At 41.0% G+C, this 143,804-nt stretch overlaps 2 protein-coding genes across 2 annotated transcripts; one reads left to right on the top strand and one right to left on the bottom strand.

The window, feature by feature from the left end:
• Positions 1–8,068: 8,068 nt before the first annotated feature.
• On the bottom strand, positions 8,069–27,972 carry eno4 (enolase 4; the record flags this gene model as incomplete). Its single annotated transcript, XM_083898008.1, has 13 exons — positions 8,069–8,277; positions 8,696–8,813; positions 9,284–9,354; positions 10,270–10,444; positions 14,391–14,516; positions 14,630–14,794; positions 15,260–15,328; positions 16,020–16,148; positions 16,235–16,404; positions 17,637–17,656; positions 21,163–21,323; positions 23,564–23,692; positions 27,805–27,972. The coding sequence occupies 13 exons, from the start codon at positions 27,970–27,972 to the stop codon at positions 8,069–8,071; spliced, it is 1,710 nt and encodes a 569-aa protein (XP_083754134.1).
• A 34,083-nt stretch (positions 27,973–62,055) lies between these two features.
• Positions 62,056–119,693, top strand: hspa12a (heat shock protein 12A). The gene is made up of 12 exons (XM_083897347.1): positions 62,056–62,182; positions 96,953–97,029; positions 98,530–98,654; positions 101,004–101,190; positions 102,430–102,534; positions 102,785–102,901; positions 108,476–108,647; positions 112,292–112,378; positions 114,161–114,265; positions 114,358–114,616; positions 118,084–118,187; positions 119,007–119,693. The coding sequence occupies exons 1-12, from the start codon at positions 62,143–62,145 to the stop codon at positions 119,636–119,638; spliced, it is 2,010 nt and encodes a 669-aa protein (XP_083753473.1). The 5' UTR covers positions 62,056–62,142; the 3' UTR covers positions 119,639–119,693.
• The last annotated feature ends 24,111 nt before the right edge of the window (positions 119,694–143,804 follow it).

Genomic DNA, 143,804 nt, shown 5'->3' with positions numbered 1-143,804 from the left:
TCACAGTACAATAGTGTGTATTAAACAGATTCTGTAAATTGATACTCATCAGTTTCCAGTGTCTCATTGTCTCTCTTTTAGTCACTGGAAACTGTTTATGGAAACTATGTTTATGTTTATGTTTCTGTGTAAAAAAGGCTCACTCTCCCACACCAAAAGTCAATAGAGGAACTCAGAGATTTGATTAAACCCCTGCTGCCCCATCACTAACTTTATAGGTGTTATTTTGTGACGTCTATGTTTGAAATCTTCATTTTGGTTTACATAAGTGACAGACCCGGAGTCATTACACGAGGTAGCTCCTTTGTCCCCATGAGCTTAAAGTAGACATATTATACCCGATTTACATATTATTACACCTTAGTTCCCTGGTGTCCTAATGAACATGTCTGTGACATGCTTTGGTCTAAATACCATAAACATGAAGCACCACAGCAGTTCAATCACCCTGCCAAAACAGCCCTGTTCAGAACGCTCGGTTTTTAGTGCCTGTCTCTTTAAATGCAAATGAGACACAGGAAACTACGTCAATGTCACTGAGGCTCCGGCAGCTAACAGCAGTTAGCATTTGCAAAAGCCATTGTCATATACTGTATAATATGTATCCACTGGACACGTAAATCCTCTGAGGCTGGAAGTTTGTGTACAACTCTGTGCAGCCAAGAATAGAACACTTCACAGACTTCCGCTCTTCTGGATACTATTGCCCTCGCCTGGACTCTCACGTTTTTTAGGGACAAAGCGGAGCTCCACGAGACAAAAATTCCAGGAATTTTGTCACGATCTCACCTGCACCTTCCTCACATTTTTTGGTTTTATTATTGTTTTGTGTACTGCTGCTGCGTGCCTTTCCTCCTTCTCTCTCTGCAGGGGGCGTGGTTGACCTACTTTCCCTCAAGACGCTGGTGATTGACTACACCTGCGCAGCTCCGCCTCACCTGCTCCTGCTCTGCAATCAGTAGGACTCATAAGCGGAGCCGTTCCTCGTCACCGGCGTCAGATCGTTGTTCACACTCAGTTGGTAAACGTCATGCAGTTCCTCTGTCGCTTTACTTACCGTCTGTTGGATACTCACTCGTCTCTCCTCGCTCCAGGTCGCCACGTCTCCTGCACCTCCGAGAAGCCACTGGTCGTTGTTCTGTTTCCCTATTCTCCTGGGAATCTCCTCTGCTGACTTCTGAATCCAGTGAGTTTGTTCCGTGCTGGATCGTCGCCATTCCGCCACTCCAATCCTGCCGCAGCTGCATTCTCCTTTATCTTTCTCTCTGTCATTCGCACGTTCACTTCCTCTGGTTTTGGAAGTCGCTTTATGTTTACCTTAATTGTAAATAAATATTACTTTTGTTTTGAAATATACCTACCGTCTCCGTCTGCTTCCGGGTCCACCTTCATACTAATCCTAACAAATTTAGCCCATTGTGACGTAGCAAAGTCAAAGAGTGCGGAAGTCAACATCATGTTTGATGTCCTGTACTTAGACTGAGGCAGACCACAAACACATGAGTGAGTCCCAAAGTATTAAAATTATTAAAGGGTTGATTTTGCATAATATGTCTCCTTTAAAACACTGATTTTCTCTGTGGACTTTGGCGCAGGAAGTGATTCCAGTGTTTTTCAGTCAGGAAAGGGTGGTGAGCATGTTTTACAGCACATTTTTTTGTTTGTTTTTTTATCAAGGAGAAACATTCAAGAGCGTTCAGTACAATTATACACACACAGAACAAAACAGAAACGTGCAGAAACACAACACAATTGCATATAATCACCCATCTATAATTTACAATGTGTAAAATATGAACATTTGAACAATGGATGTAAAACTTCCTCATTTCTCATCTAGATCTACTGACAGCAATTTTCAGTTGTCCCAGTAATTAATAATCTGGTTCTTCAAGTCATGTGATGGAGGTACTTAAAGCAGTTCAGGTCTCCTCAATCTTATATATTCTATCCATTTTGATCCCCAGTTAACTTTCTCTGATTGTAGTTTTAAAGCCAACATCAGTCTCTCCATGATGTAGATTTCAGTCTTCCAGTGTCAGTGCGTTGGGTTGTAGCCACTTTCTTGTTACAGCTTTCTTCGCTCCAATCATATCTTTATTAGGTATTTGTCTGCTATTGATTGAGTATGCAATGCCATGGTACCGAAATAGATTGAGCTGACATTTAATTGTATAGTAATTTGAAATATGTATTCCAGACAATCATGAATGTCATGCCAGTAAGACAAAAGATTTGGACAATCTCAAATGGAAATATCTTTGCCACACATCCTCCAACAACCTGTTCCACTCCAGTGATGGCTCCTCTGAGCAGGTCTTATAAAGAATCTTTTCCATCCAAACTCCAAACGCCAGCTATGTGAAGTTGTGGTTTTCCATTGTAATTTGCAAATGTTTTCCCTGACAGTATATGTGATTCAAACGATGCAGATTTTATTAAGTGGCTTCCTTGTGTCCACTCTGGCAGCCATGTTTCCAGTGAGAGTGGGCTGTGTCTCAGGCTGGTTCTCAGCTCAGTGACTGTACACAGTAAAGTCAGAGCCACACTAAACACATCTCATCCACTGTATTTGACTGTTGTCACATCCAGCTCTACTGAAGGTCTCTCTCTGTGTGACTGTAACATTTAAAACACCTGTTTTGTTTTTTGGTGAAATTCTGAATAAATTAAACTAAGATTGATTGTTTTCTTCTCATTCTTTGTCATCAGATGCTGTTGTACTCATGTGACTGACTTTAGCCTCCTCAGGTGGACTCACAGTGGTGGGCGGGCTCCTCTCGTTCCCGCCTCCTGTTTAGTTTTACACGACACCTGTGCACATTTCCCAGACACTTGTTGGAGTGAAACATGAGAGCCGTGAACTGTGGCCAACGTCCGTCACTCATTGTGCGCTGCCCTTCATTCACGCTTTAGGCTTCATTAAGCACTGAGGTGCAATTTCCAGCTGTACCACAGAAACAGAGGAAATGTCATTGTGGCTGCAACAGTTTCATCAGCAGTGCTCTTCAAACACTCTTAACCTTATTTAACAGATTTAAGTCACAGCAGCAGAAACAGGAAGTGCTCTGTGAAGAGATTAGACCAATCTCTTGTGCATAGTTGCAGGAGGATGCATGAAAAAAAAGGTGTTTATATCATTGATATTGATATATAGCGCAGTGTAAATCAAATGGATATTTCTGTACAGCTTATTAATAATATCTGAATTTTTTATATTTTAGGCTCTCTCCAGATAAAGGAGCTGTGGATATAAATCTGCACACAGGTTAATTCACTGTAACTACACTAAAATAAAACTACTGAAGGACATTTACATGTGCTACAAACAATGATAATATGATGATTATCAATGTAACCGCCTTTAAAAGCATGGCGATATTAGAAATCTAAGAGCAGATCTTGTATCATGTTATTATTTTATTATTATTATTATTATAATATCATACAATTATAGATATAATATTGTTAGAGAACATGTTGGAGAATAGAGTTAGAGGAAGGCTGAAAGAAGAGAGGAGAGGATACGAGAAGACCTTTTATTGATTTGTCTTTGCTCATCTGTATATTTCATGAGGTTATTCTCGTCAAGGTCATCTGCTGTGTGTGTGTGTGTGTGTGTGTGTGTGTGTGTGTGTGTGTGTGTTTGTGTGTGTGTGTGTGTGTGTGTGAGTGAGTGAGACCAGCTCACTTCCTGCCTCCACCATCTGCTCCCGCTGTCCCACTCGTTGACGTTGATTGACAGATTCTGCTGCTGCCACTGGTCCAAGCAAAAACATGCAATTACACAAAACCATGCTGTGTCCCTTTTCTTTACCCCTCTTCTTCACCACCACATCCTATTGTCAGTGTCTTTTCTGTCATCATTGGGCCGATACAACATAATGTTTTGCTGTCTTTGTCATTCTTTGTCCTTTCAGGACCAGCAATTAGGGAGGTTCTTTAAGTGTGTCTGGGAAACATTTAATTTGACCCATTTCATTTATTTTCCCCAAACATGGTAATTACCCTGCCGGGAGCCTCATGTTGAGACGGTCAGCCTTAGTTTGTGTCTGCGTGTTTCATTGAATAGAGGTTGTCGTCTTTCTCGCTCTCATACACTATCACTGAAAGTAAAACAGCAAACCTCTGCACTTCCATTCTTTGGATGATATTACACTGTTATAATATGAATTAGTCTGTTCTGTCTGTGAATGTGGGACAGCTCACTTGACTTCATATAAAGGAAGTCATGTGGATTTTCCTAAATTGATTTTATAGCTAGATATTGACCCAAAATCTTTAAAAAATACCTAATGGAAGAGAGGTCAAGATACATATGACATCATCTGTGTGCAAAGACGCTTTATTAAAAGTGTCTTTTATTACTTTTCTGTTCACTTTTTGGATATTTCTTATTTTGTGGGCAAATTTCTAAACAGACCAGTGTTCATGTCGTTGACCCTTTTTCACTCTCACACACACAAATCTTGACCCTGTGTTTAATGTGGGTGCGTTTGTGAATAGCATTTACAAAAAGTTTCATAATTGGTCCAGTAAATTGCTTACGAGGCAATAAAACCAATCGGATTTATAATAAAAATGCTTGGCTCTGATTGTTATTGTAACCAAGGGCATAGGTTTGCTTTGTCTCTCTGTCTCTCTGTCTCTCTTGCTCTGTCTCTCTGTCTTGTCTCCTCTGTGACTAACAGCTATGTTTCTGTTCGGCTGTGATGCGTTCACTGGTGCTCGTAAAAACCCATAGCATTCACACACAAACACAGAACATATTTGACTTTGAAATTTTAGAGGAAGCTGATAAAAACACACACATACACAGCTGTTGTTCTGTCATATAAAACTACGGTGGCCCTGAGGTGCAAAACACAAACGCAAATCACAAAACACAACACAAATCAAAAACACAGACGCAAATCAAAAAACACAAACGCAAATCAAAAAACACAAACGCAAATCAAAAACACAAAAACATTAACTCAAAACGGAAACACAAATCACACAACACAAACACAAAAGCAGAATACACGAAAACATTAACTCACATTGCAAACACAATGACATTAAGTCACTTTAACTCACTTGGTAAGGCTGCTGTTCCTATCTGAAGTGCACACTACAGATAGTTCGAATCCCGCCCCCAAGCAGAAAACACAAACACAAAAGCATTTAACACAATTACATTATCTCACAACGGAAATGCAAATCATAAAACGCAAACAAAAAAGCAGACAACACAGCGGAAATGCATGTCAAAATGGAAACGCAACTCAAAAAATAACGTTGTTTCCCGTGATCGACCAGTGTCGTCGCTCATTGCATGCTAAAAAACACGGACTGTGAAATGAGCGACAACACTGGTTGATCGCCGGAAACAAAGTTTCTCGTTGCTTTTCTGTTTTGACATGCATTTCCATTGTGTTGCCTGCTTTTTTGTTTGCATTTCCGTTGTGAGATAATGTTATTGTGTTAAATGCTTTTGTGATTGTGTTTTCTGCTTGGGGGCGTGATTTGAACTGGGGTTGTCTGTAGTGTGCACTTCTACATGGAACGGCAGCTCTACCAAGTGAGCTAAAGTAGTTAATGTTTTTGTGTTTGTGTTGTGTGATTTGTGTTTCCGTTTTGAGTTAATGTTTTTGTGTTTTTGATTTGCGTTTGTGTTTTTTGATTTGCGTTTGTGTTTTTGATTTGTGTTGTGTTTTGTGATTTGCGTTTGTGTTTTGTACTTCAGGGCCACCGTATTAAACATTTAAAATGTAGTTCAAACTGAAACAAATGCTCATTTTGGAATTGAAATAAAAATACCAATTGACCTGCTAAAGAAACGTTTCACTGTCTTCAAATTGAAACAAAAATAATTCTATTTGATTTGATTGTTAGGACAAATAAAAATGTTTCATATCATGAATGAATTATGTGGCGGCTTCAGGGCTGGCCATGTTTGCTTCCCTTGTTCTCTTCCAGGTGGATGGAGCTGTGGCTTGAGTGAAGCAGTTCACCTGAACACAGCTCAGGAGGCTATTTAAGCAGACCTGCCACATAGGCTCTCCCTCTTCCTCTGGCTTGCCGACTGACATCATTTGTTCATGTTTTGGAGACTGGAGTAGAGATTTTAAACATATTCACACACAGATATGAGCACTGTGTACTGTACACACAGTCTCCCATTGTCTCTGAGTGTATGCTTTATAAATCCTGTTGGCAGTACTTTTACAACCTGGTTGAAGTCTAGGGTTTAGGGTTGCAACACTTTGTTTGTCTGGGTGAAAAGAGGAAGCAGGAAACCAACTGAAACGTTTATAACAAAAGGTAACTCAGGCTAGTCAAAGCAAACATCCCTCAAGGACTGAAGAAGCTGGATTCTGGTCAAGCAGCACAGATCACTTATAAGCTTCTCCAGATCTTACGCTCTCCACATACACACACAAACACTCACACATTCAGCCATCTGCTGAGTGTCTGCTCAGGAACCAAGATAATGAGGCAGTTCTTCTCCACCCTTTATATGCTCAGCTGAATGGACTCAGAAGTCATGGAGGCTGAGCACAGGTGAGGTAGGCAGGTACCTGCTCAGAGGGAGAAGGTGTCTTATCTGCTGTGACTGGTGCAGACTGCATCCAGGAAACATACAGCTGTGAGGTTGACACACAGACATGAAGTCAGGGAGCGCTTGATTGCTGTTGGCAGAGCAATCAGATAATTATAGTATGTTCACGAGAGGCTAAAATCTTGATTGTGAATTTGAACCTGAATACGATTGTGAACCCCGAGGTTTATTTTGAACTTCCTGCTGCTGTAGCTGCCTCACTTTACTCACACTGTGTGCTTCTGCAGTTGCATCCCTTTTCACCACAGAGAGTCGTGTGAAGCTGATAAACATAATCAACAGACGTTACAGACGTTTGCTTTATTTAACATATTTAAAAGTTACAATGTTAGTGTTGGAAGTTAAACACAACGAGTTATGAAGTTTACTCACCACCTCAATCATGAAACACAAATGTATGACATGAACAAGGTCCGCACAACAATTCCCATAATTCCATTCTGCTTCACAACCTCAACAAAGTAAATGACATACTGTGCTTTTAAGAACACTTCTGAATTTAAAGCAGTCGTGTCAAACTCAAATGACCTGGAGGCCAATGATCAAGAGGGGACCGGCCTGAAGGAAAAAATAACTGTCCACTAGGGGGCAGGCAATATGATCTTAAGATCAGAACACAATATTCCATCATGATTTGCAAGAAAGATATTCATGATGAATTTCCACTGCATTTTTAATTAAATGTTTAGATGATCAGGTGAGACGACCTTGGATGGAGTTTCTGGAGTCCGAGATCAGCTGAAAAGCTTTATGGAAGACAGCAACTGAGACGATGCTGAACATGAACGCCTCTGTGAGTCCCAGAGTTAGGGTATTTAAAGGGAGAAAAGATCCTCTTCCCCAGTGAAGTTAGGTTCATCAAAGATGTAACGAGGAACACTCCGTAGACAAATGACTGTTACCATGGTTACACAGATGTCTTTATTGAGATGTTAGGTTTGTGCTTAGGAATGTAAGTCGCTAATTTAAAGAAGGCCGAACAAAGTTTTTCTCTTACAGATATGGAATGATATATACGTAACAATAAAAACATCATGCATATATATGTGTGTGTATACATATATATAGTATATTATACTATATATATGTCCAGTACATAAAATGTAATGTTGACTATTAAACATTATTATTATAATAGTGCAGTAATTACTAAATTAATATAATAAATTAGTAAAAATATTATAAAAGTATTGCTAGTAAACATAATGTAGGAAGAGTCGGTCACAGGCCATGTTTTATAATAACGTAATAACATGATATTAAGTGGCAGGCCACAAGTTTGACACCTGTTTAAAGCGATTATACACTTGTGTAAAAATACTTTTGGAGAGTATTATTGCCAAAAAACACTTCCTGGATGTTACAACCTGGACCTTTCAATATAATTAGCAAGAGCTGTTGATTGAAGTCATGATTTGTGAATGGAAACAGAAGCTGGAGGCAGGATTTTCCTCTCAGGCCTCGTCACTGCTCTCTCTGCTGTTGCTCCTCCTGCTGTTCCTCCTGCTGTTGCTGCTCCTCCTGCTCCTCCTCCTGCTGTTGCTGCTCCTCCTCCTGCTGCTGCTCCTCCTCCTCCTGCTGCTCCTCCTCCTCCTGCTGCTCCTCTTGCTGCTGCTCCTCCTGCTTTTTTAGTTGTTTGAGCAGCAGTGGAGGGGAGTGCTTCTGTTTGGAGACTAACAAGATAAATAATGAAATGAATGAAAGTGAATGGACAAAAGCTGGAACACATAACAGGAGTGAAACCATGTTACTGCTGCTGCTGTGCTGCTGCTGCTGTGCTGCTGCTGCTGCTGCTGCTGCTGCTGCTGCTGCTGCTGCTTATGATGTGAGCTGATTACACTAACATACATACACAACTGTCCAGTGTCACTCTGGCTTCTGGACATGATGGATGTGTAATTTGTCTTCTAATTTTCTGGTGTTGGCTTTCATTCTTACACCCATAAATAAATAAGCCTTTACTACATACTACATATTTGTTGTTAAACAGAGGCACCATTTCTTTCTCTCTGTCTCTCTTTGTCTCCTTTTTTCTGTCCAGCTTAAAGAAAAAAAAGAGGATGAAGAGGGAGGAGTGTAAAAAAAACCCACCCAGGATTCCTTGTTGGGCCAGTTCCTCTTCAATAGAAATGAGCCGGTTGTATTTAGTCATCCTCTCAGCGCCCCTCAGACCTCCCAGTTTGACGTAGTCCAGCCCCAAACCCACAGCCTGAAGACACACAAGGAGACAACATTGTTCCACATACACCTGCTTTAGGTCAAACATCAGTAACCTAAACTAATACCATCTCTTTCTCACTATCTCAAATTTTCAGGTACAGTTCATTATTTCAAATCTGAGAGCGAACACTGTGCACCTCCTCTGCTCTGTGTTTACAGGTCAGTACAGAGGCTGAGTCCATAAACACTACAGTTTCAGATTCAGATAAAGAGTTGTGTTGTGAGACTGAAGACAGCTGAACAAAAAGTGTTTTCAAATGTAGAGAGAGAGAGAGAGAGAGAGAGAGAGAGAGAGAGAGAGAGAGAGAGAGAGAGAGAGAGAGAGAGAGAGATCATGACTGAGAGACAAACCTGTGGATGAAACTGCTCAGCTGTTTTCAGTTATTTTTAGTGATCCTGCGTACTGCAGCTTTAATGACAAATGACATGAAGCTGCACGCAGCAAATAAAAGCACTTACTATGTCTGACAGAGCGTCAGTGCTGCTGCTGCTGCAGGGCTCACAGCGAGCTGTTCCCATTAACACTGAACCTGCAGGTCAACAAACACAGACACACGTTAATAGAATTCATGAATGCCTCCATAGATGCTGTATTTCACTGATGAACAAAAGATGTAGTATGTTGATATGAATGACATGTTGAGACTTCATTCATGTGTCACGATCAGCTCAACACTTAAGAGTCTAATCATTCAACCACCTAACATGACACCTGTCATTGTTACTCTGCTTCAGCTTAACATCCACCACACCTCGTCCAGATTTACCACATTTCTGACATTGTTATTGTTTGTGACATTGTATAAATCCTAAGGATTTCACCAACACCAAAGTCACAAAATAAGACGTTTGAACTCAACATTTCCTGAAAATCATTAATTTTCTCCATAGACTTTGGTGTCGGAGAGTGAGTGGTTTACAAATTCAGTTTCCAGATTTTTCTTAGGTGAACTTTTTGTGAAGTGGCTAAAATCTGCCTGCACAGTTCTAATGATAGACTTGTGCATTTGAGTCTCAGGCTGTTTCTCAGCACAGGGTGTGTGTGTGTGTAGTTAGCGCTGAAGTGTTGGTAACTCAATCACAACTCAAACTTATTATTCCTCTTCTCCTTATATCCACACATTCTGTCGGCCTGTGCTGCAAAACTCAAGATAAAGCAAACAAAAAGGAAAAGGCTTCCATGTCTGACACTGAATATAATAAAATTATATATTATACATCATGTTCCATGATTATTTTTCTGTTGCTAATCAGCACATCTAGCTGCTCCTGGAGAAGCCATGGTGAGATAAAATGAAAGCTTGAAACAGCACATATGTCTGCCTTTGTGCAACAAACTATAGCTCCTTTCAATTCAAAGCATTCACTCTGTTTCTTAAAGAGAATTCCACTTTGACCTCAACAATATTCGAACTGCTTGAACTGTGATTCTGTGGACGCGTTACCTTGGCGCTCTGAAGTGATGTGGACCAAATCGCTCACTGTCATCTCGTGGACGTGTTTTAATATGTGACCTGTCACTCCTGGAGGGGGCGGGGCCTTTGACTCATACGTGGTGTCACAGAGCAATGAACACGTGTTTCCGATCACGTGTCTCAGCTTCTCCCACTGGTCTTTGTCCTCAGGACAAAAATAACAGGGGAACATTTGTGTCAATCTCAAGGTGTCAAAGTGTGACTTCATTTTGCAACCAGTGGACCACATACACTTCTTATACAGTATGGTTTAGTCTGTGTAGAATTGAAGCTGAACGCACACATCGGATTTGACTGGCTAGAGTCTGCTATGGAATATTTGCATAATGTGATTTGATTGGCTATCACCGACACTGTTGCTTGGATAGTTTAATATTTCAGAATGTCTGACCCATGACATAGCTAAGATTATAGCAGCTCCAACCTCCCTTCAATGTGTCAGTGTGTTCTTGTTCATTTTCCAGTGTTTTGTACGATGTAGGGCATTAACACAAAGTGGCACAAGTCGACAAGTCGTGTGAGGGTGTTTTTTTTTATGTTTCAGTGGACACCACCTCCACCATGTACATGTGATTCAGATGTTACAAGTTTAAACAATGTAATCTATGGAATATGCACAGACTAGGGATGCCTATATTAGACCTTTTGCCAATATCTTATATGTTGAGAGGGCTTGGGCTCGTAACTTTAAGTGAAAAACCTTCTCTAAAATTAGCATTCCTAAACTCAAGCCTAAACAACTCAGGACGGTGCGACCCGCAACTCTCTAATCACAAAGGTCTTGGTGTAGCACTGGCACCAATCATTTGTCTGCAGAATATGCCTCTTTATATTTTCGCTGTGTGGAACGTGACTGGGGCAGAGGACTGATAAGTCTAACTATGCAGTCCTCCTGTCAGCTCTATACAGTGGTATGCAAAAGCTTGGGCACCCCTGTAAATGTTCATGATTTTCCTTTATAAATCATTGGTTGTTTGGATAAGAAATGTCAGTTAAATATATCATATAAGAGACAAACACAGTGATAATTGAGAAGTGAAATAAAGTTAAAATGATTTACAGAATGTGTGCAAGACTTGCAAGACATGCAAGGCATGTGCATAAATTTAGGCACCCTTGCCATTTTATTGATTTCAATACCTTTAACACTAATTATTGGAAGTCAACATTGCTTTGGTAACCTCAGTGACCCTTGACCTCCATACACAGGTGAATCCAATCATGAGAAAGGGTATTTAGAGGCCAATTGTAAGTGTTTCTCCTCTTTGCATCTTCTCTGAAGAGTGGCAACATGGGAGCCTCAAAACAACTCTCAAATGACCTGAAAACAATGATTGTTCAACATCATGGTTTAGGGGAAGGATACAGAAAGCTATCTCAGAGATTTAAGCTCTCAGTTTCAACTGTGAGGAACATTTTGAGGAAATGGAAGACCACAGGCACAGTTCTAGTTAAGGCCCGAAGTGGCAGACCAAGAAAAATCTCAGATAAGCAGAGGTGAAGGATGGTGAGAACAGTCACAGTCAACCCACAGACCAGCTCCAAAGACCTACAACATCATCTTGCTGCAGATGGTGTCACTGTGCATCGTTCAACTATTCAGCACACTTTACACAAGGAGATGCTGTGTGGAAGAGTAATGCAGAAAAACCCTCTGCACCCACCACAAGAGGTATGCTAAAGCACATTTGGACAAGCCAGCTTCATTTTGGAACAAGGTGCTGTGGGCTGATGAAACTTAGTTATTTGGGCAAAACAAGGGGTGTTATGCATGGTGGAAAAACAGCACAGCATTCCAAGAAAAACACTTGCTACCAACAGTAAAATGTGGTGGTGCGGTGCGGTTCCATCATGCTGTGGGGCTGTGTGGCCAGTGCAGGGACTGGGAATCTTGTTAAAGTTGGGGTCGCATGGATTCCACTCAATATCAGCAGATTCTGGAGAACAATGTCCAGGAATCAGTGACAAAGCTGAAGTTGTGCCGGTGCTGGATCTTTCAACAAGACAATGACCCTAAACACTACTCAAAATCTACTAAGGCATTCATGCAGAGGAACAAATACAACGGACTATCCATGCTCCGAAACCATCAATACTGACTGAAGTGGAGATGGTTTGTGAAGAAGAATGGTCCAAAATACCTGTAATTGGAAGCTATAAGAAGTGTTTAGAGGTTATTTCTGCAAAAGGAGAATGCACATTTTTTTTCTTTTATGGTGCCTAAACTTATGCAGGTGCCTAATTTTTGTTTACATAATTCTTGCTCACTTCCTGTAAATAATAAACTTTATTTCACTTCTCAAATATCACTGTGTTTGTCTCCTATATGATATATTTAACTGAAATGTATTATTCAAACAACCAATGATTTATAAATTTTTTGCATTCCACTGTATATCAGCAGAGAAATAACCTTAAAATGTCCTAACTCTGGGACTCACAGACAGATTGACAGAGGAAGCCCAACTGTTAACATCTACTAACCTTATCAACAAGGATCCACACCCCTGATACTCTCTGACTCTTCACACTCCACCTCTGCCTCTACATGTCACATTGACATTGCATCCATAAACTAGGCGTTACATTAACATTGGTACTGTGAACATTTGCACACTGTAACATTCACTGGTACCTACTATCACTGCACAGCTGTACAGCTCTTTTACTTTTACTCTTTTTACTTAAAAATCTGTGTTCTTATATTTGTATTGTTATATTTTTAAATTTTAAATGTTAATAGTTTATATTTAGATATTGTTGTTTGTCATGCACCAATGACCAGAACAAATTCAGTGTATGTGTTAAATCATACTTGGCAATAAAAGCTTTCCTAATTCTGATTCGGATTCTGATACTTCATGCTCAGCATCGTCTCAGTTCTCCGATCTGAGCTGCTTCCAATAAAGCTTTTCACCTTAACTCATCTCTGACTCCAGAAACTCCTTGGTCAGCTCACCTAATTATCAAATCTCCACAACAGTAACCAAATACAGATGGTTGCACAGGCCAGGTGTTGGTTCTTGCTTCAGCCTTACAGCCTGCCGCACCTCCTACAGTGCCAATACGGGCAGGTAAAGGGTGGTCAGTTGGAGGCTGCTGTTCACTGATGTTTCGCTACATGCACCAGTTCATCCCCTGGCAGGAGGGGGCAGTGGTATATTGGGACGCCTCACCGCCAGCCCCCAAAGGGGTGTTGGGGTTCCCCCATCCATTTTCCTTCCTCTGAAGCCACAGGCAGTATCGCCTTCTCAGCCTCCTCTCCCAGATCTTTCACTGCTCTCCGCAGACTTGTCCCCATCACACCAGCACTGCGGAGCAGCTGTGCTATCCCCTTACTAACAAGGCCCCTGCTTCTGACCTCCACAGGGTATACCCTGGTTCTCCAGCCAGCCTCTTGGCACTCCACTGTCAGCTTGGTATACTTGAGGTGTTTCCTCTCATGGGCTGCTTTCATGACCTGTTCCCCGGGGATGGTGAGCTCTATATTCCACTCCTTGCCTGGTCTGATGATGGTAATGTCCTGTGTGGGTGCTCTGCACGTTTCACCTGGCTTGACAAAAGTAGCTAGCGCAAGCCTTGCTGTTTTCTGGATGCAGTTTGCAGCCATCCTGCATCAGGGTAACACCTGGCCGTGGTGCCCCCTCACATCCTGACAGAATGTGCTGGAGGTTTGCCTTGAACTTTAGTTTTTCCCTGCCCCCAATTGTAGAGATCATTTAGGCCCACTTTTACGCTACGGAATTCTCTTTACACTGGGTCTTTGCTGTCGCCAGTCCCGCTGTCACGAAAAGCGTAATGTAAAGTGGGCCTTAGTCTCTTCTGTCGTAAAATTAACATCATATTTTTCATACTCATAACACAGCAGATGTAGATATATATTTTATTTATTGTGTAGCAACATAAAAATGAATAATAGTAGAGGGGTGAGCATGGAAGTCAAGGACATAGCAGCCTATGCACAGCCTCCTGTTTTCGGTCATTGGTCATATCAGGGGATCTTGGCTTGTTTAGCACATTTTGAAAGCAATGTTGGCTGATACCTAATTAATCCCATCAATTTTGATGAAACACTGACGTTGCAAACTCACCTCTTTCCTAATCGGGTCGATTAAGGCAATCACTGCTGGGTTTTTGCTGATGAGAGTGTGGTACATGTCCACTAATTCATCTGGAGACTTTAAAACTCCTGCTGATATTTCATACTTTCCTTTCGACTGAAGAGGAAGACAAGATAAGCAAATTTAGATTATTTACTATCTGTGTCTACTGACATTTGCAAGTGTTCTGTTGTGCTGAGCTCTTTGTTTTCAACGTACTACCAACGTACATAGTCCACGAGTTGACTAGCAGCGCAGTTCACTGCTAAATGGATCTCTTTACCCAGTTCCAGTCCAAGGTTAGCACAGGCTTCAGTGATGAGCTCCAGAGGCTGCTCAGGTCTCTCGAAGCCCACAGCCGGTGCTCCACTCTCATGCATAACAACGTGAAAGGCCTTGGAGAAAAACAGACATACTCCATGTTAATACATCACACTGTAATAAGTACAACAACAAAAACGTGGCTTGGCTGAAGCTACATGTGGATGACATTAGATGGAATTTCAAGGTTATTCAAGGATGTGTGTGTTATTGTTATTGTGTGTGATTGTGTTCCTCTACAGTGTTTGTGGGGTCATGGAACAATGGCAGAGACAAATCTGTTCAGTTCCAATGTTGTGTGAAGCATTTCCAGGCCTAAATACCTGAGTTAATTTGAACATGAGAGATCACACAGACATAATAACCTTCTTTGTATATTTAATCTTTCAGAAAAGCTCAGTCTCAGAAAGAGCTTTGAATCCTGCCTCCACCATTCATTTTGTTTTTTTCTGATCTGCCATAATTCTTGCATGAACTCTTGTTTCCTCTTCTGCTTTATTTCTTCTTTGCGACAGTGAATTAATAGCAACGTCCCTCACCCCGGCTTTAGCTGAAGTGTTCATTATTCTCATCATCTCCTTCTGCAACTCAAAGGTCATTGTGATGATCTGTTGGAGAAGTTTACAGGTCAGCATGTTTTACGAAAACTCCAGAGAAAAGTGAGTTGCCTTAGCGATCACATTATAGCAACAACAAAGGAGGCAATCAACTTTATATAAATCACTTTCAGTGGCCAACATTTGAGAAATGGATCAAAGACTGATGAACATGGAATAAGTACATACTGTAAGATGTGACATATGAGCACGGACATACAGTAAATACATAAACTCATTTGCCCCTCAATCTCATCCAACTGACAGATAAGAATCAGCCAAGATCAGATGAAATAGAAGTAAACAGTGAAGTATAACTCAGACATGTCCTCAGTTATTAGACTGTAAGTGCTTTCATGCTGAAAATAATTCACTGCCATGAGGCTGTTGCTAATAACCAGCTTTTACTGAGAAGCTAAAATGAAGGAGCCAAATCTGCAAATAAAACAGTTTTCATACAGAACCCACCTTTGGTCCAGTAAAAACTGATCGTCACAATCACATTATGATTAACTAATGACTAAGTTAACTATTAAATAAACATCAATATTATTATATAGTTAGTATTATTAGTTAACTTAACATTCATGATTGACCTTATCATTCACTCACCATGACCTAATGATTATTTCATTGTTGCTGTTTGTTCTCTTCTGTTTCTCACATATGACTACAGAAATCAATAAATTATGGTGGTTAATACCTGTTTGACCCGTTGTTCCACATTTGGAATCAGGATGATTTCCTCCATTAAACTCAGTTTTCCGGGAGACGTCTTCCCACAGCTCAGCAAAGTCACCAAGCAGGTGGGAATGTGAAACTGAGCCGGAGACTGAATCAGGTTTGTGAAGACATGGTTATGTTACTGCCAGTGTGTGTGGTGTTTGCATGAATGTGTAAATCTGTGTGTAATCTAACCTCTTGGCCCCTCAGAGCCGCTATATATTTGTAGAGAGGGACGCCTTTCAATTGGGCCCCAGTTTTGGCAACAGCCAGAGACAGTGACCCGATGGCCAAACTCCCAGGAAGAACTGGCTCTGGTAGCTCAGCTGGAGGCAATGGCTTCTCCACAACGTGGCTCTTTTTACCTGTAACAATATCAGTCAAACAGAGGGAGCATTGGTTAGGTCAATCTTTTTGGAATTAGAAAAATAACTGCTGTATCCTATTCATCTGTAGAGATATTTTCAGTTGAAGAAAGAACGATATAGAACTAGAATTCCCTTGTCTGTTTTGCTCTTCCTTTATCTTACTTCCACACAGCAGAAATGGTCACATGACACAGCCTGTGCTTGGTGAACCATTTTCATTAGAGTTTTTGATTTTCTTTTTAATCATATCCAGATGTGCATGAAATTATAGGAAAATCATGATTTTATTCTCTTTCTTGATTATATTCATACATTTTCCAAACTCTTACCCAGGGGTTTCAAAAATAAAACACAAAACAAACTTCATTTTCAGTGCCCTGAGACAAGAGAGTGGATGGCAACCAAATCTGGAGCAGGATTTGTGCATTATACAGCCATATTTGTGTGATGTGTGAAGTACTACTGCTTTCCTATTGAGGGAAAGCTGGATCCCAGATACACCCTGAACAGGTCACTCGCCAATCACAGGACCAACATACACAGATAAATAAGCATTTGCATGTATTTGGAGCATTGGAGGAAGTTATATTTCTGAGAGAAAACACACACAGATGTCAGAAAGGTCTTGGTTAAACAAAGATTTGAACAGGGAGCCACCAGTGCAAACCAGCGCACCACCATGCAACCTGGAGAAATGATATGAAAACCAAACATTGGCCTCCACCATACCCTTTTCAGCAGTCTTTTTGTCTTTTGCTTGTGCAGCAAGTGGTGAAGGAGGAAAAACCACCTCTGAGCTGCTGACTGAAGAAGTCTCCTCCTTTTCCTCCTCCTTCTTCTCTCTGTCTTCCTCCTCCTCCTGGTAGCGTCCTTTGAAGAAATTGCTGTACAGTTACAGAAGATGAATTTGTATTTGCTCACAAAAAGCTCTATACAAACAGAGCAGAATAAAGTAAGACGTTTGTTCCTGAATATATAAACTAGAACACACGTGATCTCTGCTGATCTCAGCTCAAACTCACTCACTGAAAACTGAGTAGATCCACAAGGTTTAAGTCATTTTCTCTGACAACATTATCACTCCTACACACACTGATCATTTTAGATCATTATCATGATGATGCTTATCATAGCAGATGACACAGTCCTATATAGAAATAATTCTTCAACTCTTTTTTTGCTTCAACTAAATCTTATTTCCCAGAGTGACGTCACAGCTGTGTACCGACCACAGGGAATGACATGAACACTTTGTGAGAAATGAGAATAAAAGAAGGTGATGGGTTTTTTTTTTTGACATTAGTATTATTTATTTGTTCCTCATTAGCATTTATTTTCAAACTTATTATCAATGTATAACGATTAATTGAGGAGAGGAGACGGACATCGTGACACTGACGACAGTGTGGACTGTGGAGCTGTGACCGTGTGATGACCTGAGACCTGCGCTTACTTCACCACTGATTCCAGGAGAGGCTGTTTCTCTTATCATCACTAATAAAATGACTGATAAATGTGATGAACGCGTGAATTAGAGTTGAAGATGAACATGTTGAGTGAAAGAATGTGGAGTTATAAAACTGCTTTTAACACATTGTTATTGTTCCTAATAATATGATCATGTTAGTCTGCAGGTTTTCTGGCCTGACGTTATTTGAATATTTTCCGTAGGATTTTTCAGTTTACAGCAGTTTACAGTTTAAAGTTTACAATTATCATACAGTAATGAAATGACGGGCTGAGGCAGATCAACATTTTTAAAAGAGTTTACAAATACTAAATATTAAATATAACATTGTAAAAATACCATGAATCCAAATACTTTATATTAAATGTCACTGTAAACACTGACAGCAGCTGTTACTGTGTTACTCTCATCAAGCCTTTGGCTGTTCATGGAGGCGCAGAGCAAGCCGAGAACGTGGATCGCTCATTCACAGCCCAGAGGCATTATGGAACACTACTGCACATGTTCTATGGGCCACACAACCAAGTCAGAACCTCTTTCAGCATATGCGCTGACTGAGCAACTCCATAGGATTGAATGGAGCTAGATCCAGTTCTTATAATACATCCATGGCGCGCAGGATGGATTACTGTACGGGCCTACAGGCCTCTGTGCTACTAAGTTATTCATTGTGATATTTTAATGGGGACCTGAGGCCACATATCACTGGTTATGCTATGTGATATGTCTTAATAGGTCCCCTCAGTTTATACGGCCCCTGAGGCTGTGATATCCACCCCTGATGTCTTGACATGGCCCTCAGTCAAATAATGAAGGTTAAGGGGTGTGATATGTAAAACAGGGCCCCCTCAATCATAATCCATCCCAACACACGCAGGTGTATTAATTTAACAACATTCTTGTGTCTAATTTACTACCATGGTGTTCCCTTTTATTTCCTATATTACACGTTCAGATTTGTATTTCCTGTTTTATTTTGAAACTCAGACTTTGTTTCATTTCAAGTGTCTTCACTTCCTGTCCTCCTGTGTGCATTCTGACCTCATTTCACTACGAAGTACAAGACAGTTTCTGAACGGTGTATGATGTATGAATCTTCATCGATGTATGGGCTTGGCGAAAAAACAAGATAGATAACGATATCAGGATAGGAAACGGAAGGCAGAATTTTTGGGTCATCATGCCAGGATGTAGGATCCAGCTTGTACGGATCACAGCATTTTCCTTGTGTTTGAGACATCCTTTGTTTGGCTTAAATCAAAAATTCCCTGTACGGTCCATTCTGCTGTTTACATCCCAGTGCCTCCAAGATGGCTGCACAAACAGGTTACTGATGAAATCGTGACGTCAGTGCAAATGTTTTATAGTTTATTTAGTCCCTGCCTCTCCCTTTGTCTGTACCCATTCATCAGCCTTTTTCTCCTGTTACGTTTCTCAGTGTATTTTTAAAATTTTTCTGATGACAGATTTTTGCTTCTGCACTTCAGACCTTCACTGTTTGAACTAATTACCAAGACCTTTTGAACTTTGTATCTGTCTAGGAGTCACTTTAACCTGCATAAAAATGAAGAAAAGTCAGGGCGGTATGGAGTTAAATTTGTTCCACTGATATTTGTATGTATGCAAATTGTGATCCACACGTATTTGTATACGTGTTTTGAGATCCACAAATAAAAAATCCAATTTATAACTTGTATATTGATTTTTACAAATAAATATGTCATTTGTAAATAACGTGACTTTGTAAAAATTAAATTTGCATTTGTGAATTGTGATTTTGCATTTGTGGATCGCCAGAACAGATCGCTTTCCACAGTTACGGATTTTTGAGACATTCTTTGCATGAAAGTCGCACAGATCCACACGAATGTGCAGCTTGTGATCCACGCGTATTTCTTGATTTGTATGTGTATTTTGAGATCCACAAATAAAAAAGTCCAATTTGTAACTTGTATGTCGATTTTTACAAATAAAGTGTGCATTTGTAAATGACGTGACATTTGTAAAACAGAAATTTGCATCTGTGAATTGTGATCTCGCATTTGTGGATCGCCAGAACACGCATTCCTCGTTTTTACGAATCGCAAAAACACACATTGGAGTGCATGGTTTATATTTCTCTCAGTAATGCCTCCCTCATCAGCAGGTTGCAGTGTTTTCAAAGTAGAATCTAGCTTCAATCCGTGAACAAGACGCTCATTCGTTTTTCAAAATAAAACCAGAAAAAAACACGAAAAAACTACTTGTTTTCTCGTTTACAAAATCAAAATTAAAAAACGGATAACGACTCGTTACTGATCAGTTCTGTCAGTCAGCTGGTCACTCGGCTTGACTGGGGTCAAACCAGCCGTCTCTCGTTTTCGCGTCAAGCCAGCCGCTCCAACCGCAGTGCTGACTGACAGACATTTACTAAACCAAAGGTAGGTATTTAGGTAAGGTTAGGTTTAGGTTAGGTATATGATAATAAAAGCTTTTTTACTTTGAGCAGAAACAAACTCAATCTAACTAAGTCTGCATGTTTGTTAACATGTTAACAGATGGTGCGTCTACTGTTGAGTTTCCATATCTCGCCTATTTTTCACGCTCAATGTATGTACATGGTTCCCAAGAAACAGAGCTTTTTTATATATATTTTTATTTAAAAGGTTTTTTCATGTAAATGCATCATATTTCTATTTCTAGCTAGAAGTATGAATGTGAATAATTAGACTGGACTATTGTAAACATCCTGTCAGTGTTCATATGTACATGAGAACACAGGCAGAACAGGACATAGAATACCCACAGGCCATATTTTCTCCCCTTACAATTATAAAGTAGTTGTAGTTGATTTGATTATGAGACAGAATGACATCAGTAAGGCAGCTGTCCATGGATGTGAATTTGTCTCTGTTGTGATTTTGTCCTGTATTTTCATAGTCGTTTGATTTGAGTTTAGTAAAAAACAAATATGATTCATTAGAATGGATTAAGATTAGGATTAGGTTTGTCTGTTAATCACACAGCTGGTCAGTTTGCTTGACAGGTTGGCAGGAGACAAGACATTGCGCTAGAAATCAAACAGATCATTTGTTAGCTTTCACCACTTTTTCTGCCGCTTTCGCCCGCTTACGTTACGTGAACAGATATCATTTGGAGATTCTAAATTAATGAAATCTAAAAACATTCACAAGCAAATACAACAAAGCCCTGAACATGGCCAAGTTATGGTTTGTAATTCAATAAGATCTTTTTCATCGCAGGACCTCCAAAAGATGCATCCCTGTAGAGTAGCTTTTGAGCAGTACCTGAGTGCCTGGTCCACTTGTGATTGGTCACAGGGGTTTTGGTCCTTCAGCATGCAGTTCAGAGGTTCATTGATCCACTGGACAGCAGTCATCAAATGGTCAGCCTTCTCTGAAGTCTCCTTCAGTCCAAAGCAGCTAGAGACAGAAGCTGAGCACATGCTCTGAGAGGGAGGAGCCTCATGTATGAAAATTTTCCTAACTTCCACGTCACATATACACTTGTATTCGATTAAGACATAAACAAAGTGTTACTTGCTGCTGCACTGCTGAGGAGATGAGCATTAACCTATTCATTCTTATCATTACACGTTTGAGAGTTACTAACAATGTAAATAAAACAAATTCGATTTTGTGAACGGTTCCCTGATCAAATCTTAAACTCAGAGGAAACTGTGCAAAAAATACAACATGCTGGAAGAGATCTGACACACAGTAAGCGCTGACTGTGTTGTGCAAGCTCCTGATACCAAGAAGCACGCTGAATGCCTTCTGTTGTTTCCATCATGGTATGGTTTGGAATGGTAAAGCCCTGGGTCAGGCATGAGTCTTTCAAATGTTCCAATCGGTGGATCGCTATTATTTATGTTCAGTATGTTCATTTTTGAGGGGGTTAACGTGCGTAGAAACTCTTGAAATTGGGATGGAGGTCGGGTTGCCAAAAAATATGGTAGTGGCATAGTGCCCCAGCCCGTGCCTAGCCCCAGGGCTCTATAGCGCCCCCAGAGGTCGGGCTATGGTCAGACAAAAGTAGTCCGATCTGGAAATTTGAAAAGTGGTCAAATTTGCATAAATGCACATTTTTAGTTTTTTTCGTCTCAAATATTTGTTCCAATTCAAACCAAACTTGGTACAGTTGTTGTTCTCATGATTCCAAATGATTCTAATGTATTTCCATTAGCTCAACCCAGAAGTCGGCCATTTTGGAAAAATGAAAATGTCTAATCTATACATTTGAAGGAACTCCTCTGAGCATGTTTGAGCTAGCTCCGACAAAGTTAATGATTTGAATCATTAACTTGAGAGAAGTTAATGATTCAAATTTTTCAAAGATTTTATATAACTTAAAAGGTGTGACCTCAGTGCTCCAACAAAAATGACCTATAAATTCACATTTTTTTAAATCTTTAACGTAAACAGAACTACATGATATTTCATAGTCATTTCATAGATTCATTTGATATTTAATTGTTTATTTTGAATTATTTGGTTTTTTTTTGGTTTGATGTGGAACGGAGTCATTGTGGCTCAGTAACGCCACAAATTTGACCAACCTTAAGGGATAACTCCCTGCCCTGTAAGCCCAAACATTCAAACAAGTTTGAATCCCGGTGGGAACAACTTTCCAAGCTTCTGTCCAATCACATGCAATGTGAGGACTAGGCATGTTGGAGAAACGTATCTCATTTTGAACAAGTATTGGACACTAAAGCGAGCATGGCATTGAATGCTTTTTTCTCTCTCTCTCTGCGACGGTGAAGGTGAGGTCGGGGAACAACTGCGATCTCCAAGTTGTGCGGAGTGAGTGCCCTTTCATGACTGTGTGCAGTCCTAGTTAAATCTACACGTCTTAGTTTATTTTCATAATTTAAGAATGGATTTGTCGCCATAAGATACATTTTTATCATTGATATTCAAATACATATTTTCTATGAAGCCATAAACAGTTGCGATGTGTATCTGTTATTCTGGCACATCTCGCCATCATTCAAACAAAGCTCCTGAATCAGGGAGTGAACCACGGGACGTTTGTGTGAGGGAATAATCCATTGTCTAACTTTAATGTGTTCATTCACAATAATTCAGTAGAGTATGGCTGGTCATCTCAGCAACTGCCAGTTTTTGGTTGCTCATCAACAGCAATGTTCACTTGTTCAGACCTGGTATTAGCCTCCATCCTGAGTTATCTGATCATGTGCAGACAGCACTAAGTTCACTGTCTACATCAGTAAGGTCAAAGGTGACATTCTTTGTTTCAGATTAACCCAAGTGATCCAAACTTACCAAATGAGGCTAAAAATGCAGACTTTTAGTGTGGGAGAGCAAGAAAAGTCTCTCAAACAGCAACTTAAAATGGAACTTTGCAAGTCTGGTCACTTGTTAGCCTTTAACTCTTCAGCGCTATTGGAGTATACCTATTTTTACGACACCACCGTAAACATCCATTCATTACTGTTATATCACTTTTAATTTTGTTATTTTAATGTGGTTTTTATTTAATTTAGATTATTTGCTTTTTTATACACATGCATGATGAAATCGTAGGCCTATATGTGACCTCAGTGACCTCAATGTGACCTTGGTGTCTGGTCATCTTTCTGGCTCTTGTGATACTGTAAAGGAAATTATATCACACATGATAAGTCTGCAGCCAGAAGGCAAAACATGGCACATGGATTTTTACCTGTTCTTTGTTTTGGATGATGCAGAAGACCTCCACCTCAACGGACAGCTGTCCTCTTGTATCATAAACCTCCCGGCCTTTCAGCCTGTTTATCCTTGGTGGAGCAGAGAGGTTTGCAAAGTAATTTGCCTAAAGTGACAAAAAAATAAAGAATCAATGAAGGACAACTCAAAGGCTGCCACATTCAGATTTTTTGGAGGTTGCCACATAAAGTGTTTTTCAGCCTTTTTACTTGATTTATATATATATCTGCAGTACACCTCAGAGCCACACGAGGATGCTTGTTCATTTTCCACCATAGTTTCTGCTTAAATAGTCCACAGCACAGTCCTGCAAGTGATTAGAAACACACAGACGCTCAATCTGACTTGCTTTGTTTTTATATTCCATCCATTTTCTGCCACCGTGTCCTCCATAGGAGGAGTGGGGGGTGCTGTACCAATCTCAGCTGACAACTATTACCTGTGATTATTTTTACTATTGTTGTTATTGTACTATATTGTGTTGATATAATGTCTATTAAATAATTCCCATGAGTGTCAAAATATATTGTGTTTAAAGAATAACTCCAATGTTATTTAGACTTTTATTTTTCTTTCATAACATGAACACATTGATATAATTTGAATCCAAGTTTCCAGTAATGCAAGAAAAATTTTCTTCCCTGATGAAGACCTGCTGGTCCCTGTATGGTCCCTGCTGCTCCGTGCTGCATGTTTTTTTCAGACTTCTCCGTCTGTGACATCACTCCCAGCAGCAAGAGTGGGAGAGTGGACGTATTTGTAGGAAAGTGTCTGATAACATATTGTCATCATATCCAGGTTACACACCTCGTGCCAAATATCTCATCAATGATCTGCTTAAATACTCCAGCTTTACAGTCACTCGCTGCTAGATCATCACAGTTTCAATGTGGTTAACTATGTCAGGCCGACCTCTGGAGTTTTCTCAGTGTTTCTTCCCACTGTTCATGCTCCGTCATGTCATTTTATTGTAAAAGTCCCTCTTATTTTGAAGTTTTCTTGTCCCCGTCCATGTGCATTCTACTTTTCCCCTCACATGTTTCACCTGTGTCTTGTTCGTCACAGCTGTTCGTCATCTCTTTGATTCCTCAGTGTATTTAACCACACCCTTTTCCTTTGTCTTGTTGTGAGTTTGTCTTTGTTTGTCAACCATTCAACACATGCTTCTTGAGCTCTCTGCTAGGCTACGTCTTGGATTTTTTGTCACTTTAAACAGTGTTTTTTTGTTAATGCACATGAGTGCTTCTGTGCAGCTGTTGAACTCTGCTTTTCTGTTCCAGTCAAGTGTGACACGATTATCCTGTGCCTGCGTTGAAAATGCAATTTGAGGATCTTCGTTCCAGTCTGCCTGCCTTGCTTTTCGTGTTTTAATAACCTTCCTGCATCTGGGTCCAGTCCTGATCGTTACACATTCTACTTTTCTTCCTTCTGTCTCTGTTTGCATCCATTGTTATGTATACTTAGTCGAAGAAAACTTTTTTTTTTTTCAAGTTTGTACATGCCATATGTGCATGCTAAACATAGTCTTCTTCTACACCGTTTAGAGACATATGTTGATGGATGAAGACATTTCCTGATACTTTATTAAAATAACTAAGAGGGGCATTTTTCACTCTAAATCTTCAGAGATCAACTGTTTCAGTCTTGCAGTGTTGTCAGCCACTTCTTCAAAACCGCTTCCACAGCGTCTTGTGTGTTAAGCAGAGCATACGATATGAGCACAAGGCAAAAAAATACAAAGCATTATGTTAAAAATCTCCTCTTTAGTTTTCTTCCATATGACCTTCAAGACAATGTGAGGATAGCATCAATGCATGAGCCACGCTGACTTTTGTACAGATCAACCAGATATATACAATATATGCAGGTTTTTGCAGCTCTTTGTTGCAAACATTAAATAAAATCAGGAGATCCCTTCATTGCCCAGAGTATCCAAACAGTCAAGATTAAACGGTGTTTGATTGCAGACACCCTCAGAGGAGTCCTCTTCAAGAGTAAGAAACTCAGGGCCAAAGTCGTCCACCTATGAGTTGTCTTCATATGAGCAGTCTTCCTGGCAATGAGTTGTATTACATTTAATTTCTTATTATGTAGATGACATATATGCTAAGTATTATCGTGTCCGGCACATGTGTCAAACTCATGGCACGGGGGCCAGATGTGGCCCGCCACGTCATCTTATGTGGCCCGCGAGTGATTAATTGGTCTTAAAAATCTGTAATGCATCATATTTTTTAACTTGAATAAGTAATAAATACAGAAGGTTATTTAGCAATATGTTACAGAGTAGTTACCTTTATTTTACATTATATTTGGTTACATTTAGTTACAGTTATTCTGTATGACAGTTACATCTGGCCCTTTGAGTGTAACCATTATGCTCATGTGGCCCTCAGTGAAAATGAGTGACACCCCTGGTGTACAGCATTATCAACAGCATTGTAGGACCAGCATTTGAGCAATGTGTTCAAAAATGTCTTGCCTTTTCTCCCATTTGCTCCACTGAACTAGAAATCCGCAAACCACGTTTCCCCTTCTTTAGATGTGAGGGGATAGAGTTAGTCAGTTTGCCAGTTTTCATGTGAGTACTGTTTCAGGCAGGATCACAGACCTCCACACATTGATCCATCTCATTGAACTGCATACACACTCAACTCTTCAGATCTTCAGACAGATTTTGTGACTGAAATAATCCCAAATTGTATGTGAGGAGTTAGTCCTGGTAAATACATTTCATCGTGGGCGATGGTAGCTCAGTGGTCGTCTTTCAACTTGAAGGTTGTGGGTTTGAATCCCGGTCCGCTAGTCTGCATGCCTTGTGCAAGAGACTTAACCCCACATTGCTCCTGATGGCTGTGAATGTGTATGAATGTGTATGCCTGCAGCGTAAGTATAGAGAGTAGTAAATACTTGTAAGGTAAGAAATAGACACACCTAAAATCTCTCCCTCCCTCCCTCTCTCTTTCTCTCCCTCTTTCTCCCCATCTCTCTCACACCTCCCTTGTCTGTCTACCCACCATCACCCCCACCCCCCTGTCCGGTCCGGTCCTCCCACACAACCTAATAAATATATTAATCAATAAAAAAAAATACATAAATAGCAGGACGGGCATTACAGCTCCGTATTTACTCGCCCTGCAAACAGCAAAATCTGTTCAACACCAACAGACATGCAGTCAACCATAGTGCATGCCCAAGGTACTGGACAAGACAGGTTAAAAAAAAAACTAAAAAAAACAGCAGTAGTAACGGCAGTGGTAACAGCAGTAGTAACAGCAGCAGCAGCAGCAGCAGTAGTGACAGCAGTAACAGCAGCATAAGCAGTAACAGCAGTAGTAACAGCAGCAGCAGTAACAGAAGCCATAACAGCAGCAGCAGTAACAGCAGTAGTAACAGCAGCAGCAGTAACAGCAGTAACAGCAGCAGCAGCAGCAGTAGTGACAGCAGTAACAGCAGCATAAGCAGTAATAGAGGCAACAGTAGTAACAGCAGTCGTAACAGCAGCAGCAGTAACAGAAGCCATAACAGCAGCAGCAGGAACAGCAGTAGTAACAGCAGCCGCAGTAACAGCAGTAGTAACTGCAGCAGTAACAGCAGCGGTAAAAGCAGCAACAGTAGTAACAGCAGTAGTAACAGCAGCAGCAATAACAGAAGCCATAACAGCGGCAGCAGTAACAGCAGCATTAACAGCAGCAGTAACAGCAGCAGTAACAGCAGTAACAGCAGTAACAGCAGCAGCAGTATCAGCAGTAACATCAGCAGCAGTAGTAGTAACAGCAGTAGTAACAGCAGCAGCAATAACAGAAGCCATAACAGCGGCAGCAGTAACAGCAGTAACAGCAGCAGTAACAGCAGTCGTAACAGCAGCAGCAGTAACAGAAGCCATAACAGCAGCAGCAGTAACAGCAGTAGTAACAGCAGCCGCAGTAACAGCAGTAGTAACGGCAGCAGCAATAACAGAAGACATAACAGAGGCAGCAGTAACAGCAGTAACAGCAGCATTAACAGCAGCAGTAACAGCAGTAACCGCAGCAGCAGTAGTAACAGCAGCAGTAACAGCAGAATTAACAGCAGCAGTAACAGCAGTAACAGCAGCAGCAGTAACAGCAGTAACAGCAGCAGCAGTAGTAACAGCAGCAGTAACAGCAGTAACAGCAGCAGCAGTAGTAACAGCAGTAGTAACAGCAGCAGTAACAGGAGGATGACAACTATTCCTACCAGGTATCCATGAATGTCTCCGGGCTGCAGCAGGAACAGCAGGTTCAGAACTCTCTCGATCTCCTCCGGGATTCTGTTGAGCCGGTAAAACTCTGCAGCTGCCACTTTGTTTTCATACAACTCTCGCTCTTCTTCAGAGAGACGCCTCAAAAACTCGCGAGAAGACATTGTTGTTGTTGTTTTCTGCCTACTTTAACGTTTAGCTTTACCTTAAAGTAGCTTATCAGATCTAGTTTGTGCCTTTCATGACTTTGATCCACTAACCTCTTGTTCTTTGGTGTTTTTACGACAGTTTATTTACTTTAACTTGCACAAACCAGACAATTGATCAGAAAACATTCGCGTTCGTCCTCTTGCACCTCTCCCCGCCTTGTGTGTGTGTTGCCATGGAAACGAGTCGTTCAAGTGACGGCGGGAGGCTCGGAAATCAGAGAGACATCGCGCGCGCGACTTTACAGTCACATTCAGAATCTATTACAAGTCAATTTTCAACTTTGCACAAAATGTCGCCCGACATCCATACATTTAAGTAAATATAAATACGCTTTTCATTCCTTTATGAATGTCACCTTTGCTTTATTTTATGTTGCGTTTGCAGTTTGTCGGTTTTTACATTTTCATTATTATTATTATCATTATTATTATTATTATTATTGCAGAAATACATTTTATTTATTTTCTGCTGCTGCTGCTATCTATAGAAGATTTTCAAAGAGGCTCAATTTGAATTGCTGTTGAAATGTAATACACAGATTGTCCATATTATTAGTCATTCTATTCTATTCGATTCTAATCTATTGCTGTGGAAGTCGTAAAAAAACAACCACACAGCTCCAGTGTATCCACTTGAACGTTACTGGGATTATGCAAAGTTACTGAATAAAGTTACAGAGCTCAAAAATTCACCACATTCCTTTTTTTTTTTTTTTGTATTTGAATTTCGAATCAATGACACTTTTGGGGAGGTAAAAATATATATATATTTTTTAATGTAAATCATTTAATAATTATTCTTATTATTATTAGCATTATTATTGCTAATATTATAACCCCCAGCAACTCTACTGCATCATGTGATTTACATGGACTTTAATGATCTGATTTATGATCTTCACTCTTTCGTAATCGTTTGTTACTTTATCTCCACCATTATTTTGTAATTGTCGATTTCATTGAGTTCATAATTCTTCTTACATTTACCAGAATGAACTGAAACTGTTTGTTCTTTGACAGTTAAGGTGTCCACGAACCCTCAGCAGCTCATCCTCACACACACACACACACACACACACACACACACACACACACACACACACACACACACACACACACACACAGTGCGCTCTCAGTGGAGCAGCAGCATAAATAAAGGCGGCCTAAATCCGCGTGTGTGAAATACACACGCTGTGAAAAACACGAACTCTCAAATTCAGTGTGAGAAACAGAGGAGAAACAGTGAACTCTTCAAGAAAAACAAGTCACACGATTTCATCTCCTTTCATTCAAAGTTCCGCGGTTTTATTGTCAGGGTGAATTCGATAATAATAATAACAACAACAACAATTATAATTATAATAATAATAACAATAATAATAATAAAAGCAGAAAAATACGAGACCGATATAATTGAAATTTGCGGCATATATATTAAATAAATATATCATATATTAATAACAATATGATATATTTATTTTATATTGTAAAAATGTGTAACTATATATTTATATACACACACACAGTATATATATAACATTCTGATGTGACTAAACAACAACATTTTAAAATCCCGTGAGAGAGCAAGACACTGTACAGTCATTTTAGAAAAATATCACAGGTAATTATTTTAATAACATTTTTAAAACATAAAGGCTTAAAGTGAGGTGTATATGGTGAATTTATATCCACATGTATTTTTTGTATATTGAACATATTTGAGCGCGCGCATCAGCGGTGAGACGGTGTGAGGACAGACAGTGACCGTGCGTGCGTGAGTGCGGGAGTATGTTTTATTATATACACGATCAAACGTGATTTCGTCATCATTAAACATGTCACTCAGAAAATAATGTAAAATTAAAACTAAACAACAATTATATTACATTATATTATATTTACAAATACATTTTATTGTCAGTGTTTAACTGCTGTTACACAACATAACAGCAGGTAGATTTAAGGGTTTACTGATTTCAAGTCTTCAGTTCAGACCACACACAGGATCACGAGTCTATAAGCAGTCACACAGACCGAGCTCATCCACGTGGGTGATTCATTTCCATATAATGACATAAATAGTATCTGACACACACACACACACACACAGAGAGAGAGAGAGAGAGAGAGAGAGAGAGAGAGAGAGAGTTGACCACACATTGTTGCCTCTCATCTGTCCTCACTAGATAAATCACAAGTAAATAATAATAATAATAATTAAAAAAAAAAAAAGCATGACCAAAAAAGTGAATATTTTGATTTGACTCCATTATAAAATGAAATCAAATTTAATTTTTCTTTGCCAAGCTCAGAACCTAACAAAATAAACATGTCCAGGTGTGTTTGTGTGGGTGTTTCTACTTACTTTCATCTGTATTTAATCTGGACATGTTAACAAAATAAACATGTCCAGGTGTGTTTGTGTGGGTGTTTCTACTTACTTTCATCTGTATTTAAAGTTAAATTTTAATGCCTGATCATTGAATTGCGTGTTTTCATCCACATTACCATGAGTGCACAGCACAGCACAGCTCATCTTTTCTCTTCTCTTTTCTGTGTTAATCCAGAACAAGAAGAACTCACACAGGACTGTGATAGAAACAGCATGAAGAACCAGGTCCAGTCATAGATTAACTTTAGTAAAAGCCTTTCGTTCAGGATTCAGGCCTGTCACAATTTATAGGATCATTTACATAAACAGCATCAGTAAGTAACTCAGCATGCATCACGGAGCATTTACTACTGAAGTTCTTCTCACCCTCACCAAAGCTTTGGCAAAAGCGCAACAAATTGAAACGGCTGTCTGTGTCAGAGACGAACGCTTTGTGCAAGGGAGCAGCAGAAAGCTCTGTACACACTGTTCAAACAGGAAAGGAAAACATAATCCACACTCACATATGCAGACAACACAATGTAAGACATTGTGCAGACGTGCTCTGCAACGCCTGCAAAAAGCGAGAACATCTTGCCAAAGTCTGTCTGAGAAGCAAACGTGCATGAGGTTGAAACTGTCCCACGAGTGACTATTTTGAATGTGAACATTTGTGGCTCAAATGTTCAAGCTCCTCAAGCTCCTCAATTCAAGATTCGGTAACGCTTTCTTTTACAGTCCCCTAATTACCTGGTATTTAGCTGGTAAATTCATGGTAACACTAAAGTGTTGCTAGGTAATTACCAAGGGTAATAAGATAAGTAAATACAGTGAAACCGTTGCCAAAATACTGGGTAATGCACGGTAATGTACTCGGTAAGTAAAGTAAAACTGTACTGTAAAAGAAAGCCAAGCTTGTTTCCATGTAATTACACACATTTTTAGGGTTAGGTTTGTTAGATTACCCCTTGGGTAAATAGCTAGTAATTAGGGGACTGTAGGTACCTGCTTATTACCAGTTTATAACCCAATAATACACTTACATTTATCATAGTTTTGCCATAGTTTCACTGTATTTACTTTCTTATTACCATTGGTAATTACCTAGTAACACTTTGGTGTTACCATGAATTTACCAGGTAAATACCTGGTAATTAGGGGACTGTAAAAGAAAGCGTTACCCAAGATTCATACCTGACTATGCTGTTGTTGTTGAGCCTCTGAGAGCACTTCTGCGTGAAGCTGATTCCCATGGACACCTGAGGCGCAAAGGAGCTTTGAGACTGTTAAAAGACTCATCGTGAACAGCACTGTACTCCCTCTGTTTAACCCAGACCTGCCCACTGTGGTCACAACAGACACATCTGACGATGGACCAGGAGCAGTCCTCACCCAGATACAACCTCTGAGAGAACTGTTGCTTTTGCTCCATGCATGCTCACCCAGGCAGAGAGGAAATACTCCACTGTAGAAAAGGAGGCCTTGGGATGTGTGTGGACAACAGATGGAGGAGAACATACAGCTCACTGCCCTCTCACCACACTGCTTAATTTAAAGGGCCAAGCAAGAGCAGGTATGTGGATAGCCAGGTAATCGTCAAGTTAACTATGAAATTAAGTACAAGCCGATAATGTAACTGTGGACAGCTTGACTTCCACTGCCAAGCTCAGAACCTAAGCTTTGGAGGATGACACAGAAGTGGTACTTACCTCTGCACTGACAGCCGTCACTGAAACTGAGTTTCATTGAGATCTCAGTCAGCTAAAGGCCCAAATAGAGAACATTCTTCCAACTTAAAAGATGACTTAGTGGTACGTGGCACACACAGACTCCTGGTGCCACACATTCTCCAGCCAAAACTCACATAGCACATGACACCCACCAGGGAATCGTGAATACAAAACAGAGACTCAGAGAAACATACTGGTTGCTAGGACACGCAGGGCGAGGCAGCCAGAGAAAGTAGCTGTCAATGTGGTAGGGTCAAATGGCCCTAAAGCACCTGTAGACTGCCGTTTTGCAGTTACACAGTTACACTTATTGATTATTATAGCAAGTGGCCAGAGCTAACTCAAGCCAGCATGCCTTCACAGTGAGAGAGAAGCAGAAAAAGAGCAAGTTTTACACATTACACAGATAAAAAGTGAGGGTCCTAGAGCTGTGTTCTTTGAATGTGGGTCATATGTAAGTGGGAAGAAACCGGGCATTCTCCCTTAAACTCAGTGCAAGTTTTCCAAACCCCTCAGAGTGATGGAGAAAAGAGGACAGTATACATATCTGTCGGGGGAAGGGAGAATGACCGTGAGCTACGGACATCCACACCACCTGCCGTAAGTAGCAGCAGCAGCAGGAAAATGACCAGTTTTAGGTCTAAGTGACACAAATGGTGCATGAAAATTTGACTGCATGAAAAATGACTGCATCTCATTAATGAAAGAAGAAGAAGTGGGAAAAAACCCAGAATGATTATGTTGGTGTGACTAAAACCAGACTTTTAAGTAAACATTAAGACAGAGGCCAACAGAGTACACAGCTTCATTACTTGAGTAAAAGTACAGATAACCCTTGCTAAATTTTACTCAAGTACAAGTAAAAGGACATCTGACTGACATCATCTACTAAAGTACTGAAGTACTTGAGTATAGAGTACAAGAGTATATTTTCAAAATGTTGCATTACTATTACTATTACTATTGCCAAAGTGCTTACATTTACCATGTTTCCGTAAATTGGAAGATTAATTTTTATAAGCGGTGATGAAGTTTTGCTTTGGTAAACACAGCAAACACTTGAAGAGAACACTATCATTAATTTGTTCAGAAAATTGAAATAGTCTGGCGAGGTGGGGCCACGGGTTGGCACATTCCTGGGATGGACCTGCTGCGTCTTCATCCATTGTTTCGTCCATGGTTTTGTCTCTCAACTATATCTGACCATGGAGTTGTTTTTTTAGAAGAAGTAACGGGAACTCACGGTTATGGATAGAAATGTAGCAGAATAAAGAGTACAATATTTGCCTCTCAAATATACTTGAGTAAAGTCATGAGTGCTCCCCAAAAATTATACTAGAGTAAAGTACAGATCCCTCAAAATTGTACTTAAGTACTGTACTCTGTTACTGTCTGGCTCTGGTCACTCACCTACATACAGTGATTATTTTATTATGCAGCGTTTCACAGTAGTGGAATGTAAATGACCTGTATTTATCTTAATACACTTACTCTACACTCTTGTCATTCACCCATTCACAGCTGTCCAGTGTCTTTCCCAAGGACACGTCGGTATGTAACTTAGTGGAGCCGGGAATCGAACCCGCAACTATCCAGTTCTCACTCTTCCACTACCGTTGGCCCCACTGACCGTGCATATGATGCAATATTTCAAAGAAAAATAATATTGTCCTTCATACACTACATTTGCTTTTTAATCCTCTTGTTTTTCTGATATAAATGTATATTTATTATGGATTTTTTTTGTAATTTGGGTTATTTATGTTTTTCCTCTGTCTTAATGTCTGTATTAATGAGTTTCTATGTTAAATATTACATGAGTTACTGTCATATGGGTTAGGGTTATTTTTCACACATTGTTTAGTACATAAGAAATCTTCTAACAGTGGCTAACAACGTTTTTTTTTCTGACAACTCAAGGGGTCATAAAAAACAACGTAAATTGTGGAAATAAGAGAAGAAGCCACTACAAGACCGAAACACAAATGGGCGATTATGTCCTCTCTGTGTTCTTTCAGTGTCCTCTAGGACATTAATTTCATTGTCTCTTCTAATTGTGTCACACACACGTTCTTATCAGAGTGGCTGAATATTTATCTCTATAAGGACTTGAGGTTGGACAGCATATGATTTTATTGCATATCATGAAAAAACTTTAAACTAAAATGTGCCACAAGGGGGAGCCTGCATCTTTCCTGTCATTTCATGACCTGACGATGGTTTATAATTATGTTACAGTAGAGAGACGTAACAATGAAGGCACATGTACGTACATATGTAAAGTTTCACTTAACTATTTTCTTACTCAGCCCTGAATTGATACAATATATAAAGAAATACATATTTCTCATGTATTTCTCTTGGAATAATTTGTGATAAATTGCTGGATTAGAAAGATTTTAAAATATCACAAGTAATCATTTATCTTCCATACACGTGGAATGTGTTATTATTCTAAATGAAACACCTCAGAATGGAACATTCATGACCTATTTTTGTTTCTTTTTATTGCAGCATAAAACAAAAATGACAGTAGGGATTACTGCAAATAGCATTAATATTAAAATAAGAAATTACAGTCAGATTACAAATTACAGACAAATAACATGACCTGTTTTTTAGTTCTGTTGTGTGCTTTTATTTGTTTGTTTTTTTCAGCTTTCTCAGAAAATAAATACATTTTCTGTTATTGTTCTCTGAAGCCACTTGAAACTGAAAATATAAATGTAATTGTTATGGCAAAGCAGTGTATTATCATTCAGTAATTATTTTAGCATGTTTTAGAGAGATTTTCACATCACAATGATATTTTGAATTGCAATTATTGTGACAGTATTTTCTCACATTGTCCCATATTTACGCAGGACTGTAGGTAGATGAATAAAAAAACATGGCGGCAGCTCTGTGGGTCTCTCCTCCTCCTCCTGCCCCTGCTCGTTCTCTGCTGGTCACCTGTTAGTTTTTGTCCGTTCACACTGCTGCAGGCCTTTCATGGCTCACAGGCGACTCTTCCCACCGCCGTGAATGTAATGGTGTCTGTTTATGTCAACATGCAGCGTTCATTCAAACAAATTCCCATTTTAATTGTCAGAGCAGTGACATTAAACAGCTTGCATGAGGTCTCCACAGGTCACATGAATAAAAGTGGCCTCTGGCCTAATTAGCGCATCTCCTTTCTCCCCCTCTCCCTGAGTGTAAAAAGCAGGGGGTGCATCCATCTCTCCGCATGGTTGCCATCTCTAATTGCACCTAATTAAAATCCCGCTTGTCATGTTTTCAAACTTGACCAGGTGTGGTTTGAATGGGCTTTAAAAGTCTGGCCTGAGACTGCTGGAGAAGAATGGAGTGATCCACAGAGCTGGGCTGCTGCTGCTGAGTGTCTGACTGCTGCTGCTGCTGCTGCTGAGTGTCTGTCTGCTGCTGCTGACTAAAACTAAGTGTGACTAACTCTGAGTGTGACTAAAACTAAGTGTGACTAACTCTGAGTGTGACTAAAACTAAGTGTGACTAACTGAGTGTGACTAACTCTGAGTGTGACTAACTCTGAGTGTGACTAACTCTAAGTGTGACTAAAACTAAGTGTGACTAACTCTCAGTGTGACTAACTCTGAGTGTGACTAACTCTAAGTGTGACTAACTCTGAGTGTGACTAACTCTAAGTGTGACTAACTCTGAGTGTGACTAACTCTGAGTGTGACTACCTCTGAGTGTGACTATGAGTGTGACTAACTCTCAGTGTGACGAACACTGAGTGTGACTAAAACTAAGTGTGACTAACTCTGAGTGTGACTAAAACTAAGTGTGACTAAGTCTGAGTGTGACTAAAACTAAGTGTGACTAACTGAGTGTGACTAACTCTGAGTGTGACTAACTGAGTGTGACTAACTCTCAGTGTGACTAACTCTGAGTGTGACTAACTGAGTGTGACTAACTCTGAGTGTGACTAACTCTGAGTGTGACTAACTCTAAGTGTGACTAACTCTGAGTGTGACTAACTCTAAGTGTGACTAACTCAAAGTGTGACTAACTCTGAGTGTGACTAACTCTCAGTGTGACTACCTCTGAGTGTGACTATGAGTGTGACTAACTCTCAGTGTGACTAACTCTCAGTGTGACTAACTCTGAGTGTGACTAACTCTGAGTGTGACTACCTCTGAGTGTGACTATGAGTGTGACTTACTGAGTGTGACTAACTCGAAGTGTGACTAACTCTAAGTGTGACTAACTCTCAGTGTGACTAACTCTCAGTGTGACTAACTCTCACCTACTCACTCACTCACTGTAGTGTTGTGTTCACGTGCTGCTCCACATCTAGGTTTAATTTCCTCAGCTAACTTAACACATGCATTTATGATTTATGACTCTCTATGACTCTTTTCAAAATGCAAAAATATGTTGTATCTTTTAGATGGAATTAAAACAAAACAGATACTAAAACATTGCCGATCTGTGTGTGTGCGTGTGTTGGGGGCACCCCCTTCCACTTTCCACTTTCACACTTATAGTGCCCTCTAGTGATGCACACTAAGTATTGCAGCTCAATTTCTATGCCAGTATAGTATAAACTGAACATCAGTATCAGTGTTTAAACATTGTAACGTAAATAATAAATAATATAGTAATATAAAGGGAGGATTAAAAACAATCTATACCACACTATAACAGGGGGATGTATTGAAATCCTTTACACACTATAGTCATGGCACACTGTTTATGTTGTACATTATGTGTATACATTTATATACATATGCATGTATACAAACGCACACATATATATTATATACAGTACACATATTATGTATATATATATATATATATATATATATATATACATATATATATATATATATATATATATGTATATATATATATATACAGTGCAAAAGCACCCCTGTAATTTTTCATGATTTTCCTTTATAAATCATTGGTTGTTTGGATAAGAAATTTCAGTTAAATATATCATATAGGAGACAAACACAGTGATAGTTGAGAAGTGAAATAAAGTTTATATGATTTATAGAAAGTGTGCAATAATTATTTAAACACAATTAGGCATGTGCATAAGTTTAGGCACCACAAAATAAACAGTTTGTGCATACTCCTTTTGCAGAAATAACAGCCTCTAAACGCTTTCTATAGCTTCCAATTAGAGTCTCTGCATGAATGCCTTAGTAGATTTTGAGCATAGTTTAGGGTCATTGTCTTGTTGAAAGATCCAGCCCCGGCACAACTTCACCTTTGTCACTGATTCCTGGACATTGTTCTCCAGAATCTGCTGATATTGAGTGGAATCCATGCGACCCCAACTTTAACAAGCTTTCCTGTCCCTGCACTGGCCACACAGCCCCACAGCATGATGGAACCACCACCAAATGTTACTGAAGGTAGCAAGTGTTTTTCTTGGAATGCTGTGTTCGTTTTCCACCATGCAAAACACCCCTTGTTTTGCCCAAATAACTCTATTTTAGTTTTGTCAGTCTACAGTGCATTACTCTTCCATACAGCATCTCCTTGTGTAAAGTGCGCTGAATAGTTGAACGATGCACAGTGACACCATCTGCAGCAAGATGATTTTGTAGATCTTTGGAGCTGGTCTGTGGTTTGACTGTGACTGTTCTCACCATCCTTCACCTCTGCTTATCTGAGTTTTTTTTTTGGTCTGCCACTTCAGGCCTTAACTAGAACTGTGCCTGTGGTCTTCCAATTCCTCACAATATTCCTCACAGTGGAAACTGAGAGCTTAAATCTCTGACATAGCTTTCTGTATCCTTCCCCTAAACCATGATGTTGAACAATCATTGTTTTCAGGTCATTTGAGAGTTGTTTTGAGGCTCCCATGTTGCCACTCTTCAGAGAAGATGCAAAGAGGAGAAACATTTACAATTGGCCTCCTTAAATACCCTTTCTCGTGATGGGAATCACCTGTGTATGGAGGTCAAGGGTCACTGAGGTTACCAAACCAATTTTGACTTCCAATAATTAGTGTTAAAGGTATTGAAATCAATAAAATGGCAAGGGTGCCTAAATTTATGCACATGCCTATTTTTGTTTAAATAATTCTTGCACACTTTCTGTAAATCATATACACTTTATTTCACTTCTCAAATATCACTGTGTTTGTCTCCTATATGATATATTTAACTGACATTTCTTATCCAAACAACCAATGATTTATAAAGGAAAATAATGAAAAATTACAGGGGTGCCCAAACTTTTGCATACCACTGTACTAACACATTTCTACTTTTTGCTTTTTTGATATTGCACATTTCCCTGTAGTGAGACTAATACAGGATTGTCTTATCTTATCTTATGTGAGTGTTTTGTTCATACTGTATGTGTTTGCAGGCAAATAAGAGTCCCCACTTTTCCAATCTAATCTAATCTGTAATCCAAACAAATTTAATCTAATTTAAACCACTTTCTCATGCAGCACAACATAATTCGTCCATCAGAGGTTCTGCTGGTTGTCTCTTACATCATGAGGGTTATTTTCTCTGTAGTGAAATGTTTTTAAATATCAGCATGATAGATATGTTTTTTATTGGTGACATCATTGACATGAGCCCTAGGTTTAGCTACAGGGGGCAGAATTGAGTAGCTGTGATGTGGTCATTATTCATATCTTTGCATATGAATGAACAATAGTTGTTTGCAGACTGGACAAATCCACTCAGAGAGTGATGTTGGCTTCCACTCAGTGACCACACAGCTTTGTTTTCTTTTCCTCTTTCGTTTTTATTTGGCACTTGTGTTGGGTATAAAGACATTATTTTGAATCAAATAGTCCCATTTAGATGATATAAAACTTCAAGGTGTAATTATCTGACTGTCAGGGGGTCACCTGCTTAGGGACTGTTTGTGTTTTATTTCCTGTGTTGATCTGAGGCCAAAACTAGGATAAGGGATTAAACCAGGATATATTGGTTATCCTGACATAAGTTACCATAGAGATTTATCCTGTGGCGTTAGCCTGCTCCAGACCAGGGTAAATTCGAGGATTTATTAAATCTCATCCCTCATCTCAGCCAGCAGTCACCACAAATGGAAACCAATAGTTATTCCACTGCCCAATACACAATGTTTTCACATTCAACTATACACACTGTCATTATCTAAACATTGGTGATCATTGATTACAATAATTTCACATATTTTTTATATTTATACACACCATATATACATATAAAAAAACACATCAAAGAGTAACATGATGTTGCTTTATTGAATAAGAATAAATCAAATCAAATAAATCAGCTCCTATAAAAACTGAACTCTGTCTCTACAAGACAGAAAGCACAAATTCAAAGCATATTATAAAACATAAGAATAAATGCACATTCAAAGGTCTATATAACACCCCACATGTCTGCACATTGAAATGAATGCACGACAAATCCATACAAAAATGAAAAGATTAATGAATGGATGCCTCCCAGCAAACTTGTATGCATACAGTATACAACACAAACATCATAAGAGGCCAAATATTAATGCATATTGCATATTAACTGGAATAATTTAACACATATTGGTCCCTGACCAGCCGACCATAGTGGTCATCATGGAACACGGCATTGTCCCATACCATGTGTGATGGTGCATGTGCTACAACACTCAAACGATGAATCTGCTTTGTCCAGTGTAGTTTTGATGTCTCCATCAAGTACAATAAAGATAAAAATAATTTTGACTTGCTGCCATATCTGCTTTAGCCCAGCCACACACACACACACAGGTTTATATGAACTACAGGGACAATCCTTCTCAAACAGGTTTTTTACTACATTAGAGGGACACCCCTTTCCGCTTGCTCCACAGAGATGTGGCGAATGTCAAAAAATCTATTTTGAGCCACAGAACACAAATCTCACTTCAAATATTGAATACACACATCACAACGAAAGATTTAACAACCTGACATAATACCTCATTAGGAGTACTGTCGATAATGAGGTGCATAAAGACCGCCCATGAGACAAATGGAAATTAAAAGGACCAAATTATTTGTCAGGACAGTAGCTATACAACACACAAAAAGGTCACAGACATGCAATAAAGAGTCAAACATGATTAAATGGAACATGCATTTACACAAACACAAACATGAAGGCATTGTGTGTTAAAAAGACACACTTGATTTATGAGGGCACTTATATAGTTATTTAGTATTGCGTTTTATATGGTTATTGCTTATTTGATTTTTGCAGTGTATTTTTTGTTTTCATACTGCAACCACAATGTTATAGTATGCACTATAAGACTGTTGCACTTTTTTACTGTGATGTCATCACTGATAAAAAAGCAGACAGACCATTTTATACCATAGTGCCCAAACTGGTACACAGATTACACCAAACAAAGAATGAGGATCCAGATTTATTAGGTTTTCAAATAACCTTATTAATCACATCACCGTGCTCACGCTTCTCAAAGTAGCAGTAATGGTAATGAGCCTCCGCAGCATTAAGTAGCCATGTGTTTCCTCTGTGACGAGCAGCCGATTGAAACAACAAACACACTGGAATGTGGTATCACCACACCTTAGCTAGGAATCGTTCACAGTGATCAAACAATCCTGATTCAAATACAAAGTTTATGGTTTTAAGACTCCAATACTGTGATTTCAAGTGATTTCAAGCATTGAGTCGCTTCTTCAAAATTTCCACGAAAATCTCTGATTTACTTTGTTTACTCGACTTGTGCTGGGCCGACTTGTTGCGGGTTTTCTAGTTGCTGGTGACATATATTTACCAATGGTGTGGGTTCAAGGTTAGACTTCACATTTCAAAAACAGGACTTGGGCGAGAAGCAGGAGCAAACTAGACAGAGGAAGTAAGAAGAACGTTAGTGCAAGTGCAAGTACACTTAATATTAAGCATTTGTGGAAAAGGAAAATTACAGAAAACATTCAACAGGTAATTTGAGGGAAATGTTTAAAACCTATATTAATTCTATATAACTTGTAAATATCATCAGTAAAAGTGATGTTATGAAGATTTTCACATTTATAGACCTCACTTCATATGCTTCATTAGTTATATGTAGGTGTGGTTACATCAGATTTGATTGGTGGCACTGGCAAGATAAGCGTTTCTGTCATCATGTTGACGTTTGATCGCAGTGTGTGTATTGTATGTCCTCATAGTTACTGTTGGTATTATGCTGTGTAATATAGAGGACAGTCAGATCAGTTTTAAGGTTTGATCGCAGTTTGTGTATTGTATGTCCTCATAGTTACTGTTGGTGTCACACTGTGTATTATAGAGGACACTCAGATAACTTTTAAGGTTTGATCACAATTTGTGTATTGTATGTCCTCATAGTTACTGTTGGTATCATGCTGTGTAATATGGAGGACACTCAGATCAGTTTTAAGGTTTGATCACAGTTTGTGTATTGTATGTCCTCAAATTACTGTTGGTGTCACAGTGTGTATTATGGAGGACACTCAGATCAGTTTTAAGGTTTGATCACAGTTTGTGTATTGTATGTCCTCATAGTTAATGTTGGTATCATGCTGTGTAATATGGAGGACACTCAGATCAGTTTTAAGATTTGGTCACAGTTTGTGTATTGTATGTCCTCATAGTTACTGTTGGTATCATACTGTGTATTATGGATGACGATCAGGGTTTGCTGTTCATGTGAAATTATTGTACAGTTTGCATGATTTTACCCTGAATGTTTGTATGATTTACAGTTAACACATTGGTGACACATTTATTTAGCTTTCATCGAACAGAAAAACAGCAACAAGGGGCTGGCTAAGTATAGCAGCTGACAATCAGGATTCCGTGGTATAGATCTGTGCTTCTAATTCACTGAGCCTCATCTTCATCACAACAAATATACTACATCCATACCATTGTCACTAAAAGAGGAAGAGGACTTGCTTAACATAAAACACACTGAAAACATTCAACATGTTGCTTAATAACCACAAAATGTTGATATAGAAAAGAGGGTTTCTTTCGTAGAAAAAACATGTAGACTAGGTGTCTGTTCTGAAAGTTGTGAATACATAGTCCATAGTGTGGCTGTACGGGGCAGGTTAATGCCATAAACAACACTGTGGATTAAAACTGTGGTTATTTTAATGGTCTGTTTGGTCAGATAATGCCTTAATCTTAGTTGTTAACTCATGCTATCATCAGTATGTTCTGTCATTCCCTCAGTATATTATGGTGTTGAGTCACAACACCACCAACTACAGCTATGGTGTACAAAACTGGATGTTAAATCAATAAACTTTGTCCTTTTTTTCCAACAAGACTTTAAGGGAGACCGAAACTCAACCTTCTGATGTGGCTGTGTCATCTGATGCCCTCTCTGACGACATTAAACAGGTAAATTATGAGGGAAATGTTTTAAACCTATATTAACTCTGTATAACATGTAAGTATCATCAATAAAAGTGATAGTGATGAAGATTTTCACATTTATAAACCTCACTTCATTTGCTTCATGAGTTATATGTCGGTGTGGTTACATCAGATTTGATTGGTGGCACTGGCAAGATAAGCATTTCTGTCATCATGTTGACGTTTGATCGCAGTGTGTATTGTGTGTCCTCATAGTTACTGTTGGTGTCATACTGAGTAATATAGAGGACACTCAGATCAGTGTTTCAGGTTTGATCACAGTTTGTGTATTGTATGTCCTCATAGTTACTGTTGGTGTCACACTGTGTATTATAGAGGACACTCAGAGCAGTTTTAAGGTTTGATCACAGTTTGTGTATTGTATGTCCTCATAGTAACTGTTGGTGTCATACTGAGTAATATGGAGGACAGTCAGATCAGTTTTAAGGTTTGACCACAGTTTGTGTATTTGATGTCCTCATAGTTACTGTTGGTGTCATATTGTGTATTATGGAGTACACTCAGATCAGTTTTAAGGCTTGATCAGTTTGTGTATTGTATGTTCTCATAGTTACTGTTGGTGTCACACTGTGTAATATGGAGGACACTCAGATCAGTTTTAAGGTTTGATCACAGTTTGTGTATTGTATGTCCTCATAGTTACTGTTGGTATCATACTGTGTATGATGGACGACGATCAGAGTTTGCTGTTCATGTGAAATTATGGTACGGATTGCATGTTTTTACCCTGAACATTGTATGATTTACAGTTAACACATTGGTGACACATTTAGTTGGCTTTCATCACACAGAAAAACAGCAACAAGGGGCTGGCTTAGAAAAGCAGCTGACAATCAGGATTCCGTGGTATAGATCTGTGCTTCTAATTCACTGAGTCTCATCTTCATCACAACAAATATACTACATCTATACCATTATCACTAAAGGAGGAAGAGGACTTGCTATCACACTTTGTTGTATCATACTGTGTTTATGGAAGACATAAATACAATTACACAGATGTTGGTTTAGCTCACACCTAACATGTCAAACAGCAGCTAATATGTGGGTCTCCATGATGCTTCATCCTCTGTGCTTCTAACTCACTGAGCCTAGCCTTCATGGTAGCAAATAAACTACATTTATTACATTTACCTTTATCACTAATTATTGCTGTTTTCACAAATAGCTAAACATAAGACTTCCAGAGCAAGATAAAGTAGGAGGGTCCATAAGAAGAGACATAAGCCACAAGACATGAATCCTAATCCTAGCAGATTTGAATAGCATGTAAATAACTGTAGGATTAACAAGAAAGTTTCTAAGAGGAGAGAGTTATGAATGCTTGAGCAAAACGAGTGGAGGTATAAATGTACAGTAGGTACCGTCTTTAGTCACTGTGATGATGAATATAACATTAAATGTGTTGAAATAAGACGATACACTTACTGCAGCATGTCACATCATCTGAGCATGATTTCTATAGGCTAGGCTATGTACTCTGATTGTTTTTATCTGTGTAATTTAGTATACTGCTTATGTTATTGTGTGTTACAGGACATACTTTAATGTCTCAGCCTAATGTTATAATAATTTTTTTATTCAGACAGTAATGGAAGTGTTTTCAATTGCAAGTTTCTTATCTTATATTCACTGCTTTTTTCAACAGAACTGTAGATGTGAGCTGATCCTCAGTGGTACCAAGCTTGGAAAAAATGTGTGTCGTAGGGGACCTTTTGCCTCCATTAAGTGGCTTAGTGTGAGACGTAAAGGTGAGTATTTTCTTTTGATAAATGAACCATGTATCCATGAACCATAAATCTAATTATTACTCTGGCATTTTTTTTACTGTATGAATGATAGTTAGTTTCAGTTTGTCTCACCTTTATAAAAAAAAAAGGATAATCAGTATCTACTCCTGGAACATATTATAATATAATTATTAAATTCTGTAATCATATTCCATAGCAGGGTTTCCCCTAGTGCATTATAATCCCCCTACTCGGATCACCTGCACTTCATCATGACTGTACTCAATCCTCGTCATAAAGATCATTATTTGGATGTGGTGATAAAACGCGTAGAGAAATGATCCAGTCTGCTTTGGATACGGAGAGATTGCTTGGATAAGGAGAAGCGCAGAGCGCAGGAGAGGGAGTATAGTACAGTGCAGGGGCCGTCTGTTCGCACCAGATGAGGGGGCACTGTTGATTTCTTTTACTTTTAAATGTGACCATTGCATGGCTTGTTTTAAGATTCACTGGACAATTACTCATTTAGGATTTAACTTCAGTGAAAAAAATATTTATATTAATTTCAAGAGTGTGACTTTTTGTAAGACTCTATCATTGGTGTTTAAGTATTGTTAATAAATGTCTTACAATAACACATAATAGTTATAATTTAAAATTTACTGTCAACTTTTAAAAACATTTTCTTACAAAAACACTAGAAAGGCAATGGTACAGTTTTCCCATGCATCATGGTTTTTGGGCCACTGTATCGGTACGGTTTCGATATCTTAATATACAACTACTCAAACTAGCCAAGGCCATATTGCATTGTAAAAATAATTAAAAGCACAGATATAATCAAACCATAAACTTTATATAAACAATAGTGCATTATCAGATCAAATTAAACAGCAAACATAAAACCACACAAATTAAAACTAAATATAAAGTTTGGTGCTATCCAACAAAATAAACAAAATTTTAACTCACTCACAGAAACAACTTAACACTACAAATACAACATAATGTGAACATGACACCATGAAAGAGACGGTGATGACGACATAAATGAGAGGCTTGCTCAGTGTGGCGCTGTAGGTGAGTGTGGAGAGGAATGGAGAGGTCGTGATGCGAGGAAGACGTTTACCCGGAGTGAATGTCTGTCGAATATCCAACTTAAAACTAACTTCACTGCGGTGCATAACCGATGCCTTTACGTAATTTGCTCACTGCACGCTGTGGTTTGTTTGCTGTCAGTCCTTTTCCCCATTCCGATCGTAGTTTGCACTGAATCCAAAATAATCCCACCCTGAAACAGATTTAAACAAAGACGGTGATTCTCTTCTTTCTTTTTTCATTGTCTCGTTTAGTCACTCATCATTGGCATGCGGAGCGCTGATTGGCTCCTGGGAAACTCAGGGACATTCTGATTGGCTCTGAAAGCGGAATGAGCAAACCATGGCACTGAGCGCTGCTCTCATGTCTCTGCTCCTGAGCTGATCTAATCACACGGCTATACAAAGTTTTGATAACATTTTGTGACGGGCCAAAACATACCGAAATACCGTTTGTTTGCCGTTGTGTATTGACCCGAACAGGGCATACCGAATGGTTTGGTACAATACCGAATATCGTTGCATCCCTAAAAAACACCGTGGGCCGCCGGTGGGCTGCCTGAGAGGCGCTACCACCAGGCTTAGCAGGTTTTCTGGGGGAAACCCTGCATAGAGTATTTGTTTTAATCAGAGAGGGCATCAGACGTCACAGCCACATCAGAAGGTTGAGTTTCGGTTTCCCTTAAAGTCTTGTGGGGAAAAAAGGACAAAGTTAAATGATTTAACATCCAGTTTTTGTACACCATAGCTGTAGTTGGTGGTGTTGTGACTCAACACCATAATATACTGAGGGAATGACAGAACCTACTGATGATAGCATGAGTTAACCTGGCCCGTCACAAAACTTTATCAAAACTGTGTATAGCCATGCTATTCGCACAGCATGGATCTATTCGCATGCTGTGCGAATAGATCCACTCAGGAGCAGAGACATGAGAGCAGCGCTGTACTCAGTGCCATGTCACTTTCAGAGCCATGGCACTCCACATGGAAATGACGAGCGCTGTCTGAACAGTGTAGAAACAATGATGAGTGAACGAGACTCTGAAAAAAGAAAGTTTTAAGAGGCATCGTCTTCGTTTAAATCCAATTAAGTGTGGGATTATTTTGGATTCAGCGTAAACTACGATGAGAATGGAGAAAAGGACACAAACAAACCACGGTGTGCAAGCATTACGTTAAAGCATTGGTTATGCACCGCATTGAAGTTAGTTTTAAGTTGGATATTCAGCAGACTCCGGGTAAACGTCTTCTTCGCTCCGGGTACAGCGCGACTCTGAACAAGCCTCTCTCCCTCTTATTTACATCGCCATCACCTGTCTCTTTCACGGTGTCATGTTCACATTTGATTGTATTTGTTGTGTTAAGTAGTTTCTGTGAGTGAGTTAAAATTTTGTTTATTTTGTTGGATAGCACCAAACTTGATATTTATTTTTAATTTGTGTGGTTTTATGTTTGCTGTTTAATTTGATCTGATAGTGCACTATTGTTTAAAAAAGTTTAATTACTTTTACAATACAATATTGCCTTGGCTAGTCCAAGTAGTTTTATATCGAAACCGTACCATTACCGTGCCCCAAAAACCATGATGCATACCGAACTGTGGGAAACTGTACCGTTGCATCCCTGGAGAACATACAATACACAAACTGTAATCAAACCTTAAAACGGATCTGACTGTCTGCCATAATACATGTTATGATAGCAACAGTAACTATGAGGACATACAATACACAAACTGCAATCAAACCTTAAAACTGATCTGACTCTCTAAAACTCTGTAGTGAAGGGGCTTCATTTTGAGAACTGTGTCTGGTCTCAGAGTGAAGTTTCTGTGTCTGTGGGAAGGCATCCTGTACATTTCTCCACCGAGGAATATTGCAAAGAGTCTTAATTTAAGAAGCATGTGATCTTGAATGAGCAAAGTTCCAATACAGGATATGGTGTTAGTGAGATAACATCAGGTTTAACTGTTTTCAGGTTATCAGAGATATGACAGTGGTTCACATCTCACCAGGGTACATGGCAATGGTAATTTATGCTGCACACCTACTAGTGGTTTACGTGACTAGCAACTGTTAATTCAAAACCATAATGTGGCTGAAATACTCATCAATCATTCACAACAAATAAATAAGAAATCAATTAAATTTAGCCTGAGTTCTTTCATCTTTCTCTATGTTTCTTTGTTAACTAAAGAAAGCTGAGGCTATAATTAGACAACATAAGTTGTTTGGTTTTAAGTTTTGGTAGCTGAGGTTTTGTGAGTAAATGATGATTCTGTGTTAAAATCAGGGTGAAACAACATTTTTGATAAAAAAGCAGAATTACGAGGACATTTTAGGAATTACAGGGACTATGTATCAGTCAGCCAATCAGAAGCTGCGAAATCATACACTAGTGTGAATATTCATGAGCTGCTGCAATACCACAGACCAAGCTCAGAGGGGCGCTGTGACGATACACAAATTATACACAGATATACAGAAAAACAGGTAAATGTGAACTGGGACATGCCCGGATTTTTTGGAATTCAGCAAGTTAGACCCATAGCAATCCATTTGCATTGCGCGAATTACGGGGACACTGCCCCTGTCCTCCGAAATGTCCCCCTAATGTCAGTGCTTATTCAGGTCAAATGTCCGCCTAAACCACAAAAACCAACACACACACACACACACACACACACACACACACACACAATAAGTGTATTTTACAATCTGATGTGACATTTACACATTTTCACTCAACTCATTCATTATCACAGTACAACTACGTCTTTGGAGATGTTAATTAACTTTTTTGATTGTAAATGTGATGGTCTCGGAAGAGGAATCAATGTGTATTTCCGCACTACTAACGGATTCAGGTGGCCACGCTTTTTGACGTTGGTTTATTATCGTGGCCGTGTTTCCTTTCTTTTTGATTTTGACTTTCACCTCCTTGTACGCCTCCATGAGGATTTCAGCCTCCCAGGAGGAAAAGCACGCCGCTCTAGTTGTCATGGTGAATCTGAGAATCTGCGATCGACAGCAAGATCACAAGACTCTTTTTGAGGAAGCCGTGTGCGAGCACTGATCCAGGATTGGTTTCACCTGGCTTGATGAATCCGTGTCTGCTCATCCTGGCTTGGTCTTTGTGCAACCAGTTGAGCCTGGATGCCCTTGTTGTGGATTCATTGAATCGAGCTTAGTCATTTATCCTGGATATCTGAATCCTACTTTTGTGCAACGAGCCCCTGACCTCACTAAAGCTCGGTTAGTCGCTGCAGTGTTCCAAAAAAAATTTTCTAAATTTTTCTAACTTTGTTGGCTACGGCGTGCGCCAACTCTTCATTTTCAATGAAAGACTGCAGGTCCGCTTGTACACGCATTTGCATGGCTCTTCTGTCTGAGAGCACCAAGACACTCAAATGGCCTTATATTGAAGGAGATTGCTACCACGTTACAAAAAGGCGATGGTTTTTGAAATAGGATGTGAAAAAAAAAGGGATCGCTTTGTGAAGGGCAAAAGACGAGCCCATGGGAAGAGTGGTAACCCAACGCCCCCTGCCGTTGCAATGCGCTGAGCATAAACGCCTCCATACATGCTTGTAGGTCGCGTGCCGTCTGTGGAGCCCTGTGTCACGGTGTCACATGCAAGTATAAAAAAGGCTTGACTCTCCTGTCATTGCAGATCTTGTCACTCATGTCGGCCCTGCAATCACCTCATTCCACTCACCGCAGTGAGTCTCCCCGCCCACTTCCACACCTGACCCTCATCAGCCTCCCATTCACTCTCCCTTTCAAATACATACCATACTTCATGAGTTTGCCGCTTGTCAGGACCAGATTTGGAATCCCTTCGTGAGCAGATGCAGCAGCTCGCCCTGTCAGTACGGACTCCAGCATCAGAAGTGGATGGGCGCCTCAGAGAGCAAAGAAAGGAGAGAGCCTGCTCAGCTACTCCCCAAGGTCCCCTACATCTGCCTGTCGTGGACCTTGTCTGACTCTCCTGAGCCAGTGCAGTTGGGGTGGACTCGTCTCTCTCTGGAGAAATGTTAGCACCGCCGACGGGTGTATGTAACAGGTGTATGTACTGTGGCCAGGTTGGTCACTTCTTGCCCCGTAAAAGAACAGACTCACCAGTAATTCCAGGGCTGCTGGTGAGCTGAACCTCCGACCCGAGAATGCCCTCTCGTCCCCTGCACCTTAGACAGTTTACCGTGGCTGGTCAAACCTTTGTGGTAGCAGTCTTCATTGATTCTTGAGCTGATGCCAATTTCATGGACAGCACCTTGGCTGACCAGCTGGGGATTGGCCGGGAGCCCCTACTTAGACCTGTCCCAGCCAGCGCTCTCGACGGCCGCCTGCTCTGCTCTGTCACACACCGCACCATCCCCATTGACCTGGGATTGTCAAGTAACCACCAAGAAGCTCTCTCTTTTCACTTAATTAATGCACCCAGCATACCTGTGATTTTGGGTTAACCCTCACATAGACTGGTCCTCAGGAGTCATTTCACAATGGAGCCCTCATTGCCATGCCATTTGTCTCAGATCTGCCTTGCCTGTAACTGAGTGTAACCCCACTTTATCTGAGTCCCCAGACCTGTCAGGAGTGCCTTCTAAGTACATGGAACTTAATAAGGCTCAGACCACTTCCTGCCCCTATGACTGTGCCATAGACCTCCTGCACAGCACATCTCCCCCTAGGGGTCGTATTTTCTCTTTGGGGTTAGGGTAGGGTTAGCTCCTGGGTAACAGACTGTATGTGAAGGCCGAGATATGCGTGTTTCATGTCTCTGAAATGTCTTTTCTGGGCTTCATTATCAGGGAGTGGAGAACCCCAGGGATGAACCCCAGCAAAGTCAGTGCTGGATTTGCCTCCTCCCACCTCCCGCAAGGAACTGCAACACTTCTTGGGCTTCGACAATTTTGCCAATCGGTGGTTCATCAGGAACTACAGTGCTGTGGTGGGGCCCCTCATGGCTCTCAGGTCAGTCAACTCCCCCTTCGTGTGATCCCCGAGCCAGAGAGGTCGTTGGTGAGCTAAAATATTTATATACATCTGCTCCTATACTCACCTTCCCTGACCACTCACTTCAGTTTGTTGTGGAAGTAGATGCTTCTGATTCTTGAGTAGGGGCTGTTGTCTCTCAGTGGTCCGCCAAGCACCAGAAACTTCACCCTTGTGCCTTTTTTCCCACAAGTTATCTCCCACTGAGAGGAACTATGACATAGGGAACTGCTGGCCGTTAAACCATGGATGTATAATATGAACTGGATAGAGCCCCTTCGCTTCCATTCATTCCTTTGAAGCTGCTCACCCAGCGCATATGCCAAAAAAGTTTATTTCCGGGTTATGGGGCCCATAGAGCATGCGCAGTAGTGTCCCTACCATCATTCCTCTCGGCTATGTGAACGAGCCGTCCGCGTTATCGACTTGCTCGGCGCGTACATGAACAGCGAAAGGCATGATGGGAGTATGCTAATGACGTGTGCTAGCGGATTTCATGAATACCGGCGTCACGTTAACTTCGGCTTTAAACCATGGATTTGTAAATAAATGCAAAATCAACGATAGCGAAGTGAATATAGTGAAGCTGAAAAGTACAATGACAGAGTTAAAGATTAAAACGATCAATAAAAATTGTTTATTTGGGTTAGGACCGTGACTATTACTTTATATGTGTTACAGGAATCGTGTTGTTTTTGTCTGATTTCCCTTATATACTTATATAATTATTATTAGGAACAATAACAACGTGTTAAAGTAGGTTTATAACTCCCGATTATTTCACTCAACATGTTTTTATTCAACTATAATTCGCGTATTCATCATATTTAACAGTAACTTTATGAACCGATAGTGATGATAAGACAAACAGCCTCCCCGGGAATCAGTGGTGAAGTGACCACAGATCTCAGTGCATCACACGGTCACAGCTCCACAGTCCACACCGTCATCAGTGTCACGATGTCCGGGACTGAACACAGTGATAAAGTGCAGCATGTCGGTCTCCTCTCCTCAATTAACCCACAAAGCAGCTCGTTAATACATCGATAATACGGTTGAAAATAAATGTTAATGAGCGCCGAATAAACAACTAAAACCTGCTTTGTCATAATATTTAAAAAATGTATACGAAACCCCCTCATTGTCTTCATTTATTCACATTTCTCATGAAGTTTCATGTCGTTCGGTTCACTGACAGCAGCGCTGTTCCCGAGACGCCACATGACCGCGCTTGGCTGTGCTCGTACACAGCTGTGACGTCACTCTGAGAAATAAGATTTGTCTGGGCTTTTTATGGCATTAAGGAATGTTTTTCAAACATGAAACTCCATGAACTAAAAATACATAATATAAAGATTTATAAAAGCCCGTGTCCATGTCTCGAGTTGTCCTGTGGACACTTTTACACGCGTCTTTTTTACTATTGCGGTCATGGGAAAATTGCTTTTTGGGCTCCATGGGATTTTTTGTTGCAGTACCCACAGTGGCCACCATGCAAAAATTGTCTTCAAGACAGAGGGGGCGGAGCTCTATCCAGTTCATATTATACATCCATGCGTTAAACTGGCTTTGGAGGAATGGAGGCATTGGCTGGAAGGGGCGGAGCTGCCATTTGTGGTATGGACCAACCACAAGAATTTGTAATACATCCGTTTTACAGGCCAGGTGGGCCTTGTTCTTCAACTGGTTCAACTTTGTCTCTCTCCTCTCGTCCAGGGTCCAAAAACACCAAACCAGATGCCCTCTCATGACAGTTCTAGGCTGGGAGCTGCCTGATTGAACCAGAGGGGATCCTCCCTTCTGCCTGCGTGGTGAATGCCATCACCTGGCCTTTGGAGGACAAGGTCAAACAGGCAATTTCTCCGTTCCCTGCTCCTAGCAAGTGCCCCAACTGTCTCTATGTTACAGATGACCTTCGCTCCCAGGTTCTTCAGTAGGAGCATTCCTCACTCCTAGCCGTCCAATTCTACGGCTGTCTTTAAGACAGTGCCACTGTTTCCAAGCCGTACATCATCACAGGTCTCACTACTGTCTTACTGTAGCCCTTCCCTTTCTCTTTCTGTACCTTGCTACTATTTTGTTAGTTATGGTCTGTGTCTTGCCTGGCTGCTTGTCTGCCTTTCTACCAGTAAACCTGATCTCCTTCACTGATTTTATTAACATGACTTTATTGGATCAGCCTGTCTGTGTGTCTGAGTTTCAGTTCAGGAGCACCAAGATGGAGGAGGACTGCTTTAGTGCCTCTATGATCATCAAGAGGTTAAATTACTCTCAACTTATAAATTTGAACTGCAGCAGGACAACAACCCTCTGATGTTTTCAAATAAATACAATCTGCCCTCTGGAGTCAGAGCACAGACTTAAAACTGGTGGTTCTGGGTTTTTTTTTAATGTGGATTTATGAGGCGCATACACTACCCCCATAACACTCAGTTTTTATTTCCAAAAGCTTTTCAATTCTGCTCCAGATATGTTGGGGATGTGTAGCAATGCTTGGAGACAGGAATCAGGATGAATGAATGACGGTGAGGCTTTTATTTCTCCTCTAACAATATGATAAAACAATACATGAGATCAAGAACTGGTTCGAAAAACAAAATAACAAAACCTATTCTCACTTGAGTTATCAAAAAATACTTGAGATTAGACTCGAGCAATGATTTCTCCGTGGAGTATAAACGATGCACTGACACTGACTGATAGTGATGGGTCGTACCGTGTCGATGCTTCGGAGCGTGTGTCGAGATCCCGGATGTCTTTAGTGGAGCATGTATCGACGCTTGTGTTGTGCGAGTGACGTCACTGATGACGGTTGAAACCTCGGTGGTTCCTCAGTACCATGCGAAAGACTTTTTTCAAAAGCTGGAGATGTTGTCTCCAAGAAAAGAAACTGGCAAGTGCGGCGTATAGCTCACCTGGTGGAGCTGCCGTCCCCTGTTGAGGCGACAGTCCTCTTTGCAGGTGGCCTCAGTTCGAATCCTGCATTGGGCAGCCCTTTCCTGCACGCCATTAACCCTGTCTCTCTCTACTTATACTATTGATTAAAGGCAATAAAAAGCCCAAAAATTTTAAACAACAACAAATAAAGTCAGAAGCGCAACTGATGTCCCATCTCTGTCCCATCCTTTGAAAACACTGTAAATACTTTCAACAAATATCTCATGTCCTATTGGATTTATTTAATCATTGACTTAATACTGGTAAAGTAAGCAATAATAATAATACGTATTATTATTATTATTATTGTTATTAAATATTATTAGTAATTACTAATACACCACTATTATTAGCATTACCCACATATTAATCAAAACAGAATAGATGAATGAATGAATGAACCACATACAATCTATTTTATTTCTGTTTGCAGTGATTATTCCCATGTAAGGAAGAGGATTAGGGCCACAGAGGAAAAAAATTAATTGAGATCATTAATTTTTCCTCTGTGGCACCTAATCCTCTTCTGTACCCATCCATCAAGAGGCCTCACAAACATGTCAATAAAGGCTTTGACCAGCAGGGGGTTTGTGTGCACATTAAGCCTCAAGAAATGAACCTTTTCTCGAACCAGTTGGCTGGAAAGGTTCAAGGCTTCACGGGGCTTCATCTGCCCATCACTACGTGACTGAGGGAAGGTAAAATCAAGGGCAAGTGTGTGTGATTACTGAGGATCACCAGGTGCAGTGCATGAGGGAATTAAGGAAAGGTGTGTCAAGGTGGATGCAGTGCTAGCGCGACAGGAAGCGTGAGTGTTTACCAAAATAAAAGGGGACGTGAACCTAAACCAACACCAAAACATGACATGAACTAAAAACGTGACTTGAAACATAAACTAAAACATTAACTAAACAACAAAACACTAGCAGATCTGCCTCCTCGTGACAAGATATTCCATGATGTTCACATTACCCCAGCATTTTAGAGCCCTAATAATGGAGTATAATCATTTAAAAATGCTACTTCTTTCTTTTATTTTGAAAGCATTTTAGTGTGGATAGGCAGGCAAGAACTGAGCTGTTTGTAAACAATGAGGCAGATATCTAAAGTCACTTCCTCATTGGTTATTATTGGACAAAACACTGTCAACAAAAGATTCAGCAAAACATTGTAATACTTTCTGAAACTCAGCAAACAACCGCAGAGCCAGTTTGAATTCAAATGGAAGACAAGACAAGAAGACATTTTCTTTTCATCACCAAAATGGCTGAAGAAACTATGGACAATAATAACAATAATAATAATAATAATAATAATGCATTATATTTGGAGGCGCCTTTCATGACACTCAAGGTCACCTTGATAATGGATGGATTGAATTGAATTGAATTGAATTGAATTGAATTGAATTGAATTGAATTGAATTGAATTGAATTGAATTTTATTTTAGAGGGAACATAAATGTCGCCATTTGATGCATTGCACCAGAGTTAGCCTTAGGCTAATTTACATCTGCAGTCCCGACCTTAAAATAAATACAATGGATAATGGATGTTACAGCTCAACAACACAGAAACAATAAGCCTGGCCCTGCCAATGCACATGTCTGTGCATAGACTGTGTGTCCAGTATGACTGCAGCATTACACCTGCATCTACATACTCAAGTGTACATTAATGATCATGTAATGTATGGACACAATACATTTGATACGCAGCTAAAACCCTAGGTTTCATTTACAATTTGGTATTGCAGGGTTGAACCACAAATCCAATAACTATGTTTAAAAAAAATGAGAAGGTAGCACATCCTAAGTAAAAAAAAAAACTAAATTTCTCTAGTTTCTCACATCACAAACAAATACTTGCAGCCAGCCTTAATCAGAGTGTTTGCAGTATTGTGCAGGTTAAATTTGCTACTATATACGAGAGTAGAGAGCACTCACAGCTGAAGGCTGGATCCAATCAGATCAATCCCAAATAGATGAGTAGACCAGCAGCTCCTATCCCTGCAAGCTAAGAACATTGATTTACTCTGACATGAAACAGCTTCATACAGATGCACTATTGCTGATAACACTAAGATGCACTCACAATAAGTTTCACATGATTCTACTGCTAAAAAATAAATTCAGTCAGACTTCATTATCATATTTCAAGATTACAATTTTGATCATCCAATATTGAAAATGCTTGCTCTGCTAACAGCTGCCTGACAATGGGCCTGCGTGTACCAATCACAGCTGCTGCTGTTTAATTTGTTTAATTGAACATGCAGCTCAGTAGTCTAAACTAAAAGACAGATTTACATCCATCCATCCATCCATCCATTATCTACCGCTTTATCCTCCACCAGAGGGTCCTGTGCCCATCTCAGCTGACATTGGGCAAAAGGCAGGGTACACCCTGGACAGTTCGCCAGTCCATCGAAGGGCCACATATAGAGACAAACAACCATTCACTCACACTCTCACGGTCAATTTAGACTGACCAATTCACCCAAATCCGTGTTTTTGGACTGTGGGAGGAAGCCGGAGAACCCAGAGAAAACCCATGCACACACAGGGAGAACATGCAAAACTCCTTGGGGTTCTGAAACGGGGCTCGAACCCAGGAACCCGGGTCTTCTTTCTGCAAAGGCAAGAATGCTAATCACTACACCAACCGTGGGCCCGACAGGTTTACAACCTCTCTCTCTCTCTCTCTCTCTCTCTCTCTGCGTGTGTATTTCTCTTTCTGAGCCAATGGCTAAGTGGTGTTCATTACTGATGTGTAGAAAAAAGTCTGGGTTAAATGCTGAGGTCAAATTCACACTAATTGGTGTATGAGCAAAGATAACTCATTCTAATTCTCAACAGGGAAGAGGAAAGTAGGTCATATAGACCATACTATATTTTGGTAATTACTTTGAAGTCCACAAAGGGCTAGAGTGTGAGGGTACATACATACATACATACAGTATGAAAGAAACAACATGTACCTGTGATTCACTTCTGTAGAATCAAGCAATTGTTACCATTTGGTTCAAAGTGTGTGTGTGTGTGTGCATGTTGCAGTACATGCTACAGTACTCAAAGAGCTGGGAGGTGACAGCCCCAAATGTGTATTCTGATTCAATTGCAGCTCCTCTGTGAATAACTAAAGCCTAAACAAACAAAAAACTCCTGCTGCTGCTAACCCTAACTGACATTTCAGCAAAAAAAGTTCAACATTACACTCTTATAAATAAGGGTTCCAAAAGGGTCATTCAACAAGGGCTGAGGTTCTACCTTGAATCATTTGCGCTTCTGAAAAACCCTTTCCTGAAGAAAGGGTTTTTCAAGGGTTCTTGGTAACACTTCCAGTAAGAACCATTTTGATCCAGAGAACCATTTAAAACCCCTTTCCTGAATAAAGGATTTTAAAAGGGTTATTGGTGGAACCCTCCAAAAGGGTTCTCCTATGAGGACAAGCCGAAGAACCTTATATGGTTCTACTCAGCACTTTTATTTCTAAGAGTGTATCTAGGAGACAAGGCTGTGGATAACTTTTTAAATCATTTATAATCATCTACTCAACAGTGCCATCTGTCTGATTATTGATCCTAAATCATTAATATTGCTGGGATACACCCTCCCACAGGGGTTAAATTGACCGTAGGTGTGAGTGGATGGTTGTTTGTGTCCCTGTGTCCCTGTGATGGATGGTGACCTGTCCAGGGTATCACACCGCCTTTCACCCTATGTCAGCTGGGATTGTGGATGGGCTCCCCACTACCCTCATGTGGAGGATAAATCATTAGACAATTAATGAGTTATTGTACAGTCGATATTTTTGTTTATTGCGAACATTTTCTGTCAAACAACCCATGATGTGCACTTGAATTTGAACATTCCATTTTTTCAGTGGAAGAGAAATGAACAGGATTCTCACCCAGAATTGACACTGAAGCAGAGGCAGACCTCACACCAGCAGGATGTGCAAAGTAACACGTGTCTGTGACTGACTCCTGCCACAAAGCAACTAATTCAATTAACTAGATGCTGTCAATTCAAGCAGCAGGACACAAACAGTCAAACAGCATGAAGAATTGTTGACTGTCACTCGATAAATTCCAGATTGTAGGGTTCACTTTAAAAGCTCCATGAAATAAAAAACAAATTTGGATGAAATTTCCTTGGGATGTTGGTTTTAGGATGAAGGTGAAAGAAAAAATGGTTTTTGGTTGTGATCCAGATATGGAAATGGTTTCAGGATTATTTTTAAATCAATAGTCAATCTTTTAAATTAGAGGAGCATGTTGACACTTTAAGTCACTGAGCAGCCTTTGCATACGTTTGCTCTCTCTGAGTACTTTGTCTCGTTCTACTTTTAATTCTGTGTCATTTAATGCACTTTTCCATTATACAGTTCAGGCACTACTCTGCTTGACTTTTTTGGGTTTTCGATTACTGATAGTACCTGGTACCTGGTGCTATTCTTTAATTTACCAATTATTTTCCACCTATGGTCCTGCCTCGCCTCGCCTCGTCATGGTTTAGGTTGGTTTTCCACTACATTTTTCTTTGCCACTTCCCATTTATTGTTCGACTGTAGTCAGAGTAATAAAGGTACAAAAGTGAATTGAAAAGAAGTTATACAATGGCAATTTTATTTATCAATGACCCAAACTCTCAAATTAATATTGGTAAAACAATTGTGATTAATGTCACAAACATTAACACAATTGAACATGTAGAAAAAAGCTTACTGTATTTACTCTGTATTGTACTGTATTAGTTTACTGTGTGTTTGCTTGTAAAGTATACATGAATAAAACAAAAAATTAACAAATGCTGGGACAACAATATAAATATACTGATTTATATTAATTTTATACATTTAGTGACTATAGGAGTTTTATTTGTTCTACATTAGTCAGTGCAGCCTGAAGTGTACGTGTTCCATGGATCAGGATATTTATGCCTTATTTTCCTAACACAGCAGCTTCACCAAGGTGACCATGCTGTCAGTAAACCAAGTGTCTGGGACTATGACATGAATCTTTACACAGCACTGTATTGATTGTATACATGAAAACGCTAGAAAGGCATTTTGAGATTTTCCCACTGTGGCACACATTTTCAGAAACATAACAAAACAGTTTCCGTGTGGAAAAAACTTAAGCACCTTCACTTGGACCCGTTTTCAAGTGGACAGCCCCTGAGTTTTTCTTATGGCACTGCATCGTACCTCTTCGACGCGGTTTGGTGGGTTTACCATAACAGTGTAGCTCCTACTCTGTCTGGGCGGGTCATCATATCACAGCTGCATGAAACTACCATGACTTCGTTTGCTGTGTGACACAAACACAAACGAGTGACTTGTAAAGCAGATGTTTTGGGTGAAACTGAATGATTAAAATTATTTGTTGACATAACGGTCAAGTTCTTCATACTCCGTCTGACAGTCACTGAACTGAAATAGCACTGAACGTGGTCGTGATTGTGCTCACGATCGCCGGCTTTCAGCACTGCTGTCTCTAAATACAGCAGACTCCTCTGTCAAATATTGACATTTGCTTTGCTAAACGTTGGAGAGGAACACATGTTTTCAGGATGTCTTTTTAAAGCAGACCTAGACCGGAGGTTCCTGGACACTCGCCTGCGTGTCTGTGTGACTCTATTGAACGGAATCAATAACTGTCTAACGTATCGTTTATCTTTGGTTTACTACTGCGACTGCTTGATAAACGAACTTTTTAGGGCGGGGAAGGGGGAAAATCAACATCGCATACAGAGTTTTGCTGCCATCCTGAAACAGCGATCCAGGGTTTTTTTGTTTCAAATGCTTGTGCATTGCTGTTGTACTGCTGTGGTCCGCCAAAGTAAATGTGCATAGCAGTGGCGGCTCCTGATGAAAATTTCAGGGGGGGCAATTTTTTCTGATAATGATTAAGGTGACCCATTCAATAGTTGCATAAAGAAAGACAGTATCAATGTGTTGTTAGGTGATTAACAGTCCTCCTTGTGTCCACTAGATGGCAACTTGATAAACAAATATTATTTACATGAATCTAATGTATGATGTAAAATAGCTAAACAGGACACAAGATGTGTCCAGCAACCACATAAAGAAAGGGGCAGAATATTAAGTCAAGTATTTATTAACTGACCAAGGATCAAGAGCTTTCACAACCTTTACCAGATACATACAACACACATACATGACAAGATAGTGCAGTTAAATTATTCATTAAGTGTAAAGGAAAGTGCAGAATTTGATCTTTAGATGTGTTGATAAATGCATCTTACAATACTCTCTTACACAAAACAGTCCGATTGTCTGATTTGCGTGAAGTTTAACCTGCAGTTAGGGTGCTTTCACATCACTAGTTCGATTATTTGATCCGCACCAGGCAATACAATTGTTATTATGTAACATATGACTTCAGTTCGGTCCGCTTTCACACCAGCAAACGAACCAAAATTGGCACGATTGACGTTTCATCAATGTGTATATATCTTCCGGTAGAAAAGCGCCACTTTTACAGTTTTTTACTCACTATGGAGCAACATGGTCGCACATTGCTACTTGCTCTCATCTTCGTTTATTACATTCTCTGTATTGGCCATTTTTGGCAAAATATCCAATTTGAGAATGAGTCGCGGCTGCGTCTGGAGCACAATCAGCTGATGCGCTGGAGTCGGCGAAGACGTATAGCGCGTCATTTCAGGCAGAGGAGACACGATATTTTCATGAATGTGACGAAGATTGCTCCAAAGCCCTACAAGGTAGCCTATGTCCATGGCATTTACTGCAGAATATGATTTGGACCCGAGTTCGCGTTCTCACCGCTTGACTCCGCACCAAATGTCAGACTCTGGTGCGGAGTCAAGCGGACTGAGACCACCTCTTTTTAGCGGTCTCGGTCCGCTTGATTTGGTGCGGACCCGAGTGCGATTGATGCTTTCACACCAACGAAAACGAAACGACCTAGAGTTTTTGGTTCGAATGGATCGTTTGGTGCGCACCAACTGCTGTTGGTGTGAAAGCACCCTTAAACCCTGAGCAGAGCAATACAAACATCAACAATGTTAGCAAACAAGCTAACTAACGTAGCTTCAAATGACTGCTGTCCGCTGCTCCGAGCCATAAACAGCTAACACGTATGAAAGCGTGAACTCCGTGGCACTGGTCAAACTACGTGTACTTATCAGTTAGTGCTGGGACCGATTAAACGAGCACAATCCTCCGTGTATTTTTAAAACAGTAAGCTTCGCTCAGAGCGCCGCGAGCAGAGACAAACAACTTATCAAGAGACATGAAGTGAAGAGAAGTTATCCCCTCCTCTCTTTGCTCAATTTACATATGATGTAAGCACGTTAGTGCATGCACATAAATCCTCATTAAAAATGCATTGTAGGGTATGTTTTTCGAAAAAAAAAGTTTTTAACATGAGAGTCAATGGGAGAATTTTTGGGCGATTCTTCACGTCAGTCAAATCGCCCCAGAAGAGGCGGAACCATAAAACGTGACTTGAATCTGACGATTCTGATTGGACAATGACAGATAATATGTCTAGAACACTGATAATAACTACCTATGGTGGCAGAGACGACTGAAAGGAATATTAGTACTAAGGATCTTTGGAATTGCTGAGGAAAAAAATGATCTTTCTCCTCCTAGTTGGAAGGGCGTCGCCCAAATCGTCCCTATACACCGGCCGCCCCTGGTGCATAGTCTGCAAACAACCACATTGTTAGAAGAGTTAAGGGTAAACAAAATTCCAACACTTTTGACGACCGTAGACATGTTTTTTTGCTGTTTATTCCTCCATGCTCCAGTGACAACGAGCGTTCCAGTGCATATTAACTGCCACCACTGGATTTGAGTGAGAGTTCATCAAGAAGGTTGTTTGGAACTGGGCTTCAACAAATTTTTGAAGTCGACTAATCGTCCCAGCTCTAGTTGGCTGGCCAATCACAACACAGTCTGTCTTCTGGGGGTGATATTTCAGTCTGAAACAGCTCGATTGAGGAGAGCTTCAGTGAGGAGAGATTTCTATCTGCTTGTTTCCAGTAACTAGGAGGTTTTTGACCATAAAAACAAGTTAATGTATGTAAGTAGACCTCCATAACTCACATATATGTGAGATAGGACCACTCTACGGGAGCTTTAACTGATCTACAGATGGACATTGATTCTTGTGACTCTTTCAGTGACGACACTCTCTGACCAATCAGTGGCCGGCAGTCTGATGATGTCATGCATAGTATCACTTCAGATCGCTTGGAACCTCTTCAGAGCAGGAAAAGTACCAGTGTCATACTGTGCCATGCCAAGGTGAGTTGCGTTAGTGGAAGAGTGCCATTAGTTGGACGTCTGACTTCCCCATGACCTCAGAAATCCTGGAGTCTGATCTCATATGGTCAGCTTTGCAAATCACTGTTAATAATCATAATGTGACAATGCCACATAAAAAAATGCAACTATCCTACTAAATAGTTGACACCAACATGTAATGCAGGGTCATTGTGAGGAGAGCAGCATCTCTCCCGGATGTCCCGAGCACAGCAGAGGGGGGAGGAGGAGGAGGATGGGAGGGGCAGACTGACAGACTGGGGTCCACCAGCTCCCCACCACCCCACCCCACCCCCCTCTGAAAACACTCCAGACCCCCACATGTCCGCCCGTGTTTTCTCTCTCTCTCTCTCTCTCTCTCCGGTGAAACAGGAAGCGAGGCTCGGCGAAGTTAACGGGCTCAGTGACTGAGCAGCGCGGGAAGTCCGTTCGCTCTCTCGTTGCGGTTCTTGTGTTTCCTCTGGGCTTTTTTGGGCTGTAACGGTACCGCGGGAAACATTGCTTGGTGTGGCTGCATCGGGGAGAAGGCTCGGGAGGAGGTGAAACTGCGGGACGCGATGAACGAGAAAAAAGCGGCACCAGGGGACGTCATATCAGGTAAGAAAGAGATGAAAACACGTCTCTGCTCTGCACTTCTCTCCGCAGCTGTTAGATATGACGCACATACGCACTTTGGCGTGGTCCTGTGCTGTTTCTGTTGAAAAGTGCTCCACTGCAGTGCAGGGAGGTTGGGAGTGTGAGGCGGCCGGGAGGAGACTGTCTGCCCGGCCTGGCTCTTCAAGGACAGCCGCAGTGGCCGGGACCTTCTCCCGGGTCTGGACCTCCTCCTCCACATATGTTAAAGTGACTGTGTGTCGTGTGGATGTGCTTGTTCATATTATAGCTGCACACGTTGTTGTTGAATCTGTGCACAGTTTGGTCACATGGTCTGTCCCATCAGAGTTGCGACTCAATGCACCAAAAAAAGAGTCAGAGGCAGCAGGGCCTTTCGTAACGCAGTGTCCTCTCTGCTGTGTGGCCACCTTCTAATGTCTCCATAAGACTCATACGTGCACTGAAATGTCTCTCTTATTCATTCACCTGTTTTACAGTAAAATATAATAGAGGTCGGCTGAGAGGAGTGTCGGTGCAGCCGATGGTTTATTTATTTTTTGCTGATATGTTTGATCGATTTTTTTCCCTTTTATCTGATGACTTGGCTTATATTATCGTCTGTAGTACTAATAGTAATACTTAATATTTCTTATTAAACATAAGAAAATGATTGTATCTGCACTGCAGTGCACACCTTCATTCATTGTCTACTGCTTCATCCTCCACATGAAGGTCTTTCAAACTTTTAAGCCTCCCCATCATGATTTTACATCATTATCTGCTGCATAGTCCAATATTGAGCCACACATATCCTAAAGATGACCTGAGATGTTGGGACAATCTGCCGGTGGAGGTTCTCAGTCATCCAGGTCTTAGTCTTCTGGTGACTGGACGTTCTGCTGCTCAGAAGAGATAGAGGGGGTGAACCTTTGTCTGGGCCTGGCAACACTCCAGAGTTATGTAATGTTCACTACCATGAAGACTGCAACCTGGTAATGTCCTGAAGGGATGGAAGCTAAATACCATACTCAGTGGGACTTCTCAGGACAGAAATAGTTGTTTCAGATGTGTAGAGCGGTGAAGCCTGGAATACCTTCTGACATCCTGCAAACAAATAAAACCATCAGAAGTTAACCTTAGAGGTACAATTGAAGTTGTGGATATTATCACATAGTTAGTGCTGACTGTGCTCTGCCTACTCCCTGACCCTGGAACCAGCATGTGACAAACAAGCTGGCTCTGCTGTCAATGGACATGCATTGAAAAACTGATTGTATCCACTTTAAAGAATGCTAATCAATTAAATCTATGCAAGCCTACTATTTTGTGATTATTTTTGAAGCTTTATCCCAGCTATCAGAAAGTGGTTTACAAAGTGACAAACTTCAGATCTCCTTGACGTTATGTTGCTCAGAAGAGATAGAGGGGGTGAACCTTTGTCTGGGCCTTGCAACACTCCAGACTGGACATTGAAGTTTTCATGCATGGACACTGTAGCTGCTGGTTTACTTCTGCCTGGTTTAGTAAGTTTATGTCATTGAGATACATATAAATGAACCAAATTCACAAAATAAGACATTTGATCTTAGTGGAGGCAGCAGTGGATCAAAAATCCCATGCCGTGATATGAAATCGCTGACTTTCTCTAAAAATTGTTGGCCGAAATCGAAATCTGAAACTCAGAAAACACTTGGCCGAAAATACAGAGACCAAAATAATAAACAATAAATTATTCTGCCACTTCTGTACCATTGTTTTTTTTTTAAATCTAATTTTGTTGTTATGGCTGCGACTGTGTGTACTTACCTATGTACTTAAACTATAAAAATATTTAGGACAATCTCATCGAACATATCAGACAACAAGGGTGCATGCCCCTCATCTGGTGCAGACATCACACCTGTGCAGTGTGTTTTGCGTGTTTTTTGGTGCCTCTTTATAGTGACACAGTGATGTTGCTTGGTTTTAAATGTAATGTTTCCCAGGACCCAAGGATGGTCCTATTAGATGGGTCCCAGAGACATTTTATGAGTCCCAGGGAAAAAAGATCCCATATTCGATGACATTTTGTTTAGTCATTTTGGCTGACAACACATAATTAATATGTATCTTTCACATGCTTACTAATCACTTCCCCACTCACTTCTATGTCAGATATTCAACATACAAATAGACAATGAAGAAATCAAGAACTCTATAAGAAGAAAAGGCAATTCTTATTTAACATTACGTTAAATAATGTTTTAACGTTACCGAATAAAACCAGAATAAACCCATACAGTTGTTTATATTACTCTGATTCTTTTTAAAGGTACAATATGTAGTATTTATGGGTTTATATAACCCAAAATCCACTTTTTTATACATATTATGTGCTCTTGCATTGTCTAGTCGCTGTATAATAGTTTTTGTTTCATTTTCGTAGTGTTTCAAAAAGTCATGTTAAATAACATGACCGCGGACCGCGGTTGCATTGCCACTGTTAGCAGCGAGACGCCATGTTTCTACCGGAGCCTGTAAGGACAAACGCGAGAGAACAAAACAAGCGTCTCTTTACTTGTAGCGGAAGTCCCGCCTCCTCTCTCTCCGCTTCGTCTGCTACGGCCGCGGTAGCTCGCCCTCTCCCTCGCCTCACGAACCTCATCTGCTGACACGGAGAAAGACGACGAGGACGACATTTGACCAGCTGCGGATACCGTAGCGCTCAGGGAAGGGAGGGGGTGAGCAGAGCAGCAGGTCTTTGTTGTAAATTTCAGCCTCTCCTCTAGATGGCACTATAAACTACTTATTTCCCCTTTAAATGTAGGTCTTAAAGGTCACATAGAGTGGTCCTGTTGCACATAAATGTTAGTTATGGAGGTCTACTTACATATATTAACTTGTTTTTATGGTCAAAAACCTCCTAGTTGCCTAAAACGAGCCGATTGAAATCCTCTTTTCTGACGTTGTTTGTCAGCCGCGATGTTTCAGAGTGAACTTTCACCCCCAGAAGACAGAGTCTTGTCATTGGCCAGTACTATTCAGCACACAAGCTCTCAGAAGCGCAGCTCCCCGCTCTGGAACGATGGATGCACTGCTCCTCATTATCAAAACATTGTTTTAACAGTGTTTAAAAATAGCTTCTTCACGACTCCCCACTGCAGTCCCTTTTATGACTTTGACCCGGAGTCAGACCCAGAGTCAGAAGACACTGGCTATGTCCCAAATACAGGACCGCGGTCGACGTCGGTCGCGGCCGATGTGGACCGCAATCGCCGTGGACCGCAGCCGCCGGAGGACTCGGAAGTCAAACGCTGCGAAATGAGACGGTCTAGCCTACCTCTTCTTCTTCTACTTCTTCTTTACGGCACGCGGTAGACGACGCTAACCAGTTAGCATGCCGTCGCTAAGCGGCAAGCCGTCACCAATTCTTCCCGATTCCCGATCGGGCTAGAGCTACTTTATTAGTATTAGTGTACGTAAAATAGTCTAAATCTGCGCTAACTATCTTAAAGAACGATTCATTATTTCAAAACAATTCATTATTATATCATTACAATCATTATTTAGTTGTAAATTAGTTATAGTAGTATAGTGTTTAGTCTGTTTTAGGTACGTTTACCATTCATTTTAATTTAGTTTAGTTTGGATGGAGCCTTTAGATTATTATAATAATAATAACAATATTAATATTACATATGAAGAACCTTTACCACAGATGCCGGCGTGTGATGTTTCTCAGGTTGAAAGACAAACATGAACAGGTAAAATAAACATGGTTATGCTGTGAACTCCTATAGAAATCCTATAGACGCATAATAAATGTCACTTTGCAGCCATACAATCCTATCATAATTGTATACAGTATAATCTGATATGTCACTGTACATTAAACCAGCCATATGTATATTAAGTACTTAAATCTGAGCCCAAACTAAAATTTACAGCAGTAAATTAAACAGTAATCTTAATCCAAGCTCATCAGATATAATACAATGAACATGTCACTGTACCAGGAGTCATATTCCCTTGTAGAGCTTGTCATGTAGCACCTACTTCACAGAAACAGAAAGTAAACATAATCTTGTGTATATATCTATATATACATACACATGTGTATACACACATATATAGTTTTAGTCATCAGCTTAAAAACTTTCTCAAAAAATCTAAGAAATTATTAAGCTGTAAAAGTAAAGTAGTAAGTAGTTTGTCTTCACTATTGTAGGATCAACATGTTTGTTCTCATGCTGGAAAGATTCTTCAGGCAGGACGACACATGGGCAGACTTCAGTTTGAGCAGAGAAGCCCTGGTTGTGCTTCTGGATCTTCTCAACCAAGACATTTATATTCTATTTAATGTAAATGTTGTTAATAGTGCTTGTTTTGTGTATTACATTTTTACACACACACACACACACACACACACATATATATATATATATATATATATATATATATATATATATATATATATATATATATATATATATATATATATATATACACATATACACACATACACACACATACATATATAGCTTTTTATGTTAAAATAATAAAATCCAAGATACTATTTAACAGTGTATTTATTATCAAAAAATGTAAACAAAAATATAATAAATATGAGGACACATCTTTGAAGGATAGGGAGGAGTCTCTCCATCCTCCTCTCATTTCTCTCCTCATTTCTTCCCTGAGTAGGTCGATCAATTCACCGTCTCTGTCCCTCTTCCTCCTCTGAGGTTCTGGTCTGTTTGGGTCCTCCACATCATCATCATCATCATCCTCCTCCTCCTCCACCCAATCGTCCTCCTCTTCACCCACTGCTGCAACTTTGCCCTGGTCTGTCTGTCCTCATGGATGAGGTGCTGGGACAGAAGCACTCCATCCCTGAGGACATCGCAGGGCAAAGTTGCAGCAGTGGGCTTCCCCATTCTGACACTTGCAATCCTGAAACAGGGGATTCATCAAGTCAACAACAACAATGAAAGTGCATTTCAAAAGTATATTATTAATGCCCAAGATAAACCAAATGTAATGTAAAACACCGAACAGACATCAAACTAATATATATACATACTACATACCGTATCCTTCCTAATATTTATTTTAAGTTGTCTTTTTAAGTTGTTTTTTTGGCCTGCAAGGGAGTTACATTTCCTGCAGGTCCATTCTTTGCAAAACAGTACTTTTCAGAGACAAAAGACAACAAGGGAAGATGTAGTTTTAGCACAGGGGTTTAAATGACATGTTGCTGCCCCCTCTCACAGTTAAAATTATCATTATAGGCATAATAACATTACGCTTCTCTTTTAGGAAATACAACAACAACATTTATGTCTTTGCCAGAGTGAAGAGGTGACCTCACCTCTGAGGAGAATACATCGAGCATCATTTTATTAGAAAATAAAATGATTAACGTATGTTTCTTTCTTGCCACCAACTACAATCAGTGTGTGGTGAAATAAGTATGATATAAAACCACCACGTATATGTTCATTAAAGTTTAAGTTAAAACAAAAGTTTGAAAGTTACGCCGTGATTGAAACTACCGTTTCACGGTGCTTACAGACAGCACACGGCGAACAGCGAACAGCAAATGCGGCGGTCAGTCTTGTGACTTGTGCTTATTAATTACATAAATAGCGGAACATTTAAAACAGAAGAAACGTTTAATTTGTTAAACCTTGTTTTGTTTATTTCATTCTGATTTGTAATACTTACGTATGAAAACGAACTCGCTTCTCCCGCAACACGTCCGCCATGTTGGATTGAAAAAGTTTTGCTGCTGGCGCGCAAAGAATTGTGGGATATGGTCGGCGGCGAAGGATACCCCAGACCTATCCTTCAAAAACAAGCTAACGTCGGCCGCATATCTCGGCCGCATACGGAGCAGTCGAGGTGGACCGGTTCATTCGGGACAGCCGACGGCGCTGCGATGTGACGTAATTTGACAACATCCGGTCGACAAATCCACCCTTCCTCGGCCGCGGTCTCGCATTTGTGACATAGCTACTGTCGCTCGTGAAACACCTCATCAACGGACGTTATTCTTCTTCTGCGGTTCAATGTACGCAACCGGATGTGCCCGGACTTGTGCCCGGAGCAGGATGATCTGCTGTTCAGGAGAACCGATGTTTACGTAATTATTGCGGGATTTTCAGAGATCTCGTAGAGCCGCAAGATTACAATAAACACAGCGTTCTCAGCAATGGCTGAACTGTTTGTTTCAAACCTTCAGGGCTTCATAAACAAGGTAATGACGCTGATACACACCAAAAAAACAGCGTTAATAGGAACTTCCTGTCGAGTTCCGCTTTAATATATTTGACATAAGCTAACTGAAAATCACAAAGGGCTTTATTATGCCACTCCAACAAGATTTAGCATGACAGAAATAACTGAAAAATGTCTCTTACTGTAAATTAAGTCTCTTGCTGTAAAATAACGCTTTAAATTTCCCCACTGTCGGACAAATAAAGGACTATCTTATGCTATCTCATCTTAAACAGACTTCTGAGTGGCACATATTATCTTCTGTTCAGGTTTGCTGCCCTCTCTCTCCCTGTCAGTGTCCTCATTGGACATCATGTTTATTAACTCTCCGCCTCTCTACTTGTGTTTGATGCCAGGATGGACACGAGCGCAATGACTGGTCGTATATATATATATATACATCACTGGACACAAACTTTGGATCTAATGGTGCGATCAGTACCTCACACAATGCAGGGTTTCTCCCCAGAAAACCTGCTAAGCCCGGTGGTGGTGCCTCTCGGGCATCCCACCGGCGGCCCAATCTGCTTTTGTAAAAAAAAGTTTTGTTATTGTTATTTATGTGTTATTGTAAGACTTTTATTAACAGTACTTAAACACCAACTATAGAGTCTTACAAATAAACACACTCTTGAAATTAAAATAAGTAATATCAATTTTTTTCACTTAAGTTAGATTCTAATTAAGTAATCGGCCAGTGAATCTTAAAACAAGCCATGCAATGGTCAGATTTAAAAGTAAAATAAATCAACATAAATACAAAAAAGTGGTAGTGCCCATTCATCTGGTGCAGACAAATAGTCCCTTTTTTTTAGTTTTCTTCTCCATCTCCTGCGCCGTTCGCCGCTACTGCGCTTCTGCGTCTCCAAGCGATCTCTCCGTATCCAAAGCAGACCGGACCCATTTCGCAAGGTGTTTTATCCCCACATACAAATAATGATCTTTATGACAAGGATGGAGTACAGTCACGATAAAGTGCAGGTGATATAAGTAGATTTTAGTAAAATGTGGTGACAGACGTTTAGGGCTGCAACAACGAATCGATAAAATCGATAAAAATCGATTACTAAAAGCGTTGGCAACTAATTTAATTATCGATTCGTTGAGTCGCGCGATTAATACGTCGCTCCTAGGCGCGGAACTGTTTACAGATGCCGACTGTTTCATGCCGGTTGATGCACGCCCACAGCGAGCCTTGTGTGCGCGTGAATAGTCGAGCGAATAAGCGGCGCAGGTGCGGGAAAGTTTTAGAGTGAGCGACAACTTATATTTTAGACTTGAAACATGGCGGAGGCGGAGAAAACCGTTCGGCCGAAATCTTCTAAACTGTGGGAACACTTTACCATTCATGGACCTAAAAAGTGTGTTAGCTGCAATCTTTGCAAGAGCGAAATGGCGTGGCACGGGAGAACCACGGTGATTAACCAGCACCTAAAAAGAAAACACGTCGGAGTCCTCCGTGACAAGGAAGGGAGTAAGGAAGTAAGGACATGTAGCATTAGTCTCTCATGTTCCCCGTTTAGTGGGTTAATTTATTAATTATTCAGCTTTACAAACATGAACAGTTTATTAAACTAACGAAAGCTGGTTAAAGTATGTGTGTGTGTGGGGGGGGGTGTATAAGCACTTACAGCTTAGGCTGTCAGACAGGGTCAAAATCAACATATTAAATATACTTAAATTAGTATAAAAAAATACATGTTTACTTTAACCTGTAAATGTATGTATATCATACATTGTATGTTTTTTTTGTGTTATTCTAGTAAGTTTTGATTTTTTTTAAATAATTTAATATTACTTTTGATAGCTCAGAGACGTTGGAGCAATAACCAGTTGTTTTTACACTTTAGTCTGCACTGTGAACTTGAAATGTCCCGTTTTTGAATAAAGATGTGGCAATTACAAATGTTTCTTTTTTTTAACCGATTCATCGATTAATCGAAAAAATAATCGACCGATTAATCGATTATTAAAATAATCGTTAGTTGCAGCCCTACAGACGTTTAAGAGCAGAGCGCACTTTTCATTGTTTTCACTCTGTGGTCTAAAAACTTTATGGAAAAGACGCGTTAATGCTGGAATTAAGGGAATAACAGATGCATCAGATAAGCTGATCTCTTTAGTTAACTGTTCAAAGAGAGAGAATGTTCTCTGATGTTAAGTGAATGACACGGGGAGTTCATAATCTGCGCCAAGTAGCCAAGTTTCGCTTTTTGCACAAAGAGACTTTCCAGCATTTAATAGGTGCTGTTCCACAGTGTACTCACTGTGTTTCGGCCACCGAATTATCGGTCCATCCCTAAATATAACATCTTTATTGACAAGAGCAATATCACCGTAATAATAATGACTTATTTGATTGTGTGACTTGGGTTTCAATTGGCACTTGGGCGCTGCACCTTACATGGGAGTGCAGCGGCCTTGTTCCCCGAAATAGAAAAAGCTGTGGTGTATAAACATTTTTTTTTTTAAATAGTAAACAAGCAACACTAAGCCTGGCGGGGGGGCAAGTAAAGCCTGGCGGCCCACCAGGCTTGTAATGCACTTGGGGAAACCCTGCAATGGCACTTCAAATGTCAGTTCAAACTCTTGGTGCAATCTTTTTGAGTGTAAACACCCCCAGCAGCCAGATCAAGCTGCTGTAAGTAGTTGTACTGAGGCAGGATGTTGTGCAATCATGATAAATGACACATCAGTCTCAGCCAAGCATCATATGTTATCAGGTTTGACACTGAGCTCCTCTGATTGAGTTATGTGTCTGGGGATCTGTGTGGCATTTAAACTCTTTTAAAACCTATTCGTCACTAGACCCAGTGTGGCCCAGTTTGTGTGTCTAATATCATTTACTATGGCACTCTGCAGCTAAATTGATGCTTACTTAAATACTCAATTGTATTTTCTTCCATTGGCATGGGTTAGGGTTAACATATTTCACTGAAAACCAAGGAAAGAAACACAAAGATGATTCTTTCTTTATTCTTAGCAATGAAAAGAGTGACAGAGTTTGTGATGAGCGTCATGTTTTCTCAGTTTAGTGAAAGATTTGTCATCACTTGCTCAATTTTTTGCTGGTCGGGACTCAACAGGAGCCATTTGTTTATCCTCCCCACCTCTTGGTGCTAACGTGACATGTTGCTTGTGTGAGTTTGGTTTCACAGCAAACAATGTGTGGCCTTTGTTCAGCTTGCTTTTTTCCACGTCAGCTTTACAAGGTTACATACATATTAATGCTGTGTGATGTTTACTGGTTAAGGTCAGTGACGTGCAGTCAGGGTAGGCAGGGTAGACAGTGCCTACCTTAGGCTGTCAGGGGAAATTTAAGGTTGAGTTCATGTAAGGTGTGATTATTTTTTGAAATTTGTATTTTTTAATTTCAGATTACTACAGTTTTGAATGTGTCTGCATTTGGTGATTTTCATAGTCTAATAAAAGCGACTTGTGCACTCAGTTTCCCGTATAGTTAAAATGTAAGTCAAAAAGCACATCGCTATGCTGCCTATTGACATAACTGTACTATGTTTGTGCTGCATTTACGTTCACATTGCTTTCGTGAATTGTCAACACCGTCACAACCTCTCGATGTTTTACGTCCAGCAATTTAGCGGGAAGTGTAATGATGGCTCGACAAGAGAGGCTTAAACATTTCTTAAGGAGATCCACGCCTGAGTTACCGGACCTTCTCCAAAGGAAGGGACAGAACATTATACGTTTTCAAAAGGAGTGGACAGTGAAAAAGGACAGAGCAACTGTAAACTCTGTAGACTCTGTAAACTGAAGGCCAAGTCAGGAGATTTTTATAACTCTGTCATGGACAACTTTGTGAAGAAGGAACGGCGTCTTCAAATGAACTAAGCAAGTTTTAACGCGCACGCACGCACACACCCCGTTTAAGTTCTGTTATTGTACAGTCCTACAATCTTGATATTCTCAGATTGCATGGTGCACTGTCTGCAACATATGAAATAATAATTTAGTGTGTACGTCTTGGTCCGTGACTGCCTGCCTACCCTAGAGCTCACCGCACGTCACTGGTTTAGGTGTATTGAATAGGGATGAGCTGATACAATACTCACTATCTGTATCCGTCAAAGTCACTGGATGAGTCATGTTGTGGTCACTTTGTTTCTTCTTCTTGAAATGAACAGCTTCGTAGTTTAAAACATCTCAAATGACTACCGGACTGGCATTGGTATCGGCAGATACTGGAGTTTGTGATATTGGTATCTGTATCAGACATAAATCAGTGGCATTGCGCCATCTACAGTATTGAATTTAATGATGCAGTGATGCAATGGTTGGGTGTCTGTACTAGGGATGCACCGATTAATCGGAGTAATCGGTGACCGGCCGATCAGACAGAATATTCCGATTTTAATAAGCTGATCAAAATGCACCCGCATCGCGCAGCATCAGCAACACACGTGCACGCGACTACACGCACATGTAGTAGAGTGTAGGGCTGGGCGGTATACCGGTTCACACCGAATACGTTTTTTTTCCCGTTATGATATGAATTTTTCATCTACGGCCATACCGGTGTATTTGATTACACAACACCCGCGCAGCCGCGGCGCTACACGCTTTGCATGTAAATGTTTCATTCATGTTTATATATTTGTTTCAATCACTGAACGAAGCCTGTCATATTTAAGACAAGAGTCAGGACCTTAAATCACTTGCACAAAACTTTTGATCAGCATTTGTTTGTTTGTCATTTAAACCTGTGTGCGCAGAGAGCGTGAGGCATTGTTGGCACGGGGCGGGAGAGAGAGAGAGAGCGAGCGAGAGAGAGAGAGTGAGGTCATTCACTTATTTGTGTGTAGGTACTATGTTGTGAAATAGGTTTAAACTTAAATAAACTACATATAGAGGTAGTGATTCGTTTTTGTATTTTTAGTTGGATATTGGATGTGAACAACATGGTTCCATAACACTGCAGTTTTAAGATGTGTGTGAATATTCCACAGCATTATTTAGTTCTATTTTATAGTGGTAATCTGTTCAAAAAGTCACACTTTAAGTTATTATGTTCCATGGTAGCATGTTCAAATGTATCATGACAATTGCTTTTGTATATATACTTCTATTTTATAGTGATTCGTTTTTGTATTTTTAGTTGGATATTGGATGTTAACTGATTGTATTTCTATGTTTAAATGTTTCTATTAAAGAGAAAAGATGCAAAAAAATATATCTTTCTGTATGCAGAAAAGTGGTTTTAAAAAATTGGCTAAATCGGTATCGGCAGGTCAAACTTCTTGAAAAATCGAAAAATCGGAATCGGCCCCAAAAATGGCAATCGGTGCATCCCTAGTCTGTACATTTAACAACCAGTACAGTGTTAAAACGCTACCATTTTTCTTAATTCATTTGTTTCCATTTTGGCCTAATTGATTCATAATCGTTGAAGAGAGACTCACGATGCATCAGAAAGTAGATGATTTCTGCCACCTGTAGTTCACACTAGGGTTGGGAAGATTCACCGATTTGCATCGGTATATCGATATGAACATATACGATGCGGTTGCATCGATGGCAAGCGTCTGCATCGGTTCAAAATCCGAATGAACTTGAGATGTATCGTATCTAAAACATCTGCATCGATATAAACCGAATAATATCTATTATTATAAACGTATATAAACTATAAAAACTGGTCTATTTCTCATTTGAGTTCTCTCCGCAGCCCGAGGCAGCGAGTCAGGTCAGAGATGGTAGAGACATGGAGGAACAACCTGACGTGATAAACTCGCTGGTTGGCGTCAAGTGTGTGGAAAAGTTTCGGCTTTTACAAGTGAGATGGAGAGCTGGATAAATAAAATGTGTCGTGCCGTGTCACTGTTAAATACACCAGCAGCACAACAAACTTAAAGTGATAGTTTGGAATTTTGGACATAAGACCTATTTTCCAAATCAGCCGGTGTGATGGAGACGTCGGAAGTATAGTGCTGAGAAAGTAGTCCCTCAAAAATTCATGCGATGCGACGTTAGTTTTGTTTCAAATATTATTCTGTCAACACAGATATGTACATCGATAGTCTGCCGTTACAATCGATTTGCCTCGGGTGCACTGTGGAGTCGGTATGAGTGTTTTGAATGCCATGCTAACTTGTATCATTGACTTGCGCTAGCCATAGCATCAGCGAACTCGGCAACTAGAAGAACTGAATAAAATTTCTTGAAAACGTCTCCAGACTTGAGACATGAGTTGTTGTTATTTTGCCCCCGTTTAAGTCAATATGTAAACACTTTTACACACAGCGTTACGCAGACACATTCACTCACTTCTTCAGTGCTTCTTTTATTGTAATCAAGAACGTATGCACTCGTTGCTTAGTGCCATCTACTGGTAGCAAATGGTATAACACATTTCGGCTCATACATAACAGTTATCTTTTCAGATTTTTGTGAAAGGTTATACTTGTATCCGTTCCAGAGATACCTGTGAACAATCCATTGTCTCTGCTTCAAAGCAGTACATCTCAGCACAATTAAACTCTCTGATCTCTGTATTTCCTATGTTTCGAAATAAAAGTCACAGCCAGCTTTAATGCTTTAAGTGCCATAACTTGAGAACTACTATGTATTCGATAGCATAATTTTCTTCTGCATCGCATCATATCGTATCACACTGCATCATATTGTGTTAAAATTAAATCGTACTGTATCGCACTGTATTGTGATAGGTGGGAGAATCGTATCGAATCGTATCGCTGGTAAATTACATTAATCATTAATGTATCGAATCGTTGGCAGTGTATCGAGATGCGTATCGTATTGCTTCGCTGATGAAGATTCCCAACCCTAGTTACACATTTCAGGATAAAATGTTTACGCAAACACGAGCAAACATTTTTTTCTCTTAAATATTTCTATTCTGCTATGACAGAATAGTATTGCTTGTTGTCTGTCATTTAAAATTAGTCAACATATTAAGTTTTTTAAACACAGATAAACCTGCTAAAAATGGGATTGGCCTCATTTCCCTTGAAATGAAAATAACAGACATCCCAACCATATGCATTTTATTTTTGAACTTTCAGTAATTCTCCAAGGCTTCACAGCTTGGTTAAGGCTAAAACACATTCAGTATGTGTACATGACATTAGAAAACATTGAATATTGTGTTAACTTTTAAAATAACAGCTGATTTGTCTGCTCCTCTTTTTCACACATTGTGTGCAGCCTATTTCAAATGATAACAGAGAAGACGGTGCTTAAGTGTCTCAGTTTGCAAGTTAGATAGCATTAGCTTGCATGCACCTTATTCTATTAGTAAACATAGACACAACATAGTAGTAACTTTAACTCAGTCCCTGAATTGAATATTTAACCTGTCACCAGTGTGTGTGTACACACAACAGTACACCACTGATATACACCTGTCCAAAATGAAGGTTGACAGAAAAGGTTATTTTATTTTATGAACTTTATTAATATGGAATAATATCAGCATATGACTTTCATGTCTTTCTTTTATGTTCCTATTGAAATCAACATGAAACATATACTACAGATTGAAGTATTATTTTCTGGTCTATTAAATCAATTGTTTTACAGTCATAGAGGAGCAAAGAAACCAGAACATATTCACATTTAAAAAGCTACAATCACCGGAAGAAATAAAACAGTTGGCAGAATAGTTGGATAATTACTTTATTACTAATTGTTTCAGTCACCCACAGCATTGTGATCTGTGTCTACATGGAATCTGTATCACTGCAAATTCAGATTGGAACATCATGCTCTCAGACAGCGGTCCACAAAGTTCACCCTGCAGCTGCTGTTACTCAGAACGACGCCTCTTTGCTCTTGAACTAATCTTTAAAACAACATGAAAATTATGAGGTAAACAAGTATTTCATTGAGTGTGTGATGGTTTCATTTCATAGAAATCTATCTGGACACGGACTGGACCAAGTATCTGACTGTCTGAGCAAACAGGAGCATCCCTTTAAGAGAATTAAAAGATGTCAGATAGGAGAATACGTAAGGATATAACAACCATTTCCTACGTTAATTTCCCGCTTAAAAGAGAGGAAAAAAATAGTTTAGTGATTTAAATTCTGTGTGTAATGTACTAGGGATGAACAACATGATACTTTGGCATTGGTCTGTCAAAATCATTGAATCAGATATAAGAGAAAAATTTAAAATATAAAAACATATAATATATTCTATTTATGTTTTACAGACTGTTAACAGAAACCACAGCTGAGTTATTTATTAAAAAATATATGTTATATATGATTTATTCTGTGATATCATGTCTAACATGTCTGTTGTAACATGTCTGTGATATCATGTCAGTGGAACATGTCTGTGACAGCATGTCTAACATGTCTGTGATAGCATGTTAGTGACAGCATGTCTGTGGTGGCATATCTGTTGTAACATGTTTGTGATAGCATGTTAGTGACAGCATGAATGTGGTAGCATGTCTAACATGTCTGTTGTAACATGTCTGTTGTAGCATGTCAGTGGTAACATGGCTGTGACAGCATGTTTAACATGTCTGTGATAGCATGTCAGTGATAGCATGTCTGTGGTAGCATGTCAGTGGTAACATGGCTGTGGTAGCATGTCTGTTATAACATGTCTGTGACAGCATGTTTAACATGTCTGTAATAGCATGTTTAACATGTCTGTGATAGCATGTCAGTGGTAACATATCTGTGACAGCAGGTCTAGCATGTCTGTGGCAACATTAACTTTTGGTTTCTTCACTGAGACAGATATCGTGGTCTTTATGACTGGTGATATATTGGTGTATGTGTATGTGGACCATGCATTGTGTATGGTATGGTGAAGAATCCTGTGATTCACACCCCTTGTATACCATTTACTGTCATATCTTCAGATAAGAGGAGAGCAATGCTGCCATAGTCCCAAGTGATAGTGGAGTCCTTAAGACGCATTCTTGTTTCTAAATTATATTTCACTACTGCTGCAATATTAACTGTTGAACAGATGATTTATTTTTGTATATCTCCCAGCCCCAAGTTATACACATGGACAATATTAAGTGTGAGTTGGATTTTTCTTGCAAGCACAGGGTGTGGTAAAGGTCAACATCATCATTGTTTACATGGAATTACCACATTTGAGCTCATGACACTTTGTATTTATGTGGAAAAATGCTAGTATTCCATAATACAAATCAGTAAAGCCTAAAGAGACTATTGTGTATAAGAACTGGGAGGAGGAGGCCATTTTCAGTATCATGTTATGTCTCTGACGAGAGCCATGTGGAGGTGGTGATGTGTGGAGCAATGGGAGTTTACAGGATGGGGGAGGGGCCTCTTGTGGGTGTCATATGGTGGTGGTGGGGGGGGGGGGGGCAGAGGAAACTGTGCTCATTTGAAAAATAAACATTGTTAGGAAGTCTGAATTGTGACGTGATTGTTCTTGATGCAGAAATCTTTCTTCAAGCCCTTATGACTTTTAAGATGTTTATATCGACTTTATCGAGCCTTGGCAATTTTACAATTTTTAAAACAATTCTTTACAAGTGAGATCCAGCTAACTTTATTTACTGGGGGAGGAGACTCTCTCTCTCAAACACGCACACACACTCACTCAGAGCAGCGCACACACAAAAAGAGTCACAGACACACACACATAAACAGAGTCACAGACACACACACATAAACAGAGTCACAGACACACACACATAAACAGAGTCACAAACGAGAAAAAAATAACCACGGCCCCTTAATCATTGATTTAATTGTTGGTAAAAAAAAATTTCATTCAACATTTTCATTGTTTTTATGTCGTCAGCGAGCAGGCGTTTTAAAGCGGTGACGGCTGGGATCACTGCGGCAGCAAAGGACCTGCAGCGGAGCTGATTTTCCTGGTTAACTTCTAGTCAATCATGCTTGCCTGCTAGCTGGCTGTAAACTGTGGAATGGATTTCCTGAACGGAGTCATGCATCATTACTCTGCGTCTCATTGAGACGCACCTCAGTTCAGGAAATCCATTCCTTGTTTTGCAGGCAGCTATCAGAGCAGTCAGGGACTTATTGTGGAGACATTTCAGCAGACATTAAAGCACAGACATATCGGATCGGACATTTCTGCAGTTGTATCGGAAATTTCCGATCCGTCAATTACGTCTGTATCGGAACCCACTACTGGATCGGATCGGCCCCATCCCTAATCTTCCAGCTGCTCCTTTGCTAGCCTCATCACTCCACTCAACTTCACCCAACAAATTTCTGTCAGTGAGCTCTTTTAATTCTTGTTTTCGAGGATTTATTGGCACATCAAATTCAAAAAAGTTAACAGTTAGTGCTAAATCAGCTTTATTTACATCCATTTAGTTAGTCTATTGTTGGTTGTAAAGCAATGTCTTCCACCTTGAACTCAATTTATCCAACTTTATAAATAATTACTGCCAACTAGACAAGAAGAGATTTCAAATTAAATAAACAAACTTACCGGATGAGATAAATTGGACGAGCCCCTAAATCATGTTCTGGCCTCAGGAAACCAGGGATAATGTGTGTGTGTCCTCGACCCCCAACATAAATCTAAAGTGTAGCAGTTTTATTTTTAAGCTCAGAGAGGATCAATGCCAAAATAAAATAAAAAAAACCCTGCAAAAAAAGAAAACAAAATAAAGAACACTTACAAAGGCAAAATAAATGATACATTTACCTAATCTTCTAACTCAAATGATTTCAAAACTACGTTACGGGACACAGAAAAATATTTATTTCAGGATTATATTTGTTTTGTCTGTTGCTGTGTTCCGCCAAAATGCATCTTGGGATACGTGGCTTTCCCAAGTATGCTCAAGTCACCACCCAATGCATACCCGAGAAAACAGCTGGAGCGAGAACACTTCCAGGTAGGGCTGGGCGATATATCGAAAATGAATCATTATCGAAATTTATGAAATCGGTCATTTTGCCGTTGTCGATATATTTGATAATAAAATTTTTAAAAAAGTCATTTTTGGCTGTGTGTGTAGTAGGGCTGTCAATCCTCCCCTCAAATCATATTTGAATTTGTAATGTTTCTTATGTTAAATATTCAAATAATTCACATTTTTAAAAAAAAAAATCTTTTTTTAATTACATTATTATATACATCGATACAAGCTTATTATTAGGCAATACTTCCTGTGTCCACTAGAGGGCACTTCAACCACATCTATTATGTAACATTTGCAAAAAGTTTTACAAACACGTGGCCAGAAATGTATAATAAATATGTATAAAAAGATGAAGCTGATGAAGAAGCTCAAATACACACATTGCTATCCTAAGTCTCAAAAAGACAACTCTTAGGGCCTGATTTACTAAAATTCCAAATAGAGAGCGCTAAATTGCTTGCGCGAGCATAAAGACTGCTCCTGCTACTGGATTACGTTTTGCGGTTGAACTACTAAGATTGCGGCAGCAATTGACTACAGGCGCAGAAGTGGTTAAGACCCCCCTATTTAAATGAGGATTTTGCGCGAGTCAAGAGTTGTCCACATGGAGAAAGAGCAGACTCAACGGAAGCGCAGAATGACATTTGAAGCCACTGAACAGAAAGTACAGCTGACGTTCTGCGATGAGCTGATAACTGGGATAGAGGCATATATGATGTCCTTGTTCCCCGGGTCCATATGACCTTTTTATATTATTATTATTTTAATCCTGCGTCGGTATTTTGGACAGCTCCATCATTACCTGACCTATCAAACAAAGAAAACTATGGACTATGGATGTTGCCGTTACAAAAAAAAGAAGGTGATGCGCTCTCCTCCTTACTCACCTGCAGCTCACTGAGAGCTGCCAGGGGGCGCTCTGCTGTTTCTCTCAAGATTACACATAAGTCTAATTTCAATGGATGAGTGACTTTTTTGTCAATAAGTAAATAAATAAATAAATAAAGCGGATCATCACAACAGCTTTTTAGTCCCAGTCCGTCCCTGGTTTCATCTGTGTTCATTCAGTCAGGCTGAGTTTCCATTACGCATGCCAACATCCTTTGGTCTGACGTCAGAGGCGACAGGACAATCGATATAGATGACATATCTATAGCTGATTCAGATAGTTACATTAAATAGTGATTGTTGTGATTATTTATTGCATTTAAATGTGCCTGGAACTGGAAGGGTTAGGGTTAGGCTAACCTGCCTGTGAGGTTTTGGTGACGTTCGCGCCAACTTGTCGCTAAATCTGCCGACTTACCGACTCCTCCTAGCGACTTTTCTTGTCAAAAGCGACTCGTGACAAATCTCCCGACTCTTTCTGGTGTTATTGGAGACTTTGCGGTGTTTGGAAACTCTAACGTGAAAGCACATATTCCTCTGCAGTTAATGTGCTCAACAAGCGGTGGGTGCTGCCGGGATCCCCGCCTCCTCCCAAAGCACTCACAGGCAGAGAGGAGACCCTCTGGCTTACAGAGTGCGGTGTAAATGTAATTGTATCTTCACTCAGTCTCACACAAAAAAATTATATATGTGTCAGCACTGATATCTGTGTCACAGCGTACATGCTTATATCAGGCAAATGGTCAATTATGCAAATTAGGCGATGACGTCATTTAGCAACTTCAAACAATAGCTCATTTATCGTTATCGAGGTGAGCTGCTCAATATATCGTGATATTGAGTTCGGACAAGTATGGATATTGAGAGACATTGTTTTAACATATGTGCACTGGGAAGTGTAGAAATACTTTCAGTGAGAAGACATCAGGGGAGTAGGGGCTCTCACTAGCTTCCTGAGGATGGATTTGCATTCACACATGGAAAAGAATGTGGTTATATATAGAGTGTGAGACCTCCTCTGAATGCGGATTTTGTGACCTTATCTGAAGACACTTTTCGGATGACGCCCTTCAGTCACACCCTCATTTTGTTTTAAGGCCACATTATACTTCTCCGACTGCGTATTCGTTATCCGTCTGCGGATACGGACACTCGCTGCAATTTCCCGCCCGATCAGTAGGGGTCGCTGCGCAAGGTTGTTGTGCTTCTGGCTACAGTGAGCAATGGCGTCCGAGAAAGAAAGAGAGAGAAAGAATGTTGTTGTTGAAAAAGTGGCCGTTTCTCACTTTTCTGTGTCACGGAACGCAGTTTTAAGATAATTTGAGGCGAGAAATTGGCCATTTAGAGTCTAAACATGTGCTGTGTGTGTTAAGATATGACGTATTTATAGTTCGGCAGCGGCGTTATCGGCGGGGATCAGCTCCGCCTCTGTCAGGACGCCCGGAGCGCACTGAGAGCCGGCACAGAGCAGCTTAGCTCGGCCTGTCCTGAGGACCAATCGCAGCTCTTGCCGTCTCCGTAGTCCCTTGACGGAGTGACGGACACTTAAAAAATATTTTGTGCACCCGGAGACGACGCAGAGGCTCTTCGACAGGTTCTGCGTCGACGCAGAGGACCCTGCGTAGCTACGCAGAGCACTTTACGCAGGAGTATAAATTGGGCTTTAGCCAAAGCCTTGGTCACATGTCCATGTGACTAAGGGTCAAGGAAAATGCTTTATTTGTACATCCACTTGCGCACAGACTCACTGTCATATTTGGTCTCTGGCTTGTCAAGAAGTCCAGGTTTTTTGACTTTGTTAACCGGATATCGTCATTTGACACATCAGGTGTTTTATTTAGGGATGACTTTATATAACACTGTTTGTGACCAGTACAACTCTAATGATATCTCTGTAATAAATCTAATGACACTGATATCAGTCCTCTTCCAACAACTTAGCTTTTGATAAGACTTAAGACTATTTGTGCTGGTGTTATCAGCTATAAAGGTAAATTTTTCTGCCATAATGCACGCTCCACTGCTTTACGCACAGCAGCGCATATCTTCAAGTGTAACCATTTAATGGATCCGGTTTAACTGCGATAAGCGCCGTTCATCTTGTAATAAGGATCTCATCGAGGAAAACACGCTGTGTTTTTGTATTTTCATTAAATTTTTAATATAGCCTATAAATTGTGATTTTTAATATACAAATATTAATGATGAAGAAAAAATTTGCCGTTAATTCTCCCAACGATAGATTAATAAAATGTTATTGAATGCCCATACCTAGATCATATTATTGCCTATAACCTTGACAAACAATATAGTCACCATTCCTGTGGCTCCTATTGCGTCGTCTCTCATCTGACCTGTTTATCTTTGCTGTGAGGAAGAAAACTAGTACATCCAAAAATGCAGACATAGGAAAAATAAGTGGCTCACAACAAGGCTGGGCCTGGTTGGTCAAAGGTGCAGTAAAGCATCTGCAGTGTGATGACGCCTTCCACTGCTGTGAAGAGCCAGAGGATCCATTTGCATTGTTCTGATCTGCAGAGTAGAGTCTGCAATGTAAGAAAGAATATTAGCACACTCTAGGGATGTAACGGTGACCAAAATGATCACGGTTATCGCTATACAGCGGTGTTGTTAAAATGTGTTCAAAATGTTTAAAAAACAAACTGATAAATTAGGATAACATCACCAAACGTTGTATTTAAATAGATTTCTTGTGTTTACAAATAGTATTTAAATCCTTAACACTGCAAAATAAAATTAAACACAGTCAAAAAGAGAAAATTGTGCAAAATAAACAAACATAGTGAAATAATAATGTATAAATCTGATAATTAAATAAACACCAAATCAAATTAAATACACTAAAAAAGATGTATACGCTCCATTTTCAATCTGTTTACATTAGTTATGACAGCTCCACGTTTACGCAGTTCCACTGCTTCCTACACATCAAGTATCAAGCTAACACAAGTTAGCTTACCTTGCATTCACTGAACAACTAGGGGTGATGATCGTGTTAATGCGTGAAGAGGTTTGAAGTGTTGACGCCAACCACTCCTGCAGACAGAGCTGCATTACTCCACCAACTGTCCCTCTGCACTTTTGTAACACCCGAAATAAGCCATTGCTGAAATATTTTGGAGAAAATGATCATACAGTCACATGAAAACCAATCAGCTTTGAGCTCTGTGTCCAGTGGCCAGAACTTGTTTCATGATAGAGGAATAAATGATCATGACTGTGTGTTCACACTTAGAGCTCTACAACACCAGAACTTCTAAAAAGAAAGGTGGGCAGGTGGGTGGGTGTGTAAGGACGTAGATAGATAGATTTTGTGCCACACAAACGTGTCTCCTTAACGGGTGAAGTTGTCCACTGTCTCTCTCTGCCATTGATGTGAGATTCCATGCAGAACAATGAACAAGTAACATTAAGAGAGAGAGACTTAGACCGAAACCCCAAGGACAACTTGTCCACTTCTCCAGATGCAGAGTGAGCTACAAATCAATGAAAGTGGACACCATGGACGAACACACTCTCACAAGTTGCCCTCCCATCTTAAGCTGTGTCAACACATTCAGTCCCTGAATTTGAGGGACACGGTCAACCACGGTGTAGGAACCCTGACTTTATCTTGCTGTTAACATGCTCCGGGCACTAGTCCGGGCACATCCGGTTGCGTACATTGAATCGCAGAAGAAGAATAACGTCCGTTGTGGGGGTGTCTCACGAGCGACAGTGTCTTCTGACTCTGGGTCTGACTCTGGGTCAAAGTCATAAAAGGGACTGCGGCTGGGAGTTGTGAAGAAGCTATTTTTAAACATTGTTAAAACAATGTTTTGATAAAGAGTAGCAGTGCATCCACCGTTCCAGAGGGGGGAGCTGCACTTCTGAGAGCTGAAGTGCTATTTACTCGTTGGCTGGCCAATCACAACACAGTCTGTCTTCTGGAGGTGAGATTTCAGTCTGAAACAGCACAGCTGACGAGAAATTCAGTGAGGAGAGATTTTGATCAGCTGGTTTGCAGCAACTAGGAGGTTTTTGACCATAAAAACAAGTTAATGTATGTAAGCAGACCTCCATAAATCACATACAGTATATGGTATATGGTAATAATGTGGATGCCAGAAGCACTTCATTATTATTTTGACCCATACATTTTTTTTTTAGGTTTGGGGACATTGGAACTGCTGGTCACAAAATAACAGCTTACTGATGGAGACAGCTTTTATTTACTGATGTAAAATCACTGATGTATTTTAATATAGGAAGTGATCAGTTCAGTTTCCTGTTTAGTGTAGATTTTATTCGGAAAGCTTTTTGAGTACTGAAAATCAGTTTTCCTGCCTCTCCGTCGCTTGCTAGTTCAAGGCCAAACCTTCTATGTATCATCACAATGTACCACCAAAATAATAATAAAACAAATTAACTGTATTTAGTTATAACAACTCAGCCCGTTTGACGCCAGAGTGTTCAGTTGTTAAGATAGGATAAGATAAGATAAGATAGTCCTTTATTCGTCCCGCAGTGGGGAAATTTCCAGTGTTACAGCAGCACGACAATAAAGATAAGGATAATAAATAATAAACATGCATTACCAAAAAGAAATAGAATATATAAAGTACAATATATAAAGATATTAACACTGACTATAACAATAGGTTTAAAAATAAAATGTAGAATGTACATTACAACCGGTCTGCAGAATATACACAGTATGCACATGGTATTTACAGTGTAAGGAAACAAGGCTGAGCTATTAAATAAGGATATTAAAAAAGGATATGGTTATTGCACAGATGTTTGGAGTTGTCAAAGATAGCTAATGATAATCACATGTTGAAGACAACATCAGCACAGTGGTCGTCTATTTTTGTCCTCTCTGGATAAATTGTTGAAAACCCTTTTCAGTCATCACGGGTCCATTTAAGCTCGGCTTTTGCCGTTATCACTTTTTTCCATTACAGACATGCAGGAAGGAAAGCCATTGTTCAGCAGAGAGCTTTAAGGCATTTCCTCAGAGTGCGTCTAACACACTCTTCCCTCTCCAGGAACCGGTCCTGCTCTCTCTTTGTGGCAGACATCTGTGTTCATTGTTTCATATAAAAGTCTTTGTTTCTTTGTTGTGATGAACAGTGCACCACTTTGGATGTCAAAAATAGCAAGATATGACTTTCAGCCTTTTTTTTTATGAGCAAAGCAAATTTGAGCTACCGACAGCTTTCTGCTTTTCATATCACTGTCCTCCACCTTCTGGACACATTACCAGATATGAAAGCATAGCACAGTTCTGATGGCAATGCTGAAAGTAACTATGTTAAACATAGCAGCTCAGCAGCAGGCAGTGCTTCCTCTGTGAACAACAGATGTGTGTGAGATGCAGCAGCCACCAGGGAAAAGAGCGTCTCCATAATTTATACATTCCATGTCCACAGAGAGTCACTATGCATTTCTGCGTGCGTGTACATGCTATGGTTCCATTCATACAAAAATGAGAATCACTTCAGTTAAGCGTTCCATGTATGCATAATTTTTTGTGTCGTTTCCATGTGAATATGGGCTCAGTGAAGTTGAAAGTTCAGGATTTCTCCATTTAGTAATGACATAGAGAACAAAGGTCATAAAGTTAATATATTAGTTTTAAACTCCCTCTTCTTCAGCCAGGTAACTTCTGTCCATGTTTCCTCATTCATTTGAGCAGCGCCATCGTGAGGAGACATGAAGTAGTGAAGCCTGGCAAGTGAAACTGGCAGCGACTGTTTACTTAAAAGGGCCTTCATTATTAATAAAGTATAAATATCACCAGATCCATATTTTGACATGTTTTGGATATAAAGCTGGTGTAAAAGTATTTTGTTTTTAACAGGAGAGTTAAAGCACACAGTGACCACATTCATATCTTAAAACTGCTTTCCCTGACACAGACAAGTGAGAAACGGCCACTGTTTCAACAACAACAGTCTTTGGGCCAATTCCAATTCCTAACTTAACTCTCAATCTTAACCCTCAAGCTCAACCCTTAATCTTAACTGGCCCTCAAAACCAAGTGTTGAGGGTTATTCTGTCACTTAGAAATGGGACACCCCTTAAATGCAGATATGTCTTCAGACTGTGGGGGGCAGAATAACGTGAAAGCTGCGTCTAGTCTGTCAACTCCAAAAAAGAAGAAGAAGAACACATTTACGTCACAATTATTTATTTATTATTTTATTTCAGTCAAGTTATTAGGTTGTCAGTTAGTTATAAAATGATACTCACACAAATACCACAACCACGGACATATTCAGCTGACAGTTACCGCACACCACGGCTTATTGAAAAGTAAACCATAGCAAACGATTGCGTGTGCGCGCCGGCTATTGACAAAAGATCATAAAATAAAAATAAATGTTACGCAACAATGACGTCAGTAATCCATAATATGGGCCTAAACTAAGATAATACAATGGTTTGCATTATGTGAAAACACGCAATGTATTCTGGGTAGCCCTTGCTCCCAAGGGTGGTCTCGGAAAATCTCAATATTGAGGGCGATACAGCCCTTAAACTTGGCCCTCAACTTAATTTTTCTGAGAATCGGGACATCACTTGCACTAGCGGGACCGCGCGTTTTTGAGATTGAGGGTTAAGATTGAGGGTTAAGCAAGGAATTGGAATTCACCCTTTCTCTCTCTTTCTCTCTCGGACGCCATTGCTCACTGTTACCAAAAGCACAACAACCTTGTGCAGCGACCCCTAATGATCAGGCGAGAAATTGCAGCACGTATCCGTCCACAACGCAGAAGTATGAAGGCTTGAGTGGTCTCCGTGGTTACACAGTTGGATAACGCATTACGCAGTCGGAGAAGTATAATGTGGCCTTGACTCTAATCAGTTCAAGTAAGTTAGGACAGTGAGGAAGCTTTATTTATTTTATTTATTTACCTGTGGGTTTGTTTCTTTTTTCCTGTCATAAATACACAAAGCAACACGATTCTAAAACATTTTCATCAACCTTGAAAATACATGTCAATGTATTATACTATAACTATAGAACTATATTATAGAGAGTTTGTTTGTGTAGATCTGAGTGTGACAGCTGTATTTCTGCATGAGCGTGTGTGTGTTTGTAGTGGTTGCAGCTGTTGTCAGGCTGTTTCTCTGCTCTGTGTATCTGGGCTGGTGACCAAGTGTACACGGCATCCAAGGTGAGAGAGAGAGGAGTCTCTCTCCCTCTGTCTCTCTCTGTGACATGAATGAAAGGGACCACACATGGGAAGAAGAATAAATGGCACATTCTCTCCCCAGCCTCACTTTTCTGTTGGCCTCATGAATGTGTCTCTTTGATACTTGATGCCAGGCAGTTTGCTGCAGTGAATTTAATGAGCTTGTGCTTGTGTAGGTAACACTCTTCTGTTTCACCACAACTCTTACCACAGAAAACACTCCTGTCTGTTGGCCAAGAATGACCCAATGTTCTCTGTGGTTCATGAACATGTCACAATCATATCACAACAGTATTTAAAGATACAGCTTATCAGATTTTTAGAATAGCATTAGCATTGTTGTAGTTTAGAACTAAATTACAACCTGGGATGGAGATAAGTTTGCAGAACAACATTTCTGATTGAATGTGAAGTGTTGTTCCTGGTTGTGACCACGACTGTATCATACTGACTTTTATTTGTCGCAACAGTTTTATAATGATCATCGTTTGGATACTTCCGATACTTCATGGGATCTGTGTAAGATCTGCTGTTTTCTACATGGTGTCAGTATCTTTACTGTCTCACCAAGACAGAGACCATTCAAAAACAAATGTTTACCTCCATAAACAGACAGAATAAACTCTGTCATCACTTTCACTGTGATAGAGCTGCAGCAGCGCAGCAGACAAACACACTGCATTGTGTGTGTGTGTGTGTGTGTGTGTGTGTGTGTGTGTGTGTGTGTGTGTGTGTGTGTGTGTGTGTGTGTGTGCGTGCGTGCGTGCGTGCGTGCGTGCTTGCGTGCGTGCTTGCGCATGCCTCACACCTGCCTGACAACTACATAATTTTGAGTCTAATGAATGAATGAATGAATGAATTCTGTGGTCACCAATAGTGACATCATTGTCAGTGTCTCATTACCGCCGCCTGGTTGACTTGAGTGGGAGGAGCAGCTTATTGTTCATGCTAATTGGCATAATATTCCAGTGGAAATGAGCCTTTAAATTCATGAAAACTTCTTCTCTATTCACAAAGGAGCTCATGAAAACACAACAGGGTTGACTGTTGTGTGTCAACTACTTAACATTTTATAACTTTGTCCCTTCTGTAGTTGGGTAACAAATGCTTAATGTTCAACCAAGGGCTGAACTATTTATTATATTCATAATGTCTATTCAATTGTTTGGTCCATAATAATGTCAGAAAATAGTGAAAATATATTTAGTTTTTCTCTTTATTGTTGTAGTGGAGCAAAGAAACATAATAATAAAAGAAAAATAATGACAAATGAAAAAGCTGAAAGATTAAAAGATATCGATTAATTAGGTCATTATTTTATTATAATAATAATAATAATAATGCATTATATTTAAGGCGCCTTTCAAGACACTCAAGGTCGTGTTATCTGTGAACTTGACCTTACTTCAAGTGTGAAGATTTCCCATTAAACTGTAGATAACCTGTGTTTTGAGCAGTCAAAGCAGCTGTTTTGGCACAGACCTCTGAATAACAGTCATTTGGGGAATAGATGAAATGTGAGGCAGGAAGTCACTGCTCCTACAGAGAAGAGACCTCACACCCGTTTCAGCTACATAGTAAACACTGCAGCAACAGCATGGGTTCAGCAGTCTGCTCAAAGAAATAGAACATGTCCTGCACCTTCTCCATTATGTGACTGTAGTCCTGTCAGAACCCAAGTGTTTCAGTTATCCACCTACACTACAGACTGAGTAAGCAGTAGTTTCACAGGGAACAATGCAGGAGGAGATTGTTATGGACGTCATTTAACTGCAAGCATGCACACGCACACACACACCAGTCTATTTAGGCTCTACACTTGTGTTTGACACCGACACTGTTATTCCCTTTTCGCATAGTTTGAAGTGACACATCGTAGCATCGTAGTTTAATGTCAAAATGCGCTATGCAAAATGTGTAGAGGTTGGTAGGTCTGTGTACAGGGTTTCCAGGGGTCGATTTATTCTTAGTATATAAACTAGTGGTGGGCATAGATTATTTTTTTAAATATAGATTAATCTCACTGTAATCTTGAAATTACAAGCGCACGCTTGTCCAGGTGCCGATTGAAACCCAAGTCACACTATCAAGGGCATCATTATTATGGTTACATCGTTCTTGTCAATAAAGATATTATATTTAGGGATGCACCGATATTTCGGCGGTCGAAACAGAGCGAGTTCACGGTGGAACAGAGCCTGTTAAACGCTGGAAAGTCTCTGCGCAAAAGTGAAACTTGGCTGCGTGCGGCACAGATTATCAACTCCCCGCGACCCGCGACATTCACTTCACAGCAGAGAACATTCTCTCTCTTTGAGCAGTTAACTAAAAACATCAGCTCATCTGATGCATCTGTTATTCCCGTAATTGCAGCGTTAAAGCGTCTTCGTTCACAAAGATTTAGACCACGGAGTGAAAACGATGAAAAGTGCGTTCTGCTCTTCAGAGTCTGTCACCATGTTTCACTCAGATCACCTGCACTTCATCGTGACTGTACTCCATCATCGTCATAAAGATCATTATTCTTATGTGGGGATAAAACACTTAGAGAAATGATCCAGTCTGCTTTAGATCAAATCAAAATGAAATGAGCGCTTGGAGACGCAGGAGCGACGAACGGCGCAGGAGAGGGAGAAGAGAACAGCGCAGGGGCGGTGCGCAGAAATAAAAGGGCTGTCTGCACCAGATGACCCAGATGAGGGGGCACTACCACTTTTATATTTATGTTGCTTTATCTTACTTTTAAATGAGTAGCAAAGTATTAAAGTAAAAAATTGTTGCATCGAGATGCATCGATAATCGGTTTAGAATCGAATCGTTGACCTCTGAATCGTAATCGAATCGAATCGTGAGGTGCCAAGAGATTCCCACCCCTAGTGTTCACAGTATTTTCTACTGGTTAACAGAATTACTGCAGTAGATTAGCTTAGGATGGTCTATTTTACTCTCATGAATACTGTAGAATAACTCCACACTTGTACAGGTTCACAGAAAATGATGAGCTACTCATGATTCTAATGAAGTGAGGAAACGGAATGCAAAGACAATTGCAGTCAAAATACAGAACTTTTACTGTGTAAATCAACATCTTTTATAAAAATTCCCCATGTTACCTTCTGATGTGAAGGGTGCTGACCTTAACTTCATGCGTTCTTGATATTCTAAGACATGCTTACAAGGGCTGTCAAAATTGCTCAAAAATTATAGTCGAATATTCCCTCTTTGAAGCTGACTCCGCCCAATGCCTGATTTTGTAAATCTTCAAAAAGTTGGCACATAGTTATCAGTGAGTGGGCAAGGGAAGGAGGGGTGAGTGAGCACTGCTGGGGGTGAGACACACGCATTTCAATAAGTTCACACACTCACACACCACACATGACATTTCGTACACTAGTAGTAGTAGCAGTATTTCTACCGACCGAATAAACAGGAGCATGCCGAGCTCACGAGGACTATTTACTGTGATAAAGTGAAATACGATGTGGCGTCAGCATGGAGCTTTTATTCTGAAAAGTCAAACCAGATTCCCATGGGTCCATGAAATCCTTCAAAGTTTGTGAATTTAAAAAATTAACATGGGTCATTGAAAGTGCTTTAGGCCGAGTCCAGATGTAAAACAGCACGAAACGCTGTAGTTCATATGCCAGCACTGTAAGTTGTGCTGAAACGCTACACCAAAAAACAAGTGAAGAAGAAATTTTAAACTTTATTTTTCATTTTTAAAAAGCAATGAGCAACAAATCTAGCAACTTTCTGTCGTACACCTAAATACTTAACGAGAGTGCACAATTGTGCGGCACGAGTGAGATCCATCTAACTGTATTTACAACACACAACATACACCCAGAAGCGCTGAGTGACCACAGCGCACGCACACATACGGCAAACACAGACACAGCACACATAAACAATCACAGATAAGAATGAGATGAGGATGTGCAGTGCAGCAGACTGTGTGACACTTTTTTCACGCCAGTGTGTTAAATCTCTAAAGACAGGACATGTTTTAGTGATATCTAGTGTCTTTTCACACTGACTTTAGTTATTATATCCGCGAGAAATGCGGATATTATGGAATCGGTCTCGCGCGTCCGCAGATTTTAGCCGTTAACGCGATAACTGGAAAGGCGTTTGAGATTACATTTTCTTATTTTTTTTATGGGTCACATACCCCCTGTAGATGATCCCTATTGATTTTGAGCTGTCTACCATTATTATTAATTAATTAATTAATTAATTAATTAATTAGTTAATTAATTAATTAATGATATAAAAAACATATTTTTTGCCTGTATCTTGTAAGTATTGCAGGTATTGGCTTCGCATGGGCATCACATACCATCTGAGAATTATCCCTATCTTTGTAGCTTTATTATTAATCAGCAAATTAATTAATTTATTATGCTAAAAACACATTTTCGGCTTTATCTTCCAGACTGATGGAGATATTGCCTTCAAATTTTGTACAATGATTCATGTAACAACTATCTACAAGTACAATCATTATTACTTTGGCTATGATTGGTAATAGTAACATAATAAGTTAACTGGTTAACTTATTAGTGAACACAGAAAAAATAGTTAAGGCATTTTTTCTTTATTATTGAGCTCATTTGGACACATTGAGGATATCATGGGTTTATTTAGCACTTATTCATAATATTTATTACATTATAATATACATTTATTAATTATCATATAAAAAATAGTTAAGCCTCCATTTCTTTATTAATGCATTGAATGGAAAATTTGAAAATATTGTATGCTTTTTCATGAAATTTAATAAACATAGTGTATTCTTTTTCATGACATTTGGACATTTTGAAGATATGGCAGGTGTGGTTAGCATTTTAATATTTATAATATTTAACAAGGTATAATAGGTTAACTAGTTTTATTAAAAACTAAAGAGAAATGTATGGCAACTTTCTAATATACAAGAACGAGAGCCGAATGGTATGTCGCATTTGTTGTAAAACAGTAGCAACTAAATGTGGCAACACAACACACATGCATATGCATCTAAAACACAATCATCCGGTGCAGTTTTCCTAGCTGGGAATAAAACAACAACAGCTAGGCCGTCTCTGTCTTCACGACAGGACAATGGTGTGCATTCACAGACAGTGTAGTTCGCTTCATTGCCTAAGAGATGCTGATCTTTAGTATCATCTAAAAGCCAACATTTCGACAAATGCTGCAAACATTTGACAGCCAGTACAAATTGCCTGGGAGAACATAATTCATTTTGTTAAGTTAATATTTAAATAAATGTCTCCATGTTTGTTACAACGCCGTCAGCAACGATTGAGGAGCGAGCGTTTTATAATAAATGAGTGGCTCTAAGACACACAATTCTGTTCTCTCAGTAAAAAGTATGGTAACGTTAGCTGTTGACTAGGGATGGATATATCAGATGGAATTACTTTATGCATGATATTTGACAGAACTGTCCTTCATTTTTGCCTTCTTCATTTTTGCCAACTTCTGACAAAACCTTAGAGTGAGACATTGGGCATGCGGGGCAAATTACCACCACACACCCAATATATTTATTTATGGTAATAGTTTATGCATCGCAAGCTTATTAATGCTTTATACAATAATGAGGTAAATAATGTTGACACTGTCCAGAATCAATCCTACCAACAACCTTCCCAATACAAGTCACCTATTTAACCACTCGGCTACCGCTGCTGCAGCCCGCACCAAGTGGAACCAGCCGCAGCCGCTGACGGAACAGAACTGCCGGTGGTCGAAGCGAGTATGGCAGCTGCCTGTCGGGAGCGGCTTGCCATACACACTTCGGTGCGAATAGTTCAAAACAGAACTCGACAGTCAAGCTATGATGCTAACTTAGTAAGCCAAGCTGAACTTACCTGTCTAGAGAAGAGTAGCCCATTCTGCATCCGTTTTGAAATTCCTCTCAGCTTTAAACTCTCTCCACTGTTCAAAAGCATGTCCTATATAGATCCTCGCTTTGCCGCAAACTTTATCTTAGCGTTTTTTACATTCATACCGAGGTCTTTCAGGTTTACTTTCGTTTCATTTCAATTGTATTAACTGGCAACCCATAGTTGCTCAGCAGCCAAGATTCTAACGACTGCTATGATTGGTAGATGGTGGTAGATGGCGCCTCATGCCAAAACATAATTTCAAAACATAAACAAACTTCGCGGTGCGAAAAATATTTTGTTTAATGCAAATATTTTTGTGGGTGAGTTCAGTACGTTATATGAACATTATTCATGGTCCTCTCTGATATATTAGGAGGATTTTATGGCCAGTTGCTTTAGATTTATTACATAATGCACCTTTAAAATAGGATGCACATTGTAGACAGTTACCAGAATATACAGTAAAGGCTTGATATTTACAGTATAAACGCGTTGACATGATATATATGTATATTGCACTGATGTAAATTATGTTATCTATTGTAAGTGGGATGTGTAGCCGGTTTAGTGAGAGCAGTGCTTGTTGTACACTCTAACAGCTACAGGGAGGAACGAATTGTGATACAAGGAGATGATGACGTCAGGACCTACAGCCTTCTTTGTCTTGAACTTCTTGAGCTCTTTTCTCACCTGGTTAGGTGTGAAGGACAGAGTGGAGCTGGGAGGTTCTGCGATGAAAGGAGTTGAGCTTGTGGGAGGTGAGCTGGGAACTGTAGGGAGGGTGTTGGAGATTGAGGCAGTGTACTGGAGATGCAGATGAAAGGGGTTGCAGCAGGCTGTCGGGGGAGGGGTGGGAGATCTGATCAAGCCCACCTCTGGTCCCCTACAGCCTGGAAGTCTGGCTTCTTGTGGCCAGAGATGGTTTTCAGGTCTCTCCAGACTCCACTGACATTATTCTGCTGCAGCTGATCCTCCATCCTCCTGTAGCTGTCCTTCCCCTCCCTGAGCTCCCTCTGTCTTTAGCTCATCCTTGTTTCCTGACCTAAGAACTCTCTTTTTCTCCTTAAGGAGAGCCTTTATGTTGGGATTAATCCTGGGTTTGTTGTTAGAGAAAAACTGTACCGTCCTGGTGGGTACACAGAAGTTGATGTAGTCTGTTATTGTATATGTGAGACTGTCCATGTCCTCCCCATGTCCCTCACAGAGTTCTTACCACACAGTAGACTCAAAGCAGACCATGAGAACCTCATTGGGGGGCCAGATGTGGCCCACCATGTCATTTTATGTGGCCCGCGAGTGATTAATTTGTCTTAAAAATCTGTGTTAAAATAGATCTATGCTGCTTTAAGGCGTGGGTTGACCATAAACTACATTTTCCGCCACCAGATCGCAGTGTATCATTGTATATGCATCATGCAACGAGTGAAATTGAGATTGAGACTGTGATCGCAGCAGAAAGTGTTCACAAAAGCCACAACCAATAACGATGTGGCAGTGAAAGCTAGCTTTATTGTGCCTGAAGATTTGGCCCGTGTTTCAAAGTCTTTAAAGTCAAAGTCTTCTGAGGGTGTGTTTTTGAAGCAGTGCATGCTGAAGGAGTGTGAGCAGGTCTGCCCCGACCAGATACAGACTTTTAAAACTGTTAGTTTGTCAAGAAACACCATCGCAGACCGGGTTACATCTATAATGCATAATATATGTGTAATTTGAATAAGTAATAAATACAGAAAGTTATTTAGCAATATGTTACGGGGTAGTTAACTTTTTTTTTTACATAATATTTGGTTACATTTAGTTACATTTATTCTGTATGACAGTTACATCTGGCCCAAGATTAACTATTATGCTGATGTGGCCCTCAAATGAGTTTGACACCCCTGCTATAGAGCGTGTCCCTCATCTGGTGCAGACGGGCCTTTTTTTCTGTGCACCGTCTCTGTGCAGCCACTTTTGCGTGAAGAGACTTTCCAGCATTTAATATGTGCTGTTCCACAGTGTACTGTCATCTTGTTGGAACTGTTTTATTGGTGGTGACTTTTCGGCCGCTGAATTTTCAGTGCATCCCTAAATATAACATATTTATGGACAAGAATAATATAACCGTAATAATGACATATTTGATGGTGTGACTTGGGGTTCAAGGGGCACCTGGACAAGAGGGCGATTAAATGGGGGCGCAGCGCCCTTGTTCCCTGGTTTAGAAAAATCTGTGGTTTGTAAAAAAAATATATTTTAAATAAATAAATAAGCATGATGTTCTATTTTGCAGATGCCCTGGGCGCTCGTATCACAGCCAGCTGTTCATTCATGGTGGTAGTGAGACAAAGATCAAACTGCCTGTGTCACAATAACACCGACAATAATAAGCTTTATTAATGCATGACCATGTGATTATTATTTCTTGTTTAGAATCATGGAGGTAAACAAAGTGAGCAAGCACAATAACAGCAAATCTCTCAGGCAAACCACAGCAACACCACAATTTATATATCATCTACCACAAGAGCAATCACTTTACTTGTCATGATTGAATTTTTATGGCAATCATGGGGAATAAAAAAGTTCAGGTTGGAAAGGTGATTTTGGGATTGAGCTGCTGGGGCCAAGGAAAGCCAGGCTGGGGCGGTGGCTAGATGGAGCCTAGCCACAGGTGGTCTGTAATTCTGCACCGTAATTGCCTGGAAGAGTGTATTATGGGTCTTCAGACCACTCATCCACTCCGTAGGGGTGGACAAGAATAAAGGATGAGTGAGGTGGGGAAAGGGGACGGATACCACAATGTCCCGCTGCGAGACAATTCTGCCAGACACTTACAGTACGTCGAGGGAGTGTTGTTATTGTGTGGATTCAAAGAATGCTTTCTGTGAACGCTATTAAGCCAGACTAATGAAAATGATGGGAGCAAATGGAGAGATAATCTCCAATTCAACTGAAGAGTGATTGTGTTTAAAGACAGGTGCAACAGACATGTTCTGCTCCTCAGTCTGCAGCTCTGACCAGGAGAGGAAGCAGCTTTTCTCTGGAATGTTCCAGTAAATAAAGTTCAGGTGAAGGACCTCTGTAGTCACCTACAGCTCAACCATCTACCAGCTCTTCACAATAGTTTCTGAACTAGCCAGGTTTGATAGCAACCAGAGCTGCAACCAACAATTATTTTGATAACCAATTCATCTGTTGATTATTTTCTCCATTAATCGAGCAAAATGTAAAATGAATGAATGAGGTTTCCCCTTTAGTTCCTTTGTTGTTGTAGTTGTTTTCACCATAACGCCAAGATCGATGTTTATATGTTCTGTTTTATTTTTATATAAACAAAAATGTTCAGACAGAAAGGGAGCTGAGGTCAATGACAGTCTTCACCCTTTGTGCCAATGCCTCCTATATATACTGTAGGTTAGTGCCCTCTCAACCTAGAGGGTGCACACATTATGACAAACATCAAAGGTAAATGTACATTCTTGAATTAGTTTTAGTATCCTTGTTTATGCAGGTTAACGTACAAGACAAAGTTTGGATTCATTTGTGAGCATCACTTAAGTCCCTAACTATGTTTTTTATTTCATTTGAGGCCATAGGATAAAGCATACTAAAATAAGTGTTGTGTGATTGTGACTGAAATGAATATCTTTGTATTTCTTTGTAGATGCCATGGCTAATCCTTCTCCAGCAAAGAGCATGGGGGACCCTGGGATCACTCCACTGTCTCCCTCACACACTCAGGTAACTCATCTGTCTTACACACACACACACACACATGTTCGTCGTTTCCCTGACCTTATTTTGTCATCTGACTGTCTCACGAGAACAGAGCAGTCAATGAAATAATGAAAGAATGGAGTACATGACAGAAAAAAATATACATTTGAAGTTAGCTCTGGGGCTGCAACTAACACTTTTTTTTATAATTGATTCATTAATTTGGTTCAGAAAATGTTTATCAGTGCTTGTTAAACCTGGAATGCCTTGTTTTTGTCCACAAACCAAAATGATTCAGTTTGAAGGGTAAAATCAGCTGTAAAATCACAGAAACTAGAAAATATTCACATTTAAGAAGCTGTTACATGACAGAATCTAGAAAATATTCACATTTAAGAAGCTGAAAAATCACAGAAACTAGAAAATATTCACATTCAAGAAGCTGAAAAATCACAGAAACTAGAAAATATTCACATTTTACCAATTCACTGCAATAGATGTTCTTTGCCGATTACTAAAGAATAGGCAATCAACACTCTAGCGGAGCTTGTCCTTCAATATCAAACCTGTAAACTAAGTGTAATGAGGAATTGACCCTGTAGGTGGCAGCACTGCTCTTTTTGGATCAGTATAGATTATGAGAAGAAGACCAGTGAGGAGGGATGTTTCAGGGATGAGGGGGATCATGGCGAACATGAAAGGAGGGAGTTTACGGAACCATTCGGTTCAAAAAAGAAGCAGAGCAAAGCGAAGAGAAGTCGCATTTTTCATGTTTTCTCAGTTTTTTGGTCAGAAACTGTGTTTTTGGTTAAATCAGCCTATTTTCTCATCCCGATTACTAAAGAACGGAAAAGGGTAGAAACTTTTTCACCAGTTGAAATTAGAAAGTCTATTCTTTCTTTTGGTAGTTTCACTGTTTACATAGTCATAGAACACAATATTCTGTGAGTCTCGAAAGATGGGACTCTGCTCTGAAAAATGGCATGCAACGAATGAGTTAAGAAGCTGAAAAATTACAGGAACTGTTTTTTTAATTTATTTTTTTCACTCAAACTAATGAATCGAGCGATTGCAACTGCTCTCTCTCAACATTAATTTCAGTACCTCACTACCACGCTCATGTTTCAGAGAACTGGGGTCAATTCCTTAACCTAAAGTTCTCGTGTATCATTTGTTGGACTCATGTTTCTCCGAGAAACCATTTCATTGTGGAACCATAACGACTTAATGGACTGAAAGTGTGTTTGCATAGTGCATAGACATTAAACCTTTCTTATCATGATATTTAAGTAAATAATATCACGATATACATTATTATTGAATTGTTTTATTATTATCCAACCCTTATAAAAATTATTGGAAGGACCAGAGTGAGTAATTGCAGCAACACATAAATTAGCACTTAGACTCATTTTTCATATTTCAGATTTCATATATCATATTTCAGAACATTCTAATTTATGTTGCTGTACAAACCATAATAATAATACTAGCGTGTATGTATGTCTTCTCCCTGCCCATCAGAATGACACAGACCAAGTGCAGACGCAGCAGTCTTTTGTGGTGGTGGTGGCCATTGACTTTGGCACCACGTCCAGTGGCTACGCCTACGCCTTCACCAAGGAGCCAGAGTGCATTCATACCATGAGGTGGGTCATCTCAGATAAAAGTAAGGCAAGGCAAGGCAAGTTTATTTGTGTAGCACATTTCAACAACAAGGTAATTCAAAGTGCTTTACATGAAACATTAAAAAGCATAGAAAAGAGGCATTTATAAAGTCAGATATAACATCAAAATTGTGTTATAAAAAAAAGTAAAAGTAATAATGTTACAGATATTCGATATCTGATATTTGAATGTGTCTCTCTTTAATTTACAGTATGGAGGAGTTGTTGAATGAGCTGAATGATGATGATGTGCTAACTCTCAGCCAGTTGCTAAATCATTAGCATCAAAACTCACGAGATAGGAGGTTAATAAGAGGTTAGGGTGCTTTCTTCTCATGGCTGGCGTCATGTCATCATCTCAGAAGTAACTACTGTACGGCTGTTCGCCTCAAGGTGTCCAATTACTCTCATGTCCTGCTCTCTTTTGGCCGTTAAATAATTTGTTGTACATAACAACAAACTGTGGTCCATAATGGCTGCCTCTATATAAGATCATTCTGGGTTACTGAAAAACAGCAATTCTTAAAATCAAGTGATTGTACACTGATAAAAATAACTACAATTATTTTACCTTTCAATTTTTAATTGAAAATAATTCTTCGATTGGACCTTTAATTACTTATTTCATTGTGATAGTTTGAAAGAAAAAGGTTAGATAAAGATTACTGTTAAAAATAAAGGTCATTGTTATAGGACAGTACAAATGTCATAACTTGTACATTTCATTGGCTTCAGTAATATAACCTTATATAAACTCATGTGTCTCAAGGAAGGAGCAGAGACACCGCTAATAATAGCTGCCCTCCTTTTGTCTAGAAATAATGTAGTAGCTCAATTAGCCTAGAAATGCAACTTAGATGGCTCTTCTCAGGGAATACAGTGATTTAAGTTAAGATGTTGAAAGAGCATGAACTGACATTTTGTATGTATGTACTGTAGCGCATAAATGCACAAACTGAGGAAAAGTCCAAAATTGTTGGTACGCGTGGGAAAAATTTAATAACCTGTTAAAAGTAACACAAGACAGATTGATAAAAGGAATACTTCACTGAGTTAGCTTTGCATTACTAGAATAGCTTCCCTCCCTCAGTTTCCCAAGTCAAGATCAAAATCTTCCTTCTTTTTTTGTCACGTGCCTATTACTGATGTGAAATTAGGCGATTTACGTGATTGTGCTTCTGTGCACAAGGAATACAATTACACATGAAATATGAACAAAATTTGACTTTGTAAACAATAACCTGTCAGCAAAATATGCCATCTGGGTTAGCTGTGAACATTTTAATGTGTCTATATAGGCTATGAATAACATTAGATGAAAATGATGGTGATGTGAAAACATTGTGACTTTTTGAACAAACATGAATAACAATAAAACATTTGAATAACACTGACATTATTCTCAAGCGAACGCAAGGCGGCTTTACTTTGCTAACAGTTTACTTATATATACGTATATAACATATTCGTAATTGAGTATCAAACGCTACTTTGACAACGTTGTGGCTTTACTGCAGACAACTATATCACATGGTATACTATGAGCAGAAATAGAGTATTAACATCAGGCTTACCTCTCAGTGATGTATTCCTGTTGGAAATGGAGAACGTGAACCCTCTGAGTTTCCAGCTTTTGTCTTCAGTGTCTTCTCCAAAACTCCAAACACGCTTAGCATAGCTTAGCTTAGCCTTCCGGCATCAGGCTTGCACTGCTCTGAATCTCTGACCACCAATCATGGGAACTTGCTTGTCCTTTCCTTGTTTTTACTGCACATCCCGGTACAATTTAGCACCATAGACAAAAACTGAGTAACTTACGGGTCCGTAATGTATTCGCCAACTAATTCCTCACAAGTATAAATGTGTTTACACAACTAACACTGTCTGCTTCACTCTGTAAGAAGAGGGGTGTGGCCTATGGCTCCGCCTCGCAGGGCAGCGAGTGCAGAGCATTCTGGGATTTGTTGTCATTGATCTACATTTTTCTGCCTTTCTCGGCCAAGAAGGCACTTGCTTCAAATATTATTTTACATTTCTACTACATAGATTTTTAATAAACATTTGTCTTTCCAGCAGTGAATCAATCCTTTAACTCTTTGACTGGCAATGACGCCTATGGACGTCAATTAAAATTCAGCTTTTCATTGCCGATGACGTCTGATGAAAGAAGAGAGTCTACTCTTTCTTTTGATGTTTCGGTGTACATAGTCATAGAACACACTGTTTTGTGAGTCTTGGAAAATCAACGTAAAACATTTAGCAGTTCTGCACTGAAAATGGCAGCAGCCAATGAGTTAATTATGTATTGATGACTGATTTGCCTTCCTTTAGGCGCTGGGAGGGTGGAGACCCTGGTGTGTCCAATCAGAAGACCCCAACCACGATTCTGCTGACTCCAGACAGGAAGTTCCACAGTTTTGGCTATGCAGCTCGTGACTTCTACCATGATCTTGACCCTAGCGAGTCCAAACACTGGCTCTACCTGGAAAAATTCAAAATGAAGCTCCATACCACTGCAGTAAGGACACAGACATCCACTGATCTTGAGCTGCTGCTGCTCCTGCTGCTGCCAAGCAAGTGACATGATTGATGATGCTGAACTGATCATGTCACAGTCTCACCTCAGCTGTGATGTGAATATTGTGTTGCAGCGTGGTCACTCTGAGATAATATTGCAGCTCTTTGCTGTGTCTTGTTATTTGGGATGCCAGCTGTTGGCTCACTGTCCTATACTTCCCATAATTCACTGCAGAATATGATCACAGCAGTATACATCGTTTCATTAGACTCATGGCAGCACATCATAGTAGATAGTTCATTTGTTTTGCTGACCAAGTAACTATTGTTCATCTGACCATAACCGGTATTTAAATAATAATACCAACATGTACAGTGTATTTGACTTGAAGTCATATTTGGCATATATGCTCAGAACATGAATACATTTCATGTCCAGCCAGCATGTCTATGTTGTTTCCATGGTGACCACGTCCATGTTACTAAAACCATACCAGACCAGCATCATTTTCCCACTTAAAGCCCATGGTGGTAGCCTGGAAAGGGTATTAAGTGGGTGGGGCTAACGTGGAACTCCAGGTCGGAAACTTTACAATTACAATTCAGATGGGTGCTAATGTTTGGAGCACATGTGACATTAGCCTCCATTCATGAGTGATAAAATGCACAGTTGTAGTGACTTACCATTCGTTGACAACAGTTTTGGATTCTTGTTGAGTGTCAGAGAAATATCACCGCTGTAACTCGGCTCCATGCTTCCTTGTTATGTGCTCCCCGTAAAGTGTCACTTTAGATATTTTCTATTTTACGATATTCAGCCTTTAAAATAATCAGAATTTGTGAATCCATTTAATAATCAATGTTTCTCCCCATCCCTAATGGAAACTATGGACAAACCTACTTGGGAAACATCCCAGCTATAACCCTTATGCGGCTCACATGGACATGCTGGCTATGTGGAGCCATATGGATGTGTTCAACAGTTACAGTTACAGCACTAGTATAATGGATGTGGAGAAGCCTAGAATGAGAGTCATAGACTGCTCCTGTATAAGGCAACAAACCCTGATCCTGTTTTCTATTTTATCTTCTATTCCCTCAGCAAAATACAGCTTCACCATTTTAGTGGGAGTGGGAGTGGCTTGTGTTGAACACAATACAATAGTAACAATAGTCTATAGTATACAGTAATGGTATAATGCTTTTATCCAACTGACTGTAATATCCTCTCTGCAACCAGAATCTGTCCATTGACACAGACCTTCACGCAGCTAATGGGAAGCGAGTGAAAGCTCTGGATATCTTTGCATATGCACTGGCCTTCTTTAAGGAGCAAGCACTAAAGGTAACAAACACCTTCTTTGTTTTATTACACTTTTAATTGATAAACTATGACATTCTGTAGAATAATAGTCTATTCCCAGGCACAAGCATAAAGCTACTGTATGTAATTACACAGATTCAACATTGTACTTTGTGGAATTGCAGAAAAAGCCCATGGTCACCTTGATTTAAAAACCCACACAGACCGTGGTGGTGGTGTGAGTCCAGTGTCTCTGTAACAAACAGTGTGTGTTTGATTGCTCGTCCCACAGGAGCTGAGTGATCAGACAGGTGGTGACTTTGATAACAACGATGTGAGATGGGTGATCACAGTTCCTGCTATCTGGAAAATGCCTGCCAAGCAGTTCATGAGGGAAGCTGCCTACAAGGTCAGTCAAATATTCACGCTCACTCAGCACTGTGGCTTCACAATGGAAATGTCTTGTCTTTTTGGAGGAAATGAGAATTAGAAAGTTGTTTTTGCACACACACCAATGGAGGACACCAATCGATGGAGGACATAAGAAAGCACCTGTGGTAGCCTATGGTGGGATTAGAGCTGCTGGTCACTGGGTGTGGCTGTCTGCAGAGGAGAAAGAGAGGACAGACATTCGAGACACAGCTGCACACTGTCTCTGTGTGTGTGTGTGTGTGTGTGTGTGTGTGTGTGTGTGTGTTGCACAGCCAACCACCATTTATTTAATATTATATATATATATATATATACACACATGTGGATGGAAAAACAAACCTTGTTAGAATTCCAAACAGACAAAATAAGAGATATAGGCTATATAATCTTAACAGTGGGTTTATGGTCTCAGAAATTTCGTTTTTTACATTTTAGTGCTTTCATAATATCAAAAGAGCAGTAGATCAAATTGGATTTTGAAGGTTGCTAAACCCTCAAATCCACTTTGCAATTATTGATGACTAATCTTGTGCTAGGGGGAGTTTTCCTCTGAAACATCACTCTCACCTTCGTCTTCAGTGGACACTACAGATATAGGCAACAGTGGTGTGTGCCCTCCACAACAGGGTCTAACACATTTAGCTATGTCATTGGGTGTGTGTGCGCGCATGTGTGTGTTTGGCTACTCTAAACACCAATCAATATGTCAAAAAAACCTATGAACCCTGACAGACAATGAGGTCTGTATTTGTTAAATATGCTGCTCACTCTTTCACACCAAAGTCCATAGATAAAATCAGTGCAGTGGTTGTTGATCCACTGCTGTCAGTGTAAGTTATTTTATGACTTTGATGTTTGAAATCTTATGTTCAGATTAAGTCAAGTGACGCAAACTTACCAAATGAGGTAGCGGTACATGTCCCTTTGAGCTAATATCACTGATTTTATCTATGGAATTTGTTGTGGGAGAATGAGTGGTTTATCAAGTGACAGAAACCAGTGTTCTGTTATAACAAGCTGTCCAACAACAAGATAAAGTAGCACGCATCTTGGTAAGATCGTATATTTTTTACAGTTTTTTACATGAGAATGAAAGTGGAGTAGGTAAGGGATTCAATTCTTTTCTTTCCATCTAATTCCAGAGGAGATGAGTATACAAACAGGGCGAGGCTGGCTGGAGAGGTATCAAATGATCCAGTTATTATGATTGATTACAGTTATGAAATGAACATCGATATTCTCAGCTGATACTTGGACAGAGAAAAATTAGGCTGTATTATCAGTGCAGTCCTGGTGTCTGCTCTAGTGATGTAGTTATTTTTACCCTGGTCACATCACTGGTGTGTAAGCTAAAGGAGAAAGCAGAGCAAGGAGGCAGAGGGTGGAGCTTCAGCTGTTGTCTGCAGTGGGTCTGGTGGGTGGGTGTCGGCTAAAAGCAGAGAGGAGGTGATTGAAACACATAGAGGTGGAGAGAAAGTGAGCAGAGGTGCAGAGGGGGAGCTGGGTGCCTGCAGTGAGTCAGCATCAAGCAGTGTGGATTGGCTATGGGAGGACTCTGACCACTACTCCTCCTCTGATCACGTCATCCATTTGTTCTCCAGAGGCCATGACACAAACCACATCTGTTCTGATGATGCAGCCCAGCACCACTTCTTCTCTGGCTTTGATGTTCATTGATTTTATGTCAAAAAAAACCATCATTTAGACAAATGATCCAACCCCAGCCATGTGCCTCCCTGTGCAGAGATTGCATGCTATACAAAAAGTCCAGGTCGACACCATATTCTAAATCTATTCTCGGCATGTTGACTTTAAACTCAAAGAATAGCAACATGTTAGGAAGGTGTAGCAATGCTTGGATCCAAATGCAAGAGACAGGAATCAGGGTGAATGAACAACGATGAGGCTTTATTTGCTCCTCAAACAAGAATGGAAAAACAATCCAAGTTTACGATGAACTGGGTCAAAAATACAAAAATAACAAAACTGTCACGATTTCTCTTAAGGAGAAACGATCGAGCGTGTATTGGAAATGCAGACAACAGAGTGTAAAACTTAAACAGTATTTATTTACAACAGTAAATAGTAAGTGAAACGTGCTAACAACCAGTGAGTGAGGGTAACCACATTATACTTCTCCGACTTCGTAATGCGTTATCCGTCTGCGTCACCACGGAGACCGCTCGAGCTATAACAGCAGATTATTGGCGACTGTGGAAAAAATGCTTGTTGTGCTGATCTGAGGAGTTGTGAGCTGTGTCTGAGTGATATTTACGACAATATTTACGACGACTGTAGAGGCTTGTGAGTCAAAAATCTAAAATGTTGCCCTGTAATACTTGTTATACTTGTAATAACTATTTTATTTTTATTCTTCGGTATCTGATCACAAAAATAAAAAATAATAAAAATCTATTTTGGATTCTGGCTACAGGGATTGATGTCGGTTGATAAGTAACGGTGTGTCTAAACATGTGGTGTGTGTATTAAGATATGACGTATTTATAGTTTGGCAGCGACGTTGTTGGCGGTGATCAGCTCTGCCTCTGTGGACAATCGGTGCGCACTGTGAGCCGGCACAGAGCAGCTTCGCTCGGCCTGTCCTGAGGACCAAATCGCAGCTCTTGCCGTCTCCGTTGTCCCTTGACGGAGTGACGGACACTTAAAAAATATTCCGTGCAGTCGGAGACGACGCAGAGACTTTACAACAGGTTCTGCGTCGACGCAGAGCACTTTACGCAGGAGTATAAATTGGGCTTAAGGGGGAAACACCGATGTGGCTGGGCGAGGACAGTAGCTTCTCAGCGTGAGCCAAAAGTTTGTAGCATGTGTTCCGTCTTGGGACAGACTCACTCAGTAGATATGGAGCAGGTGAGGACCCAGGAGTTGAGGAAGCGACAGGAGACAACCAGTGTTCCTCGCGAGGCAGGAGACGAAGAGACGAAGGAGAAGGTAAGTGACCCTAACCAGCTCGGATACAACCACAGGCTTGAGGAGGGAAACATGAAACGTGGGGTGGATGTTGAGAGATTGTGGCAATTTTAGGCAGACAAATGGGGGATTGATGACTCGATCCACTGTGAAGGGAACAATGAATTAAGGGGCTAGTTTGCGGGATTCCAACTGAAGGGGGTGGTCTTTGGAGGAGAGCCAGACCTTTTGACCTGAACGACGGAGATTGGCCTGTACGGATGGGACCGCCACCTCATCCTCCTGGAATGAAAAGGGGAGGCTGATAACCCAGGGACGCCATGAAGGGGGAGACACCGGTGGAGGCAGAGGTGAGGGAGTTGTGAGCATATTCGACCCAGGGGAGGAAGGTGCTCCAGGAGGTGGGGTGGCGGGCGGTGACACATCATAGGGCGCTCTCCATGCTCTGATTTGCCCTTTCAGTTTGACCGTTTGATTGAGGGTGATATCCGTATTCTGTTCAGCCAAGTGCTGAACAGAATGCCTTCCATACCTGGGAGGAGAACTTTGGACCTCTGTCCGAGACAATATCGCTGGGAAGGCTGTGGAGGCGAAACACGAGGTTCACGAGCAGATCCCCGGTCTCAGCAGCAGAGGGCAGTTTTGGGAGAGGAAAGAAGTGGTTGGCTTTGGAGAAGCGGTCGACAACTGTGAGGACAGTTGTCGACCGGTGGTGTTATTAGATGGGGGAAGGCCAGTGACGAAATCCACGGCGATGTGGTATGGAGAGGTGGTTAAGCAAGCCAGCGGGAGGAGAGTTTGATGATTTCCCTCGGGTGCAGATGGAACAGGCAGAGACGAAGGTGCATCCTGAGCCATGGATGGCCACCAGAATCGTTGTTTGAGGAATTTGAAGCTTTGGGAGACTCCAGGATGACAGAGAATTTTGAAGAATGTGCCCAGAGTAAAACCTCAGAACGGACGGAGTTCGGGACAAACAGGCGGTTTGGAGGTCCACCTCCCGGGTCAGTCTGCTGTACCCCTCGGACCCTCTCCTCCACAGGCCATGATGCTGCTCCTACGATGCAGGTGGGAGACAAGATGGGGCCGGGTTCCAAACAAGGAGGGTCTGGATAGAACTGGCGGGATTGGGTGTCGGGATTAACATTTTTGGACCTGGGCTGAAAGGTGAGTGAAAAGTTTAATCATCCAAGGAACAGGGCCGACCACGCCGGTCGAGAGTTTAGCCGCTGAGGTAAGAGAGGTTCTTGTGATCAGTCCACACTAAGAAGGGTTGGGCGGCCCCCTCCAACCAGTGTCTCCATTCCTGTAGGGCCAGGACGACAGCCAACAGCTCACGGTTTCCCACGTCGTCATTTCTTTCGGCGGGGTAGAGGCGATGGCTGAAGAAGGCGCAGGGATGGAATTTCTGGTCGCTGGAACTGCGTTGGGAGAGGACCGCCCCAGCCCCTATTTTATCCCCCCATATATTATCTTCAGTCTCCGAAAGTCTCTCGAAAAAACGAAGAACCTGTCCAGAATGTCGCGCAGGATGTCGTTTACCAGGTGTTGGAAGACGGCAGGGGCATTGGTTAGTCCGAAGGGCATGACAAGATATTCAAAATGTCCAAGGGGGGTGTTGAATGGTGTCTTCCATTCATCTCCCTCTCTTATTCGGACCAAGTGATAAGCGTTGCGGAGGTCGAGTTTGGAAAATACTCGGGCCTTACTGAGGGGGCTGAGGGCAGCATCAAGCAGAGGGAGGGTGTACCGATTTCGGACAGTTATTTCATTTAGGCCCCGGTAGTCGATGCAGGGTCTGAGGGATCCGTACTTCTTCTGTACGAAGAAAAACCCTGCACCGACTGTAGATGAGGATGGGCGGATGAGGCCAGCGGCCAGGAACCGATTTATATATTCCTCCATGCTTCTTTGTTCGGCGTGGGAGAGGTTATACAGTCTTTTTGAGGGCAGAGTGGACCCCGGAAGCAGATCAATGCCACAGTTGTAGGGACAATGAGGTGGTAATGAGAGGGCAAGATGTTTAGAGAAGACCTCATGGAGACGTGGTGACCTGGAGACAGAGCCACGCCTCCTGCAAAGAGAGAGTGAAAGACACAGAGCAGCAGCACAGCACAAACCAAAATGATAAAGAATATAATAGTGAGGGTGATGTGAGAGTGAGATCATGTCAAAAACATTATCTAGCTCTGAGCTTTCAAAGTTACTTGGGAACAGACTTGACACAATGACTTCTTCGTGTAGCATTAATAACGCACTGACACTGACTGAGGGAAGTGGGGACATTATAAAGGGGAGAGGAAATCAAGGGCAGGTGTGTGTGATTACTAAGGATCACCAGGTGTAGTGCACTAGGGAATTAGGAGGTGTGTCAAGGTGGATGCAGTGCCAGCGCGACAGGATGAGTTTACCAAAATAAAAGGGGAAGTGAACCTAACCCAACACCAAAACATGACATGAACTTTAACGTGACTTAAGACAACTAAAAAAACTGACTAATCAACAAAAAACATTAACAGATCTGCCCCCTCGTGACACAACACTGTGCAAACTGGAGGAGCAACATTATACATTTAGAGAAAGAATATTAATGAATATCTGATTTCTCCCCCTTCTGTAGTCTGGTCTGGTTTCCCGTGAGAACCCAGAGCAGCTGATCATCGCCTTAGAACCTGAGGCAGCGTCAATCTACTGCCGCAAGCTCCGCCTCCACCAGATGGTGGACCTTGGAATACAGAACACCCAGAATGGCTTCAGCCCCACTGAAAATGCGGGGAGTGCAATGAGCCAAGGTAAGTCCTGACATAATAATTTTTTACTATCACCACGCTTTGTTGACCTCTAACGATGCATGTCGCCTCACTGAGTACACATTCTTGATACTTCCAGCAGCTGATGAATAGTGCTTTCTCTGTAGTTTCTTTAGGTTAAACACAACATGCATGATGGTGTTGAGTAGGGCTGCACGGTAACTGGTTAAAAAAAAGGTGATGTCGACATGGGATCTCATTTCTAAATGTCAATGATTCTTGTGCATTTTATATCAGGAGCTGCATCACAAATAAACAATCCTCTCGAAGTCTCCTTATCGCTGCCTTCTCTTTCAACTTATCTGGCCCGCCACGGCAAAAGAGGGCGTAAGTCGGCCCAGCGCAAAACGAGTAAAATTTTAAAATTGTTCAACTTGAAGTTTGTAAGAAGCCACTACATGCTTCAAATCACAGTATTGTGGGTCTTAAAACCATAAACTTTGTATTTGAATTAAGATTGTTTGATCGCTGTGAATCATTCCTAGTTTGGGTGTGGCGATCTCACATTCCAGAGCTTTTGTTGTTTTTTCGGCCAATCAGCTGACGGTCACGGAGAATACGCATGGCTAATTAATATGCACGCACAGAGAGAGAGAGAGAGTGTGTGGAACTTTGTAGCAGTTATTGAGCGTGTGCACTGTGAACTGTGGCTGAACTTCTTAACAAAGACAGACACAGATCTCCCTTCTGCTCGGTGAGTGGACTCGTTAGCATTTTAAGCTAGCGATCTTTACGTCACAAAAACAACAAACAGATGGATTATTCAGTGGCCGAAAGAGAGCAGGACAGACACAGTAGTTTTCTGAGATGATGACCTGGCGCCAGCACCGCTCTATCTCCTTATGGATGAGTTTTCATTAACGTGGTTAATCTACGAAACGTTAGTGTTCAGCCACATATAGGGACGTTATTTCTTTTAATAATCCACAATACGTTTCAGAACGTTATGTGGCTGAATTGTTATTCACTAGCTCCACATGTGCTGATGTGCTTGAATCATGTGTGAATAACACAGCTTTGTGTATGAAGTATTGACTGTGATGCTCATGATTTAGCAACGAGTTGAGAGTTATTAGCACATCATCAGCTCATTCAAGAACAGACTGATCCATCCACACTACACCACAGAGCCACTTCAATGTATTTCATTAGTGTCTGCGGCGGCAAAGCAGTTTGATTTGATATAAGAAATATGTGTCCATCTTTGACCCTTCTCTCTTAAGTATATATAGTATATTTTGTTTTCATGAAACAACAAAAACAGATGATGGAAATACAGTGGTATGCAAAAGTTTGGGCACCCCTGTAAATGTTCATGATTTTCTTTTATAAATCATTGGTTATTTGGATAAGACATTTCAGTTAAATATCATATAGGAGACAAACACATGAGCCATTAATGGCCATGGCTACTTACAATCTTATTCTTTAAGGCAGCAGGACTGCATTTACTTTACTGTTCAGAGAGGAGAGGAACAACGTTATCTCTAGAGTTTCAGCATTTCTTTATTTCTTACACCACCAAAGCTCAGAACCTCTAACCCCAGCATATTGCGTGATCACGATACAATACTCTCAGTGAAATGAGAGAGATCGCAGAGAGATATTATAATGTGTACACAAGCGCACACATAGAGAGAGGGAAAAAAACATGCTACTTGATTTCTCAGCCTCTGTAGCATAGGAACACAATCCAGAAATATTTAAGAGCTTACACCTGTGGCTTTCCTGGGAAATTGAGTTTATTTAGATACACCGTCACAAAAAAAATGTAAAGGTAAAGGGAATAACTATTTTCAATAAAAAAAACAGTAAGAAAATAAAGTAATATCAACTTGTGTCAGTGCCTTGATTTAGTCCTGATGGAGTGTGAAGAACAAGAACAGCATGTAATAACTGTAACAGTCTGCTTCACATGTGACGGTGATAGTGCTTACAGCACCTACCCTGGTGCGCGGTAGGAAACACTCTGTTGATTACGGTGGTAATTTTCCGTCTTCCGTCATTTTCAAAACCTTCAAACTCATCGTCGTTATCGTCAACCTTATCATCTTCTAACATAATTATTTCTTAACCATAAATCCCGGTCGATTGGTTCAGCACGTTCAAAGTCATCAGCAATCATGTCATCGAAGCTGAGAAACTCTTCAAACTCACTGCCTTCCGAAATCTCTTCACTGTCAAAGTCCTAAATGTTTGCTCGAAAAAATTTCGAAACATTACGAGGAACCCTTATACCCCCCTGAAAATGCACCTATCTGCTTTCCCGGCATCAATGGTAGAATTACGCAGCTGCGCTCCCGGCTCTAATGGTAGAAATGTGGCAATGGTTTCCCGGCGTCAATGGGTTAAAGCACATCTTGTTTGTTTCATTTCAAATCCATTGTAGTGGTGCATAAAGCCTAAAAGATGAGAATTGTGCCCATGTCCCAATATTTATGGACCTGCCTGTCTTTATGTAAGTCTGCCACTTGGTGTACCTATTAGTGAGACTAAGACACCACGACCCCACCACATTGATCCAAGCAGCAGGCCCAAGCAGCACAGAAGAACAGAACATCCAATGACCCCTGCAGAACAGAACAGACCTAAGGGCCAACCATCCTGTGGACAATCACGATCCCGCCCCCAGGGCAGAACAGCAAAGGACCACCGAAGCAAAAGGGACCAGCACCCCTCGACCCGGGGCCCACCACTACCAGAGAAGCCAGACCACCCGCAGACCACGGCCCGCAGGGAGAGAGCAAGGACCCAACCCGAGAGTAACCCTGCGGCACCCAAGATGCCACATGCTGGGGGGCTATATGTTTGTTTTATTTATTAAAAAATGTAAATAAATAAATTAATAATCAATATATAATCCAGCTTTATTGCACAACTCTATCAATTTGGAACAGTAACTACACTTAATCATATAAAGCTGTAGGGACTATTTTCATGGTATGTCTCGAGTAATTGTTTGGTCCAAAAAATATATCTCTTTATTTCCCAGACCTCCCAGCAATGATGTTCTCAAATGTCCGGTTTTGTTCAATTATTCAGTTTGAATGATTTCTTGTTATATGGAGTAAAAACATTCACCTTGAAGAACCACAACAGACGTCGACTCACTTCTGCAGATAATAAGGTCTATAGTAGCCAAACATGGTTTCACTGTGGACACTGGAGACGGGACGATATGACGACAATGTTATTATGCATCATGATAAAAAAGAGTTGGTAGTGGTCAATTTCCATTGTTGGGATAAGCTTGAAAGGGTAAAATCATTCATATTTCAAGTGACAATGAGTCAAAATGCTGTCTAGCTTGCTATCATACAGTCTTGGTGATTTGTTTTGTTGAGGAAGCCGGCATTCTGGCACCTCATAACATATGATGATCTCATTTAAGGTTCAAGTGATTCAGTTTTTGTTAAGAATCCTTTCAAGAGATAAAGGCTTTCCTTTTTACAATTATTGCATAACTATTTGGTCTGCATTATCGTGACATCCTCCCATCCCATCGTGACCACATTTGCTTGAGCCTGCTGCTTGCCTGTCACACCAGTGTACACTCAGTGCCACACAGCAGAGCTTCATGCCATCAGCTCACTCACCACAACATTCTTTCCTCTGTTAACAACCAGCCAAGGAGCATGTTCGGCGCAACCGGCAGAGCCGCACGTTTTTGGTGGAAAATGTCGTAGGAGAGCTTTGGTCGGAGCTGGAAGAAGGTAGAGTCTTTAATCTTCTTATCTTCTTCTCCTCCTCCTCCTCAGAGGTAACTGCTCCTGCTGCCACGCTGTCATGTTATGGTTTTACGGCATGGACAAACTCATTCTGACTAATACATAGTTAGAAATGAAGCAGTCAAATCCTTTCACCAGGTGTATTCACATTCACTTTGAGCTTCAATCAAATGGTTTGTATAAATATATAGAACCCATGGGTTTGAGCTATTCTGAAATCTACGAATAACAAATAACTGAATGAATCAGTGACTTAGACTTAGATCACTTCAGTGAAGAATCTATGTTGAGAAGAAACATTTAAAGGGATAGTTCAGAGTTGTGTGGATGTGTGATGTACTAACCCAGACACCAAGAAAAAAACATAAGTCTATAATCACGTATATAAAATAATACTTGCTGCTTTATAGACAGTTTGACCTCTCCTGCACCAAAGCCCATAGATAAATGCATGTGATACAGGAGCAGCTGGGTTTGGTAAATGTCTGGAACTTGAGTAAATCCAAAAGCAGGATTTCAAACACGGGAATCACATAATATCACATAATTTCATAAAAGAGGCAGTGGTAGATTACTGATTTTCTCTATGGACTTTGATGCTGGAGAGTGAGTGGTGATGGTTTACAGAGAACACAAACATGCCATTTCCCTCAAGAAAACGCTGTCTAAATGCAAAATAAGTAATATGCACTTAAACTGGCCTTGGTTTAAGTGGCTAAAATCTATTTCTTGTTGGGTCTCTGGTGGCAGCCATGTTTTCATTAAATCTCATTGGCTGCCATTGACTGCTATTGCAGTCAATTCGACCACTGCGTTCTAGATGGCTGGCAGTGAAACCTGCAGACCTGTATCAGGCAGCATTGACTGTGTGTCAGTACTACAACCTGAATTATCCCTTTAACATACCATGACATGTACAAATAAGACTTTGTTTGCAGCCTGATGGAGCTTCATGAGCCCAGTAAGAATTTCTATTGAGAAGTCAAACTCTAAGTCACCTTGTTGACTGTTAATCAATAAATAAGACTGATGAAAGTATGTGCTGTTACTCATAAAACAAGTAGAATAAGTATAATAGTTATTTCTGTGAGTGATGTTGGTATTTAAAGTTATTTCATGAATTTATATGATTAAATTTGAAGATAGAGTGGTAGTAGTTAGTAGTAGTGTAAGGTAAGATACTGTAATTATGATTTCATTTACAGTATCATTTTGAATAAATTAAGGTTCAGTTGTGTAATAGATTCAAAATGTTATTGGGCATTAACACGACTTGAGAACTAACCTGGATGTGTTACCTTTTTTAATTTGCATAGAAAATAGTAGAATCAGAAGTTGTATAATTCGTAGCCTTTGCTGTTGCATTGTATCTATGAATTGTTCAGCTATTGTCCCCATTAGTAGCTTAAACATGTATTTTTATGTATTGTATTTGTAGGATGAGTATCACCTAATGTTCACAAAGCTCCTCTTTTTCTAATGTTTCCCTCGTCCATGCTTCTCCACATCAGTCCTCTCACCATGTGGATTCACTGACCACAGAAATGTAGGTCAGCACTTCCCTGTGTCTCTTAGAGACAGTTCCTAAAGAGCAGGAGCCAGAGAATCACGTCCAGCCTCCCTGGAGAGTGTAAAACCAGCAGAGCCGTGGAGGCATATTAGAGGCGTCCTCAGAGTGTTGTGATGACTGATGCTATTAGATAACATGTATTATGAGAAGTCAGTGCACAGTCACACGCCGTCTTTGTGTGTATATTTTCTGTGCAGGTGACCGTTATGTAGTGGTGGACTGTGGAGGAGGAACTGTGGACCTGACAGTTCATCAGATCCGTCTTCCAGAAGGACATCTAAAGGAGCTCTACAAGGCCTCAGGTAAACAAACCAGTAGTTTTTGCTTTGCTGTCTGCAAATGTTCTCACTTTGTCAAATCTCTAATCTCCATCACAACCCCCTCCTTCTCCCAGGTGGCCCCTACGGCTCCATTGGGATCGACTATGAATTTGAGAAGCTGCTGTGTAAGATCTTTGGTCAGGATTTCATCGATACATTTAAGATCAAGAGGCCGGCCGCCTGGGTGGACCTGATGATCGCGTTTGAGTCTCGGAAGAGAGCGGCAGCCCCCGAACGCACCAACCCCCTCAATATAAACCTGCCTTTCTCCTTCATCGACTACTACAAGAAGTTTCGGGGCCACAGTGTGGAGCATGCCCTGCGCAAAAGCAAGTGAGTGCATCCAGAAAACCAGAGATCAAAATCCCCAAACGATGTGGATAGGGCTGCAACTAAAACGTATTTCTTTTGACGACTAATCTATCGATTATTTTTCCGATTAGTCGACTAAACACGATTATCTCCGTTAGCACCTATTTTGGACTTGTGTTTAACCTACATACAGTGGACTCACGCGTGTGCTTTAATAACACGGCATTTAACACAGTTAAATACCTGAAAAAAATTATCACATATTTCTTACAGCTTAAATATTGAATTAATATGCTCCAAATCACACAGTTGATAAGTGAAAGAGGTTTACAATTCATTATAAACGCTCGTATCTACAGGGGCTGAAATTAAGTATGTCAAAGCAGCTTCGCTTGTAATTCACCGATTACTGCCGTAAAGTATGCATTAACGTAAGTGAACTAGTGTTCGCTAAGCTAGCTTCTTTCATGATTTTCCGACTGATAGATGTACAACACAAACCTATTATATACTTGCATCACAGGCTGATGATTAATATGGAGTGTGTGATTTAAAAATGTCTATGTGGTATCAGTGTTATTTGTGAACTCACTTCTCTGTGATACATGATGATACAGCAGCTCCGGGCTGCCGCCGTTTAAGGTGTTTGTGAATTGCCGTAACGCTACCATGGAATGAGAGTTGCGCTTCACAGAGATTGCATTTAACGGGTTTCGCTGTTTTATTTTCAGTGAAATGTTCCCAAACTTTGGAAACTTTGGGTGAGAGTTTTCGAGTTTCCGCCATAATTTGTGCGTTGTTCTTCTCTGCTTCCTTGCGGAATGTAAACAGTGAGCAATACTGCCCCCAGCACTTCCTGTAGCTAGTTCTGGATAGCGCGAGTGTGTGTTTGTTTACAACAACAATAACACGACACATGGACGCTTAAATTTTATCGTCGATGAATTTTCATTGCAGCCCTAGATGTGGAGTAGGGATGAGGCCATGTGAGACAGTGTTGTGTGGGTCACGGGTGATTCGTTCGAAAGAACTGATCTTTTGAATGAACGAACTGAATGGGATCACTTCATGAACTGATTCGTTGCTTTCTTAGTTCAGTTGAGCTCAGCAGCGATCGTGGCGGCCGGGAGCGGAACTGCCACAATCTGTGAATGACTCGTGAAGTCGTTCGCCGACGCTGTCACTCACTGGTCTTCGGCACTGTCGGCTAATGTTTAGTCAAGCTAAGCCACTTAGAAACAAGCGCACACACACACACTAGCCCCATTAACAGATTTAGGTACACATAAAGTAATGAGAGGAGAGGAGACAGAAGAGAGACTCACCTATAGCTGCAATATTTAAAATAATAACAAATGTATATGTGCATTAGTATTAGAGGATAGTATTATCCTCTATGTGAGGCTATAATAATACGAATACTAAAAATAAAAATAATATTAATACATTTATACTTTTACTTTTTATTTAAAGGTACAATATGTAGTATTTATGGGTTTATATAACCCAAAATCCACTTTTTTATACATATTATGTGCTCCTGCATTGTCTAGTCGCTGTATAATAGTTTTTGTTTCATTTTTGTAGTGTTTCAAAAAGTCATGTTAAATAACATGACCGCGGACCGCGGTTGCATAGCCACTGTTAGCAGCGAGACGCCATGTTTCTACCGGAGCCTGTAAGGACAAACGCAAGAGAACAAAACAAGCGTCTCTTTACTTGTAGCGGAAGTCCCGCCTCCTCTCTCTCCGCTTCGTCTGCTACGGCCGCGGTAGCTCGCCCTCTCCCTCGCCTCACGAACCTCATCTGCTGACACGGAGAAAGACGACGAGGACGACATTTGACCAGCTGCGGATACCGTAGCGCTCAGGGAAGGGAGGGGGTGAGCAGGGCAGCAGGTCTTTGTTGTAAATTCCAGTCTCTCCTCTAGATGGCACTATAAACTACTTATTTCCCCTTTAAGTATTATTGTTTTTGTATTATCATCATCAATATTATCATTATTATAATGCTGTTTTGCAATTAAACTGTACTCTTGTATCAAAACTTGGGAGGGAGGAGGAGTCTGTCATGGCAGGCGAGTGTAGTCACTCACTCACTGACCCATGAACGTACTGCACTCAGGGAGGACGTGAGTCACGTGGCAGGGCACTGGGCTCCTGCTAAGCACTGAACGATTCGGTGAACGAATCTTTTGAACGAATCATTTTAATGAACGGATTCTCGGGATTCAGTACACTCAAATTAATGTGAGACTCAATATCACCGTTGTTCCAATACTGGTCAAAATCATTGGGTCTGATATCGAGAAGAAAAACATTTAAAATCTGATGAAATCTGTAAACCAAAAAGATAACAAGAATAAAAAGCAGGCATTTTAACTCATTTTGACTTTGGAAGCGAATAATGTCACGCTGTTGGAGCATTATGTTTTTAAAACGGCACTTAGAGCTCAAACTGCTTCATAAAAACTGCTTAAGTTATTTAAACCATGTAGAGAGACATAATCTGACTGATATGGTTCTGTGTGAGCCTAGATGCTCATTAGATAAATGCATTGTTGCTGTGAGGGAACTATGGAGTGGTTTCATGTTCACGGGTTAGTACTCCATTAGCGTGACACTGTTGTTACAGCAGCTGTGTGCTGTGAAGGCCCCCAACTGTGGGCCCTCAACATCTGTAAAAAGTCAAAACATACATGAATCAGAAGATCATTGAATAAGTCACAATGCAGACATTATGTGCCAGTAACTCATACAACTTCACCTCAGTATCCTTTTATTGTGACATAACCTATCACTCTTGTCCATTAGAGGACTAAAACATCCTCTGGGACCGTGGAATCTAGACTTTAATGGCCTTTTCTCATGTCAGTTTGCCATCCAGGCTCCTGAGACCCAGTCAGATGTCTCAATTTTCTGGAAAGCCTTGGGTGGGGCCAACATTACAGCACTATCACACTCACTCACTCACTGAATGTGCACATCACAGCAGATCAAACCCATGGGGACATGAGCAGATGGATATGGATTATTTCAGGGGTCAGTGAGGGACAGAGGACAGGAGACAGAGGACAGAGGACAGCTGGAGACAGATGATTATGTGAAACATAGATTAGTAGCTGATTAGAAAATGAAGCAGATTGACAGACGGGGTTAACAAACTTCTTTTTTCTCAAACTTAAACGTATGTGTTGTAGAACAGTGACACACAGATGTGTTTATATCTCAGACAATCACAAACCTTACATTTGTCTTTAAAGTTCTGTTAAAACAATAAAACAAAGTGTGTGTGTTTGACATCAGCTGTAATTAAAGAAGCCATCACTGAGTTGCAAAGGTGCTGAGATTGAGACCAAGTTTTAAGGACTGGCTTTCATCATCGGAAGTTTGTCCATGCCATTCTACAATGTTTTCATCAATATTTCATCAATCAGTCATCCATCCACCAAACTGAATCTAACAGACGTTCTCACCTCTTGTGTCCAGTGTGGATTTTGTCAAATGGTCGTCTCAGGGAATGCTGAGGATGAGTCCAGATGCGATGAATTCCCTCTTCAAGCCCACGATCGATCACATCATCCAACATCTCAGTAAGCCGCTCCCTCCTCACACACACACACACACACACACACACACACACACACACACACACACACACACACACACACACACACACACACACACACACACACACACACACACAGAATGTGTCTGAAAACATGGGCTGTTATGTAGCTCCACACACTTTTCCTACGCACACATACATGCAATCACATTCCCGATCACCAGAATCAATAAAGGGAGGCTCAACATGACTGGAAGTGAATTAACTTCTGATACTTATAATGATACAACAGATTGTAGAATGTCATTGCGACAGGATACAGAAATGACTGTGTAGCATCTTGACAAGTTCATATTTGTCATTCTACAAAAAGAAACAGCAACCAAAAATAGGTGATTATTCATTTGGATACAATATTATCTTCCCTAATGACCACAAATCACACACTTTTGTATAAATCATAGATAAATCAGGGTTCTTTCCCTGGGCTTTTTCAAAATGTTTCAGCAGGTCTTGAGGTTGTGACGTCCTTTGACTTCCAGCCACACAAACAGCCACGAGATGGGAATGAAATCAATATGCATGATGCTACTATAATACTGTATATATACTCACTCTAGTCCCGTGTGATATTTGTTTACTCAGTTGATTGTTTATCCCAGAAAACATGACAGAGCAGTGTTTAAATGAAGAAACAGTTTCTCTGTTTACACTGTGCTCTTAAATATCTGTAGGTCTAAAACCAACCATAACAGTGAGAAGTAGGTCACATGATGTGAGCATTGTTTTGCTTGGTTTATTGGTTTGTTCTATTACACACTGATATTCTGTGTTTCTCCTCCAGCCGAGCTCTTTGATAAGCCAGAGGTCAGCGACATTAAGTTCCTCTTCTTAGTGGGAGGTTTTGCTGAGTCACCTTTGCTTCAGCAAGCCGTCCAGAACATGCTACAGGGCCGCAGCCGCATCATCATTCCCCACGATGTTGGCCTCACCATCCTGAAAGGTGCTGTGCTGTTTGGCTTGGACCCCAGTGTCATTAAAGTCCGCCGCTCGCCCCTCACGTACGGCGTGGGTGTCCTCAATCGCTTTGTGGAGGGCAAACACCCACCGGAGAAGCTGCTGGTGAAGGACGGCACTCGGTGGTGCACCGACGTTTTCGACACCTTCATCGCCGCCGACCAGTCTGTTTCACTGGGTGAGATGGTGAAACGGAGCTACACGCCAGCCAAGCCCTCGCAGCAGGTTATCGTCATCCACGTCTACTGCTCCGAGAAGGAACGCGTGGGCTTCATCAGCGAGTCTGGTGTCAGGAAGTGTGGGACACTTCGTCTGGATGTGAGTGGAACGGAAAGCACGGCGCCACGCCGCGAGATCCAGACGCTCATGCAGTTTGGTGACACAGAGATCCGGGCCATGGCTGTGGATGTGTCCACCGGACGCACCGTCAAAGCTAGCATTGACTTCCTGAGCCACTAAGTAAGCTAATGTAACAGGAAAATGGAAAATAACAGCTTAACACACATATATTGACACATACACACACATTAAGCTGGAGATTTACTGGAAAAAGGGGTAAATGATGATGAATCTCAATTCCTGCTCAGTTTAAGTGTAAGAAGCAGGAAAGTAGAATGAAATAAACGCTCGCTGACATTCAACTGCCGCTTATCTGCTCATATTAAGTCACTGTTAACAAACCCATCCACCGCGGTCCTGCAGCTAAAGCTTCGTAGAGTCCGTTTTTCAAATCTCTCCTCATTCAGGATGATTCTTTCTTTAAATGTTGCTGCACATCATTGTGTTTCAGCTCTGCTTCAGTATGTGCACCACACAAAATAATAATAATAACTACGTCTGTTCATGTCCACATATTACATCAGCTCCACTTCACAGCAGTTTAAAGGTCCATTCCAGTGGTTTTGCATAATTTAGCCCTTTATAGTTATATGTAGTTATTTCATAGTTAACCATAAGTAAAAGGAGCTTCATGCATGACAGTGCTGTTTCAGAGTCACCAGATAACATGGTAGCAAACAACTAAAGTCAGGTACCGTTCACACTCTAATCTGAGACCTGTATCAGTAATTGGTACACGACGTTACAAACGGTAATTAACCATTTATTTTCCAGCTTTTTTATCTGTAATTGTAAATATAGAGTTGCATAATCACCTTATGATTATAAAGACATTGTTGTTCTTTTAATTTTTTTGGCCACATCAGTCAATGCTGACAGGTCAGGAGAGGTCAACTTCACATGATTTTAATTTAGCTCAGCTTTGACTGTTTTATGTCTGAAATGAACATGCAGCCATGTGACTTAGGAGTGCAGCTAAAACAGCTGATCAACAAGGCAAATGTAACTTATTTAAAAATTAGAATCAGAATTCAGGTTGTGCTCAGTTCATGCTGGATTCACACGTATTTGGTGGAGGCCTCAAATGAAACAGTTGTCATTCACTTTGAATGGAGCCGCGTCACTGGACTGCAGTATTTGCTTTACTCACATTATGTGTGAGAGAAATTGAGAAATGTTCAACTTTCCAAGCAGCAATGCAAGCACAGACCAATCATATCACATTTATGCGTGAAACTCAAATACTGAACAACAACATTTTACCCCCGCGGCAGACATCACATCACCGTCGTTTTAACAACACTAGTGACATTGTCAGCCATGACAATTACTGCTCAGCTAATCTATGATAGCCACCTTAAACCCCGCCCACTGTCAGGCATTGATGTGACACATACATGTGAATCCAGCGTGAGAGGTCGAGCAGTTTGTAGAAGCTAAGACTTGATGATTAGTTTCTGGAAATGTACTGGAAATGTTCAGCACCTTTGCAACTCTATTCATGAAGCATCTTCAGTGAATGGAATTTGCCACTGATTAATTAAACATAAATAGTTTGTTTGGTCCCATTAAAACAGTGGCAGTTCTCCTCCAGAAGACAACTGTATGTCTTTGTCTCCACCAACTCCTGAGTAAAGTCTTCAAATATCTTCACATGTTCTGTCCTATTGTGGAACTGCTTGTTCAGATATACACAGTTGTGCTGGAGTGTACTTGAGTGTACATGTCTATTCCACATCAGGCAAGCAATCCACACGTCATGTAAATACCTTTCTTTGAAACTTTGTCCAAAACAAGAGTGTACCACCAACTTATCCAGAAAGTTTTGTACATGGAGGGTACACGTGTTATTGAGTCATAAAATGGTGGTGTGCTTGCGTAGGACTGCAGAACACCATTACGGACACATATTAATCTTGACTAAATGTGCCCATGCTAGGTTAGCTGCAGCACCAGAGATTCACAATGAGACTGAGCCAAACTCAAAAACCAAAACTATTGACCAGAAGATGCTACAATGTTTGGTAGAGCTGAGGGAAATGATGATAGTTGTGGAATATGGGGTCGTACATTTGTACTGAATTCTGTCTCTTTTGCTCTCATGGCAATCAACCTTGTAGACAATGGTGACATTTGAGGCCGTTCAGAACACTCATACTTGATGCAGCATCTATGATTTGATATGAACCATAATCATTAATCAACAGGCCCAATCATGCAAAGCCACCAGTAATGGTCTTCATTTCTTCCATGCACAGTCCAGGAATGTGACGCTCAGTGTGAACAGTACAGCCATCACATGTGCTCATCGTTGCCTTTATTTGTTCTTCTGACCATTAGATGTGGAGAAATATGCCACAGGTCACTTGAATATGTTGAAGCCAGTAACGATTCCACTCGAGACAAACCATGAAGTGTGTTTATTTCTGTAAATACAGTATTTAAATATTGTACAGATTTTTAGCATTGTTTCTGCAGCTTTAGAGCCAAGTGTGTGTGTGTGTGTGTGTGTGTGTGTGTGTTTCTCACCAGTCATAGCACAAGCGGCCAGTGCAGTTTCCATTGTCTTGTGCGTTTAGAATGAGCGATTATCACCGTCACCTGTTACTTTTTTCATTTTGAGAGAAACTTGAATGCCTCTGTCCTTTAGAACATTGAGTGAGGACATCTGCTGTTTGTTAACTTTAGCTCTGAAACAACAGTAGTGTGTCCTTTTCTCATCCCCCCTGCAGTACAGGCTCTGTAGGGATTTCATCATGATTCATGACATTACAAATACAGTTATACCGACATATTTCCACACGTCTATGGAAGGTTTATGTCTTAAATAAAAGAGTGCCTAGTCTGAATAAAATGAGCATTATGTATTACATAGTATGTGCGGTTCCTTCACCTACTAACCATATATTTAAGCTTTATAGACGTGTGACATCAGACCTAATCACTGAGAATCACACTGAAACTGAATTTAAACCTCATTTGATTAATCTAACATGCTTGGAATTATCAGCTAAAGCCATTAGCCTCATGCTTATTATCAGCCATTCACTGAATTCAATGAGACACATTTAACCATATCACTAACATTATGATGCTAACATTATGTTGACCAAGATAGCTAGCTATTTGAGCATTAGCTCACTTGTAAATCAGTGCTTACAACCAGCTAACAGGATGTTGCTAGCTAACACAGCCCTAAATGGTGCTAATGGTGCGATGCTAATGTTAGCCTCATGCTTATTATTATTGTCCATTCCATACATCTCTTTAAATGAGAAACGTGTCCTATTATAACTATATAAATGACTATAACAACTATATAAACGACTAATGTGAAGCTAACATAATGCTCCACAAAGCTATTAGCTCACTCAAGTTTATGTAGTTTGTGTAATGTTCATGATTCAAGTCCTCAAATCATAAGCTTATTAATCAGTTCATTTATAGTATTTCATCAGATTAATGTGATAAATATGAGGCTAATGCTAGTTTAATGGTATCTGCAAAAATATGGCTATACTGTGATAAAACAGTCAAACATCAAAATCAATAACTCTCAAAGTGTCGCAGCTGATCATGACATCCCATTTGTTCTGTGACCAACAATTCACGGCAGGTTCAGGGATTTTAAATACAGTAACGTTATAATGTTTTTGTAAAATAAATATGTGTTTTCATGTTCTGTCATTTTAGTGGCAATTCTTCTAAAATAAAATACATATTTTTATGTTTTTTTTGTTGTTATTTTTTTTATCTTGTTTTAGAGCAGTTATTATTTTTTATTATTGTTGTTATTATGTGTATTCCTACTGTGTATTTAAGACAAATGAGCTGAGGGTCACTCACCAGTTTTACATGGCACCACTTCATTTGAACCTTTAAAATAAGAGCCACAACATTTTTGTTCACATTTTTATGTTATTCATAGATTAGTGGTAACAGGAAGTAGTCATACGTGTGTGTAACAGACTGGGTAACTTGCACCATCTGTGTGTGATAAAGTGGGAATGACTGAATCTGATATGTGCTTATGTCTCATCAGAAAAGATTCCACTGAAGTCATTATAAAAGGTTGCTGATAGAAAATGAGGCTCTCCTGTTTTAACGCGTTAGCTCGCACTGAAAGTTTTGTTTTGTGTGGAATGATGCTTCCTTCCTGTTTCTGCAGGTACAGACACTGTATATCCATGTGTGTGTGTGTGTGTGTGTGTGTGTGTGTGTGTGTGTGTGTACACACACCTGACCACACACTATCCCAACACAACTGCATATATGGGCTTCACATGTAAACATAAGTCTTAAAGCTACGCAGGCCTGGACATGAAGCTTTGTATAAAGAGGCAACAAATCACAGTGACCAATAATCCAATAATCTAATAATCTAATGGCTCATTAGGACTCTCATCATTCTGATTCTTTTCTTGATTTGAACTGTGAATGGACGCTTGTCTCGTGTTCAAACCTCGCACCAGCTTTGGCGCCCTCTGCTGTTTCTTCGACACTCTGTCTCTGCAATGCACGTTTGGCATGTGTATCACATAGGAATGACTGCAACTTTTACTAGTGATGGTTAACCATTGATGATGATGATGGAGTCTGACTCGACTGCTGCTTCCTGAGCTGATGTAGATCATTTGTAACTTACTGTTTACCTGACACATACTGCACCTGGATGGATTTGTTTCGATGATGACATTAATGTATTTTGTGCAGCCTTGAGTATTATATGATGCACAGAGCACTGTGATGTAGCAGCTTTATATTTAAAGCTATGATGAAAATGTTCAGCTGGCTTTTGCTTCCTGTTGCGACATGGAAATGACAAAGCAGTGCAGCTCGCTTAACACTATCTGCTTAACACTATCTAGACACAACTAATGGAAAAAAAGATAGAGCTTGTAGTTAGGATCCTCTCAGCCACTGTGCAACACAACACAATGTACACTTTCTTTGTTTTTGATTAACAATGCAAATGACTTGACTGCTTGGTTTTTGTATCTCCAGTCACTTAAATGTCTCGTTCTGTTGCAAAATTCACACAGTAAAAAGTCAATATCAGATATCCACTGTCAACAATAAAAATGTATGTGTATTTCAAATAACAATCTTTAGTCTGCTGTTTTCACTGTCAGAGCAATTGATTTACATTGTGTTCACAGATTATTCTGGAATAATTGAACTGCGATGTCAACATCCTGCTGACTGTACCTTAGAATGCTTTATTAACAACACAACATAACATAAGCCACTGAAACACTTACAGCATGATCAGTGAACTCAGCTGTCCAATCTCACTGGAGAGGTGCTGCCCCCTTGTGGCAAACATAAGAATCTCCTAACAATAATGGCTCCTGAGGCTCCTCTCTATGAATGTACGCATGGAAACTGAAAAGATTACACACATTATACCGAGTTCATTTGTATTCATGTATTATTGCAGTGCCCTGCTGTTTTTCATACGTTATTGGCAGTGACTGTTCTGGATATTGCTGATATTCTGACAGAATATGGCGGCAGTCTCAGAGATCCCGTTGTTTTTGACTGATGCAGCTGGAATACTAGTCTTAAATCTTACATTGATTTAAATGCTCTTGTTTTAAGAAAAATAATATGCCAGTTGGGTAAGTACATTTTTGCTTAAAACGAGCTTATAAATCTATAGCCACTTTCAGATCAATTTGCCCTTTCAACAAGGGAAAAGAAATGTTTACTGTAAGTAGTATTGGTCTTCCTTTACATGATTAAACTGTCATTGAATGTCTTATATTTGCACCAATCTGTGATAGTGAATTTCAATTCTGTATTTAAAAAATACTTCTGCTAACATCTCGATGAAATAAAAGATAATAGATATTTTTTTCTCCAGGAAAAACAATTTTTCTTTTTAGGCCTAAAATAAGAAGTGTTCACAGAAACAAGGCTTATTTTACTTTCTTAAAAATTGCTGGTGTAAAGGTTAAGGTAAGGGGCCAGGGTATTCATCAAAGATATGAAAACAAGTGTTTTTGTCTTTTGTGCCTCTTCAAGATATTTTTAAACACTGAACTTTTCAGGACCAGTCGTCCTCATGGAGACCAAAACCTGGTCCTAATGAGGCCGAACCTCATTTATGAGGAACTGGATCAGACATGGTAAACGTTAACAATAACAGCTGTAACAGTGTTTTTAGGGGAGATGGGGGTAGGAAGGTCTCTCAAAGAGCTATTTATTAGCATAGTTGCCAAGGTGATATGGAGGAACAAAAACAATTTTCCCAAGTGGTCCTTTAGTTTCAAGGTCGTCTGAAGTTCAGAGCGACACAACAAATCAGAGAAATCATAGGAGCCTGACACACACACACACTGTTCAGGATTCTGTTGGTTTATAGTGCAAAACAGGACACAAGATGTGTCCAGCAACCACATAAAGACAGGGGCAGCATTTTAAGTCAAGTATTTATTAACTGACCAAGGATCAAGAGCTTTCACAACTTTTACCAGATACACACAACAAACATATGACAAGATTGTGCAGTCAAATCAGTCAAAATCGTTATTCAGATGTGTTACTAAACGCATCTTAGAAAACTTTCTTACACGAAACAGTCCGATGGTCTGATTTGCGTGAAGTTTAACCTGCAGTTAAACCCTGAGCGATACAAACATCAACAATGTTAGCAAACAAGCTAACGAACGTAGCCTCAAATGACTCATCCGTTCGTGCTGGGACATGGTTAAACCAGCACAATCCTCCGGTTTTTTTTTAAACTGAGCTTCGCTTAGAGCGCCGCCACCAGAGAGGCGAACAACTTATCGAGAGACGTGACGTGAAGTGAAGAGAAGTTATCCCCTCCTCTCTTTGCTCAGTTTACGTATGACACAAGCACGTTAGTGCATGCACATAAATCCTCATTAAAAATGCATTGGAGGGGGGTTTTTTTTCGAAAAAAAAACTTTTTTAACATGAGAGTCAAAGGGAGAATTTTTGGGCGATTCTCCACTTCAATCGAATCGCCCCGCAGGACCATAAAACGTGACTTGAATCTGAAGATTCTGATTGGACAATGACAGACAATATGTCTAGAACACTGATAATGACGACATTTTCTGGCAGAGACGGCTGAAAGGAATATTAGTACTAAGGATCTTTGGAATTGCTTAGGAAATAAATTATGTTTCTCCTCCTCTTTCTCCATCCGTATACACCGTCTGCCCTTGAAATATATATATATATATACTTCTGGTCCTGATCAGGTCAGTTTATAAGCACGTTGTATGGTTTGTTTAAGCCTCTGCTCTCTACTCTCTTCTCTGTTCTCTGCTCAGGTTCCATAAAAGACTCCTTTGTCTGCTCTCATGTTAACGCTGAATCTATTTATTATGAAGGTTAAAGAAAATATTGTGGTATTCAGAATAATTTGATTATGTCTGTGAAACCCCTTTCTTCTCAGCGCTAATTGAGTGAGTAATGTGCAGTTTACTGCCTCTGTGTTCCCTTGAGTGAATTATTTCATAAAACATTGTCTTCTCTTTGTCCCATAGTTCAGGTGTGCTTGTGTAACCCACTGACGTACAGTATACAGTTGAGTCAGCGGTGACTGTGCTGTAAAACCCACCTGAGAGATGAAGCTCATGCTGACGTCCAAAGTGTCTCAGGTTAGACGTCGTTGATCACACAAACAGCATGACAACATGTCTACACAAGTGCTATTAAAGATAAAAGGAGCAGCGTTTGTATGGTGGCAGCCATCTTGGAATCCTGACTCAAGGTATGTGAGGTTTCTCCGAGTTTCTGAAATCCAAATTGAGGAATGCCCGGTGAAATCAGAAATTCTAGGAGATCCTACTACATATGGACACAAGGAAACAGAAGCTTGCCGTGAATCATGCACCACAGCATGACACGTCTTTCACTCCAGCGCTCATGTTGAACATCTAGGCAAAGAATGCAATGACGTGATGACCGATCAGCATTGAGATTCTCCAGATGACGTCACGGCCAGAGGAGAAAATGGACACTAGGAGCTCTATGACACAAGTTTGCTATATGTACCCGGACAAAAGCAAAAAGGAGAGAGCGTGTCAGCTGTTGATTTCACACAAAGATGCAATTACCCTGTGGCACGAATGGCACTGCGCAATGAAAACATTTGTATTTGGTGTGAACGCAGCATTGGACTTAAGCTGGTATAGATTTTATTAGGTGAAGCTTTAGTAAAGAGGCTAAAAACTTTCTTTCTTTCTTGTCCGTGCTGTTTTCACAGAGAGTTGGTGCGTTCTATTTGTAGAACTGCTACTTTTACTTCTAATTGCACTTCTGTCATATTTGTTTCACAGTAAATCAGTCGTATACAAACGGCTTTACAATCAGCAGATGTAGTGATTTGGGATCATCCCCATGTTCCCCGGATCCTATGTTCCCCAGTTTCCCCCAAAAGGACCCGGGGAAAGTAGGACATTATTATTATTATTATTTATTTGTTCCCCGCTGTTGCCGGTCAATGAACAAACCGGGGAACTGCTGATGTTTGTGTCAAAAAGGCTATAGGTATATATTACAAAACAAAAAAAATCTATGTAGTATCAGCAATGAGAACCTTCAGAGAGTCAGAATGGTAGGTGTTTATTTCATAACCACATTTGTGATGAATCAGGCTCCTCCGAATCCAGTCAACAACTATTCGTGGTCACCTAGTGTTAACAAAAGTCAAAACGAACAGAACATAATTGTACACACTCCAGGATATGGATATTGTCCTCAGCACTTTTCAAAATAAACTGATGATATTATAGGACTAACGAAATTAAATTAAATAATCGGAGGCATAGACCAATGTCCCACAATGCAGCAGTTATGGGAATTATGGTGGGAAAAATAATCCCCATATATTGAACCCCTTAATGAATAGCGGGGGAACATAGGTATGCTCCTGTGACTTGTAAAGCAGTTGTTTTGGGTGAAAGTGAATCATTAAAAAGGTTTGTTGACAGAATGGTTCAGTTGTTCAGACTCTGTCTGACAGTCACTGAACTGAAATACCACATTTGCTTTGCTAAATCTTAGATTAATGCACGTTCTACAGGATTTTTCAGTTTAATCTATACAGTTGGACATTGTTGGCTTTGATTCTTGTGTCGGACGTCACGTTCATGACTTTTCAGTGAGATTTTAGCAATTTTAATTAACAATTTGTTGTTTTCCTTGAAGGCTTACGTTGGCATACTTGGCTCCTTATTTGGTGTCAAAATGCCAACGTAGATCCTACTCTTTGACGACCGACATCGCCTCATAACACAAAAGACATACCGGTTTTTCTCCTTGAAGCACAACCATGTATTCACCTTCCCATCTTTCTTGAAACTGCCTTCCATCTGCATCAATCTTTCTCTTCCTGGATATTTTGGGATCATTTGTGAATATTTTGATCTTAATTTCATTCATAACAATGATACACTGCAATCTAGTGGCGGGATGCCGTGACTTCACGGTAACACAATCACCATGCATTGCGGGAAATGTAGTTTATGGTCAACACACACATTAAAGCAGCATAGACCTCGCGGGCCACTTAAAATGATGTCTTGAGTTTGACACGTGATGTAGAGCATTGTTATCCACTGGTATTGCTTTGGCTAACGAAAGCTACCCTGAGATTTGTTTGCATCCACAGTTTTCTCGACTTCTCAACTGGAACCAGGAGAACTCAGGAGGAGCTGTCACAACTTCCGAGCTGCAATGGAAATGGAACGCAGCCTCCACGAGTTAAAAACTGTGCAACTATCTCTCCCTTTTAGTTTGTTGTGCAAGCATTCTCCAGGGGAGCTGATTCTCTGGCCACCTCCATTCATGACCTGTCTGTGAAAGCTTTGTCAGTAACAATGCCACCCCCGAAGCTACTGACTTAAAGATCTGAAAGAAGAAGCGCCGTCATTCGCAAATTTCCGCTGACAAACACACACAATTACAGGAATTAGCGTGCTATTTTGTCATTAGCCTTCACTTTCAATGAGCCAGTAATGAAAAGAGAAACAAGCCCGAGACAAAGACAGACGTCTTTAGAGGATTTCGAGACACTTTCTGTCCCCACCTCCGAGCTCACACATTCAATTTGCTGTTTTATTAATATTATTAATGTAGTCAAGCTTGACGCTCTGTAGCTGAGAGGTTTTTTCCCCCTCTGATTGCTATTGTTGTGAGCGCTGATGGCTCAGCTCAAGGGAAGTCAGAATGATTTCCAGCGCACATTGTCGGCGCCGTGATGAAAATGGCAGCTTTCTTTTTATTTTTTTAAAGGCGTATATTTGCGAGCGTGATTATGGGGTGTGTGTTCAAATAAATGAAGCCGTAAGAATGACGCATAATCAGGACTTCATAAGCCGGCGAAAGGCCACGGACAGATTAATGAGAGCTTTACACACACACACACACACACACACACACACACACACACACACACACACACACACACACACACACACACACACACATACACACACCCACACCCCCCCCCCCAACACACACACACACAGCCTTTTAGAATTACAGATATATGTGACACTTTTGACAAGAGTTTGTCGTGGACCAGTCTGTATCCAAATGAGCAGGAGAAAGCAGTGATCTATCGGACTGTGTAATTTACTTTTGATGTGTGTGTGTGTGTGTGTGTGTGCATGTGTATGTGTATGTTACAGGGGCAGCAGCTTTGAGGGGAAAAGTTGGAGGTTAGACATGTGAAGTAGCTCTTCCTCTTTGCCTCTTAAAGTGACAGTAACGACACGCTGTTAATTGGGAGGTGGCTACAGTGTTGCCGCCTGACATCTTTGATGTTGTTTGTTTTAAGTTGCGTTTATCTTAGTTCTCTCTTCACTGTAAAAACTGATAAATAATTAATGTTTTTTTTTTTTTTGTTTTTTTTTTTAATCAACTTTGCTTTCGTAACATAACTGAAGTCGCCCTCATGATCAGTCTGCACACAGACAGTGAAACGGAGGTCTATGTGAACTCTAACTGTGGCTCATTTTTCATGTATTTAATGATCAGATTGTCTATTACATCTTTTCTGAAGACACTGTATTTGCAGCATATCAACTCTCAACATGCTGTTTTCAAAATCACATCAACATAGCATTGATAACCATGTTTAATTAAGCATATACTAACTGTTAATTAATGTATTAACTAAACATTCAATATTGTTATTCGGGTTATTTAAGGTTAAGTCATTCATTATTTCAATATCTTTTCTAGACTTGATGACCACTCAATGCTGTCACGATCCACATTCCATGAATCGTGTTGTTGTTATTGTTGTTGCTGCTCCGTGTTCTCTCTCTCTCTGTCTCTGCAGGGGGCGTGGTTGACCCACATTCAGGAGAATGACGCCAGTGATTACCACCACCTGCGCAGCTCCTGCCCAGCTGTTCCTGATCAGCGATCATGTGGGCTTATAAGGCGGAGCTTCGCGATTCTCTGGCATCAGTTCCTCGTTTTCGTTAAGCTGGTAAAGTCACACTTACCTCGCTCCTAGAAACATTTACTCTTATAGATCGCTACTTACCTTCGCCTCCGTCTTCAGGTCACCACGTCTCCTGCTTCTGAGAGAAACACGGAGTCGCCGCGGATTCCAACTCCTCCGGAATCGTGCCTCCTGTGAATCATCAGATCCTTCTTCTCCTCCACGCCGACGAAGCAGCAACCTCCCTCCACGATCCTCGTGGACATCAGTGCTCCTCCCTGCTACACCTGCGAGTGAGTCCGTTCCTTGAGAACAACTGAACGAACACTGTTGCCACGTAGGAGCCGCTGTTGGGATCTGACCCCCGAACGATTTTCGGGGAACAGATGTGCCAGCTTCTTATTTCAATGCTCTCTGGTGTTCGATTTACAGCCGGCTACTTACCCTTCAGACCATGCTAAAATAGCATTCGTGGTTAATCTTCTAACTGGTAGAGCAGCTCAGTGGGCTGCGGCTTTTTTCCGTAACGCACAAAATTGTCCCGCTTCCTACGCTGTTTTTGCTACTGAGCTAACTCGCGTTTTCGATCACTCGTTCCACAATAGTGACATCGCTAACCGTCTACTCTCACTGAAGCAAGGTAATTCGTCAGAAAGTGGTAGGAACGATGTGGCGTTATGGGCTATATTTTTACGTGGGCTTAATGAGGAACTAAAAGACTAATTAGCTACTCGCGATATGGCTCCCAACCTTGACTCACTTATCGAGCTAGCTATTCGTCTTGATGGCCGACTCAGAGAGAGACGACGTGATTGGCAGTCGGGGGTCTGCATCTTCTGTGGGCAGTCTGGTCACGTCATCGCCTTCTGTCCTCAGCGCCCAAAAGCGTAAGCTCACCAGCACATGCAGGAGTGCTGGTGAGTAGAGCAGTAACCTGTCCTGCACCTACCCGTGTCACACTGAAGGCCCAGCTTTGATGGGGAACAGAGGGGATAGCTACCACCTGTCTGGTGGACTCAGGAGCAAATGACAGCTTCATAGACACTCTCTTTGCCCAACAAGCTGGTATCCCGATGACTCCCCTACCTCAACCCAAGACCATCTCCGATCTCAATGGGAACCTGCTGGCCGAAGTCACTCACCGCACAGTTCCCATCACCTTGATCCTGTCTGGCAACCACGTCGAGGAGATCCAGCTCTTCATCATCCCGGCTTCCTCGGCGTCGGTGGTCTTGGGTCTTCCGTGGCTGTCTCTCCACAACCCCGCCTTTGACTGGTCCACAGGTCAACTTGCCAGCTGGAGTGTCCACTGCCATTCCCGCTGTCTCAAGTCTGCTCAGCCCTCTTTGTCGAATCCTCCTGACGTACTTCCCGCACCTCCAGACCTCACCGGCGTTCCCGAGGTCTATCATGGACTTGCTGAGGTGTTCTCTAAGGACCTTGCCCTCTCTCTGCCACCTCATCGACCTTTTGATTGTGGAATAGACCTCCTCCCTGGCGCCACCCTTACCTCGAGGAGGTTATACAACCTCTCACGCACCGAGCGCCAGAGCATGGAGGAGTATATAAACCAGTCTCTGGCAGCGGGGCTGATTCGTCCTTCCTCTTCTCCTGTGGGGGCCGGGTTCTTCTTCGTAGAGAAGAAAGACGGCTCCCTTCGGCCCTGCATCGATTATCGGGGCCTGAATGACATTACTGTAAAGAATCGCTACACTCTTCCCCTCCTGGACGCCGCATTCAACCCCCTCAGTAAAGCGAAGATATTTTCCAAACTCGACCTCCGTAATGCTTACCACCTGGTCCGTATCAAAGACCGCATTCAACACCCCCATCGGACATTACGAATACTTGGTCATGCCCTTCGGTCTGACCAACGCCCCTGCTGTATTTCAGCATTTGGCAAATTACATTTTGCGCGACATGCTGGACAGGTTCCTCTTCCTCTACCTGGACGACATCTTGATTTTTTCTGAGACCGAAGAGGAACATGTCCAGCATGTCCGCCTAGTTCTACTGAGACTCTTAGAAAATAAGTTATTTGTCAAAGCCGAGAAGTGCGTGTTTCAGGCCCAGTCTGTTCCCTTCCTGGGATTTATAGTGGAACAGGGCAGTCTCGCTCCCGACCCCTCGAAGATCTCCGCCGTCAAGGATTGGCCTAATCCCACCACCCGGAAGCAACTCCAGTGCTTCTTGGGTTTCCTAGACGCTTTATCAAGAACTATAGCCGAATTGTCGAACCACCAACAAAACTTACCTCTCCCAAACAGGTGTTCATGTGGTCCGACGACGCCGAGGCTTCCTTCCTCCGTCTCAAAGAGATGTTCAGGTCTGCTCCGATCCTCGCCCATCCAGATCCAGAACTCCAATTTGTGGTCGAGCTCGACGCTTCCGACACTGGGGTGGGGGCGGTCCTCTCCCAACGCAGCCACAAAGACCAGAAGCTCCATCCCTGCGCCTTCTTCAGCCGACGCCTTTCACCTGCGGAGAAGAACTATGACGTCGGAAACTAGGAGCTCCTGGCGGTCGTTCTTGCTCTACAAGAGTGGAGACATTGGCTGGAGGGGACCGTCCAGCCTTTTATCGTCTGGACTGACCACAAAAATCTGACTTACCTTCAGAACGCTGTCGCCTGAACTCCCGACAGGCTCGTTGGACCCTATTCCTGGGTCGCTTCAAGTTCTCGCTGACTTTCCGCCCTGGCACCCGGAACGTAAAGCCCGACGGACTCTCCCGAATCTACTCTCCAGACCCACCCGATTTGGAACCAGGTCCCATCCTGCCTCCTTCCTGCATCCTGGGCGCTGCCACATGGCCAGTGGACGAAAGAGTACGCGAGGCCCAACAAGCAGAACCGGATCCCGGAGGGGGGCCACAAGGCCAGCTATTCCTTCCAGAGGTCACACGTTCCGAGGTTATTCAGTGGGGGCACTCTTCAAAGTTGGCCTGTCACCCTGGTACCGCACGCACTCTCCAATTTCTGAAGCAACGCTTCTGGTGGCCCACCATGTCTCAAGACGTCGCCACCTTTGTCTCGGCCTGCCCCACCTGCTCCAGAGGCAAGACGTCCAATCGTCCTCCTGCTGGACTACTGCACCCCCTTCCCTTTCCCCACCGCCCCTGGTCGCACATAGCAGTGGACTTTGTTACAGGACTTCCCCATCCAACAACAATACCACCATGCTAACTGTCATCGATCGCTTTTCCAAGGCGGTTCACTACTTTTCCCCTCCCTGCCCTCCCCTCTGCCATGGAGACTGCCGAGACACTGGTTCAACACGTTTTCCGCATCCACGGTTTCCCTGCAGACATTGTGTCGGACCGTGGACCACAATTTGCTTCCCAAGTGTGGAAGGCATTCTGTGCGGCACTTGGCCCCCACCAGTCTATCTTCCGGCTACCACCCACAGTCCAACGGCCAAACCGAGAGAGCTAATCAAAGCATGGAGGTGGCTCTCCGTTGTGTCGCTGCTCGCCATCCTGAAGACTGGAGCTAATTTCTACCTTGGATTGAGTATGCCCATAACTCCTTTCCTCTGCCTCAACAGGAGTCTCCCCATTCATGGCATCCCTGGGATATCAACCTCCCCTCTTCGACTTCCAGGAGAGGGAGGTAGCTGTTCCATCCGTGCAGGCGAATATGGAGCGCTGCCAGGCTGTGTGGGTACAGGTCAGGGCTTCTCTTCAGAAGGCATCCCAACAATCCCAAAGACAAGCTAACTGCCATCGAACCCCTGCTCCTGATTACCTACCTGGCCAAAAGATTTGGCTGTCAACGAAAGACCTCCCACTCCAAGTCGAATCCCGCAAGTTGGCTCCAAGGTTCATCTGCCCTTTCCCTATCGACAAGATCGTCAATCCCACCTCCGTCCGTCTCAAGCTGCCACTCTCCTTAAAGATCCATCCCACCTTCCATGTCTCCCTCATCAAACCCGTCATCGAGTCTGACCTGAACATCCGCAGACGTGGTCGAGGACATCAATACCTGGTGGATTGGGAGGGATACGGTCCCGAGGAGAGGTCTTGGGTTCCATGCCGCTTCATCCTAGACCAGACCCTGATCCAGGACTTCCACCGTGATCACCCTGATTCTCCTGTCTTGGCACCAGGTGGCGCCCGTTGAGGGGGAGGTACTGTCACGATCCACATTCCATGAATCTTGTTGTTTTTATTGTTGTTGTTGCTGCTCCGTGTTCTCTCTCTCTCTGTCCCTGCAGGGGGCGTGGTTGACCCACATTCAGGAGAATGACGCCATGATTACCACCACCTGCGCAGCTCCTGCCCAGCTGTTCCTGATCAGTGATCATGTGGGCTTATAAGGTGGAGCTTCGCGATTCTCTGGCGTCAGTTCCTCGTTTTCGTTCAGCTGGTAAAGTCACACTTACCTCGCTCCTAGAAACATTTACTCTTATAGATCGCTACTTACCTTCGCCTCCGTCTTCAGGTCACCACGTCTCCTGCTCCTGAGAGAAACACGGAGTCGCCGCGGATTCCAACTCCTCCAGAATCGCTGCCTCCTGTGACTCATCAGATCCTTCTTCTCCTCCACGCCGACGACGCAGCAACCTCCCTCCTAGATCGTCGTGGACATCAGTGCTCCTCTCTGCTACACCTGCGAGAGAGTCCGTTCCTTGAGAACAACCGAACGAACACTGTTGGCACGAAGGAGCCGCTGTTGGGATCTGGCCCAGCTGCATTCCGTTCCCCTCGTACATTCGTGTCGTATAATTTCCTGTTAGCATTTGTAAACCTGGTAGTTAATAAATTATCTTATTTTACTTACCTACCGTTGTCCTGTCTGCATCCGGGTCCTCCTCCTAAACATCTTGGTTTCCCTTTAAAGGGAAACGTGACAAATGCTGCTTTATTCTCCATTTAACCCTAACCCTAACACTCAGGTCTCAGACTCAAGTCTCAGGCTCAGGCTCAGAAAATATATAATAAACTCAATTTCAACAGCACTTTTAAGATTGAATGGATTAAAGCAACATAACTTAAATGTAAATTAATGTTAATTTATAGTAACAACATGGTCATAGTACATTAATATTATGCAAAGGATTGTATCTTATTTCTATCATTGTCACCAAGTCATATAAAAAATGTGCTTAAACATAATGTGTATTTATTTATTTAATTTAGAATTTCATGTTGTCATGTGAATGTATTACAATATATATATTACTTAGGAAATAATGTGGTATTACTGTGATGTTATGTCCTTATTACTACACTTTAATATTGTAATAAAATGATTACCATGATTACAGTAAATTACTAATACAATAATATGTTTTTAATATTATTACCATATTATGACCATGTTGTTTCTGTATTTAAAATAACGTTTTCTGTTTTCATCTGAGAAACACAACACTTCACATCACTTCATCTTTGACAACACTGCCACCTCCTGGACGGAAGGGGGAGAACAATGAGAACGTAAAGATGAACTATATCTGATTTTTAATTAACTGATTTTTCTGGGAAGTACAAAAAGCAGTCAGATGATCGTATTAGCATCATCGGATTGGCTCAATTTGATCCAGATAGAAACTTTTCAGGATCACCAAATCTGGACAAGCTCAAATAGGATAGGAAATCAACAATGTAGAACTATAGATATGTAAAGAGCAACACGTGGTATATAGAATAGCAATGCAATTGAGCGTTTAAATGGAATTCTTAAGAGTTGTTGGATTTCAAAAAACAGTGATGTCATTGCCATTGCTTTGTTATTCTGTTTTATCATTGCATGCATCACTAAAAAATATTCTAAAAACAAAACAAAAATATTTGGATTGTGATGAATACACATTAATTAGTGACAGAATGTAATATATTATTTGTGGTCAATATTGACAGCTGTTTGGGGGATTATTTTATGAAGCCAAACTCTAATCACTGGAGACTGATGGATGACCAAATCAATTAAAACCTTATGAATAAATAGGATATATTGTAGGCTATATTGCATGATCCAAATATAGTATTATTTGATACAATTTTAAAGTTTAATTACATTTCGGGCCTGAAATCCACGCTGAATCCACCCTTCTGATGAGATGAGTTTAATCCAGATTTTTGGATCAAAGTGATCTCAATCCCTAACCCTACAACAAAGTTCTGAAAAACCCAAACTAAAGGTTTGATTCTGATCAAATACCAAGATTGGATTCCGTGATCTAATCCGATTACGTAATCAATTTTTTCTTTTGAAAACTAATTTTCAAGATTTGATCCAGTCCGTTATCCAAAATCCGAGCAGACTACTTTTGGTGCGCGCCCAACACACTACGGCGAGTATAAACCACACTACGGCGAGTATAAACCGAATGTTACTTATTTAACTGCGGTTCTATGAATCCTGGATGCTGTTGAGTCTGCCTGGCCTGGACTGTGTGCTCAAGCAACTCTACGGCAGTCAACCCAAAAATCTGGCCAGGCTCCACTGGGATGCTGCGGAGGGTTCTCCGGCACGCCTCAGTGAGAGGTGACATCCACATCTGGTGGCGGGCATGGAAAAGTGTGGACATCAGGCGCTCCAGTTCTCTGGACATCAGGGCAAATGCCCGCAGAGATGCATCACCAAACCTGTGGATGGAAGCATCCAGTGTAGCCTCCTTCAGGGATGCTGAGAGAGCAAGCATCAGATGGGACAGGGATTTGCCAATGCGTCCTATGCATGCTGCTGCGTCATAGGCCCTAGAGCAGTGGTCCCCAACCTTTTTTGCTCCACGGACCGGTTAAATGTCAGGAAATATTTTTACGGACAGGCCCCCTAACGCTCTCTGGTCGCTATGGTAACGCTTAAACGTGCCTTCAAAATAAGATACACAATACAGCTGTAAACGTTTCATTAATGTTTATATATTTGTTTCAATTGCTAAGTGAAGCCTGTCATATTTGGGACAAGAGTCGGGACCTTAATTTGCTTGCACAAAACTATTGATCAGCACTCAGCATTTGTTTGTTGTTCATCAAAATCAGTATGCATCAAGAGTGAGTCATAGACGGATGTAACGGAGGGAATCCGGTCATTTTTCAAAATAAAACATTGTTCAGACCCCGATAATCAATAAAACGGAAATAAGGTTTTTTTATTCAAGTTATTTATTCTTTTTGTGCGGCCCGGTACCAAATGACCCACGGACCGGTAGTTGGGGACCACTGCCCTAGAGGTCAGGTCATCTGTAGCCCGACACTGGGGGTGCGACACCTGGCATCCTGTCTCAGAGCCTCATCAGGTGAAACAATGAGAGCCGCTATAGACAGCTCAGCCGCTATAGGAAGGAAGAGGGTCTTCCTCTGGTTTAACTCCTCAGTCAACTGGTCCACCCTGGAGGCCAGTTTAGACTCCTTGACCCTCTTCCCAGAGGAGGCACCCACAGCCTCTGTAACCCGACCCTTAGGATTGGCTAGGCTGTGCTGGAGGCAATCTCTGGGCTGGGGTCAACTGGTCCAGTTCCGGAACATGACCAAGCAGGTGTTCAACCTCAGCCAGTCTGGCTACCCGCACTGATCCTCCGAAAGCTCCTCCCTCAGGTGTTCGAGGCCGAGGCACGGAGGACACCTATCATGACCATCCTCTGCTTGCAGAGAGGCCATACAGGTCGAGCAGGAGTGGTCATGCACAAGCATGGTGACACTCAGCTCCTGTAAACTGGGAAAAACAACAGATGCTGGGAGAGGGAGCGAGAGCACTGCCTTCCCCAGCAGGTGTCGCAAAGACCAATACAGTTAGCCTTAGTGGGCTCTTCACACTTCTGCTAACTATGAGGGCAACAGCACCCACCTATGCTGGGAGTGGGAGCGAGAGCACTGCCTTCACCGGCAAAGGTCAGCTTGCTGCGCTGAAATACAAACTGTCACCACAGAGCAAATACAGCTCGAGATGTGGCTGTTACTAAAGGTAATGGTATACACCTGTGATGGGAGAGGGAGCGAACGCACTGCCTTCACCAACAGGTGTCTAATACAGTTAGCCTTAGTGGAACATGTCTGCTAACTACAGGGCACTAGAACAAAAAACGAGTACAGCCAGCGGTGCACAAATTAGCAGTAGGTCAGGTGGTCAAGGCTAACTGCTAATGCTGGTAGTAACAACACAAGTGACGGGAAACACCAAGCGAAAATCGGTACACGCTGTGCAGTTACTCACTGAACAGCAGTGCAGATGTCCGGAGAGGGAGCGAGTACACTGGGTTCACCACAAATCTACAACTGAAGGCCCGTACAACCTGCGGTGGGGACCGTACCTATGTTCCCCGGGTCCTATGTTCCGGGGAACATAGGACCCTTTCTCTAACCCTAATCCTAACCCTACCCTTTTTCAAAAAAAGGGTCCTATGTTCCCCCGTCACATACAAAGTGGACCTTTTTTGGGAAAAACGGGGAACATAGGACCCGGGGAACATAGGTACGACCCCCCTGCGGTGTACCGATTCCACAGACGCTAGGTGGAGCAAGCAATGCTAACTGCTAGTTCCCGTAATTAAACAAAAATGTCGGGAGAGAGAGTGCACACTGTCTTCACCGACACGGGAAAAGTAAAAACGAAAAGCGGTACACGTTGTACAATTACTCACAGATATAGCAGAAGTACTAATGTCGAGAGAGGGAGCAAGTACACTGGCTTCACCAACATATACAACTACAACGAAAGGTGGGCACAACCAGCTGTGTACAGATTACGCAGATGCTAGGTCAAGCAGGCAATGCTAACCGCTAGCACTCGTAACTAAACACAAAAATATCGGGAGAGGGAGCGAGTACGCCTTCACTGACCTTATTTAACAAAAGAAGATATATTCATAAGGAGGTGTAAGACTACGCCTGGTATACTCAACCAGTTGTAGCGCTGGCTGATCCAAAGGGGTGTCCATGGCGAACCGCAACCAACCTCCCGTCTCCGCTGGTCTCAGCCCTTGGAGAGCTCGCAGCTCTGACGGATTGTTTCAAGGCTACCAGCGACGAAGCGGCAATGAACGATTTTTGTTCAGCTCGAGCTCACTGACCTGCGTCTACCAAAGTGCGAAGATGAAAAAGGAACAGATCCTCTGATGTCACCGGAAGATAAAGGCTAGCCGGTATAATCGGGGTCACAGGTGACTTTGTTGGTATAAACACTCGACCTGCGCATGCGCAAGATGGAGACATTCAGTGCTAAAGCACTGCCTCTGGCAGTCAGTAAGGATGAAATAGAACAAGCTTTAATTACCTTTTGTTTGTGTAAAGCAGTTACCTATTCGTGCCACAAGGCGTTGCTGTTGCACGGTGACAAACCGGTCTCCCAGGACACCGTAAAATTGCAGCCTATTCCGTGCAGGGTGCAGTGTAACTGAATCATTACAATCAGTTAATATGTGTTCAGTACTTCCTCCATGACCGGAGCACAGACTCCATCTGACACAGTCACTGGACTGAAATACAGCAAAATAATTAAATATTGAGATTTTAGACCGTTCCCTGGTAGTTTAACCCACATTTTTAGGATTGTTAAAAGGAACCCCGGCTATAAAACTTGTAGTTCTTAAAAGATAAATGTTAGTATCAGTTATAATAAATTGATATAAAAAACCTTTTTGATGTCTTCGTTTTTATGAAATTTGTGAAAATAGTTTAACTCGTATGTCGCCGTTGTTGTTTACGTCGCAATGCACTCTGGGTAGTGACGTATAAAGGTTGTACTGGGGGCTTCGGGACCCTGTTGTGACTGTTTAGCATAAACATGTCATCTGTTCAGCCTTTTCAATTTGAACCCGAGCGAAACATACAGGAGGAGGACAGCACTGACAATGTTTCACAAAACGAGCATCAAAATGAAGCGCAAGAAAGACGGGATGAGGCGAGAGTGGGACAAAACCTGTGGTGTACGTGCGGCAGCTGCGTCTCCAAATATGGATATACAGTGAAGCGGCAACTGCAGACGCGGGTTGTCTGCTCAGGAGAGCATCCAGTGTCTCTTGTCTCTGCCGCTTTTTAACGCGGATTTCACTCGCTTCACACGGGCGTTTAGGCTCCTTATGTGGGAGAATTGTCGGACAGGCATTTGGATTAAGTCTCCGTTTGTATCCACCCACTCCGGTGAGGTCTTTTAGCAGCTGTGGTGGACTAAAACCTCAAATGCTTCTGGCGAAAAATGTCGAGAACACAGCCGCGGATCTTTAGGAAGTTGTGTCCTTCCACAGGCATCTTCCCTATCCTTTCTCCTATTCTTGTCAGTGGGAAAGCTGTGTAAACTCACAGCACTTCCCTTGTTGCCTTTCGATAAAAGCCAATCGAAAGTCGCCCACAGCTGCTAAAAGACCTCAGACCTTCCGGAACATGACCAAGCAGGTGTTCAACCTCAGCCAGTTTGGCTACCCGCACTGATCCTCCGAAAGCTCCTCCCTCAGGTGTTCGAGGCCGAGGCACGGAGGACACCTATCATGACCATCCTCTGCTTGCAGAGAGGCCATACAGGTCGAGCAGGAGTGGTCATGCACAAGCATGGTGACACTCAGCTCCTGTAAACTGGGAAAAACAACAGATGCTGGGAGAGGGAGCGAGAGCACTGCCTTCCCCAGCAGGTGTCGCAAAGACCAATACAGTTAGCCTTAGTGGGCTCTTCACACTTCTGCTAACTATGCCGGAGCGGGTGGATACAAAGGGAGACTTAATCCAAATGCCTGTTCGACAATTCTCCCACATAAGGAGCCTAAACGCCCGCGTGAAGCGAGTGAAATCCGCGTTAAAAAGCGGCAGAGACAAGAGACGCTGGATGCTCTCCTGAGCAGACAACCCGCGTCTGCAGTCGCCGCTTCACTGTATTTGGAGACGCAGTTGCCGCAGAAACACCACAGGTTTTGTCCCATTCTCGCCTCATCCCGTCTTTCTTGCGCTTCATTTTGATGCTCGTTTTGTGAAACATTGTCAGTGCCGTCCTCCTCCTGTATGTTTCGCTAGGGTTCAAATTGAAAAGGCTGAACAGATGACATGTTTATGCTGAACAGTCACAACAGGGTCCCGAAGCCCCCAGTCAACCTTTATACGTCACTACCCAGAGTGCATTGCGACGTAAACAACAATGGCGACCTACGAGTTAAACTATTTTTACAAATTTTATAAAAACGAAGACATCAAGAAGGTTTTTTACATCAATTTATTATAACTGATACTAACATTTATCTTTTAAGAACTACAAGTTTTATAGCCGGGGTTCCTTTTAAGTATTTTTAACTGATCTACAGTTCAGCATTGTTCGGCTTGATTCTTGTGTCGGATGTCTCTTCCTGTGAAGTCACGGAGAGTAGCTACTATTATAGTGAGTTTGGAACCTCGCCAGAACAGGTACTAAAAAAATACCTGCCTAGTACCAGGTAGGTACTATGCTAGTGAAAACACAAATTAACCGCGCCGTGCGGAGGCGAACCGAGTAGAGTCGGTGGAAACACGCCATTGATGATCTGTCTCCATCTTGTCCTCTCCCTTGCGCCCTCTTCTGTTACACCAATTGTCCTCCTTTACAACCTCAACAAACCTTCTCTGTGGTCTTCTCTCCTATTTTCCTCCTGCATGGCAGCTCCATCTTCAACATATTAGAATAGGGTTTTTATTTAGTTGAAGCCTTATTATAAATCAGCATGTGATCAGCAATCACATGCACTATCATCACGGCCCACCAGGAGGCAACAGCACAAAGTTTGGGAATCACAAATGTACTGTATACAAGCTTCCACTACCTCTGAGTAACTGGTGCTTGACTGTTATTGATACATGTGTAACACTATAAATCACATTCATTATAGTAATGTTTTTTTTTACACTAAAAACAATGTTATTATTTTAATAATATAAATTAATTTTAAAATTAATAGTATTCAAAGTGAAGCACTAAGTGTGGTTATACTGAACTTGAATTACCCAAGTAGGTAACACTTTATAATAAGTACACACTATTAGCGTTAGTTAAGCATGAATAAATATTGAATTCATCATTTATAAAGCATGAATACTCATTAGTATGTAGTTTATAAACACAGTTATAAATGTTTTGCTCATGTGCTGTGTTGGCATGTACTGATTGACTGGTGGACACACAGAGAGAGGTGAGAGAGCAGTCCCTTGTAAGTTGATTAAAGAGCCCGTTTGTTGGAGGTGGAAGCTGATTGGCTGCTTGACTACATCATTTATTTGCACACTGTTCTTCAGCTTACTGGAGTAAGTAAACCTGGGGCCTGTTTCAGAAAGCAGGTTCAACAAACTCTGAGTTAAATCCTTAATTCTAGGTTGACCAACTCTGAGCTGTCAAACTCTGAGTTTTCTGTTTCAGAACAGGTGATAACACTTAGTTCAATCAACTCTGAGTCAAAGTAACCCTGAGTGAATCCTGTGCATGAGGATAGAAAAAGCCCTCACGGATGGAACACAGATAACATAATTCACTATGGCAAAAAGTGATAACAAGACTCGATCACTATGAATTTTCTTCTCACATCGTCCGTGGAGAGCACATTCTTGACTGAGGATAAAGGGTGACCAACATAAACCTATTTTTAACGAATTTCAAAACGGATGCAGAATTGGCTACTCTTCTTCTAGACCGGTAAGTCTAGGAATAAAGCCCAATTTATACTATACTTTTAAGTGTCCGTCACTCCGTCAAGGGACAACGGAGACGGCAAGAGCTGCGATTGGTCCTGAGGACAGGCTGAGCTAAGCTGCTCTGTGCCGGCTCACAGTGCGCACCGAGCGTCCACAGAGGCGGAGCTGATCACCACCGACAACGTCGCTGCCAAACTATAAATACGTCATATCTTAATACACACAGCACATGTTTAGACTCTAAATGGCCAATTTCTCACCTCAAATTAT

The sequence above is a fragment of the Microchirus variegatus genome (genome assembly GCF_963457635.1).
Source record: "Microchirus variegatus genome assembly, chromosome: 11".
NCBI classification, from domain to species: domain Eukaryota; kingdom Metazoa; phylum Chordata; class Actinopteri; order Pleuronectiformes; family Soleidae; genus Microchirus; species Microchirus variegatus.
The sequence above is the reverse complement of the archived record's forward strand: the minus strand, read 5'-3'. Positions and strand labels throughout refer to the sequence as shown.

Bases quoted from the DNA above. Each gene is read 5' to 3' on its own strand.
- hspa12a (XM_083897347.1), top strand. From the start codon at position 62,143: ATGAACGAGAAAAAAGCGGCACCAGGGGACGTCATATCAG. The intron at 102,902-108,475 runs GTCAGTCAAATA...CCCCTTCTGTAG, and splicing joins TGAGGGAAGCTGCCTACAAG to TCTGGTCTGGTTTCCCGTGA. The intron at 108,648-112,291 runs GTAAGTCCTGAC...GTTAACAACCAG, and splicing joins GGGGAGTGCAATGAGCCAAG to CCAAGGAGCATGTTCGGCGC.